Source organism: Solea senegalensis, linkage group LG20 (assembly GCF_019176455.1).
Source record: "Solea senegalensis isolate Sse05_10M linkage group LG20, IFAPA_SoseM_1, whole genome shotgun sequence".
Lineage (NCBI taxonomy): Eukaryota > Metazoa > Chordata > Actinopteri > Pleuronectiformes > Soleidae > Solea > Solea senegalensis.
In genome coordinates this window covers 1607281-1743362 of record NC_058039.1, presented here as the reverse complement: position 1 = coordinate 1743362, position 136082 = coordinate 1607281, and the positions used below count along the sequence as shown (strand labels likewise).

Below are 136082 nucleotides of genomic sequence, written 5' to 3'. Positions count from 1 at the left end.
GTCAGCTCTCTGTCGCCCCTCAGTGGTCAGTCTCCTCCATCACCTCCATCACCACAGTCCTGGGTCCGGTCAGGATCAGGTGACTCACGCTCCGGTAATCCAGGTCCAGGACGCTGTATCCATTGACCGACACGACAAACTGACAGACCTGCAACATTTATGTGTTCATATCGTTAAAGGGACAGTTCACTGAAAAGCATTTGCAGGAACTACATTTCCCATGATGCACACCTTCATCCCTGCAGCAGCTGCCGGACCACTGGGCTCCACGGCCTGAATGTGACAAGGACGATTTCCTCTGACCACGAAACCCCAGCCCACTGCGTCACCCACGATCTGCACACACACAGAGACAATACACACATAAACAATTTATGCTGTGTTCACACCTGTGGGATTGAAACAAATCATCACGTTATCGCATAAATCACAAAAATCATCACATCTATCACACAAATCATCGCGCCTATCGCACAAATCATCACTATCGCACAAATCCCAAAAATCATCGCATCTATCGCAAATCATCGCATCTATCGAAATCATCCGTCTATAAATCGTGCATCGCTTAAATCCCAAAATCATCAAATTATCATGTCTAAAATCATCACGTTCCTCGCAAATCATCACATCTAATGCACAAATCAAAAAACATCCGTCTCTGCAAATCACAAAAATCATCCGTCTATTGCACAAATTATGCGTCGCACAAATCATCGCTTATCAAATCATCCGTCTATCGCGCAAATCAAAAACATCGTCTCGAAATCACAAAAATCATCCGTCTATCGCACAAATCATCGTCTATCGCACAAATCACAAAAATCATCACGTCTATCGCACAAATCGCGTCTATCGCACAAAACGTGTGTAGTGCACAAATTGCACAAATCACGTATATCACACAAATGGCGTCAGCCACTTGAGACGGTGTGACGGGCAGTCAGCGTACGACTCGTCCAGACTCAGAGAGAGTGACACTGCCGCCATCCCTGCGTCACAACATGACTCCACATAAACGTACAGTGAAGGTCTTTTTGACGTAGGCGCCCCCTGGTGTCTGCAGCTCGTCGGTGCTCACCGGCCTCTTCAGAACTAAACAGGAAAAGAAAGATTATATTTGAACAGTTGTTTTGTCACTAAAGGTGAAAGTCACGGTGTTTTTTTAACCTGATTTGGGGTTGAAGAGCACAGGTGAGGAGCAGGAGGAGGAGCATGACGAGGGGGAGGAGCCGACCTCTCTCCTGCTGTACCTGCTTCCATCACTGCTGCTCCTCAGCCGAGCTCCGCCTCTGACCGCCGCCTTCACCTCCTTAGAGGAAGTGACTGATGGAGAGAGAGACAGGGTGAGAGACACAGGAAGTGACACTGACCCAGTTTAACTTCCTGTGTTTGATGTTCGATAAGAAAAACAAACAGATGGAGGCTGGCCCTGCCCCCAATGTGACATCAGAGGACCAAACACATTAGCTGCTTTTTTAATTAATGCAATTAAATATTAAACATGTGACGCTTTGTAACCCACTCACTCTCAAACCTCACAGAGAAAATCACTGGTTTTAGCTGCTGCTCCTCTGCTGCCTCGTGTGGTCACTTTGTGTCACTGAGGACAATCTGAACTACACACACACACACATTAGTTTTATGACACTATAAACAATGTCATGTCCCATGACAACAGCACTTCCTGTCCAAGACAATAATTCACCCACAACTTCCTCTTTGTAACCATGGTAACTCGATCAAAGTTTGTCACATGCAAACATAATAATGAAATCATTCACTTAACGTTTGCTGTGGTCGCAAACATGAATTTATTTTTTCTTCTAAGTTCCTGTTGTGTGGAACAGCTCACTATTTGGCAGTCGGTCCGTTAGTGGATACAGACCAGCTCGTTATTTGGCAGTCAGTCTGAACCGTTCCCAGGTCATCAGTGATCTCCTGAGACCTGAGGTCTTCTTCATCTCCATCTCCTTCTCCGTCTTCTTCTTCTTTGTTGGTGTTTTGCAGCAGCAGGAAACACTGACCCCCCGACCTCTGACCTCAGCTTGCTACACTCCTGTTGATGCTTGAATGAAAGTAGACAGAGACTTTTGTCCTCACCTGCTGTCCGAGGTCCCATGTGTGTCCCGCTGTGAGACGCTCGAGTGCTGGATAGAAACGACGCTGCTGTTTGTCCGATGAGACGTCTCTGCTCAGTGTGTGTGTGTGTGTGTGTGTTAAATATTAAACCACTGGACAAACAAACTGAAGGGAGGAGACAAGTGTCCAGTGGAGCTGCTTCTGTCTCTGACACGAAACTGTAGAATTAAAGATGTTTAGTGAACATCAAAAAACATGAAAATCACAAAGCACTCACTCTCCCACACCAAAGCCCATAGAGAAAAGCAGTGATTTTAACACCACAGCACACAGTGATGGAGGCAGCAGTGGATCAACAACTCCTGAGTTCAAATGTCTTATTTTGTCAATTCTGCTTTTAAAATTCTCCATTCAGATTTACGTCAGTGAAACAAAGTGACCACACGAGGCAGCAGTAGACCAGCAGCTCCTGTGTCCCCGCAGCTAAAATCACTGCTTTTCTCTATGAGGTTTGGTGTGGGAGAGTGACGTCTAACAGTGAGAAAAAAACTTGTGTCTCTGATGATGCGCATTCACGGAGAACAAACCTCCTTTTTGTCACTTTTTTACAGACACATTTACTCACATTTACACTTCACAGGACATGAAAACAATAATTGAGTCTAAAACTTTGGAAAAAGTGCAGAATAATGAGCATTTAAATGGTTTTGTTTTTTCTAAAAAGAGCTCAATCCTAAACAAATGAGACGGAGACAAACCTGAGGATCACGTCCACTCTGATGGAGAATCAGGACAAAGGTCGCTCAGTCGCTGCACAGCAGTCATGTGACCAAACACCGCTCACTTGTTGTTTCCTTCACTCATTCACAGTTTGCTGATTATTTTCTCTCCAACATGGGACACTTTTTGGAACACATATAAAGTGTTGAGAACACCGTCGCTCGGCAACAGCAGCACCTGCTAACTGTGCATGACGCTAACGTCATTCATGACTGAAACTAAAACATCTTCACCTGTGACAGGCGACTCTGCACCTGCATCACAGGGACACCATGTTCACATCTTTATCTCCGACTTTTCAAATGAGGAAAGTGAAGTTTGTAAACCACTCACTCTCCCACACACACACACACAAACACACACTCACTCTCCCACACCAAACCTCATTGAGAAAAGACGTCAATCTGAATGTGTGTGTGTGTAGGGGGAGTTTTACATGTCTACTATCACACAAATCCCGTCTATCACACAAATAATGTCTATCGCAAAAATCACGTCTATTACACGAATCACATCTATCGCACAAATCCCGTCTATCACATAAATCACGTCATATCTAATCACATCCGTCTTCAAAAATCCTGCCTATCACAAATTCGTCTATCACAAATCACATCTCAAAAAATCCGTCTATCACACAAAATCAAAAATCTCTATCACTAATCACATCTATCACACAAATCACGTCTATCGAAAATCGTTCACACTCCACTATCACACTAATCCGTCCTATCACAAAATGTCTATCACAAGCTATCACAAATCAATCGCAAAAATCACGTCTATCACACTTCAATCACAAATCCGTCTATCTCGTCTATCATTAAAATCACATCTATCACACTACGTCCATCACAAAATACATCTATCAAATCCGCTATCACATTAATCGCTATCGCAAAAATCACATCTATCGCACAAAGCATCACATATATCCGTCTATCACACAAATCTATCCACAAATCTCTATCACAAATTCCGTCTATCACAAATCACGCTATTGCGTCTATTACAAAATCATGTCTATCACACAAATACCGTCTATCACACTAATCACGTCTATCACACAAATCCCGTCTATCACACAAATCATGTCTATCACACAAATCACGTCTATCACACAAATCACGTCTATCGCGAAAATCACGTCTATCACACTAATCTATCTAATCACGTCTATCACACAAATAATGTCCATCACAAATTACGTCTATCACAAATCACGTCTATCGCAAAAATCATGTCTATCACACAAATCGTCTATCAAAAATCCGTCTATCACACAAATCACGTCTGTCACAATAATCACATCTATCACACAAATCCGTCTACTCGCTGAGTCCGTCTATCACAAAAATCACGCTATCATTCGCACAAATCCGTCTATCACACTAATCACGACTATCACAAAAATCACGTCTATCGCACAAATCATGTCTATCACAAATTACTTCTACCACAAATCACGTCCATCAAACAAATCACGTCTATCACACAAATCACGTCCATCAAACAAATCCGTCTATCACACAAATCCGTCATCACAATTCAAAATCATGTCTGTCGCCAAAATCCGCTATCGCACAAATCCGTCTATTGCACTAATCCGTCTATACTAATCCGCCTATCACAAATCCGTCACACAATAATCACATCTATCACAAATCCGTCGCATTAACGTCTATCACAAAAATCCGCTATCGCAAAACGCTATCACATGTATCACACTAATCACGTCTATCACACAAATCACTTCAATCGCACAAATCACGTCTATCACAAAAATCACGTCTATCACAAATTACGTCTATCACAAATCACATCTACTGTCAACCAAATCACGTCTACTATCACGTCTACTATCACGTCAAACTGAAATCACGTCTATCGTAAAAATCATGTCTACTATCAACCAAATAATCCATCTTAATGTAACAATAATAATAACTAAGATCATTAGAATAATCTTAAGGTACAGTTTCTCCGTGGCGATGACATCACTCACTCACTCACTCACTCACTCACTCACTCACTCAGACATTCCTTCAATCACTGTGCTGTGCCTAAACCTGCATGTCTTTCTTTCCTTACCAGGCTGACACACCTGCAGCAGATCCAGAATGGTTACAGCCCAATTACCAGCCAGCTATAAAAGTCAGCGAGTTCAGTCGCTCACGAGACGGACGCCCAGCAGCACCTTAGTCCCACAGCATGATTTGATAAATACCTATTACTTTCAGTAATCTATGATTTAGTTGTTATTTTATTTTGGCCTGGAGATGGCTGGCGGTCTTTTCGTTTAGCTTTAGTTTATAATTTGGTTTTGTCAGGGAGGGAGGGGCGGCCAGCTTCGATGTCCCTATGGGAGTGGCCTGGGCCCCCCTCCATTTTGTTGAGTTTGGCCGGCATCTCCAGGTCCCTTTTTGGTTTGCTGACTTCTTTATTTGGTAAGGTATTTATATTGTACTTATACTGTTTTTGTTTTCTTAAAGAATGTTCATTTCTCTGTGGGAAAAGTTGTTTAATGAAACCTGTGAAAACGTTCCATTTTCTGGTGTCTTTGTTTATGTTGAGGTCTCAGTTTGAGCCACTGATTCATTTATTTCATTGTTTGGAGGCCGTAACATCAGGTGAAAACATGAGCGCTTTTGTTTCATCACATCTTATTTTCCACTAACACTCATGCTGCTGCCCTCTGCTGGACAAAAGCTGCAGACACACTTTTTCCCCTCCACATTGAAAGCTTCACAATATAATGTTGTGTTATGTTGTCAATGTCATTTTATTGTGAAATTCCCTCTTATTTTGAAGTCTTTTTGTCCCTTGTCTGCGTGCACTTTACTTTCCCCTCTGATCACAAACCTGTTTCACCCGTGTCTTGTTCCTGAGTGTATTTAACCACGCCCCCTTCCTTTGTGTGGGTGTTAGTTTGTCTTCGTCTGTCACTTGAGCGTCTTGTGTTTTTTGAGCACTCAGGTTTTTGTGGATTATTTCTGTGACTCTAATCTAATCTCTGCTCACCTCTTCCAGTCAGTGTCCTGTTCCATGTCTTTGCCGCACATTTGAGGGTCTTGGTGCCTGTTTAAAAATAAACTCTTTGACTTACAGCCGTCCGGTCCTGTACGTGATAGTTACGTTATGTCATATATTACATTATGTTATAGTATCAGAAAACTTAATTCCACACAAAGAGCCATAACTATTAAAAAATACTTTTAAAAGCTAATATCAGTAGAAACAACTTAAATCTGAAATAACAAACTAAACTCAACAAATGGAAGTGTGTGTGTGTGTGTGTGTGTGTGTGACTGACAGACAGACAGACAGACAGTGTCTTTGAGTAACATTAGTAAATATTAACTTTGTCCAAAGTTCATCAGTTTTCCTGGATTCTAACAAACTCTGATGTCACATGACTCTGAACTTCAAACCTCACAGTTGTGCACTGACTGTGCTGTGAGCGCCCCCTTCTGTCCTGCTCAGAGACAAGAGAGCAGACAGATTTTAGACATTATAACCAAAAACTTGGAAATATTCATTTCTAGAAAAATGTGTGTGCACACGTCACATGTTCACTCTCCCACACCAAAGTCCAGAGAGAAAACCAGTGATTTTAACATGCACACACACACACACACACACACAGAGAGAGATGTCCACACACAGAGACACTGTTACATCATCACTGCTCTGTTTGTGCTTCTTCAGCTTTTAACCAGGTGTGTGTGTGTGTGTGTGTGTGTGTGTGTGTGTGTGTGTGTGTGTGTGTGTGTGTGTGTGTGTGTGTGTGTGTGTGTGTGTGTGCAGGAAGTTCATGTAAAGTGATGAGCTGGCACATTGAGCTCTGCCATCATTCAGTGGTAAAAACAAAGAAACCGCTGAAATGTCCTTTATTGTTAATAATATCCTATTAATAATGTATTATTACTAATATTTATTAATAATATTGTATTAATAACAATATTAATATATTATTCGGGCCAGAGCCATGAATGGCAGGGGCAGAAACGTCTATTGTTAATCCTTCAGATTATTATTAATCTGTGTCTTTGTGAACGAGCATGAAAACCCTTGAAACATGGAGGTCATGTGTGGCAGAAATGCCATATTGGCAGAGTTTCTGGACTGGTGTGTTGCTCGCGGACTCTACAGCGCCCCCCCGAGGTGAAAACAGAGGCAAAATTCCAGTTCCAGAATATATTTATAGACCAAGACGAACCAAAACATTCACAGTAAACATGGCCTCAACTCAACAGGAAGTCAGCCATTTTGAAACCCTGCGACAATCTGTACGAGACACATGAAAGAGAGGGGCGTGGCCACAGCAACCATCACAATTTTGAAGTTCGACCATTTGCCGCGAAACAGGAAGTGCCCTACACATGTGAGACCAGAGCTCCGCCCTGAGCACTGCTGCATGCCATGACCTGCACACAGGAAACAGGGCTTCTGAAACAGGAAGTGTCCTGTAACTCGCTTCATAAATGATCAAACTCGTCTTGGCGTGTTTGTCACACACGACACACATCAAAGGCAAAAAGTTCTCCAAAGGTTTTGTGGATTCAAGAGTGTGTGGTCATAGACATTTGGCGAATTTTGACTATTCACCACCAAACAGGAAGTGCCCCATGTGACACAAGAGCCCGACCCTCAACACGCACATGCAAGAATAAAAGTGAAGATCAGGTGAAGTGCGCTCGCCGTCTTGCATGGGGGACGCGAGGGCCCTGTGCGTGTGTGGGTGTGTGCGCGCGCGTGTGCGTGTGTGGGTGTGTGCGCTGCGTGTGTGTGTGTGTGTGTGTGCGCGTCAGGATGAGCGTGTTAACCACAGCCTCAGGTGACAGCAGCAGTGGGCGGAACACAATGGGCTGTCAGTCAGGGTGGAAGAGTAATCTGTGATAATCTGTGATAATCTGTGCCAGAGGCAGACTGTGAATCCATTATCTCAGGAATGAAACGACTGAGGCTTCATTGTCCCGTGTGTGTGTGTGTGTGTGTGTGTGTGTGTGTGTGTGTGTGTGTACACACACACAGAACACAATGTTCCCAGCAGAGGTTAGACTGTTGCCCTCGTGTGATGATGTGCTGTTCCTGAGCAGATTAACATCTCTTCCTGGTCCTGCAGGGGGCGCTGCTGCCTCTTCACAACAGTGAGGCGTTCAGGTGTCTCAGCTCAGGTATCTTTAATTTACAGTTTCCCCGCTCAGGACTCAGCACTGCGACGACAAGGTTTTGTACGTCTACGATGTTTTTAAGAACACATTCACGTCTTTATGTCACTGTGACACAGAAACTGAAGAAACACACACACACACACACGCACACACACACACACACACACTACACTCTCCCACACCAAACCTCATAGAGAAAATCAGTGATTTTAGCTGCTGGTCCTCTGCTGCCTCGTGTGGTCACTTTGTGTCACTGAAGTTAATCGTAAAAGACATTTGAACTTCGTGATGGAAGCAGTAGTGGATCAACAACTTGTGTGTGTGTGTGTCAAAGAGTGTGTGTGTGTGACACAGAGTGTGTGTGTGTGTGTGTGTGTGACTGCACTGACTGTGTGTCATTAGTGAAGTATGTCTTTAAATGTCTACTTTTCTCATTTTCATTTTATTTTATTCTTGTGTATTATTATCATTATTATTATTATCATTATTATTATTATCATTATTATTATTATTATTATTATTATTACCATTGTTGTTGTTATTATTTTAAAAACTCCTGCGGTTTGTGTTGGACTCTGGAGTGACTCTTGTTCCAGCTTCCACCATGACGTCACCGGTAGATAGAGATCGTGTGTGTGTGTGTTGGAGCTGTGGCTGACAGAGCAGCAGCAGCAGCAGCAGCACGTGTGTGTGTGTGTGTGTGGAGCAGCAGAGCAGCAGCACAGTGTGTGTGTGTGTGTGTGCAGCTCCTGCTTTGATTCTCTTTCTGCGGTGGAGTGAAATGAAGTGAAGACAGCGACTGAAACATGCTGCTGGATTCTCTGGTACGGTAAGACCGAGACGGTTTGTCCCGAGTCCGCTTCACACTTTGGACTGCGCGTGTGTGAGTGTGTGTGAATGCGTGTGTGTGTGTGTGTGTGCGTGCGTGCGTATGAGTGTGTTAGAAACTGCGCTCTCTGCAGATCTCGTGTATCGACCTGTGATCGACTCAGTGATTTCCACAAAAGTTGTGACACTTTCTAACAAATGTACACTGTAAAAAAAACAACAACCCAGAGTCACTGTAATGTGTTAATGTTTTATTTCATTTACTTCAAACATGAAATTGTCAGTTTAAAAGTTCAAGTCTAAATCTGAGTTTACCTGAGAACCAACGAGGTCACAGTTTGAAATGTTGGAGAGAATCTTGTCACTGATGACACTGTAAAATAATCATGTTTCTGTCCGACATCAATTCATCGTAATCAAGTGAAATGTGTGTGTGTGTGTGTGTGTGTGTGTGCAGGATCACACACTCTGCCATCAGATTAAATTTCATCTGGATCTCATCATCTAGATTACAGATTTTGCGTCATTTTAAATGTAGCATGGTTGAAATCCCATTGAGTCATTAGATTATATGTCAGCGACATTTTAACCGATCGGGTTGAACTTTGTGACGGACAGGTGATCGACCAAGTGTGTTCCCATTCTGGTCCAAATCCACCGGCTGATGATGTCACAAGGAAATCCACATTTATTATAATGGACCAAAATAAAAGAACGTCTCTGTCCAAACAGATACATGGGATTTAGGTGGTGTGTGTGTGTGTGTGTGTGTGTGTCCTCTGGGTCTGGTTGTTGTTGTGGTCTGGTTGTTGTTGATGGTCATGATGATGATGGTGATAAAGATGATGATGATGATGATGATGATGATGATGGTGATGACTCTCACTCACAATTACAGATGCATGGCCCACACTTTCATCAACACTCCGACCCGCAGGGATAAGCACCACAGCATTCGCAGCCTTCAGGCCAATAAGCAGCCCTACCCCTGAACTTGGTACCCTAACCCAGTGTGGCAGCCCACTGCTCCTGATTCTAGGATGGGTCAAATGCAGAGAAATAATTTCACTTAGGGGATTAATAAAGTATAAGATTTAGATTTAAGTTAAATCTAAATCTTATACTTTACTAACACCTTTCACCCCAACCGGTCGAGGCAGATGACCGCACATCTCTGAGCCTGGTTCTGTCAGAGATTTCTTCTTCTGTTAAGAGGGAGTTTTTTCTCTCCACTGATGCCTAGTTTCTCTGTGTTTCTCTGCTCTCCTTCATGTTGTCTATGTACAATGCCTTGAGATAATGTATGTTATGATTTGGCGCTATACAAATAAAATTGAATTGAATTGAATATTTGACAGGGAAGCCAAAATGCTCCCATACAGGGGATTTAAATGACGCGGGGAGTTCAAGTTCCTCCGTTCCTCTGCTCGCCATGACCACGCTGTGTGCGTGCACAACTTTTTTTTTCATAAATCAATCCGCGTATCACGTGTGTGCCGAACCGAAGATATTGATCCGAACGGATCACGGATCAATGATGATCCGTTGCACCACTAGCTGAGACACTCTCTGTAACTGCCTTTAGTTCCCGGTCAGGCCGCCAATGGGAGCAGCCCTCCACTAAGTCCTTAGGACAACTACTCAGGATATGTTCCAGTGACCCTCTCCCAGAACAGAGTGGGCAGGAGGGAGTATCGGCTTTGCCCCAGAGTATCCACTCATACACAGATGTCCGTCCAAATGACTTGAGCCGAGCCGGAAGAAACACGCCATTAAAGACAGGAGGCGGAAGTGGCAGACCTGAAGATGCTGAGATGACCAGGGTGACCATATTTGAGGGTTAGCTCAGGTTGAACAGTTTGGAAATAAAGAGAGGCAAGACTGAGATGGTTTGGTAACATACTGAGAAGGGGTAGATGTTGAAGTGGATGGATATATAATATGTTGTCAACTTGTAGGCATTACATTGTAAATGCCAAACGTGTTCCCCATTTTACCACAACAGCCTCTGTTTGTGTTAAACCTACTTCACACAGCGCTGTCTTGCTGTTTGAAAGTTGACTCCAGCACCTACGGTATCTCACATCAACTTGCTATGCTAATGTTTGCCATTCTTTTACCCTCAATTTTCCTTCATTGCTACCTTCAGTACGTTCAGGCACTCACTGTGCCTTTAATAGACAAGTGAGGCAAGAATATGAAGCTATTCAATATAAGAAGATTGGTCTCTTGAGCATCTCAGAGGCTGAGGAAGGGATATACATCAGCTGTTTTTCAAAGTTATACCTTGCATCAACACACTTGTGATAGTTTTTCCATAAAATGCTCATTTGGTTTCTTTGTCGACTCTATTTCTGTGCTTCATAAGTACAGCTGCTCACAATTCCTTCTTCTTCATTTTTCCATGTCCATTTATTTGCATGCAATTCATCCTCTAGCTTGTCACACGGGTCATTTGGATTTTTTGAATGCTTATATTTGCACACAGATTTGCAGATGAGACATTTAAGCCATTCTTATTACACCAGTAAGGAAGACACACTAACAGGAGAGTGCAGGACCAGTGGGCAGTATGCATCAGCATCCAGGGGACAATGGGGGTTGGGTCATTTGGAACTCAGGCCTTGACCTGTCCCAGGAGTCGAACAACCAACCCTCCAATTACAAGCCCAATTTCTTTCCACTTAGAGTCGGGCTGCCCCTTCTGCTCTGTAACAGGTCACTTAATCACTCCATCTCCAACATGTCTGCATTACAGTGAACAAATGCAGGCAAACAGTGACGGCAAAACTATGGCTTCTGATTTACCGATTCAAACAAATGTCTGGTTCAATGATAGCTTTGGCAGCCCGTGGCTAAGTGGAAGTATATTGGACTTGTTTACCAGTTCAAATCTTTGGACAGATCAAATTGGGGGTGCCCCTGAGCAAGGTATCCAACCACTGTTGCTCCCTGTGTCTGGTTTGTGTGTGTTGACCTCTACCGGTGCAGAGGTCAAATGTACTGTGGTGTGAATGCACAAAAGTCTTCTAAATAGCCTAGGCCAAGGCTTTTTCCTTTTTTATGTGGTGATTGGTCTGTATTGATGGAGCACTTCTCTAGTCTTGATGACCACAGTTTTTGCTATTCATCCATTCACGCCCAATTCACTCACACATTCATAAGTATGTGCAGCTTTTCTCTATCATAGCCATTCATATGCTGCCGAGACAGGGCTCACTCTGCTAAATTTAGCAAAAGTGCAGTGACTGTTGGTAAAATGGTATTTTAGCGTAAACAAATAGAACACTATCAGCGTGAGGCAGTGCAGTATGATTGATGCTTCTGCTGCTCCTAACTGAACTGCAATGGATTACACAGAAGACCCCGCCCCCTGCGGTGGAGGAAGAAGGACAATCTTCATCTTTCACAGCTCACCACCCCCTACCTCTGCACTGAGGTGTCCTCAGCACCACTTTATTCAGTAGTGTCAATAAATGTATGAATAACTATTTGTATTGATAAATAATGCCAGTATCGGCATTGATATTGATAAAATTCTAAATATATACCTGTCCATCTGTTGTACCTTTATTTAAGATGGCTCGACCTGACAGGGACATAATATGGCAGGACACATGCTGACACTATACGCCAGAATGCTATCATGCGCTGGTTCAGCAATACCAATACCCTGTTTGATCAGTGTAGACAACTACGGTATACTCAAAAGTAACAGTAATTATTATTATTACATAATTAAAAAAGAATAAAAATCCCAAAACAATAATCTATATGACACATTTGATTCTTTCATAATTTCCATGTTGTATTATGTGAGTTACATAATTACACGTTGCACCTGAGAACATGGTCAAAACATTGTGTACTTGAGAATGTGGAGCTTTTTAATGGTGCACTGTTTATGTGTATATTGTTATGCTTGTGTCAGAATCACAAATGGGGTTAAGTGTCTTGCCCAAGGACACAACGGCGGAACTGGTAATTCAACCCACGACCTTCTTGTTCAAAGATGACCTAGTCTTACCTTATCACCCTAACAGATCACTTAGGTCACAAAATACAGGTTAACAGATCACTTAGGTCACAAAATACAGGTTTACTTGTGGTTCCCAGAGTCTCTAACAGCAGAATGGGAGGCGGAGACTTCAGGCTCCTCCAGGCTCCTCCAGGCTCCTCCTCTCCTGTGGAACCAGCTCCCAATGACAGTTCGGGAGGCGGAGCCTCTCTCTGTATTTAAAGCTGGACTTAAAACTTTCCTTATTGATAAAGCTTATAGTTAGATCTGGTTCAGGGAAACTTGGACCATCTCTTAGTTATGCTGCTATAGACCTAGACTGCTGGGGGATTCTTCTGTGGTGCTCTTCTGTTAAAAGGGTTTTTTTCTCTCCACTGATGACTAGTGTTTGCTCATTGTGTGAATTGCTGTGTTTCTCTGGTCTCCATGATGTTGTCTATGTACAGACCTGAGATCATGTTATGTTTTGGCGCTATACAAATAACATTGAATTGAATTATCGCCCCTTATAGTTTATATTTGTACTGTCAGTTTTCAAGCAGTGGCGGCTGGTGATGAAACATTTTAATGAAAAGAGAAAAAACACACGACACAAATCAAAAAACGGAGATCGAAGTGGTGGGTGATCGATTAAAGATCAGACATGATGCGAGAAACACACATACAGGGAGAGAGACACACATACAGGGAGAGAGACACACACATACAGGGTGAAAGACACATACATACAGGGAGAGAGACACATACATACACGGAGACACACACATACAGGGAGAGAGACACACACATACAGGGAGAGAGAGAGACACACATACAGGACACATACATACAGGGAGGAGTCACATACATACACGAGAGAGACACACACATACAGGGAGAGAGACACATACATACACAGAGAGAGACACACACATACAGGGTGAGAGACACATACATACAGGAGAAAGACACACACATACAGGGAGAGAGACACATACATACACAGAGACACAGGAGAGAGACACACACATACAGGGAGAGAGAGACACACACATACAGGAGAGAGGGACATACACGAGAGAGAGACACATACATACAGGAGAGAGAGACACACACATACAGGAGAGAGACATATACATACAGGAAGAGAGACACACACATACAGGAAGAGAGACACACGCATATAGGGAGAGAGACACACACATACAGGAAGAAAGAGACACACATACAGGAAGAGAGACACACACATACAGGGTGATTGATGTGATTGTGATGATTTAATGTGTTATTTTCTATCTTCTCAGTTGTGTAGTCTGTTCAGGTTCAGGTCACTTTAGTTACACCAGTAAGAATATTTGTTACACACACAAGTACTCACAAAGATTAAAAAAGAATTAAAACAATCGGAGATGGAACAGACTCAGTGGCTCTGTGGTGGAGCGTTTGAGTCGGGTGTATTTAACAGAAGAGTCTGGTGTATTTAACAGAAGAGTCTGGTGTATTTAACAGAGGAGTCTGGTGTATTTAGAGACAGCACTGCTGATCACAGACCCTGTTGCTGTATTTCAGTCCAGTGACTGTGTCAGACCTGGTCATGGAGGAAGAATTGAACTAATATTTTAATGAACTGATTCTAATGATTCAATCTCAATCTTTCCCACTTCCTTTCATCCCTGCTTCACTGTCCTTGCAGGGTGGACACTGTGACTGTGAGTACTCTGAACCTTGCCTTGCTCTGAGTGGGGGTCAAGCGTTCCCTCGTCTTAGACAGATATGAATCCTGAGATCTTCAATAAACCACCAACAACACTGTAACAGGGAATAGACATGATAATAAAAATGCTCCAGTGTAACCTGACTGTGTTCTGTCTACTTCAAATGTAAAGCCTGTCATGAGACTCTCTCACCTGAGGTATAGAGAGAAAGAAGTGACTCCTGTGTCGTACAGGGTGAGCTGTGGATAAAATCAGCTAAGTCAAGTCAGGCTGAAAGATTCATCTAAAAAATGATTCATCTCAGTTGTGACGATGTTATTTTAGCACGTGTGTGTGTGTGAGCAGGGAAGTGTGCATTAATGATTGACTCTTAACAGCCATACATCCTAAATGTATACATTACTGTCAGGGACAGAGACGTCTAACGTCCTGTAAATGCTTCACATTTGCCTCTTTCATGACTAATCAGAAGACAAAGATCATGACACGTGTGAACCTTACTCTAGATTATGACAGAATGACAGTGGAAGGTTTTCATGGTAACTAGGGATGCACCGATATTACTATTTCCACCGATACCGATATCCGATATTAATATTGCTGCTATGGCCGATAACCGATATCTACCGATATCGATATATGTTTTAAAAAAAAGTTTCTGAGATGATAAAAGTTTGTACAGAATGAAAATCATGCAAGCTGAATTTTTGAATGTCTTCCTTTATTTTCAAAACATGTTTTACCTCCAAATAACAAGGTCACATAAGACACAAGTAACCAACTACAAGTAAAGGTTTTTAGAAACCTTTACCACTTGTAGCAAGTGTGTAACTAAATTAAAGTACAGTTTAACTCCCTCAACTCACTAAACTCCTGTGAGAAAGTTTGGATCATAAATTACAAACATGAACATAAATAAAAATAATACCCTGCCAAAGTTACTGTAACCGAGATAAGGGCGTCTATACTGGGTATGTAAATAAAGTCAACAACCCTTCCTCCCGGCAACAACAACCGCGCCACTTTCCTTCACAATAAAACTACACAACAGATATGAGAAACAATATCTGACAAGCTCTACTAAGATGTTAAAATACTTTAACAAACTTGCCAGTATTCATGGCAACCAGATATTTATTCAATTGCAAAACATCGGAAAAGTAGCGCCGACTTGGCAGGTTGTTGCGGGGTTCAATATGCGCTATCAACCGTCGGAACCCTGGGCTGCTCGTCAAGAGCAATCATTTCCATTACCTTGATCGTTATTGCCCTGGCCAATGTCTTCCTTTGGTCGAGTCCCAGCTGCGCTGCTTTCTTTTTGTCTGCTGCCTAATGTTACTAGCGTTAGCTTCCTGCCGTTGTTTGTGTACTTCAGGGTGGCGGTTTTTCAAATGACATGATCAAATTTGTGGTATTGAATGACTTGACGCGAAACCCTCCTCGCATTACCTCGACTTTGCAAGTGTTGCATAATGCTTTTCACGTACCTTCTATTGACACCCTGAAAAATCGCTCACACCGCTGACATTCTCTCTCCTCAACACACACACACACACACACACACACCTTGTGCGCCACTGACACTGTCATATGCCCAAACAAATGCCGCATGGCCTCCCCTTCCCGACACACACACACAAACAGCAGTTAGACGGGTATAAACATCGGTTGTTAAAATCGGCGCAGTTTTACTCATTGAACCGATGCCGATATGTTAAAAAATGACGAACATCGGCCGATACCAGTATTAATGCCGATATATTGTGCATCCCTAATGGTAACTGTCATCAGTCTGTGCATGTTCTCATCGTGGCTGCATACACCTCTGTAGGTGGCCCTGGTTCTGAATCAGGTGGCACATCAGAGTCAAAGCATATCAGCTTCAGCAATCATCTTAAACCTGCACTGAGAAGATCCTTGTGCTTGATGTTGAGAATCACGTTGTTAAACAACACTTGCATGAATAAATGAATAAATGAATGCTCAGGTCTTCAGCATCTTTCTGCTGCTCTCTCCCACAACAATCTAATAAACCATATGATCTCCAGTCCTTTAAGTTCCTCTGCAGCCTCACACACGGCTAAACAATGGATGAGTAATTCTCAAGGTGAGTGCTGAACACACAGCACAGTCTCAGCCACTTCTAAAATAAGTCCATGAAGACAAATATCAAACAGAGACCACATTCCTGACAATAAACATATTTATGTACAAAAGATGGAGAAGGTTGATATCCCTGCTCACACACACATGCATAGATTTGTGCAGCTATTATTCTTAGCACACTGCAGTGACCTCCATTCATGTGGACAGCCTAAACAAACCTGAATCATTTCAAGTTCAAGCCTAACCCTAACTTTAACCTCCTCACATTTCAAACCCTAGCCCTAGACTTCCAGATCCTCAAAAAACAGGTTCTGCCTCATTAGGAACAGGTTTTGGTCTCCATGAGGACTACTGATCCTGACAACAGCAGTGTTTCCTACACACACACACAGACACACACAGACACACACACACCTCCTCAGCCTATATAAGCAGACAGCAAAGCCAACACTCTGTCAAACTAACATACTCTCGTTGGTTCAATAAACAAAGCTTTACAAATACAGTTGACTGTTTTGTGTTGGTGTAAAACTTCAGTATGTTTCTCCACGCACACACACACACAGCGAGCAGCAGAAGACGCATTGTAGAGACAGAGCTGAGCAATGCAGCGAGCCTGCTGCCTCCCATCCCCCACACACACAGAGCAGAGCGCTGCTGCTGTTCCAGGCAGCGGTGCTGCGTTCACGTGCTCCACCCGACACTCGGAAATACACAGCGTTGCAGCATTCAACGCGCTCTCTTCACGGAAATGAACTTTGTCCCTGAAGTATGTCGTTTTTATTTCATTCATATCTGTCCAGAGGACGAACATGTGATCCCGCAAAGATATTGATTTACTGCAAACCAGCAATCTGATTTAAACAACACGTTATACACATGCACTTGTCCGTCCTGTGTCGAGTTATCACACACACACACACACACATCTGTATATGTGTGTGTGTGCTGTACTGTTAGAATCATTCTTTTATTGGGGTCATGATTAATGCTGCGTGTGTTTATGGAACAGTTCTCACTCTTTCTTTTTTTCAATGAAATGCTTTATTTTAGTGTTTGTTTCTGAGAGCATGAAAACCGACATTTCCGACACCACGCGAAGGCAACAGTGCGCAAGCTGCTGCTAGGAGAGCGCGAGGCAGGCAGGTAGAGAACACGAAGGAGGGGGTGGGGGAGAGGGAGAGTGTGGTCGACTTCATGCTTTCTCCAAATCTCCCCTCGTCCTAAACTATGACTTTATCTCCATCAGGGTTTCTGTGAGTGTCAGCCCCCATCACTGATCCTTTTCATAAATAAATATAACAAATATTTACATCTGCGTCACAATAAAGAAATAGCAATATGCAGTATATAAACAATAATGTATAGTTTATAAAAAGAACTGAATTACCAGGTCCACTAAATATATGATATACATGATTGTGTAAATCTATAGTGCTCAGGCTATTATTGCATAATATAATATTATGGTAAATAGTTTTGCTATCACTCATTCACTCACACAGCACATTTTCTATGACACATCTTTCATACCCTTTAACGCAGCTGCCTTGCTCAAGGACACATTTAAATGATACTGTCCTTCATGGATATTGTGTCACACTCCCAATGGTCATTTTGTGGTCAGTGATGTATGGTCATCGGAATTATGTGCACTTTGGATAATGGACAGTGTTAGTTCATACATGAGAAATGCAATTATATTTAAAGGTAAAGTGTGTAAAATTCAGGGAAATTTTCCTTTGGCAGAAATTTACGATACAAATACAGTATACACAAGTGTTGTTGTTTTTAACAAGAACAAAATGAGCCCGGTCAGCTCTATTGACGCCACCATTTGGCCCACTTGGATGAATGGATGAAGTAAACGTCCTTTGAGTTTTGACGCACACTAAAGGCTACATATTACAACATGTAACATGCAACTTCGATTTGACACACTGTACCTTTAACAGAGAGGCAACGTTACGTGTTTGTCAGTGCATGCAAATGTGGCGCTATTTGCTAAAGTGTAATAAAGTGTTTCTAATAGTCACTGGTTTGTAAGATTTGAAGTGATGAGCCGTCATTAGCATAAGTTTTTACCTCTAAATGAGCCTCTGTTTAAAGGCACATCAGTCACAACAAGTGCTCACTCGCTGCTATTATGACAGACCTTCAGAGCACTCCAGGTCCAGTTTTCACTCTACATATGTGCCGGGTTTTGATTTTCTCGCGACAGCACTGGAAGATGGTTGTGTGTCTCGCGGACCCGGAGCCTCGTGCTGGTTTCGTAGATTTGTAGCTCACACTCACATTCTGTAACAGAAGCCCCCCTCCCGTTTGTGTTGCTGAAATTCATGCCATAGTTCTATATTAATATATTTTCCTTCACTAAATTTGCCCCCCCCCCACCCCCACTATAAACGGAGTACCAGTGGATTATCGGATACCGGTCCAGGCGGAGAGCACAGTGGGGGATGAACCGGGACAGCGGGTATGTTGTTATTAATATAATCGTCCATAAATTCAATGGTTGTTGGGAGTTTGTGAGCGAGTCGCCGCGCTGAGAGAGGGAGAGAGAGCGGCGAGAGAGAGGGAGATCATGGCCGCTCAGGTCGCCAGCGTCGCCTCTCTCAATACGAACCCACCATCCGAACTCAAGAAGCCGGATCGGGACACACACGAGGAGTCGGTGCCGGGAGTGAAAGAACATGAAAATAAGGAGCCGGGTCCGGACAGGTCTCCTGGTCAGAGAGAGCTGCAGGACGGGAGCGACTGTGGAAATGCAGGGGGAGGAGGGGATTCTGACATGAAGAACGGAAATGGGAATTTACCCCGGGCAAATAATAGCGGTAATCAGAATGATACAGGCGGGCCCGAAGGGAATAGCCATCCCGGAATAGGACACCACCACTCGGGCCCCTTTCCTCCACCTCCCTACGGTTACAACCAGCACTACAGCCGGGCTCCTTTTCATCAACATGGCGGACAACAAAGCGCTGGCATGGCAGCTGCGTCGGGGACGGGCATGATGGACCCGTACCCCCTTAATTCACACGAACACGGCTACCCGAACCATTACAACAACTACGGCCCGTTTCAGAACAGAACTTATCAGAGCCAAGGATACGGGGCCATGAATTCCCCGCGTAACAACCAGCCTCCAGCGGCTGGGGGGCAGCCAGTCAAGCAACAGCCGGCAGGCGGAACCACAGCGATGGCTGCCTCGTTTAATAACCAGAGGTATAACATGGTCAACCAACAGTCTACGTCGACACCAACTTTAAATCAGCTTTTGACATCTCCCAGTTCCACCAGGAGCTATCCCAACTACCCACAAGGAGATTATAACAATCAGGAAGGGGTTAACAAGGGACCAGGAGACATGGGCAACAGTCAGTATGGAGGGGTCCATCCGGGTTGGCAACAAAGGACCCATCACCCGCCTCCAATGAGCCCGGGAAACACCGGGCAGCCCCTTAACAGAACCCAGGTAAAGTTCACACACTGCACTGACACACTTGGTCTGACGTGACGTCAGCACTCGGCTGTGTAAACGCTGTGGAGGTTAATATTGCGTGAGACCAGCCATTGTCTGTGTAGCAAGAGTTTTAAAATGGCTGCCTGTGCCTGTCTCCCATCAGAACCCCTGCGTTAGTGTTCACACAGAGACAGAACTTTGTGACTTGGGGCTGTTGTTCGCGTCAGGGCAACAGTGTGACCGAGTGGGGCAGATGTTTGTCGGGAGGAATGTGTGTGAGACAGAAATCAGCACACATGTGTTGTAGGACAGGACTCTGTCTCTCACACACACACACACACAGTACGAGTGTTTGACGTGTCGGGTCCAGCAGTGCTAACACGGTTGTTAGCGACTGTCACGGATCAAACAGGATGTTAGCATCAGCGATGGCGTTTGCATGATATAACTCAAGAATTACACCCGCCGAGTGAGATATCAGCACAATTGTGACCGTGATGAACTGAGTCCAGATGGAGTGGTTCGGTTCGGCTCGTGAGTCTCCGCAGGTCGGAGCAGGCGAAGTGCTGCTCGCCTTTGCTTTGGCATTTGAATTATGGAGGTAAAATGATGCTGTCAGAGCCACGAGACAGTTGGTCTTAGGTTGACATGCGAGCCGCAATCTGATTGGCTCCTGATCCCTCTGCTCTCGGCCATGTATAATTGCTTGTAATAGAAGGCTGCAGGAAAACAACTCCTCCGCCCACTCGTGTTCCTCCACCGTGTGAACACAATATAGACCCACGCAGATTTCTGCTATCGTCTGTTTACGTTTGTATTATATGTGTTCTATGTTTTATTCTTCTATTGTCGTAGAAAGCTTCATTTGTTGTATTATTAAAAGCATGTGGTGAACACAGTTCTCTCCGCACTGATTTGTATGACGACTGCACTCATGTTGACCATAGTGTTGTTATTGTGTGTGTGTGTCATAGTCACAGCTTACCTGTTGACATGTGTACACCTGAGGTCGCTCTGTGTATGGCTCATGACTGTGGTACAGCAGTAGGAGTAGGTGTGGCCACGTATTTCCTGCTGCACAGCCTTGTTTTCCAGATCGGGAGTGAAGGCGACTTTTGCTCCTGAGCTTCTCACAGACACGTGGGACAGTTGGTCTGTGTGCAGTTGTGTTTACAAGCAACCAGGGTGTCAGCCAAGTGTCAGTGTTTTCTCTCACATGTTTACATGAGTCATCAGTGTTTACCTCATCTGATCTCAGACATAATGGACACTTTGTTGTGTTTTTACTCTACATGTACAGTCTCTTACGAGTACTCCTGATCAACATTTACCAACTTAAATTTTAAATTCCTACCCTCTTAGGTCTTAGGCCTCGTCCAGACAGAAACAATCTTTTTCTTGATGACGTTTTCAAAAAGTTCACCCATAAAGACAGCGTCGTCTCAGGAAATATCTCTATCCACACGGAACCCCCTGAAACCACCCTGAAAACACTGTAGTACATATGGCAGGACTGTAAGTTGCACTGTAGCATGACACCAAAAAACAGAAGACGACATTGTAAACATTAGATATTATAACATCAGTGGAGACAGAAGAGAAAGGAACTCATGTCTGTTTGTTTAAGTCGTGCTGTTTCTGTGTGCATATTTAGTGACTTCTCAGACCTCTGGTGTCATAAACCTACTAAACCAGAATGCACAATTCTGCTGCACACACACCAGTCTTTATTTTACAATTCAACACTTTGTTTTTGTATGTGAAATCTACTGATATCTAGTGTCTTCTCAGGCTGACTTTAGTTACTTTCCATTGACAGTAGTTGAATGAATGAATGAATGAATGAATGACCGTGCAAGAGAGAGCTGGAAATATGACGTCACAGTTTTGCTAAAGTATTCTCGGTGTACGTGGAAATGCAAGGCCGGCATTTTGAGATTTTCAGGCGTTTTCAAAAAATACCGCTTCAGGTCCCCTGAAACACCATGCACCGAAACCTGTGTCTGTGTGGACGGCCCCTTTATTCACCATTGTTTTAAGCACACAAACCGTCACATACAAATCCCACCACAAACTAGCGTAAAGGTCCGTTTTATTTTTAACCATTTTGTTTATTGTATTTTAAACCTATTTTACCAGCAAAACATTTCCTCAATGTGACTGAATAAAAGCAAACAACATCAATGTTATTTATGTAACACAACACTGCACTATTTTATCATGTGCTTTAAGTCCGCGTAACGTGATGTTGTACCGGTGCGCCAACAATGACATTGTGTTGCAACTCAACGGACAATAATGAACGGCATCCAGCAGCTCGTGGTTTTCTGCTCCGTTTTTGGCAGTTTGTCTGTCGCTGCACTTGGTCATGTTTGGGTTCAGAGGTCAGCTGACTACCTCAAATATACAGAATGACCAGATTATTCCATCAATGGATTGTTTCTTCCCCGATGGCACGGCCATATTCCAAGATGACAATGTCAGGATTCATCGGGCTCAAATAGTGAAAGAGTGGTTCAGGGAGCATGAGACGTCGTCCACACCTTAACCCAGGGGTGTCAAACTCAAATGACCTGGGGGCCATGGAGCATCTAGTCTGGGGTCAAGCGGGGGCTGACACAGAGGGAAAAAAGTGGAAAAAACAACTATTTATAGCCGGTGGGCAAGATATTCATTATGATATTAGACAAAATTGCAAAGTAAAAGTGCTTGTTTTGGTATAAAATGATTCACAATAAAAACCTATTTATGTTGCACAAAAAAGGAGAATTAAATTGAAGATTTAGCACATAATGACGAGGATAATTGTGATAAATAAAAGTTATTATCAGTATACCATGGTATTGTTAAAATATGTTAAAAATGTTGAAAAACACACAGGCACTGTGATAAATGTAGATCATTTCACTAAGATTTAAATTTGAATACATTTATTATGTATATCAAACTTCCCATCACCCCCTGGTGGAGGATAAAGCGGTAGATGGTGGATGGATGGATATATCAAACTGGACAATGCAAAATATACATTAAATGCAGTTAAAGGTTAATGATGAATGACAACTATTTTGATAATCGAATAATCGGTTTGAAGCTTTTTTCATGATTAAACCAAGATTTCTGATTGTTTCAGCTTCTTAAATGTGAGTATTTTCTTCATTTCTTTGCTCTGGATAACAAAGAAATCATCAGAAGTGAATCATTTTGGTTTGTGGACATAAGAAGACATTTGAGAACGTCATCATTTCCAGGTTTGACAAACACTGATCAACTTTTTTTAAGGTTTTCTGATATTCTCAACACCAAACGATTCATCGAGAAAATAATCGATTATGAAAATAATAATATATATTGCAGATATATGTAAACAAATCCACATGTTCAAGTAAGTAAAGAATAAAAAGGATTATTGTTGAATTTATTAAAAAATACTATACTTAGTTCTACATAGGCTTTTATTACATTCACCGTTTCATATTTTTATTACTGGTATTATATATTTCTAATATAGCTGATATATAATCTCTTATAATAATAATGATAATATATAATCTGTCATCACTCGACTCGGTCAAGCTGATTGGTCACATGACTGCTCTGGTCAACAGAGTTTGTCACTGCATCGATATTTTGGAATTATTACTAAAGTAAACTTTACAATTAATAAGTGGTTCACACAATGAGTCAAATTACAGCTCAACGGTGTTCAATTATACCACGTTCTAGTCTGTTATATTAGTGACGACAGCAAGTTAGACTCGTCACTTAAGCTTAAGCTTAGTTTACCTTTGGTGATTTTGTCCCGAGGGCAGGCACCGTGTGTTATTGACCACGGTTACCTACTGCTAACAAAGTAAAAAATGGATCAAGCAAAAAGTTTATGAGCAGGATTTAGATTTAATCAGAAACAGAGAGAGCTGCGTGGGTGATGGAACAAACCTAAATGTGTTAGTGGGGATGGCGTGATATAGGGCTGGGCACTAATGAACGGTATGTATTGCGATAGACACTTCCCCGTTATCAATAAGTCACATAAAAAAACAAAACCGCGCTGGACAAATAGATGAAGCAGCTTTGGTTGCATGAACAAACTCAGTCCCTCCCTCGTAACCAAGATAAGAGCTCTGGAGTGGCAGTCAAACAGTCAGTTGGGTTGTGTTCTACTCTTCCCCGTGTCTCACTCACAACAACGGCAGCATGTCAACATCAAATTAGCAGAGGCTTCTTTTTTTTTTATTGTCACAAATACACCCTCGCTGTCAGAGTCCTGCACTGGGTCGGGTCCCGACCAACCATTGCACTCGTTTCCATCCCAGCGCCAAACAAAGTGGAGAGCCGGAGAGACGCCACATTGCAAGTGACGAAATGAATGTAATCTCTCTCGGTCCATCTTGATAGTCTCGCTGGTTTCCCATGAGCGGACGGCGCTGAATGGACCGGGTTTGAGAATGTGAAAATGTGAAGTGGCTTCATTTTAATTACAGACACAATTTAACGTTAATGACATGACCGTATTAACGCCACAGCTCGTCCTTTATTAGTCCCACAGTGAGGACATTTGCAGTTAGGCTAGAAAGTAGCGAGGGAGTTACCTGCTTTGTTAATGAACGTGTGTGTGTGTGTGTGTGTGTCTGCAGTTCATGAACGTGCAGTCTGAGGATACTGACAGAGAGAGAGGGAAGCAAACCTAAAAAAGAAGAGAGTATGTTTCCCTCAGAAATAAGGTAAAATGTCTGTTTAAGAGACATTTTTCACTTATTTCTGTCATGTTAAATTCCTGTTGGAGGGACATAACATGCCCTTATCTTATATCCCTTAGCCTGTCAAATATATATTAAGACCTATATTTAAAGTCAGTCAGTCAGTCATCATCTACCGCTTTATCCTCCTGTGCCAATCTCAGCTACATGGGGCGATAGGCGGGGTTCACCCTGGACAGTTGGCCAGTCCATCGCAGGGCCACACACGCACACAGATAGAGACAAACAACCATTCACTCTCACACTCACTCCTATGGTCAATTTAGAGTGTCCAATTTACCTATTCCCCACATTGCATGTTTTTGGACTGTGGGAGGAAGCTGGAGAACCCGGAGAGAACCCACGCACACACAGGGAGAACATGCAAACTCCATGCAGAAAGGTCCTTGTTCCAACTGGGGCTCGAACCCGGGTCTTTTTGCTAACCACTACACAACTGTGTGGCCCCCTATATTTAAAGTGGGTTTAAATCAAATAAGAATTGTCTTTTCATTCAAAGAGTTCTTGTTTTCTTTGTTGAATATCTGACATAGTAAGTATATGCATAGTAAGCATGTGAAAGATACATATTAGTACACACATAATGATAACAATACACGTATTCACACCAAACCGTCACGTTACAGGCACTTCTGGGCGTACATAGTGTTAATATGACAAATGTACAGGCTTGTTTTGCAAACTAGTAACTTGAAGTCGGAGTTCCCGCCGGTCTCTATCTGTGTGTGGCCCTGCGATGGACTGGCGAACTGTCCAGGGTGTACCCCGCCTATCGCCCGATGTAGCTGAGATTGGCACAGCACCCCCCGCGACCCTCTGGTGGAGGATAAAGCGGTTAGATGATGACTGATGATGATGACTGCTTTTAACTGAGATGACCGAAGGTTACGAAGCACTTTTTTTATTCTGAGGGTATATTTTTTTAATATTTGTACTGTCATGACAGTAATTGAATATAATTGGAATATTAAAAATAATAAGGAATTACATTTGAATGGGATTATAGAGGAAAATTGACATTACCTATCATCATCATCATCATCATTATTATTATTATTATTATTATTATTGTTGTTATTGTTGTTATTATTATTATAATAGGTGTGTGTATATATATGTTTGTTTATATATATAAACACATATACATATATGTATATTCTGTATGTATGTATGTGTGTATATATACATATATGTATATTCTGTATGTATGTATGTGTGTGTATATATACATACAAATATATATGTATATATATATGTGTATATACATATATACATATATATGTATACATATATATATGTATACAACACTATGTATTTAGATGTGTAGAGAAACTGAATACTGTACAGAAAATATTTACAAAAGTGGCTTATGCTGCTAATTATTTGACTATTGCATACACAAAAATATAAACGAAAAATATATTGAGCTGTTCGAGAAAATAGCAGTGTGTGCATTTTTCTTTACTCACTGACTTTACTGTATACACTGGAAAATCTGTAAATCACTAACTAATTTAGTTGTATAACCTGACAGGTATTCCAGCCCCGGATGATTTCCCAATATTCCACAATTCCTCTGCATTTCTTGGTTTTGCCTCAGAAACAGCATTTTGATGTCACCCCACAAGTTTTCTATCCGATTAAGATGCAGGGATTGGACTGGCCACTCCATGGAACCAAGATGCTGCTCGCTGACTGGTGTGTTTGCGGTGGTTGTGTTGTTGTTGGAACACTCATTTCAAGTGCATTTCCTCTTCAGCATAAGGCAACATGACCTCTTCAAGTATTTTGATGTAGGCAAACTGATCCATGATCCCTGGTGTGCAATAAATAGGCCCGACACCATAGTAAGAGAAACCTCCCCACCACCATGCTACACTGTGTCTGACCCAAAAAGAACAATCTTACTTTCATCAGTCTCCAAAGGGCCAGTCCACGTGTTCTTTAGCAGATTGTAACCTCTTCAGCACATGTCTGTTTTTAACAGAGCTGAGCTTCACACAGGCGTCTTGTAATTGTCACAGTACTCACAGGTCACAGGTCTTTGATCACCCTGGAGCTGATCATTGGCTGAGTCTTTGCTATTCTGAGATCCATTCCAATGTCTCTCTGGATTTGCTTTCTATTTTAAAGCATCAGAGAATCATTGTAGTTGAGCAGCCTTTCATTTTCTGCACTTCTTTATACTTTTCCAGCCAGAGGCATAAGTGAACTCCAATCCAGTTTGTTTTTGAGACATATTAAATAACTTAAACAAGTGACATGATTGATTGAATGAATGAATGAATGAATGAATGAATGGGTTTTATTAGTTTTCAACTTAACTTCAGTAAACCACATTTAGTGCTGTACTTAGAATATGAAAGTTTAAAATAAATCTGTGATCAAATGGCGTGTTTCCACCGGCTCTACTCGCCTCGGCACGGAACGGTTCAGGTCGCATCTCCTCTACAAGAAAAAGTACCGACTCAATGTGGGCGGAGTCATCACTGCACGGCTGAGTGAAGCTGTGGGGGCAATGTTTTACACGCCCATAAAACCCACTGAGCCTGGTGGTACCATGTAAAAGTTGACAGGAAATTTGAAATGATGACTAATATGTGTGATTGTCAGACATTTATTAACAGTACTCAAACACCAACTGTCCTACAAAAAGGCTCGTTTTGAAATACTGTTTTAACAAACACAAAAAATACTTTTAAAATAAATAATATCAATCGTTTTCACTTAAATTAAATTAAGGCCTACTTGTTAATCAAAAAAAAAGAAAGAAAGATTAACCTAACACGTACCAGTTATAGTGTTTTGGAAACAAAATATACATTGAAATAATTTAAGTTTGGAGAAGTCGTCACAGTCAAGTCAATTAGCAAGATCAAGCAGGGCTCTTTAATTTGTATGGTGGGCAATTTCATGTTTTAGCAGCCAGTAAATTACTGTGTGCTCCATGTTAATGTGTGTGTGTGTGTGTGCGGTCCATCCAGATCTCATCGTAGTTCTACGCAGATCTAACTGCCCAGCATACAAAGTTTGTGAAACAAAGTGCTGTACAAAGTTTTGATAAAGTTTTGTGATGGGCCGAAACGTAAAATACCCAATATTGTTGCATCCCTACAGTGTACATATTTACATTATTTATGTTTGCTTGCTGCCAACATGTGCACAGAGGATCCTTGCGTTGCCCGCTGGCGGTGATTGAATGGTTAAATTTAGGGTCAACTAACCATTTTGGATTATAGCCGCTAGTTCGATGTTTACGGTCGCGGCTCGCAGAAGGCTGCTCTGACTATGTGCTAACATCCGTGCTAGTTTGGATGAACAAGCGGGGCCGGGTTTATAATGCACTGGGGGAAACCCTGGATGCAGCTCGCCGGTCATGATCAGCAGTGCTGTCCCTAAATACACCAGACGTTTTTAGGATTGTTAAGTAGTTTTAACTGATCTACAGTTCGGCTGTGTTAGGCTTGATTTCTGTGGACATCTCTTCCTGTGACGGTTAATGTATATGTATATATATATAATATTATATATATATACATATATATATATATGTGTGTGTGTGTGTATATATATATGTGTATATATATGTATATATATATATACATATATATATATATATATATATATATATATATATATATATATATATATATATATAGAATGTGTACTGATATCTCTACAGGAGCTGCATAAGAATGAGCAGGAGAGCAGCAGAGTGAACAGCAAATGTGTGCAGGATGCAGCAGATCAGGGCTGCTGCCCTCACTACTGCACACACATCAAGTGTGAAACTGCCTGGCTGCTGAATCATGGATTGTGGTAGAAAACAATGACCGTGGTGGAAAATGAAAGCTGCTGCTGCTTCTTTGGTGTTTTATGGTTTACGGAATTTTCATTTGTGATGTTGCCCACCCTAAAGATAGTAGTCCCTGATGTCCGTGTGAAGTGCTCCCTCATGTGGCTGAGAGGTATGCTGCAGATATAAGTTAGAAGTGAAAGGCTGGAGGAAAAAAAATAAAAAAGAATCTCCAAATGGTCTAGAGAAGTGACATGATCACTTGATGCTTCAAGCATGAAGGACCTTATTTTTTGACATCTGCATTATTGTATCACACAAACGTTAGTTATGGAAACTTCAGCACAACCTTACCAGTGCAGTGGGCAGCACTTGTCCTTGACCTGTCACAGGGTCTGAACCCGTGACCCTTGGGTCACAAGCGGGTCACTTCCACTTGGCCCTGGGCAAATCTCCAGTCCATCACAGGACAGGATCACAATATGTTTTCGAAAAAACAGACATAATCTCTTACGACCGTTAGTCTTCATGCCTTGCGACCGTTAGTCTTCATGTCTTCGCGTCATCTCTCTAGTCTATGCGCACCTGCTAGTCTGCGACCGTTAAGTCGTCATGTCTTCGCAATTAGTCTTCTGGCGCTAAACCGTTAGTCTTCATGCCTTCGACGTTCAATCGCATCCTTACCGTTAGTCATCATCTCTTCGCGACCGTTGGTCAAGTCATGCCGCCTGACCGTTAGTCGTCATGCCTTATCGACCGTTAGTCGTCATCTCTGCTGCGCGTTCGGTAATTTTGGCCAGTCTTTATCTCGTTCGTAATCAATGTCTTGCGACCGTTAGTATCAGCATCTCTTGCGACCGCAATCGCGCTAGTCGTCTGGCGCGTATGCACTGCGGTCGCTATGTCTTGCTAAATCGTATGTCTTGCGACCGTCGCTTGCGACCGTTAGTCGCATCGCGACCGCGGTCTGATGCGTCATCTGCGACCTGCGTCAGTGCGACCGTTAGTCGTCATCTCTTCGACATGTCGTCTCTCAAGTTAATCCGCGACCGTTAGTCGTCATGTCTCTTGCGACGTTAGTAGTCATGTCTTCCGGTCGTGAGATTTATTGCGACCGTTGGTAATTAAATCTGGCGCCTGCGTCGGTCATCTCTTGCGACCGTTAGTCGTCATCTCTTGCGACCGTTAGTCGTCATCTCTTACGACCGTTAGTCGTCATCTCTTACGACCGTTAGTCTTAGGTTACAATCTGCTAAAGAACACGTGGACTGGCCCTTTAGAGACTGATGAAAGTAAGATTGTTCTTTTTGGGTCAGACACCGTTAGTCTTCATGTCTAATTGACTAATTGTCAGTATGTTGAAGATTTTAATTTAAGTATGAGAATCTCTTTTTTTAAGGCAACAGAATGGTTTAAATGTAGTTGTGTTGTGTGATGTTAGATTGACATCATTTTCACAGTGTTTTACATATGTGTAAATATATGTGCAAACATATAAAACAACCCTTAATTCATTTTATCACTTAACATTTTATCAAGAGATGCAGTTGGGGGAGACTGTGAAATAAAGTGTTGTAGTTAAACCAGAGTGTCACTGCAGGTGATACAGACCTGCTCAGGCTTTGAGTGAAGGGACATTAACCCTACTGTGTTTTGATGTTCACTTCAGTTCAATTCAGTTCAGTTTGTATAGCACTGAATCACAACATACATTATCTCAAGGCACTGTACTTCGACAACATTATTGAGAGCAGAGCAACAATTCACACAATGAGCAAACAAGGACAAGACAGAGGTGAGGTAGAGACCAGGAGCAGAAATATCACAAGTGTATCAAGTTAGAAGTACAAATTCTACCGATATCGTGAGGCAAACGAGGGAGAGGGAGTGGACCGCTTCCTCCACAGAAGAGAAGAGAAGCTCCTCACACACTGGAGACAAGTAACAGGTTTGTACTGATAATATTACCTGGGTATTTATGTAATGTTAGCATCTCTGTCCATCACATTTCACACTGTAAATGACAGTGTAATCTACAACATCACTTTGATGTGGTAGCTCATTATAGCAGTTGTTGCCTGAGTAACTTCAGCTGAATGATTTAAATGATTTCCACGAGAGCATTTAGCCAAAGTTTGTTCCATACTTTTGTTATTGTAATACTGACCATACTAACCTACTAACCATAACATGCAGGCCACTGTCATTTATCTATCAAACAAACACTTTCTTTTTCTCTCTTCTGTGTTTTATGTGCATAGACTTGTGGTGACGATGACTCTGGAGGAGCACAGAGATCTAACTCAACTGCTGGAGACTAAAGCAGGTTTTAAATGCCCTGATGATGATGATGATGATGAAGATGATGATAACCCACCTTCTGCTGGGTGTTCTTGTGCCAACTGTAGACAAACGTGCAGAAGTGCATGAGTAACACACCACGCCCCATTCCATACAAATTACTCTAAAACGGGGGATACGCGGTTGGTGTAGTGGTTTGCACTCTTGCCTTTGCAGCAACAAGACCCGGGTTCGAGCCTCAGTTGGAACAAGGGTCTTTTTGCATGAAGTTAGCATGTGTGTGTGTGGGTTTTCCTCCCACAGTCCAACAACGTGCAATATGGGGATTAGGATTAGGTAAATTGGTCACTCTAAATTGTGTGACCCTGTGATGGACTGGTGAACTATAACCTAACCTATCGCCCTGTGTCAGCTGAGATTGGCAAAGCACCCCCCACGACCCTCCTGTGGTGGACAAATAATGGATGAAGAACAATAGTAAAGACGGAGGAACAGGAAAGGAAAATCATTCGTTTATGATGTACAAGTTCTGCTCAACGCTCAAGTCCCATTTTCTTACAACAAATTATTCCGTATCTTTATTTTGGAGCGTTCAAGACACTGTTGACTGACATGTGTTCATGTGTTCATGTCAGCAGGTGTGTCTGTTTACATCGCTGTGTTACATAAAGTAAAGATTCATCTGTGCAAAATTCAAAGTAAGACTTAGAGAAAATTGAGTCTCTCTCACACACACAGTTATCCACATATGATTAAACTGCCGTGGTGTATATCAGTAGTGTTGTCACTGTACACGCATTAATAAAGTTATTAGTCAAGTTTGAGCTGCGATCCGTGACATTCCACGCCAAGAACATTTTTATGAAAGCAAGCGTACACCTCCTTTATGTGCGTACACACACGGTTTATACATGAGGACCCAGCAGAGGAAAACCTGAGTCCAGGTTCTAACTGTGTAAAACTACAACACTACAACACTGCTCCCAGTGACAGAAGGTTTCTGTACATTCACAGATACTGGGAGGATCTATTTCATATGTTCATTTCAATTCAGTTTATATAGAACCAATTCATAACATACATTATTTAAACACCTTACAAAGTGACAGCTGCTGTGTTTAGAACATCAGGGAGAAGCTTCCTGATCCTCAGGGGCAGGTTTCACTCTGGTTTCACACCTGGCCTCTGAGTTTCCAAGTCTCTGACATTCTCACATAAAGCCACAAGTATTCAATTGTTGTTCATATCAGGAGATAGGCTCTGGTTTCATAATGACTGGTAATGTATTTTAAATTAAAAGAAATTCTGTATTTTAATATAATTTTACACTAATTTACTAATATTTGTACTATATTTTTTCTGGTTCAAACTGAAGAGGAAATAGATAATAAAAGAAGAAAAAGATATATGTTTTGTATTCATTTCAATACTATCACAGAAATATCTATACTGTAACAACTGCTTTCAGTCAGGTCTGGTTGAAGACAGTGTTGTCACATATTAGAATCAACTCTAATCACACGAGGCATCAGTGGAGAGAAAACACTCCCTTTTAACAGAGAACCAGACTCTCACATGTGCAGCATCTGCCTCGACCAGTTGGGGTGAAAGGAAAATGGGGGACAGGAGAGGAGGGGCACAGAAAGGACAAGACTGAGGTGAGGTAGAGTGGGTGGGGTATCTCGGTGGTTAAGACCGGTACACCATGTGCAGAAGACTGCATGGTCACAAGTTCAACTCCACCCCTGGCAGGTTGTATCCTTCCAAGTTGCTTTGGATGAAAGCGTCTGTTAAATGACATGACGTATGATGCGATGTAAAGGTATTATAAACAAGTATACTGATATCAACTTTAATTATAGCATAATGGTCATGATATGTATGATGGTAATAATAATAGCCTCGAAAACTGGATCTGGATCCTGCAACCTGCAAGATGAGGACAGAGAGAGAAGAAAGACACAAACGAGGGAGAGAAAGAACAAGTTTAATGACATATAAAAAAGTCATTGTTTTAAAGTTTGTTGGAGTTTGAAGTATGTGACTCATTCATCAACAATCCTCTTTCTCAAGTCTAAACTGATTTCTTCTCTTTTTGGCGTGAAGCTTTCTCAAGTGACAACTCAAACCCTGACTGAAGATTAAATATTCTGTGTAAATTAGGAGATAATAACCCTCAGTTTAACTTGATTTAAAAGGTTTTGAGCGTTACAAAGTTAAGCTAGCTCAATATAAAGGTCAGTTCTCAAGAGGGCTAATCATTTTCACCCTGGTAGTTTTTGTGGAATATTTTCAGTTCCGTGTGCAAAGTCAAATAATGGAAGCATCCGATTTTAAGTCTGTTTTCCAATTGAATTTCTATTTTTAGCATTGTTGACTGTTTGTAATGAAAACCTGGTTCTGGCTCAGGCACCATGGAATTACCATCAGTGAAGCATGTGTGTATGAAAGCCAAACATACTCACACACCCTGCAGTGTATGAATGAATGAATGCAGACGTGTGTGTGTGTGTGTGTGTGTGTAAACGAGGCTTGACCCTGCATTGCCTCAGTTGATCGCTTCACCTTCTTTTCAGAGTTCACAGAGAGCCACAGAGACTGTTCACACTCTGTGAGGTAAAAAGAGGAAGAATGAGTATTCAAACAGGAAGTTGACTGCAGGGTCTTTAGTCTGCACATGCCAGCAGCTGTGTATGTGTGTACATGTGTGTAATAGGCTGTGAGGTCATCTTTTTCACCTTGTAAGGACTCACAAATATAAAGGGCTTTTGTTGGTTTTATTGTTAGAGCTGTATACAAAAGTGTGTGTGTGTGTGAGAGAGAGAGGATACATGCTGTGTCTGCGATGCTCAGGTGAGGGGGCGGGGTTTGCTGTTTTCTGATTGATTTTGATTGTCGATACTGTTTCAGCTCACAGCCACAGTGTGTCCTCTTTTCTTTTTTCTATCTCATCTTAACAGTAATATCTCAACATGTTACCAACAACTGAACTCTTCCAGGTTTATTGATCTCCTTAAACCCACAGGTTAAATCAGAAATATTGTGCTGTATATACCGAGATGAGCAAATAACTATAACTGTAGCTTAACTGTAGTTTTATCTGTAGTTTAACTGTAGTTTAACTATATTTTAACTGTAGTTTAATTGTATTTTAACCTGTAGTTTAACTTTATTTTAACTGTAGTTTAACTTTATTTTAACTGTAGTTTTATCTGTAGTTTAACTTTATTTTAACTGTAGTTTAATTATATTTAAACTGTAGTTTTATCTATAGTTTAACTGTAGTTTAACTTTATTTTAACTGTAGTTTAACTATATTTAAACTGCAGTTTTATCTGTAGTTTAACTTTATTTTAACTGTAGTTTAACTGTATTTAAACTGTAGTTTAACTGTTGTTTTATCTGTAGTTTAACTATATTTTAACTGTAGTTTAATTGTATTTTAACCTGTAGTTTAACTTTATTTTAACTGTAGTTTAACTTTATTTTAACTGTAGTTTAACTGTATTTTAACTGTAGTTTAACTGTAGTTTTATCTGTAGTTTAACTTTATTTTAACTGTAGTTTAACTATATTTTAACTGTAGTTTTATCTGTAGTTTAACTTTATTTTAACTGTAGTTTAACTGTAGTTTAACTATATTTAAACTGTAGTTTTATCTGTAGTTTAACTATATTTTAACTGTAGTTTAATTGTATTTTAACCTGTAGTTTAACTATATTTTAACTGTAGTTTAATTGTATTTTAACCTGTAGTTTAACTTTATTTTAACTGTAGTTTTATCTGTAGTTTAACTTTATTTTAACTGTAGTTTAACTGTAGTTTAATTGTATTTTAACCTGTAGTTTAACTTTATTTTAACTGTAGTTTAACTGTAGTTTTATCTGTAGTTTAACTTTATTTTAACTGTAGTTTAACTATATTTAAACTGTAGTTTATCTGTAGTTTAACTGTAGTTTAACTGTAGTTTAACATATTGAAACTGTAGTTTAACTGTAGTTTTATCTATAGTTTAACTGTAGTTTAACTTTATTTTAACTAGAGTTTAACTATATTTAAACTGTAGTTTTATCTGTAGTTTAACTATATTTAAACTGTAGTTTAACTGTAGTTTTATCTGTAGTTTAACTTTATTTTAACTGTAGTTAAACTTTATTTAAACTGTAGTTTATCTGTATTTTAACTGTAGTTTAACTTTATTTAAACTGTAGTTGAACTGTATTTTAACTATATTAAAACTGTAGTTTTATCTGTAGTTTAACTATATTTAAACTGTAGTTTAACTGTAGTTTAACTGTAGTTTAACTTTATTTTAACTGTAGTCGAACTATATTTTAACTGTAGTTTAACTTTATTTAAACTGTAGTTAAACTTTATTTAAACTGTAGTTTAACTGTATTTTAACTGTAGTTTAACTATATTTAAACTGTAGTTGAACTGTATTTTAACTATATTTAAACTGTAGTTTTATCTGTAGTTTAACTGTAGTTTTACTTTATTTTAACTGTAGTTTAACTATATTTTAACTGTAGTTTAATTGTATTTTAATCTGTAGTTTAACTTTCTTTTAACTCTAGTTTAACTTTATTTAAGCTGTAGTTTAACTGTAGTTTAACTATATTTTAAATGTAGTTTAACTATATTTAAACTGTAGTTTAACTGTAGTTTTATCTGTAGTTTAACTATAGTTTAACTGTAGTTTAATTGTATTTTAACCTGTAGTTTAACTTTATTTTAACCTGTAGTTTAACTATATTTTAACTGTATTTTAACTAGTGTAACTGTAGTTTAAGTTTATTTAAACTGTATTTTAACCTGTTGTTTAACTGTATTTCAACATTTTCTGTTCCTGGTGTCAAAGGTTTGAGAGCCACTGCCTTAAATTCTAAATGGTTGTTTTTGAATGTTTTTGAATGTTTTTGACTGTCATCATAGCAGTACAATAACCCTGCTAAACCCGCCCCTTTCAGAACGCTCGGTTTTGTGCATGGTCCCTTTATATGCAAATGAGACACAGGCAAACACACACCCACATCTTCCAGGGGGTTTCTGATTTGTCCTCTTTACAGCGCTCACTCGCTCAGCTCCTGTTCCCTCCGTTCCATTCCTCTCCCCGTCCCTCCACTAGTTCTCTGACAATATCAACATGACATAATAACATAAACCAGTTTATTACGCCTGTTTTAAGCCGAGGGGGGTGTGGCTTTGATACATATGTGTTTGGGATATTTCCACAGCAGAGGTCTGGTGGGAGTGGTCACATTGTTGCAGATGGGGCAAATGTGGTGTAGCAGAAACACAGGCTGCTCCAGGCTGATTGACAGCTCTGTAATAGCTGTCAGCTGCCACACCCACTTTCTGTGGACAGCCATACAGAGCCCGCCCCCAATAGATTTCCTGGTTCTCACTGCGTCTCTGTCAAAGCGAATGATGTTGAAGCCGTCCAGTTGCAGGTCAGGCGGAGAGTTTCTCTGTCGTGTTCTGAAGCGATCACACGTTTGACAGCGTAATGGCAGGTAGAGGGAGCCGGCTGCCTCTCCTCCTCAATCTGATACTGTCAGTGAGGACAGATGGTGGCCGAGCTCCAACAGGTAGCTCCGTGAATATGTGAGCCCACCTGTGGTGGTGGTGAGTGGCTGTGCAAAGTCTGTTTTTTGGCCACAGAGCCGTTAAAAAGAGCCAGAGGCCATGGAAATAAAGTGCTGTCCATTTTCACAGAAACACACTGAAAACCATTACAGGTCCCTTTATTACAGTGCACTCCTGCAACACAGCATCACAGTGGAATGACGGTTGGGAAACAGCATTGGTCTCAAGATAACACGTGGAACAGGTGCACATCATTATGCTAGCCTCACACATAAGACCAAGAACAGTCAGCAAAGTTACTCATGCTACTGTATATGTTAATAAAAATAAATGAATAAAGTAAGTTAACATTTAAAATGTGAAGATAATAACAATAAATATATATGCATTTATTAAAAGAATTTTACATCTTCATTTATCAACACTCTTATCATTACTGGCAGTAATGAGGCTTAAGCACACAGGAGATATGTGATGTCACCTAGAAGCCTGTATATATCGTATCACAGACACTGCTGCACACACAACAATACATAAAAAACCTCTTTACATTTGAAATGAAATGACCAAGAATATATAGGAAGGGGTGTGCCTTATTCTGTTATCATTTCTTGTCCTTACACTAGTGTCATCATATTTCCATCATCTGTTTTTGAAATAACAGTCTGCAGTGCTACTGTTGTTGTAGTTTGAACAGGGTTTATCAATAGCAGGGTTCTATGAAGAAGCCCTATAAGAAGATAGAAGCTTAATAAGAGGTTCAGGGTGCTTTATATTCATCGCTGGCGTCATGTCGTCATCACTGTGTCTATTCACCTCAAGGTGTCCAGTTCTTCTCTAAATAATCTGTTTGTGTAGAAACTCTGGAGAAAGTCCACTAGCTTAAATGTTAACACGTTAGCATAAAGTCTGCTAGCATAGCAGAAGTGAGATCAGTGTCAGCCAGTAGCCAAAGATTTGAACTGTAGCAGCTACCATTTATTTGTCCTTGTTCATCTTCATTCAACAGCGAAAACACACACAGCTTCTGAGGCAGCAGTCACAGTAATAAGCAGCATCTGTCGCAGTAATAAGCAGCAACAGTCACAGTAATAAGCAGCAGTCACAGTAATAAGCAGCAGTAGCAGTCACAGTAATAAGCAGCAGCAGTCACAGTAGTAAGCAGCAGTCACAACAGTAAGCAGCAGCAGCAGTCACAATAATAAGCAGCAGCAGTCACAGTAGGCAGCAGTCACAGTAATAAGCAGCAGCAGTCACAGTAATAAGCAGCAGCAGTCACAATAGTAAGCAGCAGTCACAGTAATAAGCAGCAGTCACAATAATAAGCAGCAGTCACAATAATAAGCAGCAGCAGAAGTCACAGTAATAAGCAGCAGCAGTCACAGTAGTAAGCAGCAGTCACAACAGTAAGCAGCAGCAGTCACAATAATAAGCAGCAGCAGTCACAGTAGTAAGCAGCAGTCACAGTAATAAGCAGCAGCAGCAGTCACAGTAATAAGCAGCAGCAGCAGTCACAGTAATAAGCAGCAGCAGTCACAATAGTAAGCAGCAGTCACAGTAATAGCAGTCACAGCAGCAGTCACAGTAATAAGCAGCAGTCACAGTAATAAGCAGCAGCAGTCACAATAGTAAGCAGCAGTCACAGTAATAAGCAGCAGCAGCAGTCACAGTAGTAAGCAGTAGTAGCAGCAGCAGCAGTCACAATAATAAGCAGCAGCAGTCACAGTAGTCAGCAGTCACAAAGCAGTCACAGTAATAAGCAGTCACAGCAGCAGTCACAGTAATAAGCAGCAGCAGTCACAGTAGTAAGCAGCAGTCACAGTAATAAGCAGCAGCAGCAGTCACAGTAATAAGCAGCAGCAGTCACAATAGTAAGCAGCAGTCACAGTAATAAGCAGCAGCAGCAGTCACAGTAATAAGCATGTGATGACACAGTCAGCAGGCACCGCCCACCTACCAAGTAAACACAAGCGTGAGCAAACTTGAGTTGTGGTCTGGTTCTATCTCGTTGACTGGTGTGTTTTTAGGTCATGTCTGTGTCCATTCAGAATCAGCACAGGTTATAGTGATCAGTGCGTCAGGCTTGTTGTGATACAAAGACAGAAAGACTTAGTTTGTCTTCATCAGTGTAAACTGAGTCAGATTTACAGTCAGTGCTCAAGTCTCGGTCTGGTTCGGCAGTGCTTGACTCCCAGATGACTTAGACTCAAGTCCATGTCCTAACGTAGAAACAGTGCATACAAAGTTCATGTGACACAGTGATGGATACACTTCCACCCTTTATATATTATATCAGCTGTTGATGGAACAAATCTCACTCTAAAAACCTCAGTCACTATGTTACTATATTGGCCATAACCAACATGTGTTGTTTCATTCAGGGGGACTGAGGCCATGTGGCAGTGTGGTGGATTACGTCTGTGATGCACAGTACTGGCTCCTGCACTCTGGCCTTGGTCCAGACCCCTCCCACTGCACGCCTTTACAAATCCCTTCTCCCAAAACACTCAAGAGTGTATGAGTGTATGGAGTGTATAGCCTCTTGTCTCATGCCGTCCCGGCTCGGTGATGTGCAGTGTTTGGGTTTTTGGTTTTGTCTTGTCTGATGGCCAAAAGGCTCCATTGTGGTTTCATCAGACCAAAGAATCTTCTTCCACTTCCGCTGTATTACTGATATTTACTTCACTACATGCAGACATGACAATGTGCTTTGTCAAAATAAAATGACCAACCAGCTGCATTCTTTTTTACAAAGCAAAAACAAAAAATAAAAAAGTTTAACACAAGGTTGTACATGTTAACTAGCATAAATCACAGGATTAGACACAACAACCATACACAACCAATAAACAGTCACACAACTCCTCACAGTTCACTCACACTGTTGACAGTGATACATTTTCCCCACATTTTGAAATGGTCTGTGACACAGATGTAAATATGACATCTGTCACTTCTGTCACTTCTGTGAGCTGTATCTTGGTCATTGTGCTGTGGAGACATGAGAAGTTCACACAGAGATGGTCTCTGGAGACTAAACTGTTTTTTCTGAGACATGGTGGGAGACCTGTAACAAGGCATGGTTTACTCCTGTGACCCTGCACCAGGACACAAGTCATTCATCCATCAACAGTTTGAGTTAAAGGCCTGGTGTACTCAGGCTTCAGGTCAGTGAAGGATTGTCCATGTGACCGCAGACCTTTGCCATGAACAAACGAACACATCATCTGTTTCTTTGTGGTGGATTGTGGAAGATTCTGAATTGCATCTACTTTTTTTACCTTCAGAGGTGATCACATGACCTAAGAACATGACCTTTTGACAAGGTGGCTTTGAATTGTAATTGTAGAAGATGAAGATGACGTTGAAGATTCCTTGTAAATGTCTTGGGAACGCAAGGGTCAACTCCCATGAGGTTCACCTGTGTGACAAAACCATTCAACCAAGGTGTGAAAGCCAGGGGCCACACTGGACCAAAGGGCCCTTTGAAACCCCTTACAAGGTAGTTCCTAAAGTATAATAGTGTATTTCCACCGGCTCCACTCACCTCGCCACGGCATGGTTTAACTAGCTTTTCCACTAGCATAGTAACCTGGTACCAGGTACTAGTTTAAGTAGTGCCTGCTCAGGTGAGGTTCCAAGTGTGTTGAATAGGTGCGATGCGATGATTGGTCAGACTGTCGTCACAGGAAGACACGTCCCACACACAAATCAAGCCCAACTGTAGATCAGTTAAACTACTTAATAATCCTGAAAACGTGGGTTCATCTCCAACAACTACAGGAGTCTGGTGTATTCAGGGACAGCACTGCTGATCATGACTGCATCACAGACACACAGACACTGCTGCTGTGTCTCAGTCCAGTGTCAGACGCAGTCTGTGCTCCGGTCATCGAGCAAGAACTGAACACGTGTTTTAATGAACTGATTCTAATGATTCAGTTACACTGAAAACAACTGCTGTACAAGTCACTGTGTGTGTGTGTATGTGTGTGTGTGTGTGTGTGTGTGTGTGTGTGTGTATGTGTATGTGTGTGCGTGTGTGTGTGTGTGTGTGTGTGTGTGTATGTGTGTGTGTGTGTGTGTGCGTGTGTGTGTGTGTGTGTGTGTGTGTGTGTGTGTTAGGCGTCGCGGCGTGGCAGTGTGTGTGTGTGTGTGCGTGCGTGCGTGCGTGCGTGTGTGCGTGCGCGTGCGCGTGTGCGTCGTGCGTGCGTGCGTGTGTGTGTGTGTGCGCGTGTGTGCGTGCGTGTGTGTGTGTGTGTGTGTAAATTGTGCTCTTCATTGTTTCTGCATGTTCCTACTTCATGCCTCTGCTTCTTCTTTCCTCATCCACAAACATTGTTTTTTCCATCATTTCTAAACTTTTCACAGACACATTCTTTTTCCTTCTCATTCCACTTTTATTTTCCTAAAATCCCTCAACTTCCTTTCAGCTGAGGGATGTGTCTGTTGGAAATCTAGACATTCAGATTTGAAATGTTAGTCTCATAACATCCACAATGTGAACATGTGGAGATCCAAATACAGATGTCTGTGTAAGGACTGCTTGGTCCATGCTAGTTCTGGACTTTATAACCCTGGGTCCCTGACTCGGACACGATGCTGAATAAAATGAGAATATGGAAATGTTATGGCAAATTAAAAAGAAAAGGTTGTGATTTCTAATTAAAATGTCGATATTTTAATGCTCACCAGATGAATTTTGCTGGATTGTGTTTGTGGAGTCCCAGCGGTGATGATGCAGCTGTCACTGTCTGTGCTCCGACCCAGACTCTCCAGTGATTCCACTTCTGACATTCTCTGTTGCTTGTTGAAAGTTTTTATTTCCTTGTAAAGACTGAACACTCAGAGTGTTTATATGAGGTTCAAATGAAGGAAAGTAAACATGTCCACATGCTCAGAACTCGGTCGCTCTGACAGTTCAGAGGTTTAATGAATGCACTCCAGTCACTCTCTCCGTTGTGTCTACTATGACCTTGTTGTGCAGTTGTCATCGCTGCTGTGCTTCCTCCACATGGAAACACAGCGCTGTGTCGTGGAACTCTGTTTGTGTTCAAATAACTAGTAAATTCAGTCGCAGGTAAAACTACTCACACTGTCTCACAGTGGAGTCACTGGTCGCAGTGTTGAGCTGTGGACTTTCAAAATAAGACTGTGTTGTGTTAGAGAGAGCTGCAGCAGCCTTTAATGCAGATGCTCGTCCCCACGTTATCCAAACAATCCCACTTGTGCCCAGTGATGACCTCCAGTCGGTCCAGAGTCCAGGCACCCCAACACTGAAAGCCAGCGATGATCTACCAAAGCTAGCTGACCCTAACCCAAGTTCTTGAAGCAGTTTTTGGTCCTTTTCCGATTAAAAACGGGTCCATTTTGGCTCTTTGTGTGATTGTTTTGGCCAACCTTCTAGAACACATGTTCAGTATCAAATAAGTAATCAATGTCTCAGAATAGAATACATTTATTTACACAGGTATGGTCCAGATCCACTTTACTTTCTATTCTACAACGTTATACAAACACACACACACGCACACGCCTGAGGATAATGAAGGATCTACATGCATAATGTCCCCCTCTGGTGGCGTAACTAAAGAATTACACCAAGGCTCCAACAGTGAGACTCTAAACAGAAGCTGTGATCCAAAGATACAGTATTATGCTTTTACTCACAGCAGTTATAGAGAGGTTATTGTTGCACTGATGCATTTGAAAGTAGTGATCCAAGGTTTGTGTGACTAAGTTTAAGTCAGAAAGGAAGTGAAAGAGATGGTGACTGTTAATGAATGAATTCTTCTTCTGTTTCATTCTTATAGTCAATCATTAACGCCCCTTTTTTAAAATTCAGCCTATTATTTCTTAGCACACAACTGTGTCAGAGTGTGCATTTGCATGCCTCGCTGTCACTGTACTTCACTTAAATGTAACTCAGAATCTCAGCTTTATATTAGAGATTATATTATATTCCTTCCTTTTGAAAATGTCAACCTTTCAAAGAGAACTTCTCTTCATTCATTTGATGTTGTCTATGTACAGTGCCTTGAGATAATGTATGTTATGATTTGGCACTATACAAATAAAATTGAATTGAATTGATGAAGAGAAGTTCTCTTTGAAAGGTTGACATTTTCAAATAAAACTAATAAAGGTATCAACATAAACTACCAAATACAGCAGCATGTATAGACATATAATAAAGTCATTTTGTATTTTCAAAAACACTGAAAACAGCCCTGCCCCTTCATCTATTCCCTCACTGTACACTGACTGTCTGAGAGCAACAGATTAAACCCCCAGATTAAAGCTCTGTAAGTAACACAGGTTCCAAAAGGACGGTTACCTTTATTCCAGTAATGCAGCGTACAAGCTTTCACCTGTTCTCCTCCTGCATCCTTCATGTGTCCTCACAGGCTGCTGCTGCTGAGCTGCTCTGAACTCCAATCCTTCTGAATCCGTTAAAGGGGACATATTATGCAAAATCAACTTGGAGTAACTAAATGCACTTTTGTAAGTCGCTTTGGATAAAAGCGTCTGCTAAATGACATGTAATGTAATGTAGTCAGGGGACGTATTTCACCGACGTACAAACACACACATTGTTAGGAAAAGGTCACATAGAGGTCATAACTGACCATTCTGACACGTCCTAATTAAACATATTTGTTCAATACGTCCTCCATGACCAGAGCACAGACTCAGTCTGATACAATCACATAAAGCAGCTGTTTATGCAGCTCGCCGCTGACGATCGGCGGTGGCGATCAGTGGTGCTACACTCTCTGTGTCACCGCTGATCGCCACCTCTGATCGCCACCGCTGATCAGCTCGCCGGAGCACCGGAGCTGGTCAGCGGTGGTGAGGTCTCCGGAGCACAGTCTCCGGTCTGATACAGCAACATGCAGTTTATTCAGCTCGCCGCGCGCTGCTGGCGATCAGCGGTGCTGTTCATAAGTGTTTTTAACTGATTTACAGTTCGGCACTGTTCGGCTCGATCCTTATGTAGGACGTCTCTTCCTGTGACGGCACTCTCGCTGTTTTCTGCGCACGCTGCCATGTTGATATTGTCAGAGAACTAGTGGAGGGAGGGGGAGACGAATAGAGCTGTAAAGCGCTGTAAAGAGGACAAATCAGAAACCCCCTGGAAGAAGTGGGTGTGTGTTTGCCTGTGTCTCATTTGCATATACAGGGACCATGCACGAAAACCGAGCGTTCTGAAAGGGGCGGGTTTAGCAGGGTTATTGAACTGCTATGATTCTTCATCCTTATGGTATTTTGACCAAAGCATGTCACTGACATGTTCATTAGGACACCAGGGAACTATTTTAATGGGGGAAATAGGGTATAATATGTCCCCTTTAATACAGTCAAGAGCAGAACCTTATGTGTGGTCATTTCTAATGAATAATAGCTTAAATAGTCTAAACCTGTGCCAGAACTAGTGCTGTCTACACCGGGCTCAGAGCATTCTTGAGGATTCCTCCCATCCTGTCTCTCCTGTCTCTTCATTCCCTCTTGAAGGCGCTACAGGAGCCTCAGGACCAGAACCAGTAGGCTCAGGAACAGATATGAACTCTATATAATGCACTTGCTGCACTCTGCACTTCTGATTGGATAATAAACTGCATTTCTATATATCTATATATGTCTATATATATAGAGATCTATATATATAGTGACATAATGTTATTATTATTAATAATAATAATAATAATTATTATAATTATAATAATAACAATATTGTTGGTGTTGTTATTCTTAACAACATTATTATTATTATTATAATAACAACAACAATATTATTATCATTACTATTATTATAAATAATATTAATAATAATAACAATATTATTTTATAGTAATAATAATAATAATATTTGACACAAATCTAATTCCATAGAAAAGCAGCTGTTTTCTTGGACTCAGGGTAAAAGTCTGTGTAAAGTGATGACAGTAACTCTTCTGAGAAAATGTTGCTATATTTGAATGTTTCAGATCATGTAACATTCAGCCACATTGTCAGGGGGCGGGGCCACTGCAGGAGACACACACACACACACATGCACACATGCATGCAATGTGCTCCACTAAACAATCTTTCACCGTAGACGACTGTAGTAGCTCCGAGTGAGACGTCTCACTTTTACTGAATCTTTGATGCTCACTACGTAGTGAAGACGGTCTTCACGTACCATGATGCCACTTTACTCAGATTATTTTGTTGACTGTTGAAACAGCCATGAGTTGCAGTCGTTTCCCTGAGGATCCAGCAGAGGAAGAGCCATCTGCTTCTCCTGTCACATCGCTGGGTTTAAATCAGCTTCTGATAACAGTCAATCATCTCACTGATGCACTGCCCCTTTCTTTATATTGTCCAGCCTCCAGGTTCAATGGACCCGGTGGGGAAGATGCGCGGCCAGCCTTATGGAGGACCCAATTCATACTCGCTACAGCAGGGGCCTCCCACTGGGACTGGACCCCAGCAGGGAGGCTCTTACACGAGCCCGGGATACGGACCTGCTGGGCCTCAGCGGTATCCCATGGGCCTGCAGAGCAGAACACCTGCTTCTATGGGTGGCATACAGTATGGACAGCAGGTTGGTAAACGTTCATCTAAATGTGTTGATTTAAACAGACTGTCAGGAGAAAAGAGAGGACAGTCTTCTTAGTTCATCGTCTGAAGTAGAAACTCTATTACACTTCAAAGCAGGGTTTAGCAGAGATTAAAGACTGTCACGTTCAACAATGCAGATTTATGTAATGACCGCATATTCGCTGGTGTCACAGACTAGGACGTTGGTGATTGTTTTCGACTGACAGAACCCTAACACCATCAATGCCACTCTGTGCATTAAATGAAGCTTTGATCCCAGGTGACAATTTAGAAAATGAACGTTGAATCATCTTTTTAGGACGTTTTCATGCAAACCTGGTGCCAGCCGTGTTTTAACATGTGCATTCTGGGGCTCTGATTGGCCCAGTGGACAACAGGTGTGTTCTGATTTTATTTTCACAGACTCATCAAAATGAGTAGCATGGATGTAGCCTTAGATCCACTTTGAATCAAACAATTCAGACTGTGATCTTATGTTGATTTCCAGTGAAAATGCAGGACATAGGCAAAGAAAAATGCAGCAGGTCCACGGACTCAGTGTCTCGTTATAAAAGCAGTGAAACCAGCGAGATGACCCGCCTCCCGGCCATGACGTCACCATGGAGTTGCCTCAAAAATCATTGCTTCCTCACCCAAATAATAACTGATCACCCTGTGTTGTGTTGTTGTTGTAGCTGAGCTAGGGTTGTTCTAATACGACACCGATATTGCAGCCTTGAATATTGGCCGATACTAATATTGATCCAATAGGATATCAGCACGAACCATACATACGTTAATGACTTATTTTGTAGTGTGGAATATTAGAATAGACTTGATCAAGTGATATTACTAACAGAAACAGAAAAACTGACCCATTTATTATTAACCAGTGGTTTTGCCATGTTAATTTCATCAGGAGGAAAGTACCAAGTGCTAATGGGGGTGTTTTCAGAGCACCCATGTTTCACAGGTATCAGCGTGTCTTCACAGAAAAACCCCTTGTTTTACACAGGGTGAGTGATCGTCCCGTGGGTAAACCTGGAGACCGGGGACCGGCCCCGCAGACGTAATTAGCTCCGTGTGTGGAGCTTCAGGACACGGAGCTAACACACTTTCAACAGTGGAGGCTGTTGAAAGTCGACAGGTGGCGCTGGTTTATGAAATAATGTTGTTTTAGCAGCTCGCCTCAGGATGAGCTAGCATGGTGCTAACGGCTAGCTCACTGTGCGGCCTTATAGCCTCTGATTTCAGAGGTTAAGGAAACATGTTTAATATATATATATAGTTTTTGATGCTCTGATGATGATAACCCACCTTCTGCTGTGTGTCAGGGGTAAACAGGGGTTCTTGTGCCAACTTATTGTAGTGTGAAAGAGATGGTGCCGTGTGGTGAACTGCAGCTGTTTTCAGCATCAGTCTGTTATTCAGATCCTGTTGAAGACAGAAATGACATATCAGGATCATCTCAGTGTATGATTGTTGTCACTTATCCATAATTGTTCTGACTTCTGTCTGCGTCAATGCTCATGTGGATGGTGCACCTTTTCCAAGGCTCTGATTCCAGTGTTGAGTCCTCTGCACGGTCCTTGCTTGTGTAGTCTTCTCTTCTTTCAGGACAAGTCTTGTAATATTGTACATGTGTAGTTTAACAGTTGAATAGTTTGGTACAGCTGTGTGTGAAGTGCAGACAGTGACTGTAAACAGAGGCTCCTCAGCTGACATGTGGGTTTGAAAGGGAGGGAAACCTTCATCTATCCAAACATCTCTGTAAACAGAACATAAGACATAATTATAGCTATAAAATAACACCAAACAGTAACAAACATTGTTGATTGTACTTATAGGGTCAGTAAACACATTTCCCCCAGTGTTCATGTCATTGAAGCTGCAAAAAGAAGGATAAATAAAAACCTATGACCATAGAGTGACAATTTATCTGTTTATGTTTATCTGTAGTGTGTGACACAAAATAAACGTTCTTGTATGTTACGGCCCTGGCCTCAGGGAACCAAGGGTGACCTCATCTTTCCAAAGAAAGCCAACATAAATCCACGTCTCCTCTTATAGTGTCACTAACTGACCTGTCTGTCCACTGTGAGTGCTGGACAGTGTTGAAGCTGCTGAAGATATTTCGTGGTCAGTTTGCTGTGATGTTGGCAGTGATCTCGTGCATTCATGTAATAGTAATTATTCTCTTTCACTCATGTGTCGGAAGAAGAGTTGACGTTTCATATTAGCTACTGTCCGTCTCACTGAGCTAGCTTGATGTCCTTCATGTCATTGGATCACTTGCTGGTGATCACTTGCCGCCTTCACGAATGCAGACCAGGGGGTAAGCGTTGTGCAGGTCGAGCTTAGTAAAAACAGTGGCAACGAGAGATGAGAGGCAACGGAAAGCGGTCCTTTATGGTGATATCGCTCAACTCTCTATAGTCGACGCAGGGGCGGCGTGTCTTGTCTTTCTTACCCACGAAGAAGAAGCCTGCGCCTGCCGGAGATGAGGAGCGAATGATGCCTTCCGTCAGAGAGTTATTTATACAGTATAAGTTTCCATAGCTTCTCTCTCAGGGGCGGAGAGGGAGTACAGATGACCTCTGGGTGGGGACCTGTGTGGGGGAAAGGAGGTCGCTTTGGCCTTGCTGAAGACCTTCCGAAAGTCCATTTACTCGAGAGGAACCCCCACGACATCTGGTGCTGGGCTAGAGTTGGTGGGTGATTCAGGAGTGGGGGCTTGCTCCAGAAGGACCTGGTGGCATGATGAGCTCCAACCCAGTATAGCCCCTATAGACCAGTCAATGTGCAGGTTGTGACGTCGGAGCCAGGGGAAGCCCAGAAGAAGAGGATGACGAGGAGAATGCAGGATGTGAAACTGTGCTGTTTCGTGATGGTTGCCGGATAACATGTGGATGGGCACTGTCTGATGCGTGACTGTCCCCAGGGGGCGACCATCCAGGGCGTTGGCGGGCACCGGATCAGGCAGGAGAACTCGACCGACACCTAGCTGACATGCTGGATCATCGTCAATAATGTTCATGTCCGAACCAGAGTTTATGAGGATGGCTAGGGTCTGGGAACCCTGGGGCAACAGCAGACATGCTTGACATAGGGGGCACAGGTTGGAGGAGGGTTTAGTGGTAGAGCTCACCAGGATTGGCTCTCTCTGCCTAGCCAGGATGCGTCGATCAAGACAGGACGCCAGCTCGATAACGCCGTCGAGCGAGGTGGGCAGGTCACGTGACACCATCTCATCTTTGGTGTCAGGTGACAGAGAGACATCATGACACTTAACTCACAGCAGGTAAAAAGGAAATGGCTACTAGCACTAAAGATTATCCTAAAACACTGCTGCTCACACTAGTAACACCAGCAGGTAACAGGGTAGCTGCAACCTGGTGTCTGACCATGAACCATGAAGTGCTCTGCAGACAAAAAGAACTGATACAACACAACTTGTTGTTGTGTTATTAATGTGTAGTAATTCTTTACCGAGCCCCCCCTTCTTTTATCACTCTTTCCTTACAAGGTCAGTGCTAATGAAATGAAAAAAAAGCCTTTGGCACACAGGATCAAGCAGACTATGACAAAAACTCATATTAAATGTATTTTTTCTTTTCGTGTCTGGGTTTCAGCCTGCCAGTACATTTAAAGTTCTCCTCATGTGTAGATCGTGAACTACACATCCTCACATCAAAACAACCATTTTTATTTTGTGATGGATTGAGTGTGGCTGAAATAGCATCATGTGTCTTTATTGCTGTGATATCAAGTTCATCGCCCCAGCCCTACGGAGCAGACTTTTACCCCATATGCCTGACCCGCTCCTGGCCAGACGAACAGCTCGCTGGCCCCCAGGTTATTTGGGTTTCTGACCCCTTCTCTAATTTCAAGTGTAATACGCAGATGAATACCAACATTTGATCAGTTTATATTAAGTAACATGCTCCTCTTTTATCTTTTTTATTCCAAGAATGATGAAAATGTGCTCCGTTATCTTTGCTGGTACCAAAATCAAAGAGTTGACATTGAATGTTGGGTTATTCTTTATATTTCGCATCTTTATGAAGATGACTGTATTCAGGTTGTTATTGACATTAAATTGAGGGTCTCAAAATAGTAAACATGTCAAATATTAGCAGTTTAATTTCACAGACAATTCAAATGTGTCTTTCCCTGATGTATTTTCTTGCATTTCTATCTAGATGTCAACATATGGACAGCAGGGTCCAGGTGGTTACAGTCAACAGAGCCAGGGCTACTATGGTCAACACAACCCCCCACCTCATCCTGGTCAGCAACAGCCTCCTTACCCAGGCCAACCCCAGGCCAGCTCTGGACCACCTTACCCACACCAGGGCCACCCTTCACAGCCTCCTGGACAACATGGCCAGCCAGGACCCCCTTACCAACAATCACAAGGTCCCCACGGCCCTGCTCCAGGCCAACCCACCTACGGCCAACCCTCACAAGCTCAGCCAGCACAGCCATCTTACACCCCTCCACAGCAGCCACAGCCACACAGCCACAGCCACAGCCACAGCCACAGCCACAGCCAGCCACAGTCACAGCCACAGCCACAGCCACAGTCACAGCCACAGTCACAATCACAATCACATCACAATCACAGTCACAGTCACAGCCCCAGCCCCAGCCCCAGCCACAGCCACAGTCCCAGACACAGCAACAATGTCCTGGTTCCCAAACTCAGCAAGGCCCTCAGGGGCAACCTGGATACCCACACCCCGCTGGACCAGGACAGCCACTGCAGCAGCAAGGACCCCCACAACAACCACACACAGGAGGTCCGCTACCTCAAACCCAGCAACCTCCAGGACACAGCCAACCATCACCTTATTCTCAGACACTGCAGCAGCAGCAGCAGCAACAACAGTCATCTTATCAGAGGTTCCCACCTCCACCACAGGTAACTTCATCTGAAGTGTGATATGTCTAAGTATCTGTTTCCATGACTGGAACTCAAGCAAGAGAGCTCATGCATGCTTTTTTACTTGAAGTGCGCCAGCACCACTTTTTAGACGGAACAAGGACTTGCAGTTTGGCACTTACTCTACTAGATAACGTCATTACTAGGAGTGTCACAATCTCCATTGTCATTTGAATATTGATAGAAACAATATCACAATCTCAACCTTCAAAAGCAGTCTGACATCCTGCATGTGCGACAGTTGTAGCCATTGTAATACAACTACACGTTACCTCCTCCCGCTAACCTGAAGCTACTGCCGACTAATAGCAACCACAGCTCAAACCCCGTCTCTCTTTTCTGAATTCACTGGTGGCGAAATATTTATAGCGAATGAAAACCACGGTGCGTAAGCGATGTTATTTATCTATATAGTTTGTGATAGCAGCGTCATGTGTTAAACTCCACACCCTCCCTGAACATGTGCAACACAAGTCCTCGCTGCATCAGGATTGGGTTTCACATGACCACTAGTAGACTTGTGCACGTGTTTCCTGCCACTCAGGCCAGCTGAAGAAAACATGGAGTCACCAGCCGGTAACCCCCCGCACGGCACACTCAACACACCCCATCGCTGTATCATTCACAAGAAGAGTGCTACTGGATGTAACATGTAACAACGCAATTTGTTCACTTATTGTTGACCTGTAATTTAACTGCAGCTCAATTTAAATGAGTTTGAACTTTCGGAAAAAAACTGACAACCCTAACAGTTCTATACCTTTACACATTAAAAAATGACACAGCATAAATTCTGAGATTAAAGTCAGTAATAGTATTCTTTTCTATTTTGTTCATATTAATTACATTTGTTTCAAACTCTTTCTATATTTGCACAGAATATAAAATAATTTGGAGCGCACTGTGCTGTGTTTTTTGTGTTATTTTTGTACAATCCTAGCTAAACCTCTTCAAAATAAAAGAAAATATGGAGATATTATTTTTAGCGTGTATCACCCACTCCTACATGTAGCCTAGCACAGGACGTCTCCACATGCATCATCAGGACATGAACGTAACGAGGGAAACAACGCTGTTGTCCTCATGTGGAGTGAAACGTCCTGAAAATTCAACTTGTGCTAAAGCTATAACTGGCACTGCAGGCGTAACCCTGGATTTAAGCATTAATCAGGGCGCTGGAGCAAGCTAAGAATTGCTAAACTGGAGGTTATTGGAGGTCAGTACAGAGCGACATGACTCTCTATGACTTCTCTTCTCTATTTATCACTTGTTATTGTTCATACATTATTTCAGTTTGACAGTAAGGCCTTAGTGTGGTACATGATGCCACTCAAGACACCATGTAGATCAGCGGTCTCCAACCTCTTTTGCGCCACAGACTGCTAAATTTATTAGCAGCGTCCTCGTAACATCGCGTGCAGTATCCAATGATACTGCACAGAGCGCAGCCGTGCGTGCTGACCAAAGGACAAATGTGAAGTCCCGCCTATTCATTGCGTGGTAACGGAGGACCCAGATGACACAAGCCAGGAGACGGGTGCTGCGTCAGCAGCAGCAGCATCTGTCATGACTTAAATCCACAACACTGGCAGAGTTATTGTCTCAAACAACAGAGAGAATCTGGTCATTTTTCAAAATAAAACATTGTTCAGAAACTGATAATAAATAAAGACGGAAATAATGTAAGTTATGTATTCTTTGTCTGCGGCCCGGTACCAGTTGACCCACAGACCCGTACCGGTCCGCGACCCGGGGGTTGGGGACCACTGATGTAGACTTTAGTAACATTAGTAATCATAATAATCATGACATAATAATAGCAATGATCCTAGACTCAAACTACACGAGAGCCAAAGGGACGGAGGATTAAGAGAATTGTGACACCTCTAGTCATCACAGAATTGACAAACAACACTGAATTCATATAACAAATACACATTTACCACATTAATCATGTGCAGTGTGTTCACACATGAGTGGGAGTGTGGAGGAGCTGCTCCTCAGAGAGATGTTGTGTAGTGTAATCCCCATAAAAACATCAGCAACGCTGAGTATTCACAGAACCACTCTGTTGTAGAGCCAGGATGTTAGAAGAAATATTCGACATCTCTCCATAACATCATAATATTTGGATTGTAAGAATTTTATTATGCACTTTTATAGATTTTAATCAGAAATATGTCGTTTATTCATGTTAAAAATATCAATTTGATTCAGAATTGATGATTGTGATGCTCTTTCTTTTGGTCATCAAATTCAGTTATCATCAAATACTGCTGCATGTGTGTTGAGAGCATACATAATACCAATGTTAAAGAAGCTGCACCTGCTAATAAAAAAGTGAGGTATCATTCTCTTACTATGTGACAGCCGGTGCTGATACTTAAAAAAAATAGAAAACAGATTGATTTAATCTGTTTTTCTCTTCATTTAAATTTGAACTTATTTTACTTTTTAAATACCCATTTTAATAAATTTGTTTATTATTATTTGTTTCTTCTTGAAGATTCTGAGCACACTGTTTGTGTACAATATGAATGATAAGGAAGGTTCAGGGCCGATGTGTGAATAATTCAAGTTCAATGACATTTTTATTTGTCAAAAACAAGTCAGAACACGCATCACACCTGCAGTGAACTAAACTCAAATCCAGATGTTGGTGTGGAACTAAGCTGTTCTTCTGTCAGGTCTTTTTATTGTAGCACAGACACAAAGTGAACATAATGAATGAATGAATGATATTGCAATAAAATCACATGTATCCTGCCCAGCATCAGTCATGTCAGAGAGCCATTAACCTCTGCTTTCTTGTCCCTGTGATCAGGAACTTTCCCAGGATTCCTTTAGCTCACAGTCCTCTGCGCCTCCTTCCAACCAGCCCATGACTTCCAGCAAGAGCAGTCAAGAAGACGGCCTGCAGGCTCGGCCCTCCAGTCTCCCAGTGAGTCCTCCGTCATCTTTGTTTAACATGAGGTCAGAACCCTGATGTAGCACGATGCAGGGATTAAACAGGAGAAGAAAGTTGTTTTGGCCATTTAATCTTTGATTCTTATCATCTTCTGATGATGGGTGTGATGGGTAGGTGTCGCTAACGCTGGACCTGTGGTACTGCAAGGCTTGTGTAGCTAAATTAGTTCTTTAAAAACAGCTGTCAATTAATGTCAAATTAATATAACTGTACAGGGAAATATATAGTGTGCAACATAACGTGCTAGTGAATAAAGACTGTTTCTGTTTCTTCACATGACGCAAAGTTGTTTACTCACCTCGTCATCTCCACACTTCACATGGGGAACGAAAAATTTGTGCGTGTTGTGATTGGTCAGTTGTCTTATCAGAGTCAGTTGGTCTGTGAGTGCACAGACTGTTGCACCAGGACAGAGGATACGGCTAAATGTGCAGGTTATGAATGAATGAATGTGTTTCAGCTAAAGTTTCTGACTTTTTACTGAAAATAGATAAAACGTGCACAAAGGCTGTTGTGAAAGATACATTTAGCATTATAGAGAATATAGGATCAGGTGTAGGCATGGGAATTTTATCTTGATTATCTTGATCAAACTATTGCAATTTGCTATATTAGGCTTGTGTAGCTAAATTAGTTCTTTAAAAACAGCTGTCAACTCGTAATCTAATCTAATTTATTCTCTTGGTTTTGGTACTGCGCCCAATTCTCCATCATCATTCCATCAACTATCTTTTTTTCTTCCATTTTTAGGTTTTGTTTCATGTTTTTAATTCACATGTTTTACTGTCGGAATGAAATCGTTTTATAACAATTTAACAACGACCAGTCAATTGGAAACTAACTTTAAAAAGTAGAGCAGTCATAGAGAGTCATGGAGATACATGTGTTGCTCTGAAGCTCCACTGAATCTGCACTGCTCACACTAACTGTTACACCGGTGATGACAGAGGGGCGTGGCCCACATCAGCAGCACTGTTACTGTTAGTGGGAGGAGTTAACGTGTCAGCATACTACTTTTTCCCCCAATGGTACGCCTGCAGGATGCCACACTGGGGGCGTGGTTAAGTCCTCAATGATGAGATTGTGACAGTTCAGAGGGCGACGCCCCTCTTGCTGATACACCCTGACTTACTGTTCCCACAGTGATTCACCAGGTTCATACCAGACATGTACACACCCTCTCTTAAAGGGCCAGACGCATGTATGTAATGGGTGGATTATAAATGTATGACTACAATACAAAGTATCAATCTGACGATACAACAGCTGTTCAAATCACCGTCTTCTTTTAAAATGCTGAGTTGAAAGTGCATTTACACACTACACTCCTCTAAAGGGGCCCCTCTATTATTTTTGCTTTAATCCCTGAGGCTGTGGACACCAGTCACTTCTGTAGTTTGACACATAAACAGAAGAAGTAGTCGCTCAGTGTTCTATGTCCATGCTCCCACCCCTAATCTGGACGTGTATGTGTGTGTGTGTGTGGTGAGCTGACACCAGCCGAGGCCCACTTCAGCCCCTGCAATCAAAGCCTTACCTTTCAAATGATATTTAATTACAAATGACATGTTAATGAGCCTCAGAAATGAGGTGTGTGTGTGGCACAGGTTGATGTGTGTGTGTGTGTGTGTGTGTGTGTGTGTGTGTGTCTGAGGCACAGGTTGACGTGATCATTTTTGGTCACAAATGTCACTTTATATTTGTATGTCGTAATCTGAGTACAGATGTTTGGACCACTTTATTCTGTCCAAATCCGAACCATATCGCACAATGTTCCCTGTATTTTTACAGGGAACATTGTAAAGCGCACTAAAGCGTACTCAGTGGTTCTCGCCAATAATTCTGACAAAATGTGTTGTTTCATTCTGAAGGAAGCAGACACACACAAGTCACACACCTTATTATTAAATTATTAGCGAACACCAGCATTTATGAATGGTAAATGGTAAATGGTCTGTACTTATATAGCACATTCACTCATTGACTTACACGTTCATTCAGCACATGCAGCACATTTTTATTATGAGCAGACGTAATAATGAAATGTTGTGATAACTCTATGATCCATCCATTATGGTCTATGTTGAGTTGTTGTGGAGGACACAGGTAACTGCTACCATGGACAGCTTCAATAGCCTGTGTGTTGTATTCAGTGTACTATGGTAAATAGTCAACTCAAACTGTAGGTCAATCAATGATCACTTTTAACTTATTATCACATTTTGCAAGTTTTGTATTTTCAATAAAGCAATATAAAAAAACATATAAAAAAACAACAACAACATGCTATTTCTATACACTATATCTCTGTTTCCATCCATTATTTACAGCTTTATCCTCCACTGGAGGGTCGAGGATGTCTCTGTTTCATTAAAATCCTTTCAAATTTGATTTCATGACACTAAACAAAGGGGAGGTAACTGTGGTACTCTACCACCTTAGCAGACAACATGTGTGAGGTACACACACACAACTGCCCGTGGGTGAGTTGTGGTCACAGGCACTGTGTTGGTCACCACGAGGTTAGGCTGTCCACATGAATGCAAGGACATTAACCTGTGTGCGTGTATGTGTTCAAACAGCATGATAGGTTTGTGTGAGGAGGGAGGAGGGAGGAGGGAGGGAGGGAGTAAGAGCAGCAGGGGATGCCCTCTACATACTGTTTTTACGAGCAGGCCAGAGCTATTTTTACATCCGTGCTCGTCTTGTTGGGGATTCCCTGTGTGGGCTGTGAGAGATGAATTAGGTGAAGTTGTAATGTTGCACATACACATACACTTATTTTTATAGGAACAGAAGTGGTTTGGTTCCTTTTGACGTGTCATCACAAACAGAACTGATGCACTTCTGCATAAGAGCTGCAGCTGACAGCACCTGAAAGATCAGTGATACATCACATGTGAGGTTCAGACAACATGAACTCAACCCGCTCTCTGTCATGACCAGGACCAGAAATTCAAATATGTGTCAAACTTGACCGTAGTGACGCTACTTAAGATTGAAATATGCATCTCTAAGAGACAAATAATGTCGTAATAAGTAAAACAAAATGATATAAAAACTATATGATATAACTCAGTTTTCTTGGTCTTTGAGTAGGAAAATGGCACATTTAAGTGAGCACTATCGATACGATAAAAACACTGAAAACTACCCAAAAGTCCAAAACCCGATTCTTTCAAATTAATATAACTGTACAGGGAAATATATAGTGTGCAACATAACGTGCTAGTGAATAAAGACTGTTTCTGTTTCTTCACATGACGCAAAGTTGTTTACTCACCTCGTCATCTCCACACTTCACATGGGGAACGAAAAATTTGTGCGTGTTGTGATTGGTCAGTTGTCTTATCAGAGTCAGTTGGTCTGTGAGTGCACAGACTGTTGCACCAGGACAGAGGATACGGCTAAATGTGCAGGTTATGAATGAATGAATGTGTTTCAGCTAAAGTTTCTGACTTTTTACTGAAAATAGATAAAACGTGCACAAAGGCTGTTGTGAAAGATACATTTAGCATTATAGAGAATATAGGATCAGGTGTAGGCATGGGAATTTTATCTTGATTATCTTGATCAAACTATTGCAATTTGCTATATTATCGCAAATTGACCTGTCCCAGGATTTGAATCAACCCTCGGGTTTCAAGCCCAATTCCTTTCCTCTTGGCCATTCATGATGGAACAATTCCATTTGATACAATTTAGGGCTGCAACTAATGATGATGTTTTTAATTGATTCATCTGACAGTTATTTTCAGTGAATGAACTACTTGTTTGTTACGTAAGATATCAGAACATTTTGAAAACATGGAAATGTCTTGTTCAGTTTTAATGATTTACTTGTTATATGGAGCAAAGAAACCAGAAAATATTCACAATTAAGAAGCTGACAGATTAGAAAGCTTGTTTTAATTATTGATCAAACACTCAATTAAAATAAATCAATTAATAATTGATTAATCGAATAATCAGCGCAACTCTAATTAAATTACAATAAGAAATAAGCTGCACTTCCAAAAACACAAACACACACACACAAGTCCCAAAACACATGCAGGACAGAAAAGACACATACAATTCACATTTGTGAATATGCAGCGTTATGTGTTTTGGGTGGTTGCATGCGTTTTGCCCCTGTCAGCCACCGTACTTTTTCTTTGTAGACCTCAAAATAGGTTCAATTGTTAGCAAACACACGCACACACTCACACCGTGGCATCACCCATTATCTGACATGGAAGCAATGTTTGACACACTTCACAGAACTGTTTTTAATGAGGTTCACTTACTTTCAAAAGCCACTTAAATCTGTTATTTTCCACCGTGTGTGTGTGTGTGTGTGTGTGTGATATCAGCGGTGTTGTTTTGGTCTGCTGTTGTGGTGCACACATCACCACCAGCACATACATGCGTCTTAGTCTTCTTTGCAGCTATTCCAGTCACATTCATTTCAAACTGGGTCAGGGACCAGCTGAGGTCTGGCTGAAGCACAGCTACATGCTTCTTGTTAGCAATTTTGAGGTCAAGCTTTAACATATGATGACCAATGGCATCATCATATCAGCAGAGGGCGCTGCTGTGCAGGGGAGGATTATACAGTGTGTTCCCTAACATATGAAGTAGGCAGTACCATTTAACATGGACGGTAGTCGAGGCAGCATCTGGTGCATTCTGAACCGATACTGGCTTTTTCTAGGAAGACTTAGCAAGGCTTGGTGTGGAGCTTTTGAAAATGTTTGGTAAAAATGTGGCATTCTGAGGCTTTTTGTACGACCATTATGATGATTCATCAAGTAAGGGCAGGTAACTGAAAATGGGCAAGTTACCACAGATGCAGAACTCTGTGTTACATGCACCTAAATGACAATTGTTGGCCAAATCGAAAAAAATTTCCTGTGCTGTGGCTCCTCCCTCTCCTGTGTTATGGCTCCTCCCTCTTCTGTGCTGTGTCTCCTCCCTCTCCTGTGCTGTGGCTCCTGTGCAGTAGCGATGAAGTGCAGTGGATAAAACGTGTTGACAGACTCATAAGAGTGCACGTTTCAGCGTGGTCTCAACCTCTTTGTGTAGAAGATGCTTTAATGCTAAAATGAAGGGAATAACAGTGTTTAGTTCACTGCTCAATGGTGTGAAGTGAATGTTCAGTGAAAGCTTCAACCCTGTGACCGATTCTTGACCATTCTTGTCAAGAATCTGCTGATACTGAGAGGAATTCATGTGGCCCTCAACTTTAACAAGGTTTCCAGTCCCTGTGCTCGCCACACAGCCCCATAACATGATGGACTCTCCACCAAATTTCACAGTAGGCAATAAGTTCTTCTCATGGAATTCAGTGTGTTTCTTTCACCATGCATACCTCCTCTTGTTCTGACCAAATAACTCTATCTTAGTCTCATCTGACCACAGTATTTTTTATCCCAAATGCTTCTGGCTTGTTCAGATGTGCTTTTGCATACTCTTCTTGTGACAAACACACAGAAAGGTTTTTTGCCCCTCACCCTCACAATGAGCTTTTCCTGGTTCAAAGTACGCTGGATTGTGGAAAGATGAACAACGACACCGTCAGTAGCCAGATGTTCTTGTAGTTCTCTGGAGGTGGCCTGGGGCTTGTCTGTGACCATTCTAACATCCTTCGCCTGTGCTTTTCCTGTATTTGTTTTGGCCTACCACGTCTTTCCTTCACAAGGTCTGTTCTTGTGGCCTTCCATTTCTGCACTACATTTCTAACTGTGGAGACAGACAGTCCAAACCTTCTTGATCATTTCTTGTACCTTTCTCCTAATTCATGATAATGAATTCTCTTAGTTTTTAGGTCAGTGGAGAGTTGTGTAGATGCCCCCATGTTACCACACTCACAGCCAGCAATTACCTCTGTTAAACAACCTTTTTCATGATCGATTCCACCTGTCTTTGTAACTGAAGGTCTCACAAGCTAATCAAAGCAATTTGGTGCTGCAACCTGTCAGCTAGAAATCCCTACAGGTCTTGAAATGAATGTGATTAAAAGGGTGCCCAAACTTTTACACATACCATTTTTTACATTTAATTTTATCATAATTAAACTATGTAATGCTACTCTAAGAATTTTGGTCTGGAAGAAAATCAAATCTTGTTGCTGTGACCTTCTCTTATAACGTTAGAGCAAACCATCATAAAATCTCATAACTATTGCATACCACTGTATATTTATTTGCTAATTACTTGGAAAAATGTTCATGTCTGAGATCAACAATGCAGTAGGATGAAAAGATCCTATTGCAAAGCCACTTACAATAAGTGCATTTAAACATTTGGGTACAAATAAGAGCTAGAAGTAAGTAAGAGCTTCAAGTAAACCAAACTATGAAGTGCTAGTCATAAGTGCTGCTGTAACAATGTAAATGTCCCCACTGCGGGACAAATAAAGGACGATCTTAAATCGGCAGAAAAAAAAATCACATAGATCTCACTGGACCAGAAGAGTTAAAATATGCAGTTTTAAAATGTCTCTTATTGTAACTTTTTTAAGAGCTACCAAACAAACGGAGCCTAACAGTTGTAGCTGCAGCTCTCAACAATAACAACACCCAGCAAACATGTCACAGGGGCCATGATAAATGGTACGTCACAACTTTGTAATCAAAGTGCTGTTAGCTCTCTAGTGCTGTTAGCCCAGCTGCTACACCACACAAATGTCCTTCTGGGTGCTAATGCTACTGTTACTGACAGTTTTGTAGGTTTTGAAATAATGAAGGCCCTGCCATTGACACTTTTTCAGCTTTCTACTGGCCCAACTTCCCGGGATCTCACCTTAACTATGGCAGCCCTATAGGGGAGTGTCGGTGGTGGAAGTTGAAGAGAAAATCAATTTTCATAAATCCATTTATTGCTCAGCCTTAACATCTATCTTCTGCACTGATAGTGGCAGCAAACAAGTCTCTTTTTTAATCAAAAAGCTGCTTTTTACTGTTTAACTATTTAAGTCGTCTCTCAGGACTTCCTCTCCTATGGCACTTTTCCATTATACAATTCCGTGGCTTGGTATGGTTTTCCATGACTATAGTACATCCTCAACATGGTCGTCATGGCACTGCTGCATGAAACTGCTGTGATGTCGTCAAACACACTAGTAAATAGTGACTTGTAAAGCATTTCTTTTCATTTATTTGAGTTAATTTTCTTGTTAAATGATTGACACATGTCTTCTTAACTGATCTACAGTTAACATTGTTTGATTCTTGTGTCGGAACATCCCACTTATGACTCTCCCAGTGATGACAGCAGTCTGTCTGGTGCCCTTCCTTTGGGGTACCAGCGTACAGTGGTATAGGTCAGACAGACAGCTGAGTGGGCGACAGACTTTCCCTTTTCAGAGCTGTCTTTGAAAAGGCCAAAGACAGCTCTGTTGTCTGTTGGGTCTTGTTCGATGTCCTCTTTTGTTGTTGTCACACTAGTAATAATAATAATATGTAGTATTTATGAGACACTTCACACTGCAAAATGATCTCAAAGTGCACACAGTAACAATAATAACTGTAAAAAACAGTAGGAAGATCAAAACTGTAAAACAAGTAACATCGAAACATTGAAACAAGCAGCGTAGCACCATAAAAGCACAACTGAGATAAAGAGGAACGTTGTTTTTAACAGTCTGTGGTGCCCTAAGATGGTCTTACAGTCCCCCATTGTGGGGGTCTTAGTCCTGGTGGGGACGAGACATACTGTTGGAAGAGCGGAGGGATGGTTCTCAGGTGTGTGGTGACTCTGTTCAAGGCTGTTCCTGTGCTGGGAGCGGTTGTTGTGTTAAGGTGGTCCTGTAGGTGGACCTTGGAGAGGAATGGGAGGATGGATATGGGCCTGGAGTTTACAAGGATTTCAAGGTTAAGGAAGGGTTTTTTGTGAAGTGGTCTGATTATGGCAGTTTTCAAGGCAGATGGAACATGACTGGTTTCTCACTGTGGTGATCAGGACTGTTGGCGGAGACGTGTGCGTTCACCAGAGCTGTAGGGAAGAGGTTGAGGGGCACCGTTAGATAATGTCCATGACCTCCTGCTATGATGCTTCTGGGAAGGAGCACAACAGCCTGGGGATCCTCTGTCTTACCCAGTGCATTAGCAAAGTTCAAAGACTGAACTTTAATGTAATGTGCTAAACCTCCTCATCTGGAACCAAAGGGATTTACTGGTCTTCATCATCTCCCCCACCATTAAAATACAAAACTTAAAATAGAAGTACCGTTAAATACGTTCTTTAAAAAATGAAAACTCTTATCAACAGGTTGCACCAAAGCTCACAGACCCAGCAAGGAGTGCATTAATCAGAGCAGAGAACCAAGAGGGAATCTGAGAGAAGTGCAAAGCTCCAAGTGTGTGTCCAAAGGATCCCTGTAGGCCATACACTCCACACTAATCTGTAAGCATTAACCTGGTTTTGGTGAAGGTTAATGGAAGTCGATGCAGTGTGTCAGAAAAATAGCTGTACACACTTGGGATGCACCGAACCCGAACATCAGGAAACACTGAAAGAAATGATTCTAAATAAATTCTGTACCATTGTTTTTAATCTAATGGACTGTGTGGACTTAGTTCACTACAGTCAAGGTATTGCAATTATATACACCGATGTATAGAATAGTATTCATGCTTCAAAGAATAAATCAATTGAGAATCTATGAGAATATTTAGGAGGATCTCATGAAACATATCAGGCGCTCTGTGCTTCTCACAGTCTGGATCGTTTCTCTACGCATTGCTTCATCCTCACAAGTCGTGATCTATATGACGAGGGTCGAGTACGGTCGTGATGACGTGCAGGGGATCTGGATCTGAGTAGATCTTAGTCCAACATGTTGACAGACAGCTCCATGGTCCATTTCCACGTCTTTATGTAGAAGATGTCTTCACATGAGCTCATCTCTGTAGTTCACTGCTCAAAGAAACAGACCCTCAGTGTGTGTGTGTTAATAAAACCCTTGTTTCTGTTTTCAGGATCTCTCAGGCTCTATCGATGACCTGCCCACCGGCACAGAGGGGGCTCTGAGCCCAGGTGTCAGCACTTCAGGGGTGTCCAGTAGTCAGGGCGACCAAAGCAACCCGGCACAGTCACCGTTCTCTCCACACACGTCTCCTCACATACCAGGCATGCGTGGGCCCTCGCCGTCACCAGTGGGCTCTCCTGGGAGTGTCACCCCGTCTCGCTCCGGCCCTCTGTCTCCTGTTGCTGTGCCAGGTAAATGAAAGCATTCAATACAATACTGACACTTTTATGTCTTGTATTAGAATGTTTGCAAACATTTGTATATCTGTAAACTTGGGCCTTCAACCACTATCACAAGATCTTTATGATACATCGCGATACAAAATCTGTGTCTTGAGATGTTGAAATATCCTCTGCATCACTGTGTAAATGTGGAATAGAACGTTTGGATGCATATAAATAGAGCAAACATCTCTCATCTGCCTTGTGTTCAATTCAATTCAATTCAATTCAATTCAATTCAATTCAATTCAATTCAATTCAATTTTATTTGTATAGCTCCAAATCCTAACATACATGATCTCAGGTCTCTACATAGACAACATCAAGGAGAGCAGAGAAACACAACAGTTCACACAATGAGCAAACACTAGTCATCAGTGGAGAGAAAAAACTCCCTCTTAACAGAAGAAGAAATCTCTGACAGAACCAGACTCAGAGATGTGCGGTCATCTGCCTCAACCGGTTGGGGTGAAAGGAAAAATGGGGGACAGTGGAGAGGTGGGGGACAGAAAATGGGGGGAGAGAAAGGACAAGAGGGAGATGAGGGAGAGACAGAAGAGAGAGAGAGGGAGACCAGCAGCAGATACACAACAACTGTATCAGGTTACAAGTTTATACAGTTACTGATATCGACTTTTTAATTATGGCACAATATGTGCTGTAGTCTCAATACCACAATCAAACCACAATCAAACAAGAGCTCAAAACTAAAGTTCCATCAACAACAACACTCCCTAACACATTACTTTCAACAAAAGACTTGTTTTCAGAATAGTGAAATAAAAATAGTGCTGTGGGCAAACCACACAGGTCCAGTTCATTTTCAGTCATGTGCTTCTGAGCGGCTTCTGTTGAAGTCTTCTATGTGAGCGGCGACGTTGTAGAACTGGTCCGTGTCCGTCCCCTTTGATAATTCCAGACTCTTAATTATTAAGTACGAAGCCACACAGCGAGCACGAGCTAGCCATTAGCACCACGCTAGCTCATCATGAGCTGCTAAAACAACATTATTTCATAAACCAGCGCCAGCTATCGACTTTCAACAGCCTCCGTTTGTTAATTATACCCCAAAAAGCAGCCATGCCAAGAGCTTTGTGTGTTTTAAATGTGTCCTGAAGCTCCTCACATGGAGCTATGTACGTCTGCGGGGCCGGGCCCCGGGCTCCGGGTTTACCTGCGGGACGAGTCGCTCACCCTGTGTGGGTTGGGCTAATCCAAAATAATGAAAACAAGGGGGGTGTTCTCTGAAGACAAGCTGTTGTTACCTATGAAACACAGGTGCTCTGAAAACACCCCCATTAGCACTTGGTACTTTCCTCCTGATGAAATGAATCAGAGACTGTATGAAATTAACATGGCAACAAATCCAATATTCTTATGTTGAAGGTTAAAATTGATGTAACATTGGTTAATAATAAATGGGTCAGTTTTTCTGTTTAAGTCGTGCTGATAGCGTATCGGATCAATATCAGTATCGTATCGGAAGTGAAAAAGTTCGGGACATCCCTGGAAATAAGCCTTGTTAAAAGTACAGAAGAAAATAAAACATACTTGTTGACAAAACAACAGAATTGAAAGTAATAACAATTTAAAGCTGACAAAGTGAGTCTGCGGTGTGATAAATAAAAGAAAAACAATGAAGCACACACCGACAGATTATGTCCGTTTGTTTAGATTAGAACACGATAGTACTAGTCTATCACAATGAGGAATAAAAGAACAGCATACAGATGCTTTTTAAAAACATTTTGTCTTTCTTAAATTGACCTTAATGACCTGAAACTCTGCTGATTAAGAATGTCACAAAATACAGTTCTGTGCAGAAGTCATGGGCCATTAGATTTGTTGTTTGTGTAACGCTATAATGATGTTAGTTTCATCATCCATTCATCTGGGTCAGGGTTCATTATTTTCTCATTAGTTTGCTTCATAAAATGTTGATAAATGTCAATCAGTGTTTCCTAAACTGTTCTCAAATGTCTTGTTTTGTGTGTTTTGATTTCTTGAAGCAGAGAAGAGCGAAGAAACCAGAAAATGTTTACATAATAATGTAAACCCCGTAAACCCCAATAATTCTGACCCAGATTATGGTGATGATCATTTTTCCCTTCTTAGAAATGTATTCGTCAAACTCCATCACAATTAAAAAGATATGGACAAACAAACTTCTCCCTTTAGGGCGCCACAGTCACAGCGGCCTCCATGTTGCAACAAAATGACTAATCCCTCTGATTATGCCAATAAAGAAGGTTTTTTTTCACTTAATATTGGTGAATTTAGTAATATAATATTAATAACAAAGTCATTTTCACTTAATGTTGGTGAATTTAGTAATATAATATTAATAATAAAGTCATTTTCACTTAATGTTAGTGAATTTAGTAATATAATATTAATAACAAAGTCATTTTCACATAATGTTAGTGAATTTAGTAATATAATATTAATAACAAAGTCATTTTCACATAATGTTAGTGAATTTAGTAATATAATATTAATAACAAAGTCATTTTCACATAATGTTAGTGAATTTAGTAATATAATATTAATAACAAGGCCACACGGTGGTGTAGTGGTTAGCACTCTCGCCTTGCAGCGAGAAGACCCGGGTTCGAGCCCCGGTTGGAACAAGGGCCTTTCTGCATGGAGTTTGCATGTTCTCCCCGTGTGTGCGTGGGTTCTCTCCGGGTTCTCCGGCTTCCTCCCACAGTCCAAAAACATGCAATGTGGGGATTAGGTAAATTGACACACTAAATTGACCGTAGGAGTGAGTGTGAGAGTGAATGGTTGTTTGTCTCTAGCTGTGTGTGGCCCTGCGATGGACTGGCGAACTGTCCAGGGTGTACCCCGCCTATCGCCCGATGTAGCTGAGATTGGCACAGCACCCCCCGCGACCCTCTGGTGGAGGATAAAGCGGTTAGATGATGACTGACTGAATATTAATAACAAAGTCATTTTAATATTCTCTTTTTCTTAAACATTTACAAAATCACAACTAATGACAGGAGGAACTCAGGTCCTGACTGGAGGACGCCTACATCAATATTGAGAGATGTTAATAATAATAAATGAAAACGTAAGAATGATAATGTAATAAAGTAAACGCTCCATGTTCACGCTGTTGGAGGTATTTTAAGGACATATTCTCGTGCAGCAGCAAGCTTCCACCCTCTGTGTCCCTGTAACACCTGCTCCTCCTTCTCGTCTTCATCTTTCAGCTAACTGTGGCTCGTGTGCGTCCTGACGCCTGAAACAACTGGAAAAGATTAATGCAGAGAAACGATTTCCATCTGAAACCCATAATTGAATTTGCTTGACATGGTGTTTAAGCCTCTGCTCTTCTATCCTGCAGGTAATCAGATCCCATCACGGCCTCCCAGTGCACATTCGGACAGCATCATGCACTCTTCCATCAGCCAGGACAGGGGTGAGCGTGAGGACATGCATTATTCAAATCAGTGTTCCTGTGTGTCAGAGAGCCACGTCTGTAGCTGCAGCGAGGTGTGACTGTTTGAATGTGTGTGTGGTTGTCAGGTCAGGTGAGGGTGACACTGCTGTGTGTTACTGACAAACAAAAGAGTCAGGGTTTCAACACAGACGCACACTGTGACTCACGGTGTTTCTCCCACTCCACAGTGTACGTGCGGAACCCTCAGATGCCTCCGTACGGATCGCCCAGTCACCCTGGTTCTGCTTTATCTCCACGTCAGTCTGCTGGAGGCCAGATGCATGCTGGGATGGGACCCTATCCCCAAAACACCTCCATTGGAAACTATGGGCCTCAGGGGGGCCAGTATGGCCCACAAGGTGAGGCCCTGGGGGCATAGTCTTGAAAGGCTTTACATCCATTCCAGCAGGGTTTCATTTGAAGTGTGTCCAGATCAGCCGGTCAGGTCTGAAACACAGGTTATCTGCATCTACTCTAGCACACCACAAAAAAGTGGCTTTATAAAGTCATTTATTGTTTGAACAGCCATTTACCTTCCACTGTGTTCTTTTGTCAAACTCTAAATAATTAGAAATCACAAATATAAAGTAGCCTGTCGCTCACACACTTGTTCTCCTCCAGTTTAGTTTGGTGAAGAGCTTTGCTATGGCTCTAAATTGCTTACGCGTTCACCGCTAACGTTAGCTTAGGCTGCACTCACGTCGGTATGCTTTGCATTGACGTGGTAGGCTAAACTTGAGCTGCTTCGGTGCTAAGCTAACTCCTTCTATCACTTTACCGTCGGGGCGTTTTTGAAAGGTAAATGTCCCGTTCATTGGGCGGAGAACTCTCACATGCTCTTCCATGTTCACCGCTCCTCTCTGTAATCACCACTCAATGACAGCTCATGTCCACTTCAGGGTGCCACTGACCAGTGTTTTCAACCCTTACAACTCAAGCACAAGAAGCACAACACATAAAAACTGATTTTACAAAAAGAAATCGCATACAGAAACAGTCAAATTAGAGATTAGAAATTAGATTAACACGACACATAACATGCTAAATATGACTGTAATTAATTCATCGCAATTAACGCGATGATTGAGATTATCGCTGAGTTACACCCATGTATATGTATATAAATATAAACATATATACATGTATGTATATATGTAACCATGCTACTGTAGTAACCATGCTACTGTAGTAACCGTGCTACTGTGGTAACCGTGCTACTGTAGTAACCATGCTACTGTGGCTAATGCCAAAACCATGCTATGTAAACCATGCTACTGTAGTAACCATGCTAACCATGCGCTGTGGTAACCACTGTAGTAACCATGCTAGTAACCATGCTACTGTAGTAACCATGTAACCGTACTGTATTAACCGGTACCCATGCCAACCATGCCCTGCTACTAACCAACCATGCTAACCGTGGTAACCATGCTAACCGTGCTGTAACCGTGCGCTGTACTGCAGTAACCATGCTGCTACTGTGTTAACCATGCTACCGTAGTAACCATGCTACTGTGGGTAACCATGCTACCGTAGTAACCATGCTACCAGTAACAATGCCACTGTGGTAACCATGCTACTGTAGTAACCATGCTACTGTAGTAGTGCTACTGTAGTAACCGTAGTAACCGCTACTGTGGTAACCATGCTACCGTAGTACTGTAGTACCATGCTACTGTGGCGTAACGCGTAACCATACTGTAACCATGTAACTTCTGTAGTAACCGTGTTACTGTGGTAACCATGCTACTGTGGTAACCATGCTATTGTGGTAACCATGCTTCTGTAGGTTAATGTGGCCATTGTGGTAACCATGCTTCTGTGTAACCGTGTTACTGTGTTACTGTGGTAACCTGTGGCTACTGTGGTACCGTGTACTGTGGTGCTGTGTGCCATGCTACTGTGGTAAATGTGGTAACCATGCTACCGTAACCGCGGTTACCGCGGTAACCGCACCCGGGTAACCCGTGGGTACCGTGCATACCGTGGTAACCGTGCTACCGTGGTAACCGTGCTACCGTGGTAACCTTACCGTAGTAACCTTGCTACCGCGGGTAACCGTATACCGCGGTAACCGTTAACCGCGGGTAACCGGCTACCCGTAACCATGCTACCGTGGTAACCATGCTACTGGTAACCATGCTACTGTGGTAACCATGCTAACCATGTACTGCGGTAACCGCGCTACTGTAGTAACCTTGCTACCCCGCTAAGCGTACTGTGGTAACTGGTACTGTAACCGCGGCTACTGTAGTAACCGTTACCGTAGTAACCGCTTGGTAACCGTGCTACTGTGGTAACCGTGCTACTGTGGTAACCGTGTTACTGTAGATGAGAACTAATGAAAAGGGATTCCACTGCACGACTGTGTTCCACTGTTTCTGCGTGAGCTGATGTGTTCACACCTGGACCTTCAGTGGAATCTACACAGGACTGAGTGGTTCCGATCGGGAAGCACAAATATAATTATATTAAAGGGGACATATTATGCAAAATCAACTTTTTAACCATTTCAATACTTATATTTGGGACTCTGGAGGCCCTACCAGTCGCCAAAGTGTGGATAAAGAATACTCAGTCATGTTTTCGTGGTCCCCCTTAGTGTAAGTATAGGCGATAAAACGCTCGATGTTGAATTCCCTGCGCTTATGACGGCAGCATGCACATTCCACCACGAATGTTACCGCCCACCAGTAAGTTTACTTCGCGAGCTCCACCTTAGCTCCACCTTGTCCCTGCGAGAGTGCAGGCGAGGGAGGAAGAGCGGTATTATGTCAACACAGTGTTTTACAGAGGATTTTATATATGAAGCTAATGTGCCGGATAAAGTCAGCAGACGTGTGTTCGTGTGTTCGCACCACTTCACATCAGACTGCGGCCAGCGGAAGCCGCATTTAGTCAGGGGACGTATTTCACCGACGTACAAACACACACATTGTTAAGAAAAGGTCACATAGAGGTCATAACTGACCATTCTGACACGTCCTAATTTGTTCAGTACGTCCTCCATGACCGGAGCACAGACTCAGTCCGATACAATCACATAAAGCAGCTGTTTATGCAGCTCGCCGCTGACGATCAGCGGTGACGCAGAGAGTGCAGCTCCGCTGATCGCCACCGCTGATCGCCAGCTCGCCGGAGCACCGGAGCTGGTCAGCGGTGGCGAGGTTTCCGGTCTGATACAGCAACATGCAGTTTATTCAGCTCGCTGCGCGTCGCTAAGTGTTTTTAACTGATTTACAGTTGGACAGTGTTCGGCTCGATCCTTATGTAGGACGTCTCTTCCTGTGACGGCACTCTCGCTGTTTTTTGCGCACGCTGCCATGTTGATATTGTCAGAGAACTTGTGGAGGGAGGGGGAGACGAATAGAGCTGTAAAGAGGACAAATCAGAAACCCCCTGGAAGAAGTGGGTGTGTGTTTGCCTGTGTCTCATTTGCATATAAAGGGACCATGCACGAAAACCGAGCGTTCTGAAAGGGGCGGGTTTAGCAGGGTTATTGAACTACTATGATTCTTCATCCTTATGGTATTTTGACCACAGCATGTCACTGACATGTTCATTAGGACACCAGGGAACTATTTTAATGGGGGAAATAGGGTATAATATGTCCCCTTTAACCTCACAAACTCAGAGCAGCCAAAGCTCTGTGCCCCCCCATGTGATCTCTGGCGCCCCCCAGGTTGGGAACCACTGCCATAGAGAACAGTTGTGGTTTTAATGCAGAGGTTGCTCTGGGAATACAAACATCACGTCTGTGAGAAACAGCTGATTCAATCTGGGACTGTGAGACCAACTGAATGTTGAAAGTTAAAATGTTTACAGTATTTTCTACATGCTGCACTATAATTGATCTATATTTTTAATATTATACATACTTTTTATTTATTTGAGAACCTTCACATTCACCTTTAAGTTTTGTTTGTAGTAGGTGCAGCAACATGTACCTAAAAAACCAAACCAAACCTAACCAGCTGTGTTTAGAGTTGAGTGTGTTTAGTCATTTACAATTGTTAATAAATGTTTTTTCGCATTTCTTTCCGTACAAAAGCATGACATCAAAACCAAGGTGTATACCAAACGTTTACAACCCAAATAAATACTTGTTTTAATATATAAAAATCATTTTTGTAAATCTAAACAGTTCCATGCAAACGTGTCACACGTGTCAGAAGTCTATTTTGATGATGTCATGTGGTAATCATCACATTTAAAAAAGATATTCAAATCATGGCAGAACATCCTCTCAGGTAGTTTCCCCTGATGTGGATGATGACGTCACTGATGAGCAGAACGCAGCAGAACTGTGCTGAGTGGTCCACTACATCCATTCGGTCTTGGCTTGTTTTTTTTTTTTATAAACCCTAAAAAAGGAATCATCCAGCAAATAAACCAAAGAAAACCATACAACATGAAATATTGTTAGAAGAGTGTTGGCTGCAGACCGAAATCTAAATTTCTGTCCATTTCTGATCCTACAAGGTTATCCCAGGCAGCCTGGTTTCACCGGGATGCCCAATGCCAACTACCCCAGTGGACCCAATATGGGTGGCACCATGAACCCAATGCCTGGTCAGGGCAATGGGGCTTCTTACGGGAACATGCCACCTAGTAGAGTAGGCCAAGGCCAGATGGGTGCACGGCCCTATGGCCCTGGTGTGGGCTCTAACGTGGGCAGCATGCCTCCTCATGTGGGCTCTGGGATGTGTCCCCCTCCAGGTTTGAACAGGAAGGATGGCGGCTCCTCCATGCACCATGGATCTACTAACTCCATACACAACAGGTGGGTGTTTTACAACTTGTGTCTGCATCAGTCTACTTGAGACTTAAGTCCCGGGTCATACTTTCCACATCCTGTGTCCACAAAGAGCCACCACTAGTAGGTCCCACATTAGTCTAGTGTTTCTGCATGAAAACTTGATATTTACCTCTCAATGACCATAGTGCACCTCTGCACACACAGAAAGCATGACCTAGACCAGGGGCAGTCCATCCAAATCCTGAGAAAAATATCCATTAAAGAGGAATTAAAACCCCTAAACCACTTTTTTAAGGTTATCTAGTGATTTTATTGATCCACGTCCAACTCTTGGTAGTTTTGTGTTAAATGTGTGTATGTACTGCCTTCTCTGGATAAACACCTCCCATTACATATGAATTCTCCTATTAGCTGGCTCCTCCCATGTTGTTGTCACTAACTGTCCTCCTCTAGCCACGCCCCCACAGACACAGCAGTGGGCAGGGATCAGAGTGGATAGCAGCACTCGTATTTCTGGCAGATATCGCAGCAGAGCTGCATAAATTCAGCGGGAGAGGAAGTAGGAAAATAAAACATCCGGTTTACTTTTCAGAATAAAAGATCCCGTGATGTGCTCCTGTTTATTCGCTCTGTAGAAACACTGCTCTGTTTGTTCATTCAAGACAGCTGTATGAATGAACTACACAGAGCAATCTGCCTTCAAATCATTGATTCATAGATTATTCATTGACTTTTATCACTTATCAGTGTGGGAAATGTCATGTGTGGCTTGTAAATGTGTGTGTCACGCTAAATGCAGCTCTAAGCTGCCACTGGAAATACCACAGCAAGCTGCCGCCATTTACTCTTGCTGTCACTCGATCGTCACGCCCCCTGCAGTGCTCACTCCCGCCCCCACTCACCGATAACTCCCTGCCCACTTTGTGTAGATTTTTAAAATCAGGATTGGGCGGAGTCCGCTTCAGAACAGGGGTTTGGTTCCTCTTTAAGCAAAGGTCCACAATATCCAACAAGTGGTGGTTAAATGGTTACATCCAGTATAATGTGTATTTAAATAAGTGCTTCCCAGTTGTACAAATAAATAATATTTTGACATTTTTTTTGTTAATTTTATCTTTGAATAAATAAAAAAACATGAAATATACAAATGTAAAAAAGTATTTTCTCATGTCAAGCGAATCTAAAAAAAACCCACTTGGATGCATATATAAACATTTTAAGAACCCTATTATATTAAAGCTAATTACAGTGCTGCTTGCTTTTGTGAGTCTGTGTTTTGTAATCAACTGACTGAGAATTCTGCAAGCATGAAACTGCTAATAAGTCACAACAGAAGCCCTGTCAAAAATCAAGAATGGATTCAGGGAGCTGACATGGCAGAATGCTTTCACTGTTTTATTTGTAGCATATGCCACAGATATAGATTTTCTCGATTTGTCTATTTTTGGTCTCACGGTGAAAATAAATAAGAACTCTGTTCTCAAGAACAAAAACCAGCAAGGCTCACTCAGTCCATGAAGATGAATCTGAAAAACATGTCTCAGATGGGAAGTGTGTCTGTCCCAGGTTTATCATGCACATGCTCTTCTCGTGCACCAGTGTGGCCTGATTCACTGATGTTACAACAGCTGTTTCAGTTAAAATACAAGCACTCTTTTCAATGTAGCATTTATCAAAGGCCATGGTCCTGATAGGACGGCGTCTTGGTCCGGATTTGGACCACATCTGCTTATTAGTGACCTGGGACCTTGACCTAAGCGAGTACTTAGTACATAGCGTCAGTGCTATTGTTTTAGTCAAGTGCTTAAGTCCAAGTTGAGTTTGAATCCTAGTGTTGAAATCCAAGACTCATCAGTGTCAATCAATGGACATTATTATGAAGTTTTAATTCATACTGCACATCAGTGAGAATCAGGCTCCAGCCCCAGTCAGATACATGTCAGAGGCCTGGTCTGTTCTCTGATCTGAGCAGAGACAACATCAGCAGCTCATGACGCCAGAGCGACTGTACTCCAGCGAAACAATCAGAGCGAGTGTTGTTGAAGACATACAGTCAAAACATTTAACTTGGTGACGGGAAGCCTGTTATTTTTAATAAACAAGGAAAAACTAAAAAACAAAAAAAAAATGTGTGTTGTGTTCATGATATGCAGCATGTGGTTACTACAACATCCAGCCATTAGAGGCGCTAGAGAGAGAGAGAGAGAGGAAGTGTACTGAGTGATGAATAAACATAACCATGTTATTACGATAGTTTACCAGCATAACAAGTGGCAACGAGGATAAAATAAAGCAAACGGTGATGGCTCTGCTTGGACTGCAACCACCTCCTGCGTTCCTCGAGTGCTCGGGAGAACCGAGAATATGTGCTCGCGATCGGTGGATCAAACTTTCCTACAGAGAGGAAGAGAGCGCTTCTGTGTCACTGTTTGGGAACAGAGGGACAGAGACGCTACAGTACCTTTCCCCTCTGCAGACGTTTTTCACTCCGAAAGTCTACGTTGTTTCTGAGAGGTATCGTTTTAGGCGGCGTGCTCAAGCTGTGGGTGAGTCAATTCATCAATTTTGGCGCTATGGTAGGAGAAATGCTGTGTGATCAAATAGTTGAGAAGACATGCACGCCTCACATACGTGAAAGACTGTTAATAGAACCTGAATTAACACTTGACAAAACCTTGGTCAGAATGATGACACTCAGCCCACCCACAGTACAACTGCACACCGACTCAAACACACTCAAAGCTGCGACTACTCGGACGCCTTGAAGCTACAGTCACTCACCACAATAAGAGTGTACTTGGATTTTTCAATGTTGTTGAGTCCAGCATACCTGAACCTCCACCTGAACCCATAATGGACTATGGAATGGTTTCCCATCTACGGGCCACAGAGTGGAGAAGGACATTGGACACGCCAAGAACTTTGTGCATAAAGTACAAGTCCGTCCAGAGGTGAAACCTGTACAACAAAAGCTTCACCGCTTGACACTTTCAGTGAGGGAGGCTGTCACCAACAAACTGAATGACCTAGAAGAACAAAGAATCATTGAGAAAATTGACTCTTCTGAATGTTGATGTCACCAGTTTGAGAAATGGAAAGATCTGCATGTGCGTAGAGATGAGGGAACCTAACAAAGCAGTGGTGCCTGACCCCCTACCACTGATCAAGGACTTGCTGTCAGAGCTGCTGGATCTAGAATGTACTCTTTGGACTTTGGACCTGAACAGTGTCTACCTTCAACTGCACTAGGAGAGCAGAAGACTTACCGCTTTTATTACACATGAGGGTCTATATCAGTACTGCAGAGTGCCTTATGGACTAAGCTTCACCCCTGCTGCGTTCCAAAGAATGATGACAAAGATTCTCAGTTGATTTTCCGGGGCGTACAGTGCTACTTGGATGACGTCATCATCCAAGGCTCCTCACAGGCAGATCATGACATTCATCTGGAAGCTTAATGCCTCCTACTGCCAGACTACACTGGATTTCCTGGGCTATAGACTCTCACCTGAAGGCAAACCTGGATGCCCCTGCACCTGTTTATGCAGCTTCCTTGCATTCGTTGCTGGCTCTAAGTGCATGGTATAGCCAGCATTGTGGAACCTATGAGGGCCCTGCTGCGAAAGAACAGTGCATTCACCTGGAATGATAAAGCCTTAAAGTTAAGGGCATGATTGTCAATGGACCAGCACTGAAACTGTTTGAGCCACATAAACTCAGAGTGGTCTCCAACGATGCTTCAGATTATGATCTTGGAGCCATCCTAACACAAGTCAAAATGTAACCCACAATGCACCACTACACCCTATTCCATTACCTGTGGCTGCTTGGGAGAAGGTTGGCATTGACATCGTTGGTCCTTTTGAGACTGCACCGAGGCACTGCAGGTTTGCAGTGGATTACTGCAGCAGTATATCAGCAGTAATCCAGGAAGTTGAAGCTTGGGCGCAAATGGGTCTTCCAAATGGACAATGACCGAAAGCATACTGCTTCTGAATCAATCTGGAAATTGCACCCAAGGATGAACCAGACTTGTGCAAGTCCACAATTCTCTTCGTGATATCTTGTCTGATTTCTTTTGACTTTCCCATTAAGTTACACAAAGAAGCAGTGTGTTTCAGGTGTCTTAAAATACATCCACAGGTGTGTCTCTAATTAACTCAAATGTTGCCAATAAACAAATAAATAATCAGAAGCTTCCAAAGACATGACATCTTCATTTGGGCTTTCCCAAATTGTTTAAAGGCATAATAATCTTAGTGTATGTAAACTTCTGACTTTGAAGAAAGTCATAAAAATATGTCTAAAAAAATACTTCCCTTATTATTCTGGCATTTAGCGAATAGAAATAATTTTGGTAATCCTAACGGACCTAAAACAGGTAAAGTGATTGTCTGATTTCATGTCAGACAGTGAGTGTCTTTTTATATTGTGTATGTAAACTTCTGGTTTCAACTGTAGTTGTACACATTGATACTGTTTGGTTGCTAACATTGCTTTTCTTTATGCATTAGCTTTGTTCAGTTATTGTTAGCTAGCACGTCCTTTCCCATTAGCCCATCCCGTCCTTTAGAACTCTACGTGCTTTCACATCAGAGTCTCCAAAAGTCTCTAGAACATCAGAACACGTCACTAGATTTGATGGTTGTGGCCTTTTTGAAACAGAGTTGCTAGAGGGGTCTGAATATAGCAGAAAATGTCACTAAGTTGGCAACACTGTTGGCTCGATGACCAGCTTGGGTCATAAGTTTAAAATTTGTAGGTAAAACACTTGTGCCATTGCCTCTGCATGCTTTGTAAAGATTTATCTTTAGATTAAGGCTTTTGTTGTCTGCCCGACATATAGGGCAGCCTATGGCCAAGTGGGAACTTGGCTTGTAACCGGAAGGTCGCCGGTTCAAGTCCCCACCAGGTCGAAAGGGCTGGGGTACCCCTGAGCAAGGTAGCCAACCCCCATTGCTCCCCGGGCGCCACTCAGTGTGGCAGCCCACTGCTCCTAATTCTAGGATGGGTCAAAATGCAGAGAAGTATCTAAAATTAAAAAAATATATAATTTATGGCCTTATATTTAATTTCATAATTAACTTGTTATTAACTTACTTACTCAGCTACGCATCTCGCTGATGAGGCTCAGTGCAGTGTTTTCCCGTCGACAGCGAATTAGCTACCTTAGTCAAGTAATTTTCATTTATATAGCCCAACATCACAAACACAATGAAGAGCTTTACAGACCGTACAGCAAGTTACACCCTCTATCCTTAGACCCTCTATCCTTAGACCCTTACATCGAGTGAGGAAAACACAAAAAAACTTTTTACAGGGAAAAAATGTGAGAAACCTCAGGAAGAGCCACAGAGTAAGTGTGCCAATCACAGCTGACATAGGGCGACAGGCGGGGTACACCAGCCTGTCCAGGTACACTCTGGACAGTTCACCAGTCCATTGCAGGGCTGACACAACCATTCACTCTCACACCTATGGTCAATTTAAAGTGACCAATTGACCTAATCCCCATATTGCATGTTTTTGGACTGTGGGAGGAAGCTGGAGAACCTGGAGAAACCCCGCCACCCCCCACCCCCTCCCCACACACACACACACGGGGAGAACATGCTAACTCCATGCAGAAAGACCCTTGTTCCAACCGGGAGCCTCAGGAGCGCTAACCACTACACCAACTGTGTGGCCCTTCACATGAACATGCCCAGACTATAAACTTTATTAAAGAGGAGCGTTTTCAGTTTAACTTTACCAAGGTCACCAACACTGTTTCCTTTATGATAACTTTGATTTTCTTTCTCTATTTGTGTTTATATCGTCTTCTTTTCCATTTTTTAGTGTTACAGCGTCACTTACAGCAAAGATGAAAGTTTAGTTTAAGTTGTGTGTTGTTTCCGTGTGGATGTGGTCTGTAAGGAGATTGTTTGATTCTATAACTCAGATATAGTTAAAGATAAGAGGAGAGGAGAGGAGAGGAGAGGTGAAGAGAGGTGTCTCTCCCTTGTCTCAACAATAGGGGCAAGTGCCAATGGAGTGAATAGATTTGGGAGGATTTTTGTCATGTTTGTGATTTCTATGGACAATTCCAGCTGAATGTTCCCACAGAGAGACATGAAATGTCCAGTCCTGTCCACAGATGTGGAAGAGGCCACCTTTAAATACAGAGGCTAGCTCCATTACCCGATTAAAGCCAAAGGTAAAAACATTAAAAGAACAAGAAAAAGGGTAAAAAGACTGAAGCGAGCTGTGTGATAAGAGTTTAAAACAACAATCACTGTCTTTGCGTTCATTTAAAATATTTTTGCCACATGAGAAAACATTGCTTTCAACATTTTGCTGTGGGACATGTGTGTCTGGGTTTATATAAGGTTAAAGGTCAGAGTTTGACAGTTGGTTGTGATGGTTATTAACAAGTGTTTTCACCACAAGTGTGTGTGTGTGTGTTAGTTCTGTTGTAATGGTGGGTAAAGTTAGGACTGTATTGATCTGGATATTATTCATTCAATAATAAAAATATCATACTGAAACGTATCTGTGGTGTCATTGGATGACTAAACACAGAGGTGTGAGGAAGAGCTGTGAGGAAGAGTGTACACTTACATCTCCACCAGAGACCATGGATCGAGTCCGCTGTTGTTATAAAGTCCATGACAGCACAATAATGGAGGAAGGGCAGTGGTCTGGCTTCTTTGTCTGTTTCTGTGGGATTTTTGGACATTTAAATTGATGCCAACAGCAGCTACACATTTAACCACATTTAACTGAGGACCTGCAGCTCTGTGAGCACCAACACCTCACTGTTACAGTGTTGTAGTTGTGAGTGAGTGAGTGAGGTTGCTCATGTTACCAATGTACTCATAAATACCTTTTAACCTGTGATACACGTTGGTGTTTTTTGCTAAATTTAGTGAAGTGTGCTGATATTTTTGAGAATGTCTCAACCATGGTGGCTAGAAAGAAAACAACTCATCCAACAGGTGGCGCTGTTATCATTAGGACATACATGGTTTGAATTCAAGCACAGTTCACTGTAACATGAATGAATCAAGATGTCTTTGCATTTGCATCAGCGAGTCGTCTCTCCTTGTCTTCTCCAGGCCCCCTGGTTACCAAAACATGTCTCAGGGTATTATGGGACCTGGTTCTCCATATGGCTCTGGTATGAATAGCGTGCACAGTATGATGAACCAGGGAGGGACAGGGATGTACCCAGTGGGAGCCAACATGGCCAACAACACTGCAGGTAGGTCAAAGCTGATCATCGTTACACTGCCCTGTGTAGTGTGCCCATCGATGGCTTTATAAAGTGTCATCTTTCATTTTTATTTTCCCACTTCAGAGTTTGGAATAGACAAAATAAACCCCGCCCAGAAGATGAACAACAAACTGGACGTGATTCCAAAGCCTGAAACTAAAAAGGTCAAATATTTCACTTCACATGTTGTTGCATTTAAAATGATTTTCCCTCTAATCCAGAATTTCCTTTCATGATCTGATGTGTAGAAGTCGAGTTCCTCCACCATCACCAACGAGAAGATAACTCGTCTGTACGAGCTCGGCCCAGAGCCAGAGAGGAAGATGTGGGTGGACCGCTATCTGGCCTTCGCTGAGGAGAAGACCATGGGTATGAACAACCTTCCCGCTGTGGGACGCAAGCCCCTCGACCTCTTCAGGCTCTATGTGTCTGTGAAAGAGATTGGTGGCCTCACCCAGGTATGATGGACCTGAATATGACAGAACATTTGTGTACTGCAGCGTCCTGAGCCTCCTGCTTTGTCTGTATTCCACCAGGTTAACAAGAATAAGAAGTGGAGGGAGCTGGCCACCAACCTGAATGTAGGCACATCAAGCAGTGCGGCCAGTTCACTCAAGAAACAGTACATTCAGTGTTTGTATGCGTTTGAGTGCAAGGTTGAACGAGGCGAGGACCCACCGCCAGATTTCTTCAACACAGACACCAAGAAGAACCAGACTAAAGTCCAGCCTCCCAGCCCAGGTGAGCATCAGCGTCCTCCTCTCCCTTTTTTCATTTTTGTTATTGATTGATTTCAGAAACTCCTCCAGCCAGTGACATCACAACTGGACGTGTCTCATGGGTTTGTTTCCACCAAGAGGAAAGTTTGGTTCGCTGTGGTACATATTTTTTTTGTGTTTACTTTAGAAATATTACCAAAATAACTGGCCCCAACCGCTCAATGCTTCAGACCAGAGTCATGGTACTGTACCACAGGTGCAGGTGAACTAGACCCGCGACACAAAAGTGACGCGGGTCTGGACCATCTCTTAGTTATGCTGCTATAGAACTAAACTGCTGGGGGATTTTCCTGTGGTGCACGCACATTCACTCTCTCACACTCAGGATTTGATTATGACTTTTTATATGTCATTAACCTTGTCTCTTTCTCTCCCTAGTTTGTGTCTTTCCTTCCATCCCTCTCTCTCTCTCTCTCTCTCTCTGTATTCTTATCATGCAGGTTGCAGGATCCAGATCCAGTTTTCGAGGCTATCCATATCATACATATCATCACCATTATTATTGTGCTATAATTAAAAGTAGATGTCATTACATGTTATCATGTACAGACCTGAGATCATGTATGTTAGGATTTGGCGCTATACAAACAACATTGAATTGAATTGAACTCTTCCAGTGACAGCAGTCTGACCACGTCAGTGCAAGTTGAGCTGTGCTGGAACTGTGTAGTGCAAAAGCACCATAATCACTTTACCCAGAGCTTTGACAGCACCTGATAATCAACTGTTTACGAGGAGCTTTGATCTTAGGGTTCATCCTTTTTGAGAAGTGAAATATTATAATAATATCTACATTGTGGTAAATCAGGGAGCAGGGAAGGAGGGGAATGATATTGATATTGATATTGATATTTGTTTGTGGGAGCTCACTGTGTTCATCATTGTTTTGCAGCTGGTTCTGGATCTTTGCAAGGGCCCCAAACTCCTCAGTCCACCAGTAGTTCAATGGCAGAGGGGGGAGACCTGAAGCCCCCCACGCCAGCATCCACACCACATTCACAAATGCCTCCACTGCCTGGTATCAGGTATGAAACAGAGGCGACAGGACACACATTTGAAAAGTACAATTTTATGATTGTCTATGAAAGTAAAAAAAATGGTTGCACAAGGTTTTGTTTTTGTGAAATGCAAAGAATCATTCATCAGGAAACAGGCTGTCAGCAGTAAGTTTGTGTGTATGTAGCAGCAGCAGCGAGAAGAAGAATGAATAACATCAGACTGCAGAACACGTAGGATTTATGAAACTTTGTTGTTTGTAGTCATTCTCATAACATGCACACAAACAATTATTAAAGTATTCTGATTCTCTAATCTGCCCGTTAACAGCTGCTTGCATTACTCGTGCAGTGTTGCGTTTGCCTCTGTGTGTCCTGATATAAAACAAATCACTTCCTGTGTGCAGACGCACCACTGTCCTGAAACACACACAGTTGTCATGACAGACTCAGCTTTGAACTAGTTTGACAATGTTTGACTGTCACAGACATTTGTTTGTATTTCAAATGTTCTGCACTACAGTTTCTAGTGAAGCAACACACTACAACACAACAAGACTTCTTAAACACAAAATCCATAGTATACATGTTTCCTCTGGTAGGAGCAGTGTGAGTCTGCAGGATCCTTTTGCTGACAGTGGAGACCCAGCATTTTCCAGGAGGAACGCCATGACTCCCAACATTCAAGGCTACCAGCCTGGGATGGGTGGGCCGGAGATGATGGGAAGGATGGGTCCCTATGAGGCCAACAAGGACCCCTTTGGTGGCATAAGGAAAGGCAAGTGCCCACAGCAGCAAGTGATTCTGCAGGACTTCTTGTGTTGGTGCTGAAAGTAACAATATTCTGTTGTTGTTGTTTTTCTTTATTCAAGCTGGAGAGCCGTTCATGTCACAAGGTCCCAACAGTGGAACTGGAGAACTGTACAGCAGAGGCCCACCAGGCCTCTTGGGTAATATGCAGATGGGACAGAGGCAACAATATCCATATGGATATGACAGAGGGTAAATACTTGTGAAAGTGTGACAATAAGTTTACTATGTACTAAATGTAACTACAAACATTAACATTTCTTACTGGGTCCTTGATATTCTTACCGTTATTATTATTGGTCTGTACAGTTTGGACAAATCAGTTGTTTGTTGTGTTCACAGACAGGAGACAGACATGAGCACTGACAGCAGCATGGGACCAGGAGCTCCGCAGCCTTCTGGAGCCGACACAGCCATGTACTCACCAAGCCGCCCTTCACCACAGCACAGGTCCGGACCATTCAGTCTGTGTTTATACAGAACCTTTGTTTTCATACAGGCCACACAGGACACCTATGTGAGTGTCAGGATTGGCACCTGGTGTGGTTTTCTGCAGCTGTACCTCATATACAACAACACAACAGACATCAAACACAACACAACAGACATCAAACACAATACAACAGACATCAAACGCAATACACCAGACATCAAACACAATACAACAGACATCAAACGCAATACAACAACACAACTGACATCAAACACAATACAACAGACATCACACACAATACAACACAACAGACATCAAACACAATACAACAGACATCACACACAATACAACACAACAGACATCAAACACAATACAACTGACATCAAACACAATACAACATACATCACACACAATACAACATACATCAAACACAATACAACAGACATCAAACGCAATACAACAACACAACTGACATCAAACACAATACAACAGACATCACACAATACACACAACAGACACACACACAATACAACAGACATCAGACACAATACAACAACACAACAGACATCAAACACAATACAACGACATCAAACACAATACAACAACACAACAGACAACACAATACAACAGACATCAAACGCAATACACCAGACATCAAACACAATACAACAACACAACAGACATCAAACGCAATACAACAGACATCAAACACAATACAACAGCATCAAACACAATACAACACAACAGACATCAAACACAATACAACAGACATCAAACACAATACAACAACACAACAGACATCAAATTTTTCAATTCAATTCAATTTTATTTGTATAGCGCCAAATCATAACATACATGATCTCAGGTCTGTACATAGACAACATCAAGGAGAGCAGAGAAACACAACAGTTCACACAATGAGCAAACACTAGGCATCAGTGGAGAGAAAAAACTCCCTCTTAACAGAAGAAGAAATCTCTGACAGAACCAGACTCAGAGATGTGCGGTCATCTGCCTCGACCGGTTGGGGTGAAAGGAAAAATGGGGGACAGAGGAGAGGTGGGGGACAGAAAATGGGGGGAGAGAAAGGACAAGAAGGAGACAGAAGAGAGAGGGAGAGACCAGGAGTAGATACACAACAACTGTATCAAGTTACAAGTTTATACAGTTAATGATATCGACTTTTAATTATGGCCCAATAATAATGGTGATGATATGTATGATATGGATAGCCTCGAAAACTGGATCTGGATCCTGCAACCTGCATGATGAGGATACAGAGAGAGAGAGGGAAGGAAGGAAGGAAGGACACAAACTAGGGAGAGAAAGAGACGGTTAATGACATATAAAAAGTCATAATCATATCCTGAGTGTGAGAGAGTGAATGTGCGTGTACCACAGGAAAATCCCCCAGCAGTCTAGTTCTATAGCAGCATAACTAAGAGCTGGTCCAGTTTTCCCTGAACAGATAGAGGCTCCGCCTCCCGAACTGTCATTGGAAGCTGGTTCCACAGGAGAGGAGGAGCCTGGTAACTGAAGCTCTGCCTCCCATTCTACTCTTACAGACTCTGGGAACCACAAGTAAACCTGTATTTTGTGACCTAAGTGGTCTATTAGGATGATAGGGTAAGACTAGGTCTTTCAGGTATGAAGGGGCCTGACCATTAAGTGCTTTGTACGTGAGGAGGAGGATTTTAAATTGAATTCTAAACTGTGGGTGGAGCCAGTGTAGAGAAGCTAACACTGGAGTTATATGGTCTCTCTTTCTAGTTCCTGTCAGAACCCGTGCTGCAGCATTTTGAATTAACTGAAGGATTCTAACAGACTTGTTAGAACATCCTGCTAATAAGGAGATACAGTAATCTAATCTAGATTAACAAAAGCATGAACTAGTTTTTCAGCATCCTGTAAAGACAGAATGTTTCTAATTTTCATAATGTTCCGCAGGTGGAAGAAGGCTGTTCTGGAAATGAGTTTTATGTGTGAATCAAATGACATTTCCTGGTCAAAAGTAACTCCAAGGTTCCTCACAGTGGAACTGGAAGCCAGGGTGATGTCATCTAAAGTGACCATGTGATCAGAAAGTTTTTCTCTGAGGTGTTTAGGGCCGAGTATAAAAGTTTAAAAGTAGAAAGTTACAGGTCATCCAGGACTTAATGTCTCTGAGACATTCCTGGAGTTGAACAACCTGATTTATTTCATCCGGCCTCATCGATAAATATAGCTGTGTGTCATCTGCATAACAATGAAAGTGTATGTTATGCTTCCTAATAATGTTCCCTAGAGGGTATATATAGGTAGTATATAAGGTAAAAAGTATAGGCCCAAGCACTGAGCCTTGTGGAACTCCACAATTAACTTGTGTTTGTAGTGAGGCTTTATCATTAACGTGAACAAACTGGAATCTATCAGATAAGTATGATTTAAACCAGCAGAGGGCAGCACCTGTGATACCAAGAGTCTGCTCCAATCTCTGCAGTAGAATATCATGATCAATGGTGTCAAATGCAGCACTAAGATCTAACAGGACAAGTAAAGAAACTAGACCATTATCTGAGTTACTAACTTTAACTAGTGCTGTTTCTGTGCTATGGTTTAATCTAAAACCTGACTGAAAATCTTCAAACAGGCCATTAATGCACAAATATTCACATCATTGATTAGCAACAGCCTTTTCTAAGATTTTAGAAACAAAGGGAAGATTAGATATAGGTCAGTAATTAGATGATGAAACTAATGATGTTAACTCAGGGAGATCTATAGTGGAGAAACTGTCTAACTGTGCACCTGGTGCTTCTAAAGCTCTTGTGCTAGAAGATGTGTCAGTCCCAATATGAGGGAGGAGATGATCCATTTTTTCTCTAATTGATGTTATTTTATTCACAAAGACGTTGATAAAGTCATCACTGCTCAGTGTTAAAGGAATAGATGGTTCAGTGGAGCTGTGGCTCTGTGTCAGCCTGGCTACAGTGCTGAAAAGAAATCTATGATTATTCTTATTTTCTTCAATTAGAGAAGAATAATAGGCAACTCTAGCTTTGTGTAGGGCTTTTTTGTAAGCTACAAAACAATCTTTCCAGGCTATATGAAGTTCCTCTAGGTTACTGGAACACCATTTTCTTTCTAATCTACGTAACGTCTGTTTAAGAGCACGAGTATTGGAGTTAAACCATGGTGCTCGTCTCATCTGATTCACCACTTAACTTTTCAGAGGGGCAACACAATCTAATGTAGTACGCAGTGAGGCTGCTGTACTATCAACAAGGTTATCTATGAGGGCGGGAGTAAAATCACAAAAGGTACCTTCAGATGTACTGACATATGGCACCGAGTTAAATAAAGGTTGCACTGTCTCTTTGAAAGTATTCATATTATTATCAGACAGTATTTTTTATTTATGTTATTGTAGTTCATTATTGTACAATTAAATGTGAGTAAATAATGATCAGTAAGGAGAGGGTTTTGAGGAACTATGTTTAAATTATCAATATCAATACCATAAGTTAAAACAAGGTCGAGGGTGTGACTAACACAATACAACAACACAACATACATCAAACACAATACAACAGACATCAAACACAACACAACATACATCAAACACAATACAACAACACAACATACATCAAACACAATACAACAACACAACAGACATCAAACACAATACAACAACACAACAGACATCAAACGCAATACAACAACACAACAACACAACAGACATCAAACACAGACATCAAGCAATGTTTGCAGTGAGGGAGAGATGGTCATCAAGTGTCACACCCAGGTTCTTTGCGGTATGAGAAGGAGCTACCACAGAGTTGTGGAGAGTGATGGTCAGGTCTGTGGTGGGAGAGCCCTTTCCTGGGAGAAAAAGACACTTGGTCTTGTTGAGATTGAGTTTCAGGTGATGGTCACACATCCACTGAGAGATGTCGGTTAGACAAGCGGAGATCTGTTCTGCTACATGTGTTTCGGAGCTGGGAAAAGAGAGAATGAGTTGGGTGTCATCGGCGTAGCTGTGATAGGAAAAACCAGTTCAGTTTTGAAAATAGGATGAGAGTAGGGTAAGTGCAGAGCCTGAGACACCTAGTTCTTGAAGGGAGGATGTAAGGATCTGGTGGTTAACTGTGTCAACTGTGTGCCTCACTTTTCCATAGGATATCTACACTGATCACAGGGGCATGACTGTTTTCTGTTTGAAGTTTATTTATTTCAAAAAGGGACAGTGCATATGAATGAACATTTCAAAGAATGTAAATATACAGGATTATAGCCAAAGGCTAATTTCCATCCTTAGTCCCTGACAGGTGGATGGTCCCTATAGGTTAAGTTAAATAAATAAAAAATAACATAAATTACAAATCAACGGCAGAGTACACATTACAGATTATCCCAGCTAAGAGTTCCAGGTATTGGTTGCTCTAAAGGAAAAAGTAGGCGGGCCAAATGCACTTGGACCAGTGCAGTTGCCTCTGGGGCCTGCTCTGGTTGTGCTGTTTGAGTTGTTTTTTTTTTCTATATTCCTGCAAAGGAAGTGGAGCTAGACCATGTAGGAGTCATATGGAGTCAATGTATTTCAAAGTTTTTTTAAACTCTGACAGTGTTGGTACATTTTAGATTTTCTATCTAGAACTTTTATAACTTGTTTATAGTATGTTGTCTCTAGAGGACGTTAGAGTTGTGTTACATGCTGAGGCCCAACTAGTTATGCAATAGGTTATGTGAGACATGATCATTGCATTAAAGTATAGCCTAGCTGATTCAAAAGTGACATTGTTTCTGATATGTCTAAAATTGTAAAAGTCATTTAACATAAATGGACTTCGTGTTTAAATGGTGTAGTCTTTTTGTTATCTTTGATATAGTTGCTAGTCATTGTAGGGTCTCCAGACTTAAGGATCAGTGTAATAATAGAATATTTCCATGAGTCTGGGAAAACGCGAAGTTCATGGAATCATTGATAATGCTTGTGATAATGAGTCCATGCCAAAAGTATCTTTGGTTCTGAAACTTTTAAGGCCACAGATTACCTTATCAAGGGGCATTGTTGCCCAATCAGCTGACTGTTGTGGGTTGAGCTAGACCATACTGTATCATTTACTCTGGTACCCCATGGAAACTGGTCCAAGAAAGGATCAGTGGTAAACACCTGTTATGTTGGTACTATTCCTAATGGAAATGCAAAAAATACTTCCTTATTCCTGAACCATTCCACTCAGTGGAAACTTTCTTTAAATCACCTTTTACAATTCTGATATTAATGTTTAAACTTTACAAGGTTGTCTACAACCTAGTATTGTCTAATTAGATATGTGGTTGAATAAGTAGTTGGACTGGTATGCCTAACAAACCACAATTTCATGTGAAAGCTGTTGTATTTCCTTTAAAGAAGGGAAACTTTCTTTTCACTGTTCTCAGGCATGAATCCTATATCAATCAGTACCCTGGCCAAGGAGCTCCCCCTGGTGGTCCATACTCAAATCAGCAGCAAGGAATGTATCCACAACAGGTAGGAAAGTTTTGTTCATTGTTTGTTAATTGAAGAAATGAACTTGGTTTCCTTCTTGCTGTCATTTTCTTCAAACATAAATGTTTCATAACATGAAAAAGTGAAGGCATTATTGATCGTATGGCACTGATACATTGCTAAGTAAAATGCTAAATGTTTTCTGCTGACAGAATTACAAGCGTCCTGTAGATGGAGCATATGGACCACCTCCCAAGCGCCATGAGGGAGAAGTGTACAGTGTCCCCTACAGTGGTCAGCAGCAGGCGGGAACACACTCCTCAGGACCCCAGGGCCAACAGAATATGTATAACCAGTATAATGCATACCCTGGAGGCGACCGCAGACCACCAGGCCTACAGAACCAGTTCCCCTTCCCCTTTGGTCGGGATAGAGGACCATCTTCTGCAGGCCCCAACTCCCAGTCACCATTGCCTCCCCAGATGATGGCAAGTTCCATGCCTTCTGGTCCTGAAGGTGCCCAAGGTTCAATGTGGCAGGGCCGCAATGAAATCAGCTACCCTAACTATAACCGACAAGGTCCTCCTGTGCCAAGCCAGGGCTCCAGTTACCACTGCATGAACCGCTCAGAGGAGTTGATGCCATCAGACCAACGCATTAACCATGAGGGCCAGTGGCCTGGCCCTGTAAACCAACGGCAACCACCATTTGGTCCCAATGGTGCTGGACCTCCAATGACCAGACCCCTGCCATCCACTTACCAGACTTCCCAGAACCACATTACTCAGGTGTCAAGTCCAGCACCCATGCCCCGTCCCATGGAAAGCACAACGTCACCCAGCAAGTCTCCCTACATGCATCCAGGCAATAAGGTGCCCAAAGCTGGACCTTCAGTGCATGCCTCTCACATTGGACAGGCCCCTGTGCAGCTGCCGATGATCAGGAGAGATGTCACCTTCCCTCCAGGCTCTATCGAGGCCTCCCAACCTCACCTTAAGCCACGAAGACGGCTCGCCATGAAGGACATTGGTACAAAACATTTATTCCATGCCTTTTTTTTTTATAGATATTCAAATATACAGAACCAAGTATAATTTGTTTCTACTGTACCATGTTACTTCATAACATGGACTAGAGGACTGTCATAGACAGACGTTTGACCATGTCTTTATTTGCTACCGAATGACCTGCTTAAATTCTCCTGCTTAACCTTAACCTTAACTTGCCATGTGACGCCACTTGTTGTGCTTCAGGAAAAGCTTTTTAAGAATAGGTTAATGACAGCAGGCTGGATATTTGGTTGATTCAATCTCTACCTGATGCTGACTTGTCTGAATCATACTGGCTTCTTTTCACAGGCACTCCCGAGGCTTGGAAAGTGATGATGTCACTTAAGTCAGGCTTACTAGCTGAAAGCACTTGGGCTTTGGATACCATCAACATCCTGTTGTATGATGATAGCAGCATTTCTACTTTTAACTTATGCCAGGTAAGTAACGCAATGTTGCATCTGTTAAGTTTGCTGTAGTTGTGATTATGTATATCGAGTTCATAGAATTATTTTGATAAAACTCTCTTTGGTTTCACAGTTGCCTGGATTCCTGGAGCTGGTGGTTGAGTACTTTAGAAGATGTCTCATTGAGATCTTTGGCATCGTAAAAGAGTATGAAGTCGGGGACCCTGGCCAGCTCAAACTCATAGACCCCGATGCTGTGGACGACTCTGATGATGAAATTCCCATGCAAGATGGTGACGATACAGACGAAGAGAGCGAGGATGGTGAGGAGCTAGAGGAATCAAAGGTCAGCCCTGACGACCCCTCACTGCTCATCATGAAACAAGAGGAGAGCTTCCAGAAAGACAAGTCTTTCGAATACAAGAAAGAGGAGAAGGATAGAAAGTCTTCAGTTAAGGAACCAGTTACCTCTACCTCAGGGTCCTTCCCGAACCCCAACTTCTCAGAAAAGCTCAAACAGGCAAGCAAGTTTGATAAACTTCCCATCAAGGTCATTCGGAAGAAGAATCTCTTCCTGGTGAAGTACTCGTCTAATCTCAGACTGCGGCAGAGCTTTGACAGTGGCTTGATACACTGGAGCATTGGTGGGGGAGACACTACCAAACATATTCAAACCCACTTTGAGAGTCAGATGAAGCTTCTTAATAAGTGCAAACAATCAGCAACTGACAGCTGCAAGAAGATCCATGTGCTTCAAGAGAAAATCCAGTTGAATGAGAAGGATAAACTTCTGCAACCTTCTGAACCTCAGACCACTCCAGTAGAAATAACCACTCTGCTACTTCCCATTGGGGCACCAGTCACTGCCACCATTGATGATGTACTATCTGCCCGCCCAGGATCTGTCACAGAGGAAGTGGTTCGCGGAGGTGCAGAGGAACAGAAGGAAAATGGCAAGTACCTGTTCAGTATCAACCCCGCCCTCCAGAACCGCCGCAATATCAAGATCCTAGAGGATGAACCTCACAGCAAGGATGAGACGCCTCTGAGCACGCTGTCAGACTGGCAGGACTCGTTAGCTGGACGCAGCGTCTGCATTTCCAACATAGTCCGCAGCCTCTCCTTTGTCCCAGGTAACGACCTGGAGATGTCCAAACACCCGGGTCTCCTGTTGCTGTTAGGTCGCCTGGTGCTGCTCCACCACAGACACCCTGAACGCAAACAAGCGCCAGTCACCTACGAAAAGGAGGAGGAGGTCGATGAAGGTGTGAGCTGTGAGAGAGAAGAGTGGTGGTGGGACTGCCTCGAAGTATTAAGGGAGAACTGTTTGGTCACTCTGGCAAATATTTCAGGCCAGCTGGACCTTTCGCTCTACCCAGAGAGTATATGCCTGCCACTGCTGGATGGCCTCCTCCACTGGGCTGTCTGCCCCTCAGCAGAGGCCTTGGACCCCTTCCCTACGTTGGGGCCCCATGGCTCACTTTCACCCCAGAGACTGGTTCTTGAGACCCTCAGCAAGCTCAGCATCCAGGACAACAATGTTGATCTCATTCTTGCCACGCCACCGTTCAGTCGCTTGGAGAAACTCTATGGCTCATTGGTGCGCTTGGTCGGTGAGCGCAAAGTGGCCGTCTGTCGGGAAATGGCAGTAGTCTTGTTGGCTAATCTTGCCCAGGGTGACAGCCTGGCGGCACGGGCTATTGCTGTGCAGAAAGGCAGTGTCGGGAACCTACTGGGTTTTCTTGAGGACAGCCTCGCTGCCACACAGTATCACCAAAGCCAGAGCTCCCTGCTACAGTTGCAAGGTGCACCCCCATTTGAGCCCACCAGTGTGGACATGATGAGGCGGGCGGCGAGGGCCCTGCATGCACTGGCAAAGGTCGAGGAAAACCACTCAGAGTTCACGTTGTATGAGTCGAGGCTGCTGGACATCTCAGTCTCTCCACTCATGAACTCACTGGTGTCCCAGGTGATCTGTGACGTACTATTTATGATCGGCCAGTCATGACAGCGGTGGGGAACTTTCAGGTCCGCCTCATTCTGTTCTGTTCACCCTCTCTTATGTGAGTGTGCATATGTGTGTATGTACATCTATTGTGTGTGAGTGAAAAGAGCAAAACTGACTGTCCTTTTTTTAATTTATGCAAAATCACCTAGGATTTCACTGTCGTTCTCCCCCTGCTTCTTACGAGAAGGAATATCATGAAGTAGCTGTGGATTTAAATGCCTGGAAAGGAAAGAAGAGGAGACTGGGACCCAGGCGATGGGATAGGAGTTTGCTGCAGTGTGGAAAAGACTTGTTTTTAATGACAAGAAAAATCTCCAGATAAAAGAAAACTTCTTATTTACAGTGAGTTTATGGGAGCTCCTCTGAGGGTCATGCAGGGAGAGGAACCACAGACAAAACATCTGCTTTCTGTGTGGAGGCTACATTGGCTCTCAGGCTGTGGTGTGGTATCATCGCTGTAACTTTGGATGCAGTGCATACTCAGTCCCACAGGAACCACAATAATGGCTCTGAGCAGACCTAGGTTGTAGATTGTAGGACTTTTTTCTGTACTGTACACCTTAACAATTGTAAACATACTGTAATAATACTGTTTCACACTGAGATGTGCTGGCTTGGCAGCAAACTGTAGTTTTTAAAAACAGTTTTAGTTCATGTTGAGAAACAAAATAGCTTTCCCTCCAAAGTATGGTGAACCGACAACACCCCGACCTCTTCTATTTGTTCCTTGATTGTATGAAAAAGTCACCTCTTTAGGACTGGTCCTCTTTAGGACTGGTCCTCAACTCTAGATACTCCTGAAGCTGCGGTGTGTATATGATGTTGTATATTACACTTCTTTCTCTTTGTAAATTTCTGTTGCTCTTCACCATGTTTTTATCGTTTCCCTGCATCAAGTACACCATGTGATCACTTGACGCCCACCCTCTCCATTCCTTTGGCTCCTCTCTGCTTGTATCACAGCCCAGGAGGGGGGAGGGGCTTGTTTAGCTGCTGTCCAACAAACACAACTTCAAGTTTCCGTTTGCCTGCAGTTGGGTTGTAGAGAATATAACTTGAATCATCAGAGCTCTTTATAAATGACAAACTAGAACTTGATGAAGAAACCATCTTCATTTTTGTTTCTTTTGTTCAATTTTGTTTCCCAGTGATGCAAATTTTGCATATTTGTATTTCAGATGTAGCTAAAACTTGATGTAAATTCATCCTTTCATTTGACTTTTTTGTTTTGGCTTAATGAATATCATTTATTCAGTATAAAATCTTTATATGGTCCACGTGTTAAAAATAAATGTACATTAAATCTTTGTAAGACATTTGCTTTGGATTTATTTCTCCATCATACATTCTTCCTCCCACAGTCCAAAAACATGCAATGTGGGGATTAGGTAAATTGGACACTCTGAATTGACCATAGGAGTGAGTGTGAGAGTGAATGGTTGTTTGTCTCTATTCAATTCAATTTCAAATCAATTTTATTTGTATAGCGCCAAATCATAACATACATGATCTCAGGTCTGTACATAGACAACATCAAAGAGAGCAGAGAAACACAACAGTTCACACAATGAGCAAACACTAGGCATCAGTGGAGAGAAAAAACTCCCTCTTAACAGAAGAAGAAATCTCTGACAGAACCAGGCTCAGAGATGTGCGGTCATCTGCCTCGACCGGTTGGGGTGAAAGGAAAATGGGGGACAGTGGAGAGGTGGGGGACAGAAAATGGGGGGAGAGAAAGGACAAGAGGGAGATGAGGGAGAGACAGAAGAGAGAGAGGGAGACCAGCAGCAGATACACAACAACTGTATCAGGTTACAAGTTTATACAGTTACTGATATCGACTTTTTAATTACAAAATAATAATAATGGTGATGATGAGCGTAGCCTCGGAAACTGGATCTTGATCCTGCAACCTGCATGATGAGAATACAGAGAGAGAGAGAGGGAAGGAAGGAAAGACACAAACTAGGGAGAGAAAGAGACAAGGTTAATGACATATAAAAAGTCATAATCAAATGCTGAGTGTGAGAGAGTGAATGTGCGTGTACCACAGGAAAATCCCCCAGCAGTTTAGTTCTATAGCAGCATAACTAAGAGATGGTTTAGGTTTCCCTGAACCAGCTCTAACTATAAGCTTTATCAAAAAGGAAAGTTTTAAGTTTAACTTTAAATACAGAGAGAGGCTCCGCCTCCCAAACTATCATTGGAAGCTGGTTCCACAGGAGAGGAGGAGCCTGGTAGCCAAAGGCTCTGCCTCCCATTCTACTCTTACAGACTCTGGGAACCACAAGTAAACCTGTATTTTGTGACCTAAGTGGTCTATTAGGGTGATAGGGTAAGACTAGGTCTTTCAGGTATGAAGGGGCGTGACCATTAAGTGCTTTGTACGTGAGGAGGAGGATTTTAAATTGAAAACAAACCACAGCATTGATGTATCTCATGATGACATCATCAGTATGATGTTTTCAAATTTAAAAATGCTCTCTTTATTTGTAACGGTCAACACATTTAGCTAAATTGAACTTTGAGTAAAATAGGTGACGTACTAATAAAGAAGGTAGAGAAGTAATGACACTGGACGCCTTTTGACTATAACAAAAGCTCCTTTTTTGGATTTGTATTAATGTATGAAGACTTTCATCAGTGAGAATCTGAGAATCATGTGTGGTCTTATTTAGGGACATTCAGTTTGTCCCCTTTTCATACACTGGTTACATTCTGTGTAACTAAACTGCGTCCTTGTTTGTGAAACACTCAGTGTGCTCAGCCGTTGTCATTAACATAAAACTTCAACATTCAAAAGCAGCTGATTGTAGCCTCTGTGTGTGTGAGTTTCTTCTTTTTAGTGCATTCTACTCCCTAGAGTTCTGAGTAGAATGCATTGTGCTGCAAGCATCTCTTGTAATCCAACCATTCACCCATTCTCTCTCACATATTGCATGTTTTTGGACTTTGGGAAGAAGCTGCACAAGTGAGAACTCCATGACACATTATCTCAAGGCACTAAAACAGAGACAATATTATTGAAATCATTCAATTCAATTTTTTATTTGTATAGCGCCAAATCATAACATACATTATCTCAAGGCACTGTACATAGACAACATCAAAGAGAGCAGAGACCCCCAACAGTTCACATCATAAGAGGTCCAGATAGATACAACTATTCATGGCGTTATAACAGGGCTAATGTTAAACACACAGAACTTACTGTTTTCAAGGCCACACACAGACAGTGATGACATGGTTTGTAATGTAAAAATAGATTTCTGCCTGTTTTCATTCCAAATGGAACACTGCTGTTTCCTATGCCATGTTCTCACTATGCTTCTGTTGGAGATGTGGAGATTGTGCATGCGGTCACGTGACTGCCTGGTTCCATGTGAGTGGTATTTGCCATAAGCCTCTCTGTGGAAGTAGTGTTCTTCCTCACATTTAATCTCAAGTGAAATTAAAAAGTAAATTGCATTAAAACTAGTCTTATAAATACAGCTTCTTCAAAACGTCATATAAATAAATGTTGGTGAACCGAAAAGAAGCTCAATTATCAGAATATTTCAATAAACACTGCTTTAACTACTAATTGGAGTGTTGGACCGACAAAGTCTTTAGAAAAATCACTAGCTAACAGGCTAACACTAGCTAAATAAGAAGTATTGGACGAAGGTTTGGTGTGAGGTTGATTTACATGTTTATTCGATTTGTTCAGTGTTGTCTTTGAGTTATTTGAACGTGACATCCTGTGCAACTGTTTTATGTACTTTAGCATTTGTGCTAATGCTGGTACCTGTGCATTGAAACTGTTGAGTCCGAGGAGTAGGAGGAGCCTCTCTTTCCTGCTCACATAGACAACTCATTCTCCCAACATGACATCATTACAAGGCATCACCATTAATCTGCAACATCATTTACTCTTTAAAGATTTATTTTATTTTTTTTAAAAAAACTCAAAATATAGGAGTGGAAAAATAGTCTTTTATTTGACTGAATGTCACAAACTGCAAAACAATGCACAGACTGTATATAAGATGTGGTCATGTTGTCTTGTCTACATTTTGTGGCAGCAGTGGAGACGTCTCCTGCAGTTTTCTCTCACCACGTCAGAGGGCACCACTCTGGACAGTTCACCATCACAGGGACACGCAACCATTCACTCTCAAGGTCAGTTTACCTGATCCCCATGTTGCGAGTTGTTAGAGGAAGCCGGAGAAAAGCCACGCACACGCAGGGAGAACATGTGACCTCCATGCAGAAAGACCCTTGTTCCAACTGGGTCTCAAACTCAGGGCTTCTTGCTGCCAAAGGCAAGAGTGCTAACCACTACACCAATGTGTGGCCCTGTTATCATTATTATGATGATGATTATTATTATTGTTATTAGAGAGATAGTGAGAGAATGTGTGTGTGTATGTGTGACAGAGTTGTTCCTAATAAAGTGGACAGTGAGTCTGAATGTTGTTTGTTTATTTTACTACAGTACCAGTAAATTCATGTTCCAGGGCTAGTGTTAGTACAGTCAGTAAATTCATGTTCCAGGGCCAGTGTTAGTACAGTCAGTAAATTCATGTTCCAGGGAGAAAACATCTGTTCATAATTTACTGTTTTGGACCAATCAGAGCTGAGGAGGTGTGGTCAGAGTCTGATCACCTGATCACTGACACATGTCACGCTGAGCAATGTCTGTGATCTTCATTGATTATGTGATCAGTTCAGGGTCACTGTTCTGTGGTCAGCTGACACACCTGAGTGATGCTCCGCCTCCTGGCTGTTCTATAACTACCGTTTCCTTCGTCTGAAGCAGACCTGGACCTGGACCTTCAGGTTCATGTTCTGGTTGAGGTTCTGGTTGAGGTTCTGGTTGAGGTTCTGGTGTCTCCAGAGTCTGCATCAGAGCTTCTTTAAGGTCTTTGATCATCGTCACTGCCTCTACACAGTCCTTCACCTGCGAATCCAGCACTGAGCTGAATGACCTGAGGAGTTTCCACGGCAACAGAGAAACACATTAACACCACAGAAGAAGAAACACGTCAACAAGTGACCTTTTCAAAATAAAAGTCTGATTTGACCTGTGCAGGACGCCAGTCTGTGAGTTGAGAGTGGAACAAAGTTCACTGAGCCAGCAGGTGAACATCAGAGCCAGGTGATCCAGACCCAGACCGTCCAGTCCACCCTGACACACCAGCTGAGTCCAGCGAGCCTGGAGGACAGATGAGGACAGCTGAGGACAGGTGAGGACAGGTGAGGACAGGGGAGGACAGGGGAGGACAGGTGGACGTACCTGCAGGAAGTCTTGCAGGACGGGTGTCACGCAGATGTGGAGCGGCTGCAGACGGCAGCTGCACCCTGGTGGGATGACCATGACGTCAGTGGAGATGGAGGACAGGTCGTCCTTGAACTGACTGTTCAGGTGACCTCGATGACTGTCCACCAGGAGGACAGACTCCCTGCTATGGCCAGAGACCTCCATACAGGGGCGCCACACCTGCACAGACAGGAGAGGTGTCATGTGACCACAGTTCAAAGCTCAGAGTGAGAGGGAATTGTGAAGTCCTGACCTTGTTGATCCAGATGTTCAGGCGTTCCTGGTCGGAGAACCCGTCCTGCCGAGTCTCCAGCAGAACGTTGCTGGGGAAACCTTCAGGGACATGTGACGGCGTCCTTCTGAAGAAAAGCAGCGGCGTGAGCAGCGTTCCGTCGGACAGAGTGGACAGGAAGACATCGAGCAGAGGTTCAACCTCAGGAGACGCAAACAGCTGGAAGGCAGTGGGGTTCTGGTCCTCCAAGGCTTTGTGACCAATGAAGATGGAGAACTCGTCCATGCAGCCAATGGAGCGAGGCTGGAGACGCGTGCTGCGGAGCTGCAGCACAGTCACAGCGTTAGCAGGGGTTCGATTCCCTCCTTTTACTGTGACTGAATTCAGGCTTCGTCTTCCTAATCAGCCTCACAGACCACAGAAGCACAACATGGGACGTTATTGGTGTTGCCTGGCAACAGAGTAGGACGTCCTCAAACAGCTTTTATAAGAAGCTAAATAACAGGAAACGAGGACGACTACAACGTCACTGCTCACCTTGGTCCCGCCCTCTCTGACTATGTCTCTAAAGGAGGTGGCCTGACACTCACCTGGTCCTGCAGGGACTGTACGAACGTGTGGCATTTGTCTCTGATGTCCATTGGCAGTGTGAGGCAGCTGCTGTCGTGTCTCAGCATGAAGTCCACTGACCACCTGTAGCGCTCCGACAGCTGACTGTCCTGTCCCAGGAACGTCGTGGCGACCTGCAGGAGCACGTCTTCACTGACAGCGAGCTGCAGCTCTCGCTGCCTCAGCAACCAGCTGACCAACCGCGCCGTCTTCCAGTGCCAATTCCTGCTACACAGCCCACGCTCCTGCTGCTCGGTCCAAGACAGGATCGCCGCGGACGCCGTCTGACAGCGGTGTGATGCCTGAGAGACGCCGTGACACAGTGAGGACAGAACAGCTGCCAGCTGAGAGACAGACAGAGAGGACGCCAACATCTGAGACACAAAACACAGAGGAGACACGTTACACTGACGAGCACACAGAAGAATCAGCGGCAGCAACGTCCTCCTCACCTGATCAGATTGTGGGCGTGGCCCTACAATGATGATGGTCATTGCCGGCTCAGAGCAGAGGGGGGAGGGGGAGGGGAGGGGTTTGACTGACAGCTGTGTGGACGTCATCTTACTGGAGGACATCAAGTTGATGGGGACGAAGCCACTGTGTCCTAGATCACCTGCTGATGTCACACTGAGAGGACAGGGCCACAGGTGTCAGACACATCAGTTTGTTGTTTCATAATTACAAAGGAAGTGATGGAGGGAGGGGGTGTGTCACAGGTGTGTGTTTTTACCTGTCACAGGTGTGTGTGTGTTTACCTGTCACAGGTGTGTTTGTGTGTGTGTGTTTACCTGTGACAGGTGTGTGTGTTTTATCTGTCACAGGTGTGTGTGTGTGTTTACCTGTCATAGGTGTCTGTGTGTTTTACCTGTCACAGTGTGTGTGTGTGTGTTTACCTGTCACAGGTGTGTGTGTGTGTTTACCTGTCACAGGGTTGTGTGTGTGTGTGTTTACCTGTCACAGGTGTGTGTGTGCTGTTCTCTGTAAATGCTCCAATCTGAAATACAGTTACATTGTTCTGAAATCTTTGCTCCTCTGCTGCCCACTGCTGGGCAATGTTTATCTAAAACTTTTATGTCAAGAACTGTTATATTTACTTGTAACTTCATACATACCACAGACTTTTAGGGCCACATTGAGAAAAAAATGTTTCACAGAAAAATCATAAATTTACTAGAATAAAGTCATAAATTTACGAGATTTAAGTCATACATTTACAAGAATAAAGTCGTTAAATCTACAAGATTAAAGTCGTAAATTTACGAGATTAAAGTCGTAAATTTACCAGAATAAAGTGCTAAATTTACCAGAATAAAGTGGTAATATTCTAACCTTGTTGTTTTAGAAGAGGAGAGTTGTTAAAATGAGAGCTGTGGAGCATTTGGTGGAATTTTACTTTAGAATAAGTTTCACAAACAAGGAGATACTTTTTGCATATCAGCATCAACAGTCAGAAGTATCAGAAAAGTAAATGGCTTTTTTCAGGAGGGGAATTAAGACTTTATTCTCTTGATTTTTATATTGTAAAGTAAGACTTTATTCTCTCGATTTTAATCTCGTAAATTGAGACTTTATTCTGTCGATTTTAATCTCGTAAATTAAGACTTTATTATAATCTCATAAATTAAGACTTTATTCTTGGAAGTCTGTGAATGTATTTTTCCCTCAATGTGGCCCTAATACTCCGTCGTACATGAATATGTGTGTGTGTGTTACCTTTGTGAACTCTGCAGTGATGCTCAGGTCTCTCTGTCAGGTGATTGGCCATCACGTCTCCTCTGTAGGTGCTGAGTTTACACGACACACACTCCAACCTGTGTGACGACCTGACACACACACACAGGTAAAGTCACATCATTCACCAACATTAATGACACAGCAACAGTAACAGCCGTTTACCGAGGGTTGGACAGGAAGATGCTCTGGTACGGTTGGTTTTCATTGAAGGTCACATGATTACTGTGGAAACATGGACACAAACAAAGATGCTGTCACCACCTTTAAATGTGTTCAAACCAGTGTGAACACATGACGGACGAGGAGCAGACATACTTGATCATGTGGTTGGCGTAGGAGGTGGAGCAGCAGGTGATGAACCTGCAGAGAGAACAGTGAACCAAAGACGGAAAATGATTCCTGACGTCACGCACGGTCGAGAGACACTCGACACAGAGGAGAGGAGAGACACCAGCCTCCTCACTGAAAGAGAAAAGAAGCAAATAATGAGAAAACCACAGACTTTTATTTTGAAAACATGGGGTTGTGTTCAGGGTTCTAAATTAACTTTTTTGATCACCAGTCAATCAGAATTTTCACTAGCCAAATTTTTTTCAGTGAAAATAAGAGAGATAAAAGAGATGAGTGCCGCTGAATGAATTATTTTTACACTTTTGATTTTATTAACACAATCCAAGTATAATACATACACATACAGATAATTTCAGAGCTCTACCGCATCTTTTGCCTGGTATTCATTTGTGTATGTCTCTCCTATCTTCAAGCCCTTCTTCCTGTCCACCTTGAAATTAATTATCATATCATAGTATTATCTTTTTGTAAAGTTCTGTCTGTAGAAGCATGTATGTCACTCTGTATCGTATTAAATGCACTGATTCTGGAACATGTAAATAGTAACCTTAACATTAATTCACTTAGGCTACTCGATGTTTTTAATAAAAAAAGGCTTCTCCTAGCAAGGCTCTCTTCAATATGAACGTTTTGGCGGATTTAATCCTTAGGCTCTCCTTATCACTCCGGGCACTCTCATGGTCCTTTACAGCTTTGACTCTAAAATGATTAGTTCCCACCACGAAATTTGTTTGTTTTGATTTTTTCTTTTGCGTTCATGCGGCAGCCATGATAAATCATGACGTCATTTTCGTGATAAACACAAGCCATTCACGACCCGTCAGCCATTAGGCATTTTTTTTCGTTTCACACGCATTGTTGTTGATATTCTCAATCTCATCCCCTGCCTCTCTTCTTGCCCCCGGACGCCTGTCCAACCAACCACCGCCACATTTAGTTTAAGTTTAGGCTACTTTTTAAATTTACTTTACCTAGCTCCCCCCCTTCTTTGATAGTTTCTGGCAGAAACTATCAAAGAAGAAGAAGAAGGAAAAGAATGAATGAACAGAGCAGAAGCCCCCGCCAGGCGCATTTTCTCCGCCGGTGGTGATTTTTAACCCCCATTTGGCAGGTGTTAATTTAGAACCCTTGTTGTGTTTTGGCGTGGATCAAGAGACACTCAGGCTTTTATTTTGAAAAGAGTGGGGTTGTGTTTTAGCATGGATCAAGAGACACTCAGACTTTTATTTTGAAAAGAGTGGGGTTGTGTTTTAACATGGATCAAGAGACACTTAGACTTTTATTTTGAAAAGAGTGGGGTTGAATGGTCATGTGATGAGTTGCTGTACCTGAGGCTGGACAGCAGGGGGCCCAGGCTCTCCACTTTTTTCCTCTTTGGCACTTCCTGTGTAGGTGGTGGTGAGTCAACTTTTATGACCTGGAACAAGAATCTGATGACTGACCATTTCACATCATCTTTTTACCTTTAACCACATTATTTTTTGGACAGGCTAGCCCCGCCCACGTGTAAACACACTTACCTTGCATGGAACGACTTTCTTCACCACCTCATCATTTTCAGCTCCTTCCACCACAGAGTAAGTCCTCACTGTGACCTGAGACACACACAAGCACAGTAACACACACTGACCACACACACACACACAAGCACATTAACATACACTGACCGCATACACACAAGCACACACTCTCACAGATACACATACACACACACACACACACACACACACACACACACACACACACACACACACCTTGGTTCCAGGTGTGAGTCCAGTGAGCTGAGCAGGTTTGATGTAGGTCTCGTGCAGCTCTTGGTGTTTGTTACGTTGTTGTGCGTACAGGAAGTGAAGGCGACACTTGTCACAGTCAAACATGTATTTCTTCTGAAAACAAAAACACACACAAGACAATAGCACCGTTTAATCACTGTTGTCACTGAGACATGAAGGACATGATGAAGACATGGTGAGGACATGGTGAGGACATGATGAAGACATGGGAATCTATTCTCTTGCGTGTCCATTCATCTTCTGTTTGTACCAGACATGGGCTTATTTAATGCAAGCTTCTACATCATGTATACTGGACTATGTCCAGACTGTCAACATTGACCCATGGTACTCTGTATGTATATATGTGCTTTTGTCGTTATTGTTCATTTCCCTCGTGGCCCCATTACTGTTATCTCCTAATGTGTATGTGTAAAGAAAAAAAATTACAATAAACATACATGAACAAAAAAGAAATAAACATGGTGCATAGCTCCGCCCACTGCCGTCACTCACCATCCAGAACCTGAAGCTCCGGCTGGTGTGTGTGTGTACCTGGTGTTGGGTCACATGATGTTGGTAGTTGCTCTCATCCACCAGCACCATTAGACAGTAGTGACACAGCAGATACTTGGTGTCAGCATGAACGTCCTTAAAGTGCGACCAGACGTCCGAGTAGAAGGAAGACCTGAAGTCACACACCTGCGGCACAGGTGCACGGGGTCAGTCTTCACACACACAGTGTGAACAGGTGAACATGTGAGCGACTTCTCACCTGGCACACGTACGGCATCTCTCCTGGTTTGTGCGCCCTCTTCATGTGCAACAGGAAACGAGGCTCAGAGCCAAAGTTGCGCTCACAGATCTGACATGTGGCTGTAAAAAAAAACAGTGATGACATCATAGCTGACCTAACTGATCCGATCTGATGCTGCATTGTATTGCTAACATGACAACATGACTAACAACATGACTAACACAACCAGTAATCCCCTGCTGCTAATGTTAAGCTAACTACAATCACAGAAAAGAGCAACATTTTCCTTGCTCACTTGTTGCTCCGCCCCCTTGTTCAACATCTGTTACTCTGTCCTCCGAATTGAAAAATGCGTTGTCTTTCAGGCTGTTCCGACGTTCATTTCACATTTATTTGTGTCTTTGCAGTAAATTTTTAAGTGAAAAGTCAGCTCTGAGCTTCTTCCACCAGTTCATCGTCAAAACTCAAACCAAATCAGAGAGCAGAGGTCATGTCCTCAGATCACAGCAGGAGAATCTTCAGAGGATTCAGGCGAGGGTTGGACCTTGACGTGAACATACAGGAAGTAGAAACACTTGTTGTGGATTGTCCTGCTGTTTCCACTCAAGATATCTCCAGACACTTGGAAAAAAACCTCTTTATACATTTGTATTTACATATAGATACTCCAAAGATCCTCCAGAGATTGATTCATAAAATGTGCATTTCTCCACAGACCCTCCAACCCCAACATCTTTTTTCAGCTACATGCTTGTAAACATCTGCGTGTGTGTGTGTGTGTGTGTGTGTGTGTTTGTGTGTGTCAGTTACACACCTGAGGACATGCACCGGCTGTGGTCGCCCTCAATGTGGCACTGCAGTTTGAATGGGGAGAGAAAGCGACGGTAACAGTAAGGACATGAGGGTTTGATGGCAGCGTCGTGTTGTAGCGTGTGACTCATAAACCTGACAACAAACAAACAAAGACGCTGCAAATAAACATTTACATCAAAAAACACAAAACTCTTTTTTTTTAAAAAAAAGCTTTAAAGTATTTTTAACAGAAAATGTTCCACAGTAAAACATCACATGATTGTGAAAAACGAAAAGAGTAAATAACAAGAGAACGAGAGGAGGAGGAAGAGAAAAAGAGAGGAGAGAAGACAAGAGAAGAGACCTTTGATCCTTTAATAATCAAATGAATAACAAGATTTTTTCATGGACAAATAACAAAAGAAAAAACAAAATCAAATAAAATAGCACGCCATAATTCAAAATTGGAAGACCAGTGATTGCTGTACTACTGAACACAAAACATTTCCATATCCCCAAATAGAAACAAATTCTTCTAAATTAGTCTAAATTAGAGATCAATTTGTAATAAGTGAACTAAATTTTGAGCATGCAGTGCAGAGAGGAGAAAAGAGAAGATGAAGAGAAGAGAGGAAGATGGGGAGAGGGGAGAAAAGAGAAGAAGAGAAGAGGAAGAGAGAGGTAGAGAAGAAAAGAAAAGAGCTCTCAATTCTTCCTCAGGTCATATTGATTGTCTTTTCATGCGCATTGATTGGTCTACAGTTAATGATTGACACATGTTTAATAAAGGTAGTAAAGATGTGATAAAGATGTGATGAAGATTTAATAAAGGTAGTAAAGATGTGATAAAGATTTTAAAAAGGTAGTAAAGATGTGATAAAGGTAGTTAAGATTTGATAAAGATGTAACAAAGATATAATATATGTGATAAAGGTAGTAAAGATATGATTAAGATGTAATTAATAGGGATGCACGATATATCGCCATTAATACTGATATCGGCCGATGTTCGTCATTTTTTAACATATCGGCATCGGTTCAATGAGTAAAACTGCGCCGATTTTAACAACCGATGTTTATACCCGTCTAATTGCTGTTTGTGTATGTGTGTCGAGAAGTGGAGGCCATGTGGCATTTGTTTGGGCATATGACAGTGTCAGTGGCGCAAGCGCAGCACAAGATGGTGTGTGGTCAGTGTGTGTTACTGTGCTTGTGTGTGTTGAGGAGAGAGAATGTCAGCAGTGTGGGCGATTTTTCAGGGTGTCAATAGAAGGTACGTGAAAAGCATTATGCAACACTTGCTACAAGTGGTAAAGGTTTCTAAAAACCTTTACTTGTAGTTGGTTACTTGTGTCTTATGTGACCTTGTTATTTGGAGGTAAAACATGTTTTGAAAATAAAGGAAGACATTCAAAAATTCAGCTTGCGTGATTTTCATTCTGTACAAACTTTTATCATCTCAGAAACTTTTTTTTAAAACATATATCGAATATCGGTATCGGCGGATATAGTCATATCGGTGCATCCCTAGTAATTAATGTAGTAAAGATGTGATAAAGATGTAGTAAAGAGGTGATAAATGTAGTAAAGATGTGATAAAGATGTAATTAATTAGTAAAGATGTAATAACGATGTAATAAAGGTTAATAGTCTCTCACTCGATGTTGTTGCGTATTGTCGTGGGACAGAAAACACAGCAGAAATCTTCTCTGTACTGTGGACCCAGCCTGTTGGTGTGGGCGGGGCTTCGTCCAAGGGCAGAGCCATAGAAAAAATCCTCTACCAGCATCACCAGTTTACCCTGAGGGGAGCCAGGGGGAGGAGCCATGCACTCCCGCAGGGGGCTGTCGGCGGGCTCAGGAACAGGGCTATCAGGGTCTGACAGGACATCATCAGACGACCTCTGAGGCGTCTGAAGAGAAAAGACAACTTTAGACAGACGGAGACAAACAGGAAGTAGTTTACAGACCAGCAGACTCACCATCTTCTCTTCTCTGCTCCTCCTCTTCTTCTTCAGGTTCTCCAGACTCTGAGCAATGCCAGGACTGCACAGCTGAAGCAGAAAGAGGAGGAAGAGAAACTATTTTTTTCTGAAAACACAAAGCACTGGAGTTTTACTCCCTGACAGAACAAGTCACTGAAGGCCTCACTGCCGCTTCTAGTCTCTGAACGCCTCACTGCTGCTTCTGGTCTCTGAACCCCTTACTGCTGCTGCTTCTAGTCTCTGAACCCCTCACTGCTGCTGCTTTTGGTCCCTGAATGCCTCACTCCTTCTTCTGGTCCCTGAACCCCTTACTGCTGCTTCTAGTCTCTGAACACCTCACTACTGCTGCTTCTGGTCCCTGAACGACTCACTGCTGCTGTTGTTACGTGTCACTGAACACCTCACTACTGGTTCTGGTCCCTGAACGCCTCACTACTGCTTCTGGTCCCTAAAAACCTCACTGCTGCTTCTGGTCCCTGAACGCCTCACTGATTCAGCAGATCAGCAGCAGATGAGGAGTGCTCCTCCTGAGATAGTAAAGCCGAGATGTTACCATGATAACAGAGGATTAATTTTATTTCAATGTAACTGTATAAATGACTGTGTGCGTGCACACATCTGAATAATGTCGGGCTATAAACGGGATTGGGCTTTTAAAAAGCTGTCAATCATCTTCAAAATGTAAAGATCAAAATGTAATTTTGAAGGCCAGATGACAGCTGTATCCTGAACACCTCACAAACTTACACACATGAATCCTCGCAGCTGCTTGATGAATTTGTAGTGTGATGCACAGTTGAGACAGTTTGGAGGAGACACGTGTTCCTGCTGACCTGAGGACACACACACACACACACACACAGTGAGTCATGTGACCACAGGAGCAGCTCAGTAAATCTCTGTCTCTGCTTCAAACCTTTGAGTTGCAGTTTGTGAGAAGTAGCAGTTCGGTTGCTACTGGTGGGAGGAGCCAGGGTCCTCAATGCAGCTGGGGGAGTGAGCTGTGTTATGGTGGGTGGGGCATGTTGTATGTGAGGCGGGGTCTTCAGGGTCTTCAGGTTGGCGAGAGGCAGGGTGAATTTAAAGTTGAGGTTATGTTGATTGAGAACCTTCTGAGCTTCTTCCCCAGAGATCACACCTGCAACACACACACACACACGTTACCTTGCTGTCAGGACATTTAAAGGGGACATATTATGCAAAATCAACTTTTTAATCATTTTAATACTTTTATTTGGTACTCTGGAGGCCCTACCAGTCGCCAAAGTGTGGAAAAAGAATACTCAGTCATGTTTTCGTGGTCCCCCTTAGTGTAAGTATAGGCGATAAAACATGCAATGTTGAATTCCCTGCGCTTATGACGGCAGCATGCGCATTTCACCGCGAATGTTACCACCCACCAGTGAGTTTACTTCAAGAGCTCCACCATAGCTCCACCTTAGCTCCATCTTGTCCCTGCGAAAGTGCAGGCGAGGGAGGAAGAGCGGTATTATGTCAACGTGGAGGGACAAGTGTGCTGTTGGTGGCTGCACAGTGGAGCACAGTGTTTTACACAAACTTCCAGCCTCAGAGGATTTTATATATGAAGCTAATGTGCCGGATAAAGTCAGCAGACGTGTGTTTGTGTTCACACCACTTCACATCAGACTGCGGCCGTATTTCACCGACGTACAAACACACACATTTTTAAGAAAAGGTCACATAGAGCTCATAACTGACCATTCTGACACGTCCTAATTAAAAATATTTGTTCAGTGCGTCCTCCATGACCGGAGCACAGACTCAGTCTGATACAGTCACATACATCGGCAGTTTATGCAGCTTGCCACGCGCTGCTGGTGATCAGCGGTGGATCAGCGGTGCTGTCCCTAAGTGTTTTTAACTGATTTACAGTTGGACAGTGTTCGGCTCGATCCTTATGTAGGACGCCTCTTCCTGTGACGGCACTCTCGCTGTTTTCCACGCACGCTGCCATGTTGATATTGTCAGAGAACTAGTGGAGGGAGGGGGGGGGGAATGCAACAGGATCTGAGCGAGTGAGCGCTGTAAAGACGACAAATCAGAAACCCCCTGGAAGAAGTGGGTGTGTGTTTGCCTGTGTCTCATTTGCATATAAAGGGACCATGCACAAACCAAGCATTCTGAAAGGGGCGGATTTAGCAGGGTTATTGAACCGCTATGATGCTTCATCCTTATGGTATTTTGACCAAAGTATGTCACAGACATGTTCATTAGGACACCAGGGACCTGTTTTAATTGGGGAAATAGGGTATAATACGTCCCCTTTAACAGCATCAGTGGAGGGGGTGTGTACCTGTGATGATGGGGGTGGAGTTAGCCTGAGCCTCAGGTGCTGGACAGTGAGTGTCAGCAGTGGGCGGAGCTGTGGTGTTGTTGATGTGGTGACTTCCTGTCACAGTGACAGTGAAGCCACTGACTGAACCTCTGGGTTGAGAGCACAGCTTCAACTCTGCAGCGCCACCTGCAGGATCAACACAGAGATTTTCTACAGTTTATATTAAACTGCAGCCTCAGAAGCAACAACAAGGACCCAGGATGACGAGAATGAGAGGAGATGAGTGATCAGCTCATGTATACTGACCTCCAGGCAGCAGAGGGACCAGCTGACCGTTCAACCTGAAGCCCAGAGGAACAGCTGAGGACTGAACACACACACACACACACAAAGGATTAAAGATGAGCAGCAGTATATAGTTTAATGTGACATGTCAGAGTAGTTCTGTCACCATCAGTGTGGGGGCGCTGCAGTTCTTCATTAGCTGCTTTGGGATGGAGATGAGTCTGGTCTGTGATTGGTCCATCTCCTCCTCTAGTGACCTGACCTTCAGACCTGTTGAGACACAGGCCGTTTCTCAATATCCATACTTGTGCGTACTTGTGCGTACTTGCGTACTCCCGTACTTGTGAAAACGTCATCAGCCTCAGTCCAAGTGCTGTTCCAATTCTCAAGTAGAGACAGCGAGGACGGTTCTCAAACCCGGAAGTGTTCTCGCTCCGCCCATGTTTACCAAGTATGCATCGGAGGTGACTTAAGCGTACTTGGGATGGCCATGTATCCCAGAATACATTTCGGCGGAGCATAGCAGCAGATAATAGAAATATAAATCTGAAATAAATATTTTTCTGTGTCCCGGAACAAAGTTTTAAGATCATTTGAGGCGAGAAACGAGTCTTTTAGAATTCAAATATGTGGTTTGTGTATGAAGATATGACGTATTTATAGTTTGGCAGCGACGTTTGTCGGAGGTGATCAGCTCCACCTCTGTGGGCGTTCGGCGCTCACTGTGCCCGGCACAGAGCAGCGTTACCTCGGCCTGTCCTGATGAAATGATCCGCTGGCTCAGACGTCGCTGTCATTACATGCTCGGTGTGATCCATAGATTTGTTGTTGACGTGTTATTTTGATTTTAATGGAGACGTTTTGACCTGACGGTTTGAAAGTTTGTATATCATAAATTTTTTTTAAATTTCAACTTTCAAAGTTAGATTTATATTAAAGTCGCACGGTCATTGTATCTGTACTTAAATATAATATGTAAATATTAGCTATGTAGAGTAGTATATATTTGTACACGTCATATATATATATATATATATATGTATATATATATATATAAATACTACTCTACAATGCTGTAATATATCTATTTTCCACATTATATTATTTATATTGTATATTTTAATAGAAATAAATTAATAAATGAAGTTAAATATTTAAAATGTAAAAATAATAACAACATATATATGCATTTATTAAAAGTATTTCATATGTTCATTTATCAACACCGTAGGTGGCGCTAATGAGGCTGCAGCACTTGGCGCCAGCCACCATTCAAACAGCAGAACAATACATACATACTTGCATACTTGAGTATTGAGAAACAACCACATACTTGTGTACTCCCGTACTTGGCAAGTATATACTCCCAGCTTACTTCTCAAGTATATACTTCCCAAGTAAGCAAGTACATACTTGCTAACTTGAGTATTGAGAAACGGCCACAGACTCACAGTGTGACGTCACATGCGGGTAACATTAGTGTTGTTGTTGTTGCCATGGCGACACACTTAATCTTTACAGAAGAGGAGGGGGAGGTGACATAAGGAGGGGATGACCGTGATGGGATAGAGATCAGATCTTGACGTATGTTAATAGCACGTGTAAATGCATGTGGTGAATCTATCACAGTTTTCACAGTCACAATCACATACTGACTGGACATGACTGTTCATTCATGTTCAAACATTAAACTCATCAACATTTTATGGAAAAATGCAATAAAAAGTCAAGTAAAATCCTGTGTAGGGCTGCATGATAGGAAAAATCTCTATATATACACTTTTGTATATCATTTGACTCTATATCCTGATATAGGAGATATATGTGGATATGAAACTGCACACAGGTTTTTTCTCTGGACTGTCACAATACACTGTAAATATGCTATAAATGAACTGTAAATACACTGTAAATATACTGTAAATGAATTGTAAATACATTGTAAATATACTGTAAATACAGTGTAAATACACTGTAAACATACTGTAAATTAACTGTAAATATACTGTAATTGCACTGTAAATGTAGTGTAAATATACTGTACATATACTGTAAATGAACTGTAAATACACTGTAAGTTAACTGTAAATACACTGTAATTGCACTGTAAATGTAGTGTAAATACACTGCACACATACTGTAAACGAACTGTACATATACTGTAAATTAACTGTAAATACACTACATATACTGTAAATACACTACATATACTGTAAACACACTGTAAATATACTGTACGGCTGCCACAAACGTTTATTTCAATAATCGACTAGTCACTGATTATTTTAGCGATTATTTGCAGTGGTAAGGCTAATGAAATCGGCATCGCTAATATTAACGTTTACAGCTATAAGTAAGTAGCTCACTGTTGACATTCATTTTACCAGCTAACTAGCCAATTAGCTTACCGAGACGACTGTCCCTCTTTGTCAGAAATTAAATCAGCCACAACATACTTCCTTTTCAAATGCTCATGCATCGCCGTCATACTGCCATGGAAGGCAAGTTATGTCTTGCAGATTTTGCATAGCACATTTTTATTTTTTATTTTGGTAAAACGCTCCCAAACGTTTGAGCTCCATTGCCGGCTAGCCATGATACTGTTCGGGCATAACTTTCTGGTGACATCACAGCAAACCCCGATTACCACTAATGCAAGTGCGTCAAGGACAGAAAGACAGCAGCAGTTTAGAGAGAAAAACAAAGCTTCCAAAAATAAACCATTACGTTGGTTATTAAAGGTCCCATATTATACCCTATTTCTCCAAGTTAAGACGCGAACCAATGCCACACCACGTGATTCTAGAGGAAGTGTTTGAAAAAATGGCAGCAGAACAACATTAGCAGAGAGAAAACTGTATAGAGCACAAAGTATGAGAGCACTTTACACTAACGCCTTCAAAGAACAGCGTTACGTGCTAAATGTGCATGGCATGGCAGCACATCTCTGCATGAGCACCTGAAGAGGAAGCATGTTGGAGCCATGGGTGAAGGAGATTCACTAATCACTTATCCATCAACAACACTGGAGAAAGCAGTCAACTATGAAACTATAATGGATTCAACATTTAAATCTATAGAAAGATGGTTGACTCTTCCTATCTTCCTCATTGGGAGGATAAATAAATTAAAAATGAACATCTTACCCAAGTTTTTATAATTATTTCAGAATGTTCCTTTGGCACCACCTGAAGGAACATTTGCAAGAATAACATCACTAATAACAAAATTTATACGGAACAAGAAATGTCCTAGAGTTCGCCTGTCCCTGTTATATCTTCTCTTTGATACTGGGGGGTTAAAATGTCCTAACCTTTACTGGTATTATTTGGCAGTACAGTTGAGGACCATAATGTTTTATTTTTGCAAAGAAAACTCTTCATCATGGGTGGATATAGAGACATACTCCCTCCAGTTGCCATTAAACCTGCATCTTTACTCAGCCAGTTTAAAACATTTACGAACTCACACCACTCATCCTATAATGCTTAATATGGTTAACATATGGTATGAAGTAAGAAAATATATGATAATATCTAATTCTTTGTCACAATTTAGCCCAATATGGGGCAATAATGCTTTTAAACCAGGCACACTAGATGCTGGATTCCAGATTTGGGCGAGTTCGAGTTTTAATGTCATCTGAGGACTTATCATTAATGTTTAATATTCCGAAGAAGCATTTCTTTAAATATTCACAACTAGAGCTTTTTTCTTCTTCACAGAATCAGTCAATAATAATACAGATTTTATCGTCGTTAGAAGAAACTATGATCAAAAATTGTAGAAGCAACGGATTGACCTCATTAATATACAACTGGCTTGTGTCTGGTTCTGGCGAATCAGCAATATCAAAACTTGACACATGGGGGTTAGACCTTCAAGTTGACATTTCAAACGACAAGTGGAACAAAGTCTGTAAGGAGGCTCAAACAAAAACAGCCAGCACAAATTTAAAGCTTCTTCAGTATAACTGGCTGATGAGGACCTACAACACCCCAGTGAAATTGCATAAATATAACAGTAACACACTGGACATGTGTTTTAAATGTAAAGAAAATCAAGGAACATTCATACACTGTACATGGGAATGCAATAAAATAAATGCATTCTGGTTAATAAAGTGGTTAATAAAATAATGACCATTTTGTCTATAAATATCCCAGTAGACTCAAAAATGATACTGTTACATCTATACCCGGCAAATATGAAATTAAGAACCAGATAATACAAATTTATTGACTTTGCTATACTACAGGCAAAACGATTAATAGCTCTCAATTGGAAGAAAACCTCGGCCCTTACAATAGGTGCTTGGATTAATATTATGGCACGATATACAGTGGGTACGGAAAGTATTCAGACCCCTTTAAATTTTTCACACTTTGTTTCATTGCAGCCATTTTCTAAAATCAAAAAAGTTCATTTTATTTCTCATTAATGTACACTCAGCACCCCATCTTGACAGAAAAAGAAAAAGTCATAAGTATTCAGACCCTTTGCTCAGTATTGAGTAGAAGCTCCTTTTGAGCTAGTACAGCCATGAGTCCTCTTGGGAATGATGCAACAAGTTTTTCACACCTGGATTTTGGGATCCTCTGCCATTCTTCCTTGCACATCCTCTCCAGTTCTGTCAGGTTGGATGGTGAACGTTGGTGGACAGACATTTTCAGGTCTCTCCAGAGATGCTCAATTGGTTTAGGTCAGGGCTCTGGCTGGGCCAGTCAAGAATGGTCACAGAGTTGTTCCGAAGCCACGCCTTCGTTATTTTAGCTGTGTGCTTAGGGTCATTGTCTTGTTGGAAGGTGAACCTTTGGCCCAGTCTGAGATCCTGAGCACTCTGGAAGAGGTTTCCTTCCAGGATATCTCTGTACTTGGCCTCATTCATCTTTCCTTCAATTGCAACCAGTCGTCGTGTCCCTGCAGCTGAAAAACACCCCCATAGCATGATGCTGCCACCACCATGTTTCACTGTTGGGATAGTATTGGGCAGGTGATGAGCAGTGCCTGGTTTTCTCCACACATACCGCTTAGAATTAACACCAAAAAGTGCAATCTTGGTCTCATCAGACCAGAGAATCTTATTTCTCATTGTCTGGGAGTCCTTCATGTGTTTTTTGGCAAACTCTATGCGGGCTTTCATATGTCTTGCACTGTGGAGAGGCTTCTGTCGGGCCACTCTGTCATAAAGCCCCGACTGGTGGAGGGCTGCAGTGATAGTGGACTTTGTGGAACTTTCTCCCATCTCCCTACTGCATCTCTGGAGCTCAGCCACAGTGATCTTTGGGTTCTTCTTTACCTTTCTCACCAAGGCTCTTCTCCCACGATTACTCAGTTTGGCTGGACAGCCAGGTCTAGGAAGAGGTCTGATCGTCCCAAACGTCTTCCATTTAAGGATTATGGAGGCCACTGTGCTCTTAGGAACCTTGAGTGCTGCAGATTTTTTTTTGTAACCTTGGCCTGATCTGTGTCTTGCCACAATTCTGTCTCTGAGCTCCTTGTGCAGTTCCTTCGACCTCATGATTCTCATTTGCTCTGACATGCACTGTGAGCTGTAAGGTCTTATATAGACAGGTGTGTGCCTTTCCTAATCAAGTTCAATCAGTTTAATTAAACACAGCTGGACTCCAATGAAGGAGCAGAACCATCTCAAGGACAATCAGAAGAAATGGACAGCATGTGAGTTAAATATGAGTGTCACAGCAAAGGCTCTGAATACTTATGACCATGTGATGTTTCAGTTTTTCTTTTTTAATACATTTGCAAAAATTTCTAGATTTCTGTTTTTTTCTGTCAAGATGTGGTGCTGAGTGTACATTAATGAGAAATAAAATGAACTTTTTTGATTTTAGCAAATGGCTGCAATGAAACAAAGAGTGAAAAATTTAAAGGGGTCTGAATACTTTCCATACCCACTGTATGTCAATGGAGAGGATAACATACATTGTGAAAAATAAGTTGGATGTCTATGAGAGAATATGGTGACCGTTTAAAGATTTAATGAATCATAGAGACAACTGTGCACAGACTGTGCTCCGGTGCTCCAATTAATGATCAGTAAGGGTTATTCCTTCTCTCAATTTAAATTTATTTAACCTGTAAATTATATTGCAAACATTTTCAGACACACAAGAAAGATTCGAACAGTATTATCATTTACAGATCAATCCACACTTTACCTTCATCCTCTTTCTTTTCCTCAGCCTGCAGTGATGAAGACGACAGCAGTGATGAAGGCTCATCTTCATCACACTCCATGGTCAGGTCAGTGTCCCCACCTGTGTCACACTGCACCTCCATGGTCCACCTGCAGAGGAGACACACAAGGACATGGACGAGGGACACATCCAGATTTGATCTGTTTATTTATTTTTTTTAAGTTTAGCAGCGACCATCACGAGATTCATCCATTATTATTCCATCACTAAATGAATTGCGATTTACAAGGTGAGTAAAATGATCTAAGTGGAGGAATGTTGTGTTTCCTCTTCAGTTCACACATTCATCCTCTTTGTCCACTCCAGTGATGTTTCACATGATTTCTACTAGGGCTGCAACCATCATTTGATTATTAATCCATTAATAATCAATTACATTACATTACATTACTAAATTAATCGTCATCATTTCCAGGTTTGACAAACACCGATCAATACTTTATCAACCAAATGATGATAAATAATCAACAGATGAATGGATCATGAAAATAATAAGTTGCAGCTCTAAATGCTAGTTAATAGGAAAAAAACACTAAAATGTCTGCATTCACACAATGTCACAGTGCAGATGTCAACCCGCTCTGATCTTTTGATCTCTGGCACAAATCAAATAAGATGTGGAAATAAATCATATATGAATCAGAATTTGAATTTGTGTCTACAGAGTACACATGAATATACATACATGAATACATGTGTTCACTACCTTTGGTCACATGACTGTCCTGCAGCCTGTGCAGCAGAGGAAGAGGACTCACACCAGTGGACTCATGTTGAGGTTTCATGTCTATTCATTATGTCACCAAGTTCAATTCCATTTCAGCCTATTAATCATTTTCAGGTTAGTAGTAACACCCCCTGTGGTTTGTGCCCCCCTAGTGGTGACCAGTGTAACTGCAGAGTTCAGATATGGGTCACTTTAGTCGAGAAACTGTCCAGTTTGATTGAGTACAGTACGTATATTATAGTGTAGTATAGTCCTTTATTGTCATTGTAACCTATACAACGAAATTAAAAAAAGTGCCAGACAGTCAGTGCATAAATAAAAAATATTAAAGGGGACATATTATACCCTATTTCTCTAATTAAAATAGTTCCCTGGTGTCCTAATGAACATGTCAGTGACATGCTTTGGTATGCAAACACACATCCACTTCTTCCAGGAGGTTTCTGATTTGTCCTTGTCCTGCGCTCACTCGCTCAGCTCCTGTTCCCTCCGCTCCATTCCGCTCCCCCTCCCTCCACTAGTTCTCTGACAATATCAACATGGCAGCGTGCGCGGAAAACAGCGAGAGTGCCACTGTTCTTGCAAGCTGAACAGTGGTGAACTGTAAATCAGTTAAAAACACTTAGGGACAGCACCACTGATCGCCAGTGGTGAGTGGCGAGCTGATCCTCTGAGGCTGGAAGTTTGTGTAAAACACTGTGCTCCACTGTGCAGCCACCAACAGCACACTTGTCCCTCTGCGTTGACATAATACCGCTCTTCTTCCCTCGCCTGCACTCTTGCAGTAAACTTACTGGTGGGTGGTAACATTTGCGGTGAAATGCGCATGCTGCCGTCATAAGCGCAGGGAATTCAACATCGAGTGTTTTATGGCCTATACTTACACTAAGGGGGACCACGAAAACATGACTGAGTATTCTTTTTCCACACTTTGGCGACTGGTAGGGCCTCCAGAGTCCCAAATATAAGTATTGAAATGGTTAAAAAGTTGATTTTGCATAATATTAAATTTAAAAAAAATAAAATAAATGAATAGTCAACAGACAACACATCCTTCCCGTACTACAGGAAAACACAAATAGCACTATTCATTCTGTCATTGTTATCGCACAGTCCCGCAGTATAGTGCTATCTTAAGGATTGTTTTTTATGGCATTGAGGGCGGTTATTGCTGTCGGATAGAAACTGTTTTTAAGTCTGTTTGTTCTTGATTTGATTGTCCTGTATCGCCTGCCTGATGGCAACAGTTCAAACAAGGAGTGACCCGGATGGAAAATGTCTTTTACAATGGTCTGGGCTCTTTTAGCACAGCGAGCACTGTGAAGGTCATCCAATGAGGGGTGGCCTTCTGTGCTGTGTTGACCCGTTGCAAGGCGTTTTTCTGGGCTACTGTGGAGCTGCTAAACCACACACATAGACAGTATGTTAAGATGGATTCTATGGAGCACCTGTAGAAGGATACCAGCAGTCTCTGTGTGATGTCATCCCGCCCTACTGAGGACCCTAATGATTTGTTTCCATTAGGAATATAACCAAAATAACCAGCCATAACCGTTCCATTCTTCACTTGGGTACCAGAGCAAAGATATATATAAAGGCTAGATGTCTCGTCCACACTGCTGGCCAATGGAGTGAACGTCCGCACAGGGCAACCATCTTGCCACAGTCAGCTCGCTCATCCATAACATGTGTTGTAGTGGTACACGGAATAATTATAACCATAGGTTTCAAATAACATTAAACAGAACAGAAAGGTGCAATTAATACATACACACACAAGGTAGTTTAAACAAGTAATAATTCAAATTATTGGATGATATTAGTCATATTCCTATTAAAATCATTTAAATTATTACATGTTTAGTAATATTTCAAATGATTGGATTATATTAGTGACATTCCTATTATAAAAGTATACATATATCTCATGCCATTCTGTATCCTGAGTTTTAGTAGCCCATATACTGATTTAACATAAATCCCTTGTGTGTGTATGTATTCATTGCACCTTTCTGTTCTGTTTAATGTTATTTGAAACCCATGGTTATAATTATTCATAAATATGTAGTGTCATAATAACTACATCTCTGACATTTATAATAAACCAAACTGTTTGAAAATCGGTAGAAAATTGAGCATGTATGGTTATTTAAAAAGTCCATGTACCACTACAACACGTTATGGGTAAGCGAGTTGACTGTGGCAAGATGGCCACCTTGTGCGGACGGTCGACACTCTGCTGTAAGACATCTAGCCTTTATATATATCTATGTACCAGAGTACGGTGGTACGGTACAGTCAGGGTGGAGCTAGACCAGCTAAGCTACGCCAGGAGTTGCCCACATACACACACACACACACACACACACACACACAGAGAGACTATGCGGTTGACAAGTGACTGACAAGAGCCACACCCAGCCCACACTCCGCCTACCAAGTACAGGTACAGTGGAAACACAAACCTGACCCACAACTTTACTATTCCAAACTGTACTGTACTGTACCAAACTGAACCAACACAGCATTTTAGGTCCTCCAAAAATAACATATTGGATTTTTGGCATCAAGACCTGAATGCAAGTATGAATGAAAGTAACACAACTGCACCAGTGACCTGGCTGTGCACCACCAGAATACAAATAAACAATACACAGATTAAAAGTTTCTGCAGGATTCTGTGAATTTAACTTTAAACGACCATCTAAGACCTGGTTTCCATTAACAATTATGTCATGTTTTAAGAAACAGTGTTTACGAACATTTATATTAAAAGTCCATGAACTGTTTCAGTAAACATGTATTCCGTAAACATGTTATTTTGAATGTTTTATCTTTCACCTTTTGCTACTTTATCCTCCACATGAGAGTCAAATATTATTTAATCAAAAGCTGTTTTACTGCAGCTGATAAACAAAACTCAACATAGAACCATATTAAATATTTAACATTTTTAAATGTTTCATTAACAGAAAACAGCTCACTGTGCCGACTGCTGTTTTATATTTAAATATAATTAAATGAGAAGAAAAACATTATTTCTGTTTCATAAACGAGAGAACAAGTCATTGCCTTTAATAATCAGATTAGCCAGCTCAGCTAACAAGCTAATGAACGCACAAACACTATAATAATGTTATTATACAATAGTTTCACTGAATTTACACTAACAGTGCGAACCAATTCAAATATGACACGAACAAAGTCAGTGACAAACTTCACTGCAACGCGACATGGACTAGCGCCCCCTTTGCGCCATTTAAGTAATCAGCTACCGATGCTAGCAAGCTAGCCTTCCAAGCTAACCCAGTGACTTCTATATCTCTGCTAATATCCTCATAAAAGGTGAACGCGGGCGCGCGCTTACCTTGTTTGTAGTCTTCAAATGTTAAATAATAAACTTATTCGTTAAAATTTACACTTTTTAATCAACGCTTTTCGAAAAGAAAAAATTACTAACTGTTCTTCTCACACATGAGCTGTTAGCTGTTAGCAGCGGGTACGCGACAGTGAGGACTGAGTATGGCAGCTATCACTATCTCCCTGTATCCCTCCGCCTCCTCCGTACAGCAGCCTCCGCGAAGGACCGAGGTTGGCGGAGGGATATCTGATTTTAGCGTTAGCTTTACGGGAGGTTTTGAACGTATGTAAACACCTGGAGTGTGTGTTATGATATTTCATTTCACGTGAAACACGACGTCACCTTAGGTCGACCAACGGCACAGTGTTCATTCATTCATTCATTCACTCATTCACGTGTGCGTTTGTTTGTGTGTGTGTCTGTGTTTGTGTGTGTACACACGTTGATTAGCATGCTAACTCAACATAATTAGCTCGCTCGGAGTGAAAGTTAAATATTCACTTATTAATCTAACTTCAGTGTAATTTTGACTTTTACACGACAACATAAACGTTTTAATTAAAACTGTTCTGACCGGTGTTCCGGTATTGACTCAGTGTGAAAGCTTCGGCTCGGTCCGCTCGAACCTTCATGTTAGCTCATGGAAGCTAAGTGGCTAATGTTATCTGCGGTGTCTGCGACATTAAAGCTAACGTAGCATTAGATTACACACTGATGCTAGTTAGCTTCCCGCTGCTAGCTTTCTGCTTACATAAAGAAAATACGTTATCATTTTATTCAAACTTATATATTTAAATGTTTTTGTAAAACGTGTTTTCTTAAATCTGAGCTGTTGGGTCTGTTACACTGTTTGTATGAACGTGTGTTTTTTAAACATATTTGTCACTATTTCACCACAAAACTGTTTAAATCCTCATTTCAAACCTTCCAAACCTTGTCTCACAGGCTAGTTTATCTAATATTGCTCCAGTGACTGAAGGCTTGATTATTGAGTTCTGTGATAAACATATAGAATAAACAGTAATAACAATTAGTTAGTAAATGTACATGTGTCATGTTGTAATAATGATTATTACAAGTTTTACTCGCAGTTTTTAAACTGAAAACATTGCTACACATTAATTAATTAGTAAGTAATTAAAGTTTATTTAAAGTCCTGTCCAGTTTATTAGTAGCAGTCAGATCGTTCATGTCTGTGTTAAATAATCATCAGTGAATGTTAAGTCACATAACAACACCAGGGTGTTCCTAATAAACTGGACATTTACTGACCTGGTTTATGTGAACATAAAGAACGTGGATCTGGATTCGTCTGCATCAGGCAACAACAGAAAGATTCATCAGATGTTTAAAGGATTATGTAATAATTAAAATGTAGTAGTAATAATAATGATGGTGTTTTATTATTTTACGTTCTTGTAGAGCTTTTCTCTGACATGAATAGTTTGCTTTTAGTTCATATGATATAGGTATAACAATAACAGTTATTGCGTGTTGACGTAGATGCTTGTGCGTGCGTAATGACGTAGTGGACCCGGAAGTAAGTGCTTCGCTTGTTGACGCAGCTGCTGATTTTGTTTTGAGCAGGACCAGTAGTGTCCGCGGTCTGAAGCGGATTGTAGTGGACTGTAGTGGACTGTAGTGGACTGTAGAGGACTGTAGTCGCTGCCATGAACGTGACGCTCGCGGTGAAACAGTACATCTCTAAGATGGTGGAGAGCAGCGGACCCGGGATGAAGGTGCTGCTGATGGACCGAGAGACGGTGAGAATGTGGGACCAGGACCGGGTTTGGCACCGGGACCTGGACCAGGACCGTATGTAGGTCTCGCTGCTGATTACAGCTGTGGTTCTATGGTTCTCTTGGAGTAAACATGAAATGATGTCAGTGTCTCCTGTCACAGTTAAATATGAATACAGTTTATTTTTCGATTCTTCAATGTAAATAGGTGGGGCCTTCTGTCCTGACTCCACCTTTATTTTGTTTGTAAGTTTCTAAAGAATGTTTATATACATACACACAGTGTGTATGGAACCCTAACCCTGTCTCACTCTGTGTTTCTGTCCCTGTCTTTCTTTTTGTCTCTACTTCTGTCCCTGTCTCTCTCTCTCTCTCCCTCTCTCTCTCTCTCTCTGTCTCTCCTTCTGTCCCTGTGTGTTTGTCTCTGTGTGTATCCCTGTCTCTCTGTGTGTGTCTCTGTGTGCGACCCTGTCTCTCTGTGTGGGTCCCTGTCCCTGTGTGTCTCTGTGTGTTCCTGTCCCTGTATGTCTCTGTGTGTGCATCCCTGTCCCTGTGTATCTCTGTGTGCGTCCCTGTGTCTGTGTGTCCCTGTCCCTCTGTGTCGTCCTCTGTGTGTGTGTGTGTGTGTGCATCCCTGTCCCTGTATATGCGTCCCTGTCCCTGTGTGTGTGTGTGTGTGTGTGTGTGTGTGTGTGTGTGTGTGTGCGTCCCTGTCCCTCTGTGTGTGTGCGCGTCCCTGTCCCTGTGTGTGTGTGTGTGTGTGTGTCTCAGACCAGTATAGTGAGTGTGGTGTACACTCACTCAGAGATCCTACAGAAGGAGGTTTACCTGTTTGAGAGAATGGACTCTCAGAACAGAGACAGCATGAAACACCTGAAGGCCATCTGCTTCCTCAGACCCACCAAGGTACGATCACACACCTGCCACTTCCTGTGTGCAGATGACATCATCATCACAGCCCTTAATCCATGTTCTGTGCAGGAGAACGTGGAGCATCTGATCCAGGAGCTGAGGAGACCAAAGTACAGTGTCTACTTCATCTGTGAGTCACAGGCTACATGACACACGATGATGATGATCAACAAGAAACCTCCATTCAGAACCTTATAAACAAACGTTGTGTTTTAACCTTTCCTTCAGTATCAGAGTGATGTACTGATGGTTACCATGGCACCCGTGTTCTCTGAAAACAGGAAGTTATGTCTGTTCAAGATTCAAGATTCAAAGTGTTTATTGTCATATGCACAGTAAAGAAACACGTTTCCCTGTACAATGAAATTCTTACTTTGCTGTCCACTCAAAAAACACCAGCATAAAGTAGAAGTATAAATATACATAAGAAAAATATAAATATTACAAGAAACTAAAATAACATATATGCATAAAATAAGTGTAAACATATGCATATATGCAAGGAATGAGAATATTACAAAAAAAACTAACATACATATATGCATAAAATAAGTGTAAACATATGCATATAAACAAGAAATAAGAACTGTACATAAAGTGAATACTGGTTGTGCAGTTTAACAGATTTAAAGTGACATGTTTCAGGTTTTAAAGTGACGGTAACAGATTAAAGTGACAGTGTAACCAGGTGACAGGATTATTGTAGTCCTGTTCAGCTGTTGAGGATTCTGATGGCAGTGGGGTAAAAAGAGTTAATGTTGATGATTGTGAGCTTCAGAGATAACGTGTGTATTTGTGTGTGTGTGTGTGTGTGTGTGTTTCAGACTTCAGTAATGTGATCAGTAAGAGTGAGATCAAAGCTCTGGCTGAAGCTGATGAACAGGAAGTGGTGGCAGAAGTCCAGGTGAGTCTTAGGTCAAAGGTCACCAAGAACCAGCCTGAGACAAAGAGACTCTCAGTGAAAAAAACAGACGTTATCTACTTCAACAAAACAGTTTAAGTTTACGATATCTGCGCCACATGATCACGTCACGTCACGTCATCACGTCTTCATCTGCGTCACATGATCACGTCTTCATCTACGTCACGTGATCACGTCTTCGTCTGCTTCACATGATCACGTCTTCATCTACGTCACGTGATCACGTCTTTATCTGCGTCACATGATCTCGTCTTTATCTGCGTCACGTGATCACGTCTTCATCTACGTCACGTGATCACGTCTTTATCTGCATCACGTGATCACGTCTTCATCTACGTCACGTGATCACGTCTTCATCTGCATCACATGATCACGTCTTCATCTGCGTCATGTGATCACGTCTTCATCTACGTCCACGCTTTCGTCATCATCCTCGCGATCATCACATGATCCGCCTTCATCTACGCCACGCGGATCACGCCTTTATCTGCGCCATTGATCACGCTTCATCTACGCCACGGTCGCGTCTGCTTCACATGATCACGTCTTCATCTCGCCACGCGATCACATCTTTATCTCGCCACGCGATCACGTCTTTATCTGCGCCCGTCGTCTTCATCTACGCCACATGATTACGCTTTATCTGCATCACGCGGATCACGCTTCATCTACGCCCGCGATCACGTCTTCATCTGCATCACATGATCACGCCTTCATCTTCGCGCCGTGATCACGCCTTCATCCACGCCACATGATCACGCTCTCATCTACGCCACGCCTTTTATCTCGTCTCACACGATCACGCCTTCATCCCGCCACGGATCATCTTCATCCGCGCCACATGATCACGCCTCTTATCTGTGTCACATGATCACGCTTTATCTCGTCACATGATCCGCCTTCATTCACGCCCGTCTTCATTCGCCACGCGTCACATGATCACGCTCTTCATCTCACGCCACGCCACGGATCACGTCTTTATCGCGCTGATCACGCATGATCACGCCTTTATCCATCCGCGTGATACGTCTTCGTCTGCTTCACATGATCACGCTTCATACGCCACGCGTGATCACGCTCTTCATCTGCGCCACGCGATCATCACTACGGGATCACGCCTTCATCTACGCTGATTACGTCTTTATCTGCATCACGTGATCACGCTCTTCATCTCACGCCACGTGATCATCACGCTTCATACTGCATCACATCATCCGTCTTCATGCCGTCATGTGATCACGTCTTCATCGTCACGCGGATCATCTTCACGTCACGCTCTTCATCCACGCCACATGATCCGCCTTCATCTACGCCACCGGATCAGGTCTTTATCTGTGTCACATGATCACGCTTTATCTGTGTCACATGATCACGTCTTTATCTGCGTCACATGATCCGCTTCATCTCATCTCACGCTCATCGCCTTCATCTACGTCCACATCGATCACGCTTTCATCTACGCCACATCTTCATCTACGCCACGCGATCACGCCTTTTATCTGCATCACATGATCACGCCTTCATTCCACGCCACGCGATCACGCCTTTATCTGCTTCATGATCACGTTCACGCCACGGATCACGTCCGCGGATCACGCCTTTCTGCTGCTTCACGCGTGATCATCCTTGCCCGCGACTGATCATCTGGAATTTATCTTTATTGCGTCACGGATCACGTCTTTATTCGTCACGCGGATCACGCGTCATTACCGCCACATGATTACGCTTTTATTCCGTATCACGCGGTCTTCACGTCGGATCACGCTACGGATCTTCATCTGCATCACATTGATCACGCCTTCATTGTGATCCGTCTTCATCCGCGATCTGACGCGCCACGCCTTCATACGCACATGATCACGCCTTCATCTACACGTGATCAGGTCTTTATCATGATGCCTTTCTGTGTCACATGATACGCTTTATGTGTCACATGATCATCTTCATCTACGCCACGTGATCACGCTTCATCGCCACGCTTCATCACGCCACATGTCCGTCTTCACTGATCACGCTTCATCTACGTCACGCGTGATCACGCTTTATCTGCATCACATGATCCGCGTCTTCATTCACGCCACGCGGATCACGCCTTTATCTGCTTCATGTGATCACGCCTTCATCTACGCCACGGATCCGCCTTCATCTGCTTCACGTGATCACGTCTTCATTCGCGCCACGATCACGCTTCTTCATGCGCAATGATCACGTCTTCATCCGATCATCACGCATCACGCCTTCATCTGCTTCACGCCATCACGTCTTTCGGCGTCACGCGATCTCGTCTCTTTATCTGCCCGCTGATCACGTCTTTTGTCGCGTCGCGATGATCATGTCTTTATTCCGCGCCACATGATCATGTCTTTGTTCGCGCTAAGTCTTTATCTTTGCGCCACATGATCACGCTCTTTGTTCGCGCCATCACGACCCGCTTGTCATGCAAGTCTCACATTATCCGCGTCACATGATTATGTCTTTATCTGCGTCACGTCTTCATCCGCCTCACATGACCACATCTTTGTCTGCGTCATGTCTTTATCTACGTCACATGATCACGTCTTTATCTGCCTCACATGATCACGTGATGCATATCATAGATTTTATTACACAATATCTGGCAGCCATTTTGTTTCCACTGAGAGTGAACCTCTGTGTCAGGCTGACTCTCAGCAGCAGGGGGCGCTCACAGCACACTCAGTACCTTGTGTGTGTGTGTGTGTGTGTGTGTGTAGGAGTTTTATGGAGATTTCATCGCAGTGAATCCTCACCTGTTCTCTCTGAATCTTCTGGGCGTGTCCAGGGTAAGTACCATGTTTGTGTGTGTGTTACTGATGTTTGTGTGTTACTGGTGTGTTTTACTGATGTGTGTGTGTTACTGGTGTGTATGTGTGTGTTACTGATGTGTGTGTTTGTGTGTGTGTGTGTGTTTTACTTATGTGTGTGTGTGTGTGTGTTTTAGGGGCGGAGCTGGGAGCCGTCCATGTTGTCTCGTTGTACTCAGGGTTTGACGTCCGTCCTCCTCGCTCTGAAGAAATGTCCCATGATTCGTTACCAGCTGTCATCAGACATGTCCAAGCGTCTTGCTGAGAGTGTCAAGGTTTCCATGGCAACAACACACACATACAAGTCAATTCATCAGTCAAGTACTTAGTATTTGTACAGTGTAGTATTGTGGAGTACAGTGTAGTATAGTGTAGTACAGTGTTGTATAGTGTAGTACAGTGTAGTACTGTGTGGTACAGTGTAGTATTGTGTAGTACAGTGTAGTATGGTGTAGTACTGTGTAGTACTGTGTGGTACAGTGTAGTATTGTGTAGTACAGTGTAGTACTTTGTAGTACTGTTTAGTACAGTGTAGTACTGTGTAGTACAGTGTAGTTCTGTGTCGTACTGTGTAGTACAGTGTAGTACTGTGTAGTACAGTGTAGTTCTGTGTCGTACTGTGTAGTACAGTGTAGTACTGTGTAGTACAGTGTACTTCTGTGTCGTACTGTGTAGTACAGTGTAGTACTGTGTAGTACAGTGTAGTTCTGTGTCGTACTGTGTAGTACAGTGTAGTACTGTGTAGTACAGTGTACTTCTGTGTCGTACTGTGTAGTACAGTGTTTGTGCTCTTCTCTGTCAGCAAATCATAACCAAAGAGTACGAGCTGTTTGACTTCAGGAAAACTGAGGTTCCTCCTCTGCTGCTGATCCTCGACCGCAGTGATGACGCCATCACGCCGCTGCTCAACCAGGTGACCTGCACACAGGAACAGGAAGTGAGCGGTCAGATGATCATGATGATGGTGTAACTATGTGTGTGTGTGTGTTCTGTAGTGGACTTACCAGGCCATGGTCCATGAGCTTCTAGGTCTGAACAACAACAGGATCGATCTGTCCAGAGTTCCAGGGATCAGCAAAGACCTGAAAGAGGTTGTCCTGTCTGCCGACAACGACGAGTTCTACGCCAACGTGAGTCCACCACACCAGGTCCTGGTATGAGTCCTGGTCCTGGTTGTCATCCTTGTCTCAGTCCTGGTTCCGGTCTTTGTGTCCCACTCCAGAACATGTACCTGAACTTTGGAGAGATTGGCACCAACATCAAGAACCTGATGGAGGATTTTCAGAAGAAGAGGCCAAAAGGTCAACAGAAACTAGAGTCCATCTCTGACATGAAGGTCAGTTGCCCCCTGCAGGCAGAGTTCATGTAGTCATGTATTCAGGTGTTCATGTATTCAGGTACTCATGTGTTCAGGTGCTTGTGGTCATGTATTCAGGTACTCATGTGTTCATGTGTTCAGATGTTCATGTACTCATGTGTTCAGGTACTCATCTGTCCATTTACTCATGTGTTCATGAATTCATGTATTCGTGTACTCATGTATTCATGTGTTCATGTACTCATGTATTCATGTGTTCATGTGTTCATGTACTCACGTGTTCAGATGTTCATGTACTCATGTGTTCATGTGTTCATGTACTCAGGTGTTCAGGTGTTCATGTACTCATGTGTTCGGGTACTCATGTGTTCATGTGTTCATGTACCCATGTATTCAGGTACTCATGTGTTCATGTGTTCATGTAGGCGTTTGTAGATAACTACCCTCAGTTTAAGAAAATGTCGGGAACTGTTTCCAAACACGTGACGGTTGTTGGAGAACTTTCTCGCCTGGTGTCAGAGCGTCAGCTGATGGAGGTGTCGGAGGCGGAGCAAGAGTTAGCGTGTCAGAACGACCACTCCAGCGCTCAACAGGTGACATCATGGTCGTCTTCATCTTCCTGGTCTTCATGGAGGTTGTGGTTTTGATGTGCTGGTTGTGTGTGTTGTTGTCAGAGTGTTCGGCGTCTGCTGCAGAATCCTCGTCTGTCAGAGCTGGACGCTGTGCGCCTCGTCATGCTCTACGCTCTGAGGTACGAGCGCCATAGCAGCAGCATCCTGCCGTCACTGATGGACGAGCTGAGCCGAAGGGGCGTGTCCGAACGGCACCGCAAGGTAATCCTCTGAGTGGACACTCCCTTCGCGTTCTCGGACGCTCGGGCCTCTCCTGTTTAAACACCCCCGTCTCCCTGTCAGATGGTTCAGTCCGTGGTGGAGTACGGAGGGAAAAGAGTCAGAGGAAGTGACCTCATCACTCCAACAGACGCCGTCGCCATCACCAAACAGTTCTTTAAAGGACTCAAGGTACCAACAACCGGGGCAGCACAGTTACTATGATAACCACCACCTCCTCCTTAATAACTAACTAGTGTGTCTGTCTGTGTGTGTGCGTGTCTGTGTCTGTGTGGGTGTGATCAGGGTGTAGAGAACGTCTACGCTCAGCATCAGCCGCTGCTTCACGACACTCTGGATCAGCTGATCAAAGGTCGACTCAAGGACAGTCAGTTTCCTTATCTGGGAGCAAGTAGTTTGAGAGACAGGTGACACACACAGAGACTTTTTAAGTTTTTTAACTTTGATCTACAGTTGGACATTGTTGGTTTCTGATTTAAAAATGTGTATGTGTGTGTGTGTGTGTGTGTGTCAGACCTCAGGACATCATCTTGTTTGTGATTGGTGGAGCCACGTATGAAGAAGCTCTGGCTGTTTACAACATGAACCGCAGCACACCTGGAGTCCGCATCGTCCTGGGAGGAAGTTCCATCCACAACACCAAGAGGCACGTACACACACACAGAACCACACACAGACGCGCACACACACACACACACACACACACACTGCACACACGCACACACACAGACACTCTCTCTCACAAACACCCACACACACACACAATACCCACACACACACTCGGGCACATGCACACACACACAGACACTCTCTCTCTCTCTCACACACACACACACACACACGTGCACTCACACCACCTGCACACACACACACACGCGCACACACACACACACACACACACACACTCGCACACACGCTACACACAGACCTCTCTCTCACAAACACCCACACACAGGACGCACACACACACACTTTCGGGCACATGCACACACACACAGACACTCTCTCTCTCTCTCTCACACACACACACACACACACACACACACATGTTGAACATTCATGACTTGAGGGGACATTGCATTGACTTACATTCATTTCCTGGAGACTTACTCTAACCATAACCATAATTACTACTGGCCTAATCCTAATCCTGACCTCAGCTTAACCTTAAAACATATCTTCACCTTAAAATGTAGTCATTTACGTTGTGGGCACTGGATTTTTGTCCCCATAATAAAGACAAGTCCCCATAATGTGACTGTGTAAACAGGTTTAGGTCCCCACAACATTAGTAATACCTGCACACACACACACACACACACACACACACACACACACACACACTCTATCTCTCTCTCTCTCTCTCACACACACACACACACATATACCCTAACACTGTCTCTCTCTCTCTGTCAGTTTCCTGGAGGAAGTGATGTCAGCGACCACTCACAGCAGTGACAGACCAACAGGAAGTGGTCGCCATGGCAGCAGACGCTGAACACACGCACATATTTCCAGCTGTTAGTTTAAGTTTGGAGCAGATGATCAGAATATTAGGAACACCTGTGAATACTTTGCTTCATACATGAGTAAATACAATCATCCACGACTGCCCTGTGGCTAATGCTAAGCTAATGTAGGGTGTGAACTTCAGAGGTGTACCTAATAAAGTGGTCACAATTGTCACTGTTCTGTTGTTGTTGTTGTTTAGTGAAATAAATGTGTGACTGATGAGTGTCATGTGATTCACGTGATTCTTCAAAACATTTAATTCATTAATTCATTCATGGAAACCTTATAAAAGCATTTGTGTAGTTACTCGTGTTGACCAGCAGAGGGAGCTGTATGTCACACAGATACAGGAAGTGATGTCACACTGATCGTGTTTGACTTTTTTAGATTAACATCAGTGAATTTTTATTATCATTTATTATAGTGTATTATCATTTATTATAGTTTATTATCATTTGTTATAGTTTATTATAATTTATTATAGTGTATTATCATTTATTGTAATTTATTATAGTGTATTATCATTTATTATAGTTTATTGTCATTTGTTATAGTTTATTATCATTTATTATAGTGTATTATCATTTATCATAGTTTATTGTAATTATTATAGTGTATTATCATTTATCACAGTTTATTGTAATTATTAAAGTGTATTATCATTTACTATAGTTTATTATCATTTGTTATATTTTATTATCATTTATTATAGTGTATTATCATTTATCATAGTTTATTGTAATTATTATAGTGTATTATCATTTATCACAGTTTATTGTAATTATTATAGTGTATTATCATTTACTATAGTTTATTATCATTTGTTATATTTTATTATCATTTATTATAGTGTATTATCATTTATTATAATTTATTATAGTGTATTATCATTTATTGTAATTTATTATAGTGTATAATCATGTATCATATTTTATTGTAATTATTATAGTGTATTATCATTTATCATAGTTTATTGTAATTATTATAGTGTATTATCATTTACTATAGTTTATTATCATTTGTTATAGTTTATTATCATTTATTATAGTGTATTATCATTTTTATCATAATTTATTATAGTGTATTATCATTTAATGTAATTTATTATAGTGTATTATCATTTATTATAGTGTATTATCATTTATTGTAATTTATTAGTGTATTATCATTTATTATAGTTTATTATCATTTGTTATAGTTTATTATCATTAATTATAGTGTATTATCATTTATTATAGTGTATTATCATTTATTATATTTATTATAGTTTATTATCATTCATTATAGTGTATTATCATTTATCATAGTTTATTGTAATTATTATAGTGTATTATCATTTATCATAGTTTATTGTAATTATTATAGTGTATTATCATTTATTATAGTTTATTGTCATTTATTATAGTTTATTATTATTTATTATATTGTATTATCATTTATTATTTTATTATCATTTATTATAGTTTATTATTTATCCTAGTTTATTGTAATTATTATAGTTTATTATCATTTATAATGGTTTATCATTATTTTTGTCATTATTATTGTAATTTATTATAGTTTATTATCATTTATTATAGTGTATTATCATTTATCACAGTTTATTGTAGTTATTATAGTGTATTATCATTTGTTATAGTTTATTATCATTTATTATAGTGTATTATCATTTATCATAATTTATTATAGTGTATTATCATTTATTGTAATTTATTATAGTGTATTATCATTTATTATAATTTATTATAGTGTATTATCATTTATTATAATTTATTATAGTTTATTATCATTTGTTATAGTTTATTATCATTTATAATAGTGTATTATCATTTATTATATTTATTATAGTTTATTATCATTCATTATAGTGTATTATCATTTATCATAGTTTATTGTAATTATTATAGTGTATTATCATTTATCATAGAGTATTGTAATTATTATAGTGTATTATCATTTATTATAGTTTATTGTCATTTATTATAGTTTATTATTATTTATTATATTGTATTATCATTTATTATTTTATTATCATTTATTATAGTTTATTATCATTTATTATAGTGTATTATCATTTATCACAGTTTATTTTAGTTATTATAGTGTATTATCATTTGTTATAGTTTATTATCATTTATTATAGTGTATTATCATTTATTATTTTATTATCATTTATTATAGTTTATTATCATTTATTATAGTGTATTATCATTTATCACAGTTTATTTTAGTTATTATAGTGTATTATCATTTGTTATAGTTTATTATCATTTATTATAGTGTATTATCATTTATCATAATTTATTATAGTGTATTATCATTTATTGTAATTTATTATAGTGTATTATCATTTATTATAATTTATTATAGTGTATTATCATTTATTATAATGTATTATAGTGTATTATCATTTATTGTAATTTATTAGTGTATTATCATTTATTATAGTTTATTATCATTTGTTATAGTTTATTATCATTTATAATAGTGTATTATCATTTATTATATTTATTATAGTTTATTATCATTCAATATAGTGTATTATCATTTATCATAGTTTATTGTAATTATTATAGTGTATTATCATTTATCATAGTTTATTGTAATTATTATAGTGTATTATCATTTATTATAGTTTATTGTCATTCATTATAGTTTATTATTATTTATTATATTGTATTATCATTTATTATTTTATTATCATTTATTATAGTTTATTATCATTTATTATAGTGTATTATCATTTATCATAATTTATTATAGTGTATTATCATTTATTGTAATTTTAATAAATTACAATAAATGATAATACACTATAATAAATATAGTGTATAATATAGTGTATTATCATTTATTATAGTGTATTATCATTTATTGTAATTTATTAGTGTATTATCATTTATCATAGTTTATTATCATTTGTTATAGTTTATTATCATTTATTAGTGTATTATCATTTATTATATTTATTATATTTTATTATCATTTATTATAGTGTGTTATCATTTATCATAGTTTATTGTAATTATTATAGTGTATTATCATTTATTGTAATTTATTATAGTGTATTATCACTATACCTCTGGTGACTCCTGCTAAAAAGATCATTATTTCAAATGTTCCGCCGTTTCTAAGTAACAAGTCTCTGATGAAGGAACTGTCGCGGCACGGGAAACTTGTGTCTGCGATAAAGATGATTCTGCTGGGCTGTAAATCTGCTCTCCTGTGCATGTCGTGTCTTTCAGGAGACACAAGGACAACACATCAGACAAGTTCAGAGTAGATGATTATGATTACACAATTCACGTCACGTCAGACTCCCTCAAATGTTTCGGTTGCGGGGCAGAGGGACACTTGGTCCGCTCATGCCCGGGAAGAGCAGGTGACCGCCGGCCTGGCGCTGCTGCTGCTGCCGGTCAGAGCCGACGGTCCCCGCATAACACACACCACAGACACACACACACACACACCCACACACACACCACAGACACACACACACACACACACCACAGACACACCACAGAGACACACACACACACACACACACACACACACACACAGACACACACACACACACACACACACACACACACCACACACACACCACACAGACACACACACACACACCACAGACACACACACACACACACACCACAGACACACACACACACACACACACACACACACACACACACACACACACACACACACACACCACAGACACACAACACACACACACCACAGACACACACACACACACACCACAGACACACAAACACACACACCACAGACACACACACACCACATACACACCACAGACACACACAGACACACCACAGACACACACACACACACACACACACACACACACCACAGACATACACACACACACACCACAGACACACACCACAGACACAGACACACCACAGACACACACACACACACACACACACACACCACAGACACACAGACATACACACACACACACACCACAGACACACACACACACACACACACCACAGACACACACACACACACACACACACACACCACAGACACACACACACACACACACAGACACACACACACACACACACCACAGACCACACACACACACACACACACACACACCACACACACACACACACACACACACACACACACACACACACACACACACACACACACACACACACCACAGACACACACACACACACACCACAGACACACACACACACACACACACACACACACACACACCACAGACACACACACACACACACACACACACACACACACACACACACACACAGACACACACACCACAGACACACACACACACAGACACACACACCACAGACACACACACAGAGGCACAGACACACAGAGGCACAGAGTGACACAGCACACACAGACAGGGAAAGCCCTGATGGACAGAGTGTTCAGACTGAGTCCTCTGCAGTCAGAGGACAGACAGTGACCAGAGTGGCAGGCTGCTCTGACCATAATGATGATATTGAGGACACACAGGACACACTGGGTGACACATTGAGGACACAGGAAGAGAAACACAGGGTGACACACTGAGGACACACTGAGCACACAGGAGGACACACCACACACACACTGACACACTGGAGGACACACACACAGGAGGACACACTACTTGACTGGAGGACACTGGGAGACAAACAGGAGGACACACTGGGAGACACACAGGAGGACACACTGAGGACACACAGGAAGAACACAGGAGGACACACTGGGAGACACACAGGGTGACACACTGACACACAGGAGGACACTGGGAGACACACAGGAGACACAGGAGAGACACACACACTGACACACTGACACACACACAGGGACACACTGGGACACACACACAGGAAGACACACAGGAGGACACACTGGGACAGGAGGACACACTGGGAAACACACAGGAAGACACACAGGAGGACACACTGGGAGACACAGGAGCACACACTGAGGACATACAGGAAGAAACACAGGAGGACACACTGGAGACACACTGAGGACACACTGGGACACACAGGAGGACACACTGGGAAACACACAGGAAGACACACAGGAGGACACACTGAGACACACAGGAGCACACACTGAGGACATACAGGAAGAAACACAGGAGTACACACTGGGAGACACACAGGAGGACACACTGGGAGACACACAGGAGGACACATTGGGAGACACACAGGAGAGACACACTGGGAGACACACACTGGGAGACACACAGGAGGACACATTGGGAGACACACAGGAGGACACACTGGGAGACACACTGGAGGACATACTGGGAGACACACAGTGACATACTGGAGACACACACACACACAGACACACAGGAGGACACACAGACACACACAGGAGGACACACTGGAGGACACAGGAAGAACACAGGAGGACACACTGGGAGACACACTGGGAGACAAACAGGAGGACACACTGGGAGACACAGGAGGACACAGAAACACAGGGACAGGGACACACTGGGAGACACAGGAGACACACTGGGAGACACACACAGGAGGACACACACTGGGAGACACACAGGAGGACACAGGGAGACACACTGGAGGACACACAGGGGACACACTGGGAGACAAACAGGAGACACACCAGGAGACACACAGGAAGAAACACAGGAGGACACACTGGGAGACACAGGGTGACACACTGAGGACACACAGGAGGACACACTGGGAGACACACAGGAGGACACACTGAGAGACACATTGAGACACACTGGGAGACACACAGGTGGACACACAGGGAGACACACTGAGGACACACACACACACTGACACACTGGAGACACACAGAGGACACACTGGGAGAAACACAGGAACACTGGGAGACACAGGGTGACACACTGAGGACACACTGGGAGACACACACTGAGAGACACATTGAGGACACACTGGGAGACACACAGGAGGACACACAGGGAGACACACTGAGGACACACAGGGTGGCACACTGGAGGACACACTGGGAGACAAACAGGAGGACACACTGGAGGACATACAGGAAGAAACACAGGAGGACACACTGGGAGACACACAGGAGGACACACAGAGACACACAGGAGGACACTGAAACACAGGAGGACACAGACACAGGAGGACACACTGGGAGACACAGAGGACACATTGGGAGACACACACACTGGGAGACACAGGAGGACACACTGGGAGACACACACAGGAGGACACACAGGAGTACACTGGGAGACACACAGGAAGACACACAGGAAGAAACACACAGGAGGACACACTGGGAGACACACTGAGGACACACAGGGTGACACACTGGAGGACACACAGGAAGACACACAGGAGGACACACTGGGAGACACACTGGAGGACACACTGGGAGACACACAGTGATTCCTCCTTCTCTTGTGTCAGAAAGTTTTTAGCTGACACAAAAGGAGAGAAGGGAGTGAACATTGAGGAGTTCTTCCCTGATCTGCGTCTCTTCAGTCAGTCAGTCAGGTCTCTGATGAAGGACAAAGGAGACCTCGGTCATCCTGCTTTTATTGAAACAGAGGTCTTTCGGCTGAAGACATTTTTAACAAAAGTTGGACTCCAGCGAGAGAAGGAGGATAATGGATGAGTGTGTTTATTTTTCCTTTCTTTAGTTTGGTGAGTGTGTTTTTGTTTGTTTGCAGCTCTTTTTTAATCATGTGTGACATCAAACTGTCAGGACACAAAGAGAGCTGCACTTTTTAATTTGATCCAAACTAAACAACTGAATGTCACTTTTATTCAGGAGACACACAGCACCTCTGATAATGAGTGTGACTGGAGAAAGGAGTGGAATGGGGAGCTGGTTTTAAGTCACAGGGACAGTAACAGTGGGGGGGTCAGGATTCTCTTCTCCAGAGAATTCACACCTTTTAACTTCACTGTCGACGAGGTCGTTCCAGGCCGACTTTTAAAAGTAACTGCTGAGTTTGAGAAGATGAAACTGTTTTTTATAAATGTTTATGCTCCAGTTATTGCTCTGGAGAGACTGGTTTTTATAGAAACACTGAACCAAACACTTCACAAGTGTTGCAGTGAGGAGTTCTTGTTTTTAACTGCACAGAGAACCCTGTCTTAGACAGGAACCACGGGGAACCTCACACTGCTTCTAAAAACGCCATCAGTAAAATGATGGAAACCTTTGAGTTGTGTGATGTGTGGAGATGTTTCCACAGGAGCCAGCGTCAGTACACCTGGCTTCACTCTAGAGGTAACACACTGTCTTTAGCAAGACTTGATAGGTTTTACTGTTACGAGCATCATTTGAATGTTTTTAAGAGCAGTGTGATCAGCCCTGTCGGGTTCTCCAATCACTCCCTGGTGCAGTGTGTGGTTTTTATGAAGAATGTGAAATGTAGAAGTGCGTACTGGCACTTTAACACCACACTGTTGACCGATAATGGTTTTAAAGAGTCACTCAAATATTTTTGGTCAGACTAAGTCCGAGTACAGTTCTCTGCAGCAGTGGTGGGACGTGGGAAAGGTTCAGATCAAACAGCTTTGCTTGCAGTACACTCTCAGTGTCACTAGAGACATGACCAGGTCTATGAGAGATCTGGAGAGAGAAGTGGTGGAACTACAAAACCGAGCAGACTCCACAGGAGACCGAGAACATATTGAAGTTCTCAAACTCAAACGCTCAGCTCTGTCCGACCTGCTGGGTTCTCACGCCCATGGTGCCCTGGTTCGGTCATGTTTCCAGAACGTCGCTGAGATGGATGCTCCGGACCTCGCCTGGACAATGCTGCTGCTCTGGCCCAGTGTCTGGGGACCAGGTCAGTCACGGTGAGTGGTCTCCTGCTGAAAGACTGGAAACAGCAGCAGACTGACTCTGAACTGACTCTTTTAACGAACTATTGTGACGGCTCAGCTCAGCCTGATCCCACTGACTCTTTCCCCAACATAAACATCACTCCTGTTCTTGAAAGTGACTCTGGTTTTTATTTTGAAGTGAATGATTTTATTGATTATGGTTTGTGGAACATGACGGGGAGGACGATGTATTATTTGGTTTTAAAAGCATTACTGCAGAGCAAGCTCAGGGACAGAGTGGAGGCTTCTCCATGGTGCGGTGGCTGTAAATGCTTTTATCTCTGTTGTTAATCCAAATGTCACTGATTCATGTCCTTTCTGTTCACTCACTGTTTTTTACAGTGTGTTAGATTAAGTCCTCTGTTTCACTTTCTGTTTCAGGTTTTTTCTTTGTTTAATGAAACGTTTTCTCACTCTGTATTTATTCTCGGTTACAAATGTGACAGGAAAAAGAAAACTCACTGTCAGTTATCAAAGATGGCCGTCTACATAACCAGGAGAAGTAGAGTGGAGAACATTGTGGACGTGGATGCTGAAGACCAGACTGAAAACTGATTTGACTTTTTATCGATTAACAAATAATTTGGTGGATTTTTTGCAAGTGTGGGGGGAGAAGGGAGTTTTATGTTCTGTGAAAGATGATGATTTAGTTTTTTTCTCCTCCAGAGCCAAAAATGTAATGGATGCTCTGAAGCAAATAAAAGAGATTTAAAAATCAAAAATCTCTGTGTCTCATTCTCTCTCAGTGTCTCTCTCTCTGTGTCTCAGTACAGAGCACGTCCTCCTCATTGGTCACATTTCAAATGTTTATTGCTTGTTTCTTTTACAAAACAATGAAACTAAACTAAACTAAACACCATCATGAAGAATCCACCTGTTAACACACACAATGACTGACAGATAATCCTCGACTGTTAGTGTGATCACATTTATACCCGTGTGTGTTTATTACACATTCACATCATCTGAGTTTCCTTCATTTGAATAAGAAGAAAGCCACAAGGAGGCGTGTCCTCAATTTCCACTTCTGTCTCAGACTCTGGAGGCGTGTCCTTAATTTCCACTTCTGTCTCAGAGTCTGGAGGCATGTCCCTACTGTCCCATGTTCACCTCCGTCTCAGAGTCTGGAGGCGTGTCCCCAATCTCCACTTCTGTCTCACAGTCTGGAGGCGTGTCCCCACTGTCTCATGTCCACATTCTGTCTCAGAGTCTGGAGGCGTGTCCTCATGGTTCCATATCCACTTCCTGTCTCAGAGTCTGGAAGCGTGTCCCCACTGTCCCATGTCCACTTCTGTCTCAGAGTCTAGAGGCATGTCCTCATGGTTCTATGTCCACCTCTTGTCAAAAGGTGAGGACTGTGGCGGCCATGTTGAAACTTGTCAGTGGTTGGACGTCTCCGTCGCCTGTGCTGGTGACGCCTCTGTCTTGGTCAGGAGCACAGATGTGGGCGGAATTTGTGGTTTGATTGAGAGTGTTGATAGGAGGACACGTGGACCTTCACTGTAGCTGTGCTGCCGCGTCAGAGACACACCGCTGTTATTAGCCTTAGCTCCCCTGTTAGCGCCTGAGGGACCATTGTTGGTGTTGGTGTTGGGCACCCCCTGCAGGTTAAAGCTGTGGTGGCGCATCACAAAGCTTCCTCTTGGTTTTTCTGGAATCAGGAGTGGAGTGGAGGAGGTGGAGTTTTGAGGAGGCGGGTCCAGACATTTGGGGAGGCGGACCGCCGGCAGCAGGGAGGAGCTATAATGTCGAGCAGACTGATGATGGTGGTACTGTCCTGCACAAGAGGACGTGGTGAGGACCTTGATGCCGCCACTTCCAGACGCACTGACCTCGTGGATGTGTTTGAGCAGCTCATCCAGCGCCGACACGTCGTTAGCCGTCTGTGCGCAGTGATGATGCGAAATGGCCCCGCCTCCTATCCTGCCTCCTGCCCTGCCTGCCACTGCTTGCTCATTTTTCAAGGTCTTTTTCTCCTCAAGGACGT

The 136082-nt window shown here is 42.2% G+C and overlaps 5 protein-coding genes across 11 annotated transcripts in view; 2 read left to right on the top strand and 3 right to left on the bottom strand.

Annotated features, from left to right (window-relative positions):
* Positions 1-2904, bottom strand: part of LOC122786129 (DEP domain-containing mTOR-interacting protein-like) — a 3194-nt gene extending 290 nt beyond the window's left edge. The window contains exons 1-6 of one of the 2 annotated variants that reach the window (XM_044052173.1): positions 2841-2904; positions 2104-2300; positions 1171-1326; positions 1025-1095; positions 232-336; positions 1-148 (exon numbers count right to left, since the gene is read on the bottom strand). The exon at positions 1-148 is cut by the window's left edge and continues 290 nt beyond it. In XM_044052173.1, coding sequence (XP_043908108.1) covers positions 20-148; positions 232-336; positions 1025-1095; positions 1171-1326; positions 2104-2122 — 480 coding nt within the window. In that variant the 5' untranslated portion in view covers positions 2123-2300; positions 2841-2904 and the 3' untranslated portion in view covers positions 1-19. Of the gene's footprint in view, positions 149-231; positions 337-1024; positions 1096-1170; positions 1327-2103; positions 2364-2840 lie in introns of those variants that run through there. The other variant, XM_044052174.1, reaches the window with a different exon arrangement.
* Positions 2905-19070: 16166 nt separating this feature from the next.
* Positions 19071-91050, top strand: LOC122786808 (AT-rich interactive domain-containing protein 1A-like). Its single transcript, XM_044053305.1, is given in 21 exon segments — positions 19071-20157; positions 44963-45181; positions 49380-49787; positions 49790-50101; positions 52947-53063; positions 62054-62294; positions 65677-65751; positions 65961-66131; positions 70255-70555; positions 77629-77774; positions 77871-77950; positions 78035-78244; positions 78323-78527; positions 79458-79590; positions 80163-80338; positions 80433-80562; positions 80713-80820; positions 86222-86312; positions 86483-87299; positions 87629-87759; positions 87860-91050. Coding segments are annotated over 21 exon segments (6837 nt in total). The 5' UTR covers positions 19071-19266; the 3' UTR covers positions 89735-91050.
* A 3131-nt stretch (positions 91051-94181) lies between these two features.
* On the bottom strand, positions 94182-117614 carry pogza (pogo transposable element derived with ZNF domain a). 4 transcript variants are annotated; one of them, XM_044052505.1, is made up of 25 exons: positions 117427-117614; positions 112028-112155; positions 106015-106118; positions 105870-105930; positions 105582-105749; positions 104184-104405; positions 104015-104100; positions 103265-103336; positions 102942-103195; positions 101306-101436; positions 100510-100610; positions 100290-100436; positions 99717-99848; positions 99483-99557; positions 99291-99379; positions 97927-98073; positions 97774-97833; positions 97591-97700; positions 96829-96871; positions 96330-96504; positions 95859-96251; positions 95290-95592; positions 95013-95216; positions 94801-94931; positions 94182-94704 (listed from the first exon to the last, which is right to left on the bottom strand). In XM_044052505.1, exons 2-25 carry the CDS (start codon positions 112146-112148, stop codon positions 94464-94466), a joined length of 3570 nt encoding a protein of 1189 aa, XP_043908440.1. In that variant the 5' UTR covers positions 112149-112155; positions 117427-117614; the 3' UTR covers positions 94182-94463. The 4 variants fall into 4 exon arrangements, with proteins under 4 accessions (XP_043908440.1, XP_043908439.1, XP_043908442.1 ...); XM_044052504.1 differs by lacking the exon at positions 117427-117614 and adding an exon at positions 116161-116333; XM_044052507.1 differs by lacking the exon at positions 117427-117614 and adding an exon at positions 116254-116314.
* A 57-nt stretch (positions 117615-117671) lies between these two features.
* Positions 117672-126484, top strand: vps45 (vacuolar protein sorting 45 homolog). Its single transcript, XM_044052508.1, has 15 exons — positions 117672-117917; positions 118665-118799; positions 118875-118935; positions 119630-119709; positions 122460-122528; positions 122687-122824; positions 123352-123462; positions 123545-123679; positions 123772-123885; positions 124293-124460; positions 124542-124700; positions 124782-124889; positions 125004-125125; positions 125233-125364; positions 126135-126484. The coding sequence occupies exons 1-15, from the start codon at positions 117825-117827 to the stop codon at positions 126214-126216; spliced, it is 1707 nt and encodes a 568-aa protein (XP_043908443.1). The 5' UTR covers positions 117672-117824; the 3' UTR covers positions 126217-126484.
* An 8523-nt stretch (positions 126485-135007) lies between these two features.
* The window catches only part of LOC122786513 (semaphorin-6D-like), an 18017-nt gene continuing 16942 nt past the window's right edge, over positions 135008-136082 (bottom strand). For all 3 annotated transcript variants that reach the window (XM_044052874.1, XM_044052875.1, XM_044052876.1), the window contains exon 21: positions 135008-136082. This exon is cut by the window's right edge and continues 486 nt beyond it. In XM_044052874.1, coding sequence (XP_043908809.1) covers positions 136056-136082 — 27 coding nt within the window. In that variant the 3' untranslated portion in view covers positions 135008-136055.

Bases quoted from the DNA above. Each gene is read 5' to 3' on its own strand.
- pogza (XM_044052505.1), bottom strand. From the start codon at position 112,148: ATGGAGGTGCAGTGTGACACAGGTGGGGACACTGACCTGACCATGGAG. The intron at 97,834-97,926 runs GTATGTCTGCTC...ATGTTTCCACAG, and splicing joins TACGCCAACCACATGATCAA to TAATCATGTGACCTTCAATG. The intron at 97,701-97,773 runs GTAAACGGCTGT...TGTGTGTGTCAG, and splicing joins ATCTTCCTGTCCAACCCTCG to GTCGTCACACAGGTTGGAGT.
- vps45 (XM_044052508.1), top strand. From the start codon at position 117,825: ATGAACGTGACGCTCGCGGTGAAACAGTACATCTCTAAGATGGTGGAG. The intron at 123,463-123,544 runs GTGACCTGCACA...TGTGTTCTGTAG, and splicing joins TCACGCCGCTGCTCAACCAG to TGGACTTACCAGGCCATGGT. The intron at 124,701-124,781 runs GTAATCCTCTGA...TCTCCCTGTCAG, and splicing joins TGTCCGAACGGCACCGCAAG to ATGGTTCAGTCCGTGGTGGA.